General features: G+C 43.7%; 1 protein-coding gene across 3 annotated transcripts; it reads left to right on the plus strand.

Annotated features, from left to right (window-relative positions):
• Nucleotides 1-4,389: 4,389 nt before the first annotated feature.
• Nucleotides 4,390-95,335, plus strand: CDH11 (cadherin 11). 3 transcript variants are annotated; one of them, XM_068150891.1, is made up of 14 exons: nucleotides 4,390-4,407; nucleotides 5,470-5,621; nucleotides 51,533-51,663; nucleotides 72,126-72,524; nucleotides 73,483-73,777; nucleotides 74,553-74,672; nucleotides 75,859-76,026; nucleotides 79,208-79,395; nucleotides 80,881-81,134; nucleotides 82,544-82,680; nucleotides 82,883-83,004; nucleotides 84,911-85,028; nucleotides 92,461-92,712; nucleotides 93,948-95,335. In XM_068150891.1, exons 4-14 carry the CDS (start codon nucleotides 72,297-72,299, stop codon nucleotides 94,442-94,444), a joined length of 2,379 nt encoding a protein of 792 aa, XP_068006992.1. In that variant the 5' UTR covers nucleotides 4,390-4,407; nucleotides 5,470-5,621; nucleotides 51,533-51,663; nucleotides 72,126-72,296; the 3' UTR covers nucleotides 94,445-95,335. The 3 variants fall into 3 exon arrangements, with proteins under 3 accessions (XP_068006992.1, XP_068006991.1, XP_068006993.1); XM_068150890.1 differs by lacking the exon at nucleotides 4,390-4,407 and having other exon boundaries at nucleotides 5,352-5,621; XM_068150892.1 differs by lacking the exons at nucleotides 4,390-4,407; nucleotides 5,470-5,621 and adding an exon at nucleotides 22,462-22,482.
• Nucleotides 95,336-144,179: the final 48,844 nt, after the last annotated feature.

Below are 144,179 nucleotides of genomic sequence, written 5' to 3' on the forward strand. Positions count from 1 at the left end.
TTGATTCTATGGCATGAGGCTGGGGAGAGGCCTCGAGCACAAGCCCTATGAAGAGAGCCTGAGGGAGCTGGGATTGCTTAGCCTGGAGAAGAGGAGGCTCAGGGGAGACCTTATTGCTGTCTACAACTACCTGAAGGGAGGTTGTAGCCAGGTAGGGGTTGGTCTCTTCTCCCAGGCAACCAGCACCAGAACAAGAGGACACAGTCTCAAGCTGCACCAGGGGAGGTTTAGACTCGAGGTGAGGAGAAAGTTCTTCACAGTGAGAGTTGTTTGCCATTGGAATGTGCTGCCCAGGGAGGTGGTGGAGTCACCACCCCTGGAGGTGTTCAAAAAGGGATTGGATATGGTACTTCAAGCCATGGTTTAGTTAATCATGAGGTGTTGGGTGATAGGTTGGGACTTGATGATCCTTGAGGTCTTTTCCAACCTTATTGATTCTGTGATTCTATGATTAGCAAAACGACACTGAAATTGAAGGGCATTTGGGGCAAAAACCCTCTGCTCAGACTATGTGAAATGTATTTTGTTGTAAATCTTTTTCATTTCTGCTACTGTCTCTCTTGCCTCTTTCTAAACTCCTAGCTCCTGTGGATAGCAATATACTGTTCATGTGCCTTTTAAATGTCTAATACTTTCCAGGTGAGAAGAAAAGTGAAAGAAATTGCAGGTCTCTTAGAGGTAGCTGAGAAGGAAGAGAGTCTATTGGAAGCCATGTGGGAAAAAGAGCCTCTAGGGTCTGGAGAAAATAGGATCAAAAGATGGAAGGAAGTTTCTTCTTTCATAATTATTGTGTAGATGTGCCCAAACTATTGAGTAAATTGGGACAGTGATATATTCTTCTTTGTGGAGTTTGCTTTCCAGAGTTCATAATGCAAGCTTTTTCACGCACAAATGTCCATCCTAAATTTACAACCTACCTGCTTATGCTTATTGTGTGAATTCAGCTGCACTGTTTGCTGGAGCAGAGATTCCATTCTGAAGCGCCTGTACCCCTTCAGCTGCTCAGAAAGCAAAGCAGCCAACTTATTGTCAAGTGATAAACGGGTTAACTGCCCAAGCAATGAGCAGAATCCTACCAAACTTCAGATTCTGTAAGCCCACAGCAGACAAAGAAACATTTTTATTTATTTATTTCGTGTTTTTTAGGGTTTGCAAAGTTATCACAGATGTTCTTAACCTAAATATATGGATATGCAAAACCAAATGCTGTTTAAAATATGTATAAACTTCCTTTATTTATGTCTGATGCTGATTTCATTCTGACGCCATGTTGCAAGCAGCTGTAAATGCTAACTCCAGACCTCAGTGTGCTCCCTTGCTGCTCTGCCATGACTTCCATGGCAGCAGGATAACTAAGGCCAGCCTTTTTAGTTTGCATCTAACATTGAGTACTGTGTCCAGCTCTGTGGCCCCCAAAAGAATGAGGACATGGATATGATGGAGAGACTCCAGAAGAGGGCCACAAAATGATCAGAGGGTTGGAGCATCTCTGCTACAAGAACAGGCTGAGACAGTTGGGGTTGTTCAGCCTGGAGAAGAAAAGTCTCCAGGGAGACCATAGCTGCACTTCAACATCTGAAGGGGACTGACAGGCTGGGGAGGGACTGTTTAGAAGGGCTTGGAGTGACATGATGAGGGGCAGCAGTTTGAAACTGGAGCAGGGTAGATTTAGGTTGGACATTAGGAGGAAGTTCTTTACAAGGAGAGGGGTGAAATACTGGAACAGTTGCCTGGAGATGTGGTTGAGGGCCCATCACTGGAAACATACGAGGTGAAACTTGGTGGAACCCTAAGCAACCTCATCTAGTTGGAGATGTCCCTGCTCGGTGCAGAGGAGTTGGACAAGATGACCTTCAAGAGTCCTTTCCAACCCAATGCATGCTGTGATTCTGTGATTTTTGTGAAGACAGGAGGCCACCATAATGAGAAAGATTTCCCACTAGTTAACCTGATACTGTCCACACTGAGGTTACATTGGCTTCAACAAGCTGTTTGTAAAGTTACTACCTAGTCTAAGGCTTTGTGGATGAAGAGTTAGCAACCATCAGAAACAGCTTACAAAGGCAGAAATTTGCCTCCTTCCCTTGATGTGGTATGTGGTAAGTATGGCAAAGTCTGACCTGGGCAGCCCAGGGGAATCTCCCATCCAGCATGATGAGAATGCACACATGAGGACTGGTTGGAACTCAGTGGAGGTGTTCTGCAGATGTCCTGGGGTACTCTTCTTCCCTGCATGACTCTTTTGTGTGGCCCACTGTCACTTCTCACACAAGGATTTTGCGCAATGTTTCTCCTGAAGTGTTGGCAGGGTGATTTGGAACTGCCTAAATGGAAAGGGTAATGGATAAAGGGAATCTACACTAAATGTTGTCATTTCTCAGCATCACATGTTGATGTTGATTTGACTGCTTCTTAACTGACATAAAAAGCAGGACTCATCTCATCAGACTTGCAGATGGTTGTAGGTAGGTTTCTAATCTGAGCAAGTTATCAAGAACCTTTTGGTATCCAGAGAAGCACCTCCAGGTAGTGGCCTGTCCCTGTTGGAAGGACTTCTTTTTGTTGATATTAAATGAACTCTTGCTATAGAGAGCCTGTTAGATATTCAATTTTAAAATGACTTAGGGTAGATGAAATTAATTCCACAGTGGTTATTAATGTAATCAGACTTGGGACTTAGCCAGAGGTGCAAACAGGAGTTTTGGGTTATTTTGTTTGCAGATAAGAACCATCTATCTATAGATCCTAGAGGAAGCTGGGGGGGAAAAAAATAGAGAGAAAAATAATAGCAGATTCTGATTAGTTTACACCAAAATCTCAATGCAGAAAGGAGGGTGCAAGCCGCTCACCAGATCAGATGTGACCATACTCATTTGTTAACGTGCCTCCTTGAATGGAATTAATGAAACCTTTCATTGTAGATCAATATGCTCTTTGACTAGCGAATATTGTGGGTACCTATTGTATGTGCTTAATTAGATTGAAATTGCTTTCACATTTCCTTTATATTCCAAAAAATCTGATCTCAGCAGTTTAAAAAAGGGAATTGCAAAAGTCATCCCTTCCACTGCACTGCTAATGCCAGCAGGAGAAGGGGAAAAGGGAAAAAAACCTCGGCCAGATGCCCAGCTCTGGGCTTCTGCTTAGTGGCAGTTTTGGCAGAGCTACACTAAGTAGTACTCACTACAGTGTATCCATAAAGAAAACAAATGGTAATTCTCATACTATCATCAGAGGAGACTGATGGTGCCCATTAAAGGCAATAGGTTTGGACTGGAACTACATGGAACTATTTTGAGACATATTTCCCTTCCTTTCCTATTTTCTGTCCAAACCACCACTTTCTTGACAGAATTGTTCCAAATTCATGTGCATCCCTCTCCTGCCTCAGCTATGTCTCCCCAAAAACCATCTCAAATGCTCCTTTACACATTTTTTTCCCCATAATTAATTACATTCTGAATTTTCTATGAACCCCCTCTCCTACAACTAGTTTTCTCAGCACCACAGCCCTACTCCTATCAAGATAAAGCCCAATACCAATTAATTAGCTGTCTCATTACCTGATGCTTTCTGCTCAGCCCATGGTGTTTCTGGGTTTGTTCCATGGTTTCCCCTGTCTGTCCCAAGCTCTGAGTTTCCCACACCAAGGTTGCTCCCCTTGCTACTTGCCTGCCTGTGCTCAACAGCTGGGACCCATACTGCTGTCCTGGGTGCTTTGTCACTGCTCCAAGTAGTGCCATGCCCTGCATCCAGAGCTGAGCCCTCCTGCCTGTGCCCTTCCACCTCGCAATACACACAGACCTTTCCCTGGTGCCTTTGCAAATCAAACTGTGAACTCTCAGAATACCTCTGAAGCAAATTAATTGGAGCCCTTAATTCCTCAAGGCCCCCATCTCTGCAGCCAGAAGGCTCCTGCTCTTTCCCTGGGGCTGACATCAGGCAGGGCTTGCTACTCTGTTGTGCTAACTTCAGTGTCCCTCAGCCTCCTTAGGATGCATTGTTTATCAGCTTTCCTCCTTCCAAATTCTTTGTTTGTACAGTGGCAGGTTTTGTGCCAATTTTTTTTCCCTCCCTCTTTGCCTGGAGTTATTGGCAGAGCTAATTAACCACAGAATATAAAAGCCTTGTTCTTCGGGGCCAAGTGGTGTGGTCACAGAGCAGCGTGAGTGCTGCCTTGTGGCGCGGGGGTTGAACGGTCCGATGGGTTGCCTGAGGATGGGCACATTATCTTGACAAAGAGGCACCTAGTTATTTCCAACAGCGAATGCAAGCCTTGCTCCTGAGGGGCTGAGCTTTGCATCCTTCCTCGCTCTGCTCTGCTCTTCAGCTACACAGATGGCAGCGACTGTGCTGACAGCCACCTCAGAGCGCATGGGTCTTGGCCACTCTGAGGGGAGCTGACGGGTGAGAGGGGACCTGCAGGCTCATGTGGGCTAGACGGGAGGGGATGGTTGGACTCGATCTTAGAGGTCTCTTCCAACCAAAACAATTCTATGACTCTATGAATGTGTGCTGCCTCTGGGCTTGGATGAGTGTGTCAGCTCAGAACACTTCTTCCTGGGCTCACAGAGCTCAGTCTCACCTGGGGATCATGCCTGGGTGTGTCACATCAGCAAGAATAGCAGCACTTGGGTCAGGTGTGTTTGAGAAAGGGTCACCCTCTCAACCCCTAACAGCCTGCTTGGGCAGAGAGGCCCTGCCTCAGCCTGTGTCTGGGAGCTACAACAGACCAAGATTTTCCACATCCATAAATGCTTGGGGAACTTTGTTGGTTTTGTTTTTTTTTTTTTTCCCCTGGACAAATGTCTGATCATGACAGGAACCATGTCTGGGTTGGGTATAAAATGCCCCTACCGTTTGTCCAGCTCAGATGATCTCTCTGTGAGAGCCATGAGGCAGGGATAGCCCCCCAGCTAGAAGACTTGCAGCAGAAGTGGCCGCGGTTGGCCGTGCCCGAGGCTCTTCCGTGGGTTCCAGCCCACCCGCACCGCCGTGGGGTGGTCCTGGGCTGCCTGCAGAGGAGCTGTGACAGAGAAGGGACAGGGCATCCCTCCCGCAGCCTGCCAGCACCGCAGGGTGCGTGTCCCCGTCCCCCTCGTGTGGGTGCCTGTATGGCTGAGGGGTTGCAGAACCGAGCGTGGGGTGGGGACAACGTACCCTACCCACCCACGGACTGCCTGGGCGAAGGGAGAGAGTACCCTGGGCTCCTCATCCCCTTGCTTTGCTCTTCCAACCCCAACTTCTCCCCCGTAGGCATCGGAGGGCACTCAGGATGCGGGAGGGCAGGCTCTGGGGTCTGCTTTCCTCTGGGAGTGGGGGGAAGGGAGAAGAAAATAGAGAAGAAGCAACAGCCTCCAGCTTTTCCCTTCCTCTAATCTTGCTTCACTCCTCCTTGCTCCTTCTCCCTCCCTCTCCCCTTTCCTCTCCCCTTTCCCCTCCCTCCCTCTTTCTAATTCCTGCCACTAGCTCGGAGCCTCATTCAGCAGCCGCTGCCCGTGGAGTGTAATAGGCTGAAGATGCTGCCGTGTCTGCTCAGTGTCTAGTTGTGAATGGGACTTGCCTCCTCTCCTTCCTCCGGAGGTGGCCAAGGGAAGCAGCCAGCCACGCCGGACCCGCAGGTAAGCGGCGGCCGCAGCGGCGTGCCGCGGGAAGCAGCCGGGGCACGCCGGCGCCGGAGTTGTCTGGGGTGAGCGGGCGGCGGGGTGCGGGACGCGCTGCTGCCGGGCGAGGAGGCGGCTTGGCGAGGGGGAAAGGAAAGGCGCTCGGGGAGACGAGCCAGAGGAGCGAGCAGGAGGATGCGTGCGGTGCGCCTGAAACTTGCGGGCAGCAGCGGGGCTGGGGTTCGGGCGTGCGGTGGGGGCCGAGCAGGTGTGCGGCGGGCAAGGCTCTGGGAGCGGGGCTGCCGGCGAGCGGCGCCGGGGCCGAGCAACGCCTGGAGCGGGGCTGCCGGCGAGCGGCGCCGGGGCCGGGAGAGGTGCGCGGCTCTGCCGCAGCTCCGTGCGGAGGCGGCCGGCGGGCTCCCGGAGGGGCGAGACAGTCTCGCCACAGGGAGAAAGGAAACGCTGTCGCAAACGGTATTTTTTTACTATTTTTTTTTTCCCTCTCCAGCTCCTCTTCGGAGGGTGGAGGCGGGGGAGTGGGGTGAGGGGGTGGGGGGGGGAGGGCGAATATTTGCCCGTTTTAAAATGTTCCTCCGGAAAAGCAGATATTGAAAACCCCGAACTGGAAATCTGTTACTTGCACTGTAGCTCCCAGGCGTGAAATGGATATGCAGAAATTAGGAGTGCATGAAATGAAGGATACTCTATCTAGAATGAAAAAAAAAGGAAAGACTTTGATTTATATATTTCTTGTTATATTTTTTCCTTTTTTTTTATATATATATATATAATATATTTTGCTTTCTGGCTTTCAAATGCATTACTATTCACGAGGTACCAAAATGGTATCTGCCTGTACTACGGGCTAGCCCCAAAAGCATTAGACTCTTGGGTGATACATGCATAAGCACATCCCTAAGAGACATAAAATAGATCAGGCTGTAGGTCTCCATAAATACCATTAACTTTTAGAATAAAAGTGCTTCCTGTGCAGTCCTTCGGGAGCACATATAGCAGTCTGACATCATGATACGAATGCCTTTACCTCCTATAGAAGTCCCCCTTTATTGTCTGCTCTTTTAAATATTCATTTGGTGAGGAGAGGACCAGTATGTGCTAGGAGATCTTTGTACCATTGCTACAAAGGACCGTGTGGCTGTGTAACACAGTATTTACCTACTAAGATATCTGTGACAAAGGAACCTCTTTAGCAAATGAGGTCACTAATTCAGAAATTGGCCCTTTATAAGGAGAATGCTAATTTCTTTTTCACATTCCTATGGCTAGTAACTCCCTGGGAAAGACTTTCTTCCTGTTGATTTGTGATGGTGGTACAACAAGAATTTTACAGACTCTGTGCTCCTCTGTTAAGAAATGAAATGTTTTTAGCTAATTAATAATGAAACTGTTGAATGAGGAAAGCACTAACAGATTCAGAAGCAGGGAAGCATGCACTCAGTCGTTACTGAATGTCTGTCTTTCTTTTCCCTCCCTCCCTTTTTCATATGCTTGCTTTACTGTTTCCAAAGTGTATGTGATTCTCCAGGTAAATACTTTGTTCTTTTTTTCCCCCCTATGCTGGCTAGAATATACCAATAAATACATTCGTTTTCAGTGTAGACCTTCTGCAATAATTAATCTGACATCTGTCTCAGCCAGGTCCGTCCACTGAGGTTTGGAACACAAATCGATGATTGTGCTCAATCCTTTGGATGATTTTACGTGGGGAGATACACAGCAGTATATGGAAGTGGAATTGCAGATGCCTGCTTATGAAGAGCATTTTCATAGCAGGGCGGTGAGATTCATGTTGCTGGGGAGATGGGCAGGAAGAAGGGTAGAGAGATTAAGAGCAGGAGGTCTGGTTTGAGCTTCATACCTTAACACGCAAAACATTTTTTCTTGCCTATTTCTTCGCCTACTGCACTCTAGAAAACCAAAGTTTCTGACTGTACTTTCAAAGCAGTTCTCCTTCCTCTTGTAGGAGAGGAGCAAAACAAAGTTGCAGAACTGAGAGCAAGACCCTCACTAAAAGAATGTTAAATTCTTTAGGAAAATTACCTAAAAGTCATCCTTCTCCTGCAGACAGGCTCTTGTTCTTAGGCCCTGGAATAGGCTCCTCTGATTTTTTTTCACCTCAGCCTTGCATTAGACCATCAGAGAATGAGCATGGACAGAGAATGCTGTTTATAGACTTCTCTACATCAGCTTTAACTTTGCTGAATTTTTAAGTGTGGGCTGTCCAAAGAAATCACTGAGACCTCGATTGCTTCATTACCAGAAATGCTGCTACGATAGATTATGTCAAGAGAGGAGCTAAGTCGTTGCAATTTACCATCAGCAGTTGCAGAAGGAAAGCTGTATGGAAGTGGTTGATTGAGAGTCAGGACAGCCAAGTGAATTTCTCTTTCACATGACAACATGGGCAAACTATGAAGGTTAGAATGTTGGGTTTGTTTTTTTTAATGATTTGTCTGATCAAAAGCTTTAAATGTGGCTTCAGCTTGTACTAATATGTTATCCTGAGAACATTTGACACATTTGATTTAATTTAGTGTAAGGAACATATGTGAAGTTCAGACTTCCAGTAGACTGAGACTAACATTTCTGGTTTCTGCAAATGCTGCAGTGAAACAAAGCACAACTTGAGAAGCAAATCTTCTGTTGCTGAGATTTCCACACTGTAAGTTATTTCTGTCTCAGATGTCATAGAAAACCTAAGCCATTTCAAACTTCCAAATGTCTTTGTTTTTATGAACAGCCTAAACCAACTTGGAATCCATTTTGTGAGCTGGATGCTTAGCGAAATATCTTCAGCCTGTGAGAAAGAGAGGTCACATCTGGAATCAATTATTTGGAAACAGTTTAGCAACATAGTTTCTAGACTTACTCTGTTGTTTTTTTTGGTTGTTTTTGGTATGTCTCTGAGTTTTTATGGAATTTCCTACACTACACCATTTTTTGTTTGTTCTGGTTTTTAATGGGACTTTTAATTTTCATTGTCCCTTTTTGGGGCCATCCTAAAGCTTAGAGAAATGGATGGAAAATTGGTCATTGGTTTAAGCGTAGCATACAACCTTTTTTGGGGGTTGTTTTTAACAGTATTTCAGTTTTCATTGTCTCTTTGTTGAGGTCAACCTAAAGCCTAGGGACATACATGGAAAGTTTGGCATTGATTTTAAGTGTAGCTTGGACTTTGTCCGTGTGAATTAAGAGGACTTTACTCTTAAGTACTGCCAGTTTATGTCATATTTGTATATAATTTTATGTATGTTTCATGCTGTCTATTATCAGTTAAGGAACACTGTAGCCATTTATTTCTAAAACTTTGATACTACTTGAGGAGAAAATGTGGTTTGGGTTTTGATGCTGAAGGCTAGGACATTCTCAGACTGTGAAATGATTGATTCATTTCCGTGCAAGCCTGCGTATGCCAAATTATTAAACCCATTCATTTTCTGTCCCTGTGCAAGCAAGGACTTTGCAGTCATTTCAGCGTTACCGAAGGGCAGCAGATTTGCAGGCGGGACTCCCAGGGGAGAGATTTCACTCGGGGAGCCGGGATTTTTGGGAAGCTTTTCTTCTCTCTGTCGCTCCGCTTTGCTCAACAGGTCGGTGTTAAGCTGCCGGAGGCGCGGCCGCGGGGGCAGAGGCGCGGAGCGGTGCGGAGCTGCGCGGTGCGGGGCTGGCGGCAGGCGGGAGGGCACTAGGGGGCGCTGCTGCTCCGCGCTGCCGCCGCCCCGCCGCCTTTCCGGGCGGCGATGAAAAGCCGTTTTGTTACCACCGGCATCGCTCGGCCCTCCCGGGGGAGTCGGGATTCAATCTCGCTGCGGTTCGGGCTAATGCTCAGGCAGTTTGTCAGGATTAACGTCTCTCTAGCCAGTGGATCGCGTTACCTTCGGTGTCCCCTTCCCACCTTGGCGCTCGCTGCAAAGTTTGGGAATGCTGTAACTTCAGATGGTCTGGAGAGTGCCACAGCTGCAGTCTGGGTGTCAAACGAGCAGCCCTGTCCTCTCCCTGGCAGCCGTTTGATAGCTGTCTCTTCCTTCTTCGAGACACTGTGCGGGTTTGCTGTGCCAAAAGAAAGCGTTTAGAAAGAGAAACAAAATCATAGAACCATTAAAGGAGGAAAAACCTTCTAAGATCGAGCCCAACTTTCTATACAGCACCTCCATGGCCACTAGACCATAGAATAGTTTGGGTTGGAAGGGACCTCTAAAGGTCATCTAATCCAAACCCCTTGCAGTCAGCAGGGACATCCTCCACTGGATCGGGCTGGTCACAGCCTTGTTGAACCTGATTTTGAGTATTTCCAGGGATGGGGCTTCAACTACCTCCCTGGGCTACCTGTTTTGGTGTTTCACCACCTTCATGTTGCAGAACTCGCTCCTAACATCCAGTCTCAATCTACTCTTCTCTAATTTCAAACCATTGCCCCTCATCCTATCACTTCAGGCTTTTGGAAACAGTCCCTCTGCAGCCCCCTTTAGATACTAGATGATCACTATTAGGTCTCCTCAGAGTCATTTTTTCTCCAGGCTGAACAGCCCCAAGTTCCCTCTGCCTGTCCTCATAGCAGAGGTGCTTCAGCCCCCTCATCGTTTGCATGGCTCTCTTCTGGACCCACTCCATCAGGGCCATTTCCTTCCTGTGTTGTGGCCTCCAGAGCTGGACGCAGTACTCCAGGTGAGGTCTCACCAGGGCAGAGTCAAGTGGCAGAAGGAATGGTGACTCCTCACCTCGGGCAACCCCACTGGTGCTGAGTACAGGAGTGTGACCACTTCCTTACTCCTGCTGGCCATGCCATAGAGGCTCGAGTGGTCTGTCAAGACATCCTTAATAGAACAACAATAGGCAAAAAAAGACATTAGGCCAAATTAGTCTGATTTTACCCATACACATCTAGGTCAGTGGAGCTTACAGCTGAAGAACTGAAAAAGAGTAGATTAGTCCAAATAATTTCCATGTATCCTGTAGCACCTTGGGATATAAAACATGTTGTTACAGCCTGTCAATGCAAATACTCATCAATGGCAGTGCAGATGTTAAATGTTTCCAGGCTTGGAAGGATTCTTGTTTCCACCTGTCTTGTTCTGCTGTTCTTCCCTAGACATCCACTCAAGGCAGGATGCTGTGCTGCATGGATCTTTGAATTGATCCACAGACCAATCAGATTCCTGTGTATAGGACATATTTAAGAGTGCAGAACTTCCTCTTACTGTATTGTGGTGGTGAGAGAAGGTTCAGTCCTCCCTCCCCCACAAAGAAACCACAGCTATTCTGTCCACCTGGGCAGAGATGCTGCCAGAGGAGCTCATGTGTCTAATAGAAATTCTTGTCTGCAACTTCAGTGCCAAAAAATGGGCAACACAGTGCCACAACAGATGTGTAGCTTCCTGTCAATCACACCAAATTTAGGATATTAATTAAGAATTATCTTAAATTAGCAGCTCTGGGTGAGAGAGTAACTAGTGCACTGAAAAAGCAGCACTGCTTTGCTGGGGAGCACTGTGTTGTAAAGAGTACTCCAGTATTTGTTAACAGCCCATCATCCTCAGTGCTCCAAGGCAGGGAACATCTCTTAAGCTGCTAGATGCACTCAGGGTGGGTGGAGAAGTCAGAGCTGCCAGTCATCTTTAAGACCCTCTAGAGAACATTACACATGGATGGGGCATTTGCAGTGCTTCACAAGCCAGCAGGAGTTCAGGGACAAATATCTGGAGCAGCCAGCCCTGCTGCTGAGCAGGGCCCGTGGGGAAGGTGACATTATGGTTAATTTTGCCTGACAAAAGCATAAGGGCTTCTCCCATAACTGCTTGGGTGGTGTGGTAGCTTTCAGGCATCCCATTCCCGCTGAGTTCTGCTGGCTTCATGAGCCATAATTTAGCACTTTAAAATTAAAGTGCTGGCTTAAGCAAATTCTAAGGGGGTTTTGTGTTGTTGTGGTGTGTTGGTTTTTTTTTTGCTGTTGTTGTTGGGTTTTTTTCCCCTCTAAAGTTTGGCAATGAGTAAGAGCCCATTCCCTTCTGAATCAGCAAGAGTTCATCAGAATACTTAATTGCAATGAAATGGCAGGCAGAGTTGGAGTAGGAGAAATCAATGTAAATGGATTAAAAGGAAAAGACCAAGTAACTGAATTTAAAAGAGGAGCCAGGATTTTCCAGCGTGAGTGGGGAGCAGTCCAACAACAGGTTTCCAAATACAGCTCAGTATTACAACATGCATTTAATTGTTCATCCACAGATAAGAGTGTAAACCACATCATAGATAAACCAACTTAAGAGGCAGGTGTGGATCATGAAGTGTTATGAACTGGACAAAAGTGAGCAGAACTTTAACACATGATTGTAAGCTGTGGGAAGGACCTTTCTAGAATGGTGGCTACACTTAAGCTTCCATTTAATTGTGTTGGTGTGGTCTGACACTCTTCCAATGTACTCCCAATGGTTCTGTAGAGACACAGGCCCACACAAAGACTGGAGTGATGAGCAGAAGGAATTCTGTCGCCCTTTAATATGCACTTTGCAGACTTTTCATGTTTGTGATCATCATAGCACCAAGCATTTAACTGCTTTAGGTTTGTATGGTGCCACTAGTGCAGGCTTCCTTGTGCAATCAGTGTGTTATCACTACCCCACAGCTCGAAGACAGCCTGGCTTAGATGGCTGTGCACAGGTTTATTACAATCATAGAACTGCTTGGGTTGGAAAAGCCCCCTAAGATCATCAAGTCCAACCATCAGCATAAGACCACCATAGTCATTAAACCATGTCCCCAAGTGCCATGGCCATGCCTCCAGGGATGGTGACTCTACCACCTCCCTGGGCAACCTATTCCAATCCCTGACCACCACTCCTGCAGGAAAGAAATTTTTTTCTAATCTCCAATCTAAACCCTTTTCCTGGCACAATTTCAGGCCATTTCCTCTTGTTCATGCTAGCAAGCGAAACAGAGGTTGAATTTATGGCTTGCAGCCTTCATTTCTTGTCATGGGAGCTCCTCATCACACAAAGCCTGTGCTGGTTTGGTAAGATAAAAAAAATTCCTTGAGGTCAATCCCATTGAACTGCTTCTTCTGCACTGCATTCCAGTCCCCTTCTACAGTGTGATCAGCAGCTATTCCACGTGAAAGTATTTCACTTAAGGTTAAACTGGTGCCATAGAAACTTGGCTTCGACATAATTTGTATCCCAGTGAGGCTGCTGATATATATTTTAAAATAAAATAAAACTCCAGAAACATCTTAATTGGTCTCAGTGGTTAAGTTAAATAGTTAAACACATGCATACAGCTCATTCTGTCAAGGAGAAGTCATTAGCTCAGTAGAAGCCAGAGATGATAGCTCTATTTGAAGCCCGAGACTAAACCCTATTTCCATTCATGCTGTTTTATTAATACATGTATGTGTTGGCATTAAGTCATACATTTAAATGGTCTGTCCCTTCTTGATTTAAAGTAATTATCTCTGAGATCCTGGCTGCTGAATGAGGAACTGCATTGCTCCTTTCATCTTTTATTAATTGATATTTTTTGTGTTACTGTGTCCAGTTCTGGGCCCCTCAATTCAAGAAGGACATTGAGACTCTCAAACGTGTCCAGAGAAGGGCAATGAGGCTGGGGAGAGGCTTTGAGCACAAGCCCTATGAGGAGAGGCTGAGGGAGCTGGGGTTGTTTAGCCTGGAGAAGAGGAGGCTCAGGGCAGACCTTATTGCCCTCTACAACTACCTGAAGGGAGGTTGTAGCCAGGAGAAGGTTGGTCTCTTCTCCCAGGTAGCCAGCACCAGAACAAGAAGACACAGTCTCAAGTTCAGGCTCAAGGTGAGGAGAAAGTTTTTCCCAGAGAGAGTTGTTAGCCATTGGAATGTGCTGCCCAGGGAGGTGGTGGAATCACCATTCCTGGAGGTGTTCAAGAGGGGATTGGATGTGGCACTTGGTGCCATGGTTTAGTAGTCATGAGGTGTTGGGTGACAGGTTGGACTTGATGGTCTTTGAGGTCTTTTCCAACCTTATTGATTCTATATGTGTGTGTGTATATATATGTTATAGACACTGTAAAGCAAACAAAAAGAACTTGAGTTTGTGCAAAGCTGGCTGGCATTTGAACCAAAATTAAAAGTATTTTCATTATCAGAGCAGAATAACTGCAACTACTCCAGCCCCCAGACAAGGAGTCTCTTTTCAGACTCATACAATATCATCTGCCTGCCTACATCTTCTGTAGACTTTATGCACTTTTGTATATATTTTAATTTACAGAGTTGAAATTAACTTTTGTTTGTTACTGGAAACTTTCAATTGAAATAAAAGGTTAAAACCCAACAACAAAGCCCAGCCAAATCCAAACCCACACAACTTGTAAACTGAGACCATTGACATTAGCAAAGTTTCTACCTGATTTGTGGAAAGAGTAGTTTTATCTGAGAGAAATCCTGTGGTAAATGCAGGGCTTTGGAGAGCATTTCCAAAATAAGAAGCTGGCCTTATTAAACACTTGAAGACACACTTGAAATTTTAGGATGAAATCCTGTTCTTTTCAGAGCAGTGCTGCCAACAGGCAGACCTCCTCAGGCAGCAGACTTGACCATGTCTTGATGTAGGGAGGGATTTCATAGTATCATAGTATCAGTCAGGGTTGGAAGGGACCACAAGCATCATCTAGTTCCAACCCCGCTGCCATGGGCAGGGACACCCCACACTAGATCAGGCTGGCCAGAGCCTCATCCAGTCTGGTCTTTTTCTTTTTTCTAAGCATCTTTTGGTTCATTTTAGATCAGTGTCTGAGACCAGAATTTAGTGCCTTTTTTTTTTCCATTGCAGGGTATTCTTGAAATGATTGTAAGCTTTTTTGTGAGGCTCACAGGATGTTAGGGGTTGGAAGTGACCTCCAAAGATCGAGTCCAACTTCCTTGCCAGAGCAGGACCATAGAATCCAGCACAGGTTGTGCAGGAATACATCCAGATGGGTCTTGAAAGTCTCCAGAGAAGGAGATTCCATAACATCTCTGGGCAGCCTGTTCCAGTGCTCTGTGACCCTCACAGTGAAGAAGTTCCTCCTCATGTTGAGGTGGAGCCTCCTGTGCTGTAGTTCATATCCATTACCCTTTGTCCTATCACAGGGTGTAACTTATAGGAATATTGAGACACTCAAATGTGTCCAGAGAAGGGTAACAAAGCTGGTGAGGGGTTTGGAGCACAGCCCTGTGAGGAGAGGATGAGGGAGCTGGGCTTTCTTAGCCTGGAAAAGAGGAGGCTCAGGGAACACCTTATTGTCCTCTACAACTACCTGAAGGGAGGTTGTAGCCAGGTGGGGGTTGGTCTCTTCTCCCAGGCAACCAGCACCAGAACAAGAGGACACAGTGTCTCAAGCTGTGCCAGGGGAAGTTTAGGCTGGAGGTGAGGAGAACGTTCTTCCCAGAGTAATGGGCCATTGGAATGTGCTGCCCAGGGAGGTGGTGGAGTCACCATCCATGGAGGTGTGCAAAAAAGGATTGAACATGGCACTTGAAGCCATGGTTTAGTAAGTCATGAGGTGTTGGGTGAGAGGTTGGACTTGATGATCTCTGAGGTCTTTTCCAACCTTGTTGATTCTATGAAGGACCAATACTAAAGCAATGCAGTGCTGCTGGGTCTGTTCAATACCTACAGCACAGTGCTCAAACCTTCCAGTGTCATGTTGCATGTAAGCATCATTATTTACCCGCAGAGATTACCAGGCTGATGTAGCTGAACAATCAGACATTTATCCAATGCACACAGCGAACAGAGCACTGTGAAAGATAACATCTCCTTCCCATCCTCTCCCAGTGTATTTTTCTTTTGCAATTGAAATTCCAGGGAAGATCTTTAATATTTTACATGAGTGCAAGCTGCTGTTCATTCACAGTTTCAAACCCAATTTCTCCAGACACATGAGAGGTCCCACCATTTTTGCAAAGCAGTTGAATAACAATTTTGCTGGGGGTGTGTGTGTGTGCTGATTCAAATAGAAACCCTTGTCCACCACTGATTGTAGCCTTTTTATTTGTTACCATTCCAGTTATAGCTGGTATAGCTCAGAGAATAGAGCTGATTAGTATGCATTTCAATTCCTGGTGGCAATTTACAGAGCATTTCTGTTTCTAAAGCAAGAAGAAAACATAGAAGGCATTGGCATTTACATGAAAACAATTTATCATTTGCATACAAAAAGGCTGATTAGGTACCAATGCAAGTGTCTGTTAGGTCAGACTGAGAACTGATAGTTCTTTCTGTCCTTAAAATTGTCAAATTTGTGATATTTATATGGGAGGGGAAAAAAATTGTTCCTAAACTCTGAATATGTAGTCTTGTTTCAAGTACTACCAGCAACTGTCCCCTTAGAGATCTCTTAGGTTCTTCTCTCCCCCTACTCATAGAATCATAGAATTAACAAGGTTGCAAAAGACCTCAGAGATCATCAAGTCCAACCTATCACCCAACCCCTCATGACTAACTAAACCATGGCTTCAAGTGCCACTTGCAGTCCTTTTTTTGAACACCTTTGCCCTGCTGAGACCATACCTGGAATACTGTGTCCAGCTCCCCAGTTCAAAAAGACAAAGATCTGCTGGAGAGAGTCCTATGGAGGCTATGAGGATGACTGGGGAACTTGAACATTTCTGCTCTGAAGACTGGGAGACCTGGGGCTGTTTACTCTGGAGAAGAGAAGGCTGAAAGGGGATCTGATCAGTGCCTATAAATATCTGAGGGGTGAGTGCTGAGATGAAGCTGCTGAGATCTTTGTGGTGGTGCCCAGTGGTAGGACAAGGAACAACGGGTACAAGTTGGAATACAGGAGGTTCTACCTCAATGTGAGGAGGCTCTTTGTGGTGAGGGTGACAGAGCCCTGGAACAGGCTGCCCAGACAGGTTGTGCAATCACCTTCTCTGGTGACTTTCAAAACCCACATGGATGTGTTCATGTGTGGCCTGCCCTAGGCAGTCCTGCTTTGGCAGAGAGGCTGGACTGGATGGTCTCTGGAGGTCACTTCCAATCTCTACCATTCTGTGATCTCTAGTTCATGGGTTTTGATGGTGCAGAGTTTGGCCATACCTTTTCAGTGAATCTAGTTTAAGATGATCCCTTCCTCAGTGATTCCTAGACCTGTATCTCTACACAGTTCAGAGCCCACTGATCTGTATGAAGGGGACTTGGAGACTTCGGAGCTAACTGAGGTATTGGTGTGATCTGGGTTACAGTAAAACACCTACAATCTTTATGGTTATTCTCTGCATGCCTGAGGGAATTGGGGCTGTTCAGGCTGGAGAAGAGAAGGCTCCAAGGAGACCTAATTGTGGCCATCCATTATCTGAAGGGGGCCTGCAAGAAAGCTGGGGAGGGACTTTTCAGGGTGTCAGGGAGTGATAGGACTGGGGGGATGGAGCAAAACTAGAAATGGGTAGATTCAGATTGGATGTTAGGATGAAGTTCTTCCCCATGAGGGTGGTGAGACACTGATATAGGTAGCCCAGGGAGGTGGTGGAAGCCTCATCCCTAGAGGTTTGTAAGGCCAGGCTGAATGGGGCTTTGAGCAACCTGATATAGTGTGAGGTGTCCCTGGCCATGGCAGTGGGGGTTGGAACTGGATGATCCTTGAGGTCCCTTCCAACCCTGACAATTCTATCATTCTATGTCCTTTGGTAATGTTCTGTTCTCCTAGGCTTAGTTCTCAGTTTCTCAGATTCCTGCATCACTGTTTTGAGTTCATTGAACTTGCTTATGTTTAGATTGTACTTCTTGTGCCTTAGTTTATCATCTTCTGCTGCTCCTCTGCAGCACAAAATTGAACATTCAGTGAACTTTTCACTAAGGAGCAGCTGAGGGACCTGGGTTTGTTCAGTCTGGCGGAGAGGAAGCTGAGAGGAAACCTCATTGCACTCTACAGCTCCCTGAAATGAGGTTGCAGTGAGGTGGGGTTGATCTTTTCTCTCTAGTATCAGATGATAGAGGGAGAAGAAATGGCCTGAAATTGTGCCAGGGACAGTTAGGTTGGGTATTAGGAAACGTTTCTTTGTGGCAAGAGTGGTCTGGGATTGGAAGAGGCTGCCCAGGGAGGCAGTGGAGTCACCATCCCTGGAGGTGTTCAAGAGATGTGTGGACATGGCACTTGGGGATGTGGCTTAATGGCCATGGTGGTCTCAGGCTGATGGTCGGACTTGATGGTCTTAGAGGTGTTTTCCAACTGGAACAATTTTATAGTTCTAGGAATGGCATTGAGATGACATTGAATGCCACCTTACTGTGACCTCTCCTAGGGGACTGCCCACCTTTATTTAATACATGTGCAGAATTTCGTTGTTGCTGCTGTTAGCAGTCTCTCTTTAGTGACTTCTGTGAGCTGACAAATTGAAACTATTTATCTGATGGTCACACATCACTGGTTCAAATTCTGCCTGGTCAAACCTGCTACATAACAGAGAAACTGTATTGGGGTCCAGGAGGTTATTCAGCTGGCATTGGTGTTATACAATAACCTTGATATGGAAATGTAAAGTCATTTTGGTTTAAATTAAAGTAGTTCACTCGTGTTTTTAAACAGAGATTAGATGGGGGTGTGCATTTCAGGGCTAAGCCGCTCTCTACTCTCACTAGGAATGCTATCAATACACCATTGTGTGTATGAAATTGCACTAATATTTGTTTAATTATCCAATCAAATGGAACAAGAAATTAATTTGGCTGAAATAATCAAGTCTATAGAGGATGTGCCAGCTCTGATAACTTAGCAAGACTTGACAGTTGCTGGTTGTCATGACCTTGGCTTTTTTAATGATGAGCTAGAGGTCAGGAAGTCTGCTAACTGCAATTACTGCCCTCAGATGATTCTGTAGACCAGGAGCAGACTTGAACCAGGTTGTCTGCATGGATCAGATCACTGCTGAACTGGGTGCAGCTCTGTCTTTTGTTCTCAGAGCTGTTATATCCTGTGTCTGGCTCTCACCATACCCAGTCAATGGAACTGCTTAGCTTTTATGATATTTCTCTTCAGAAAAGGAATTGCTATCAAGTTATTTCTTGAAAGCTGTTCATGATGTGAGGGCTACCAAAAAAAAAATGGGATTGATATTTATTTACTGATTGAGGAAAAAATAACTGACTTACAGAAGGTCATTGATATTGAGTAAGAAAATGAAGTAATGGAACTGAAATTAACAATGTGTACAAAAGGCTTTTCTGTTGATGTTAAATCACTTAGCCTACTGGAGGAGAGGAAAAAAAAGAATGCTTTTGCCTAGAGGTATAGCCCCATCTGGAAATGAAATCCATTTTTACTAGAAATGGAATCATGCAAAACAAACAGTGGAAAAGCTTGTGGTTTAACTGTTTCCATGTGCTTAGCAAGATACTATATTTAACCCATAAATGCCTTGGGCAGTTGATAACTTGGAGTTAATGAATGCTAATTGCTGCTTCAATTTGAGAGCAGCAGCTTCTCCTTTCCTGCTTTTTAATGTGTTTGGTTTGGTTGTTGATTTATTTATATACTTTTTTCTTTTTTAACATTTGGGGGTTTTTTGCTCAGGCAATGGAAAAGGCTGCTCGGGGAGGTGGTGGAGTCACCATCCCTGGAGGTGTTCAAGAAATCTGAGGACATGGCAGTGGTGTGGGACGTGGTTTAGTGGCCATGGTGGTGTTACGTTGAAGGTTGGACTCAGATGGTCTTAAAGGTCTTTTTCAAATGAAACCATTCTATCACTCTGTGATAATAATGTCACAATGAGGATTTTGAGTCACTCAGATAGGAAGGTTTTCTGTTTCACACTTTATGTACAGCTCCTGTGACTTACTGGAACAGCCCCAGAAAATTCTCTGCACCTGAACTTCCTTCCTCCTCCTTACCAATTGATTATCCACATTTCCCCTTTGGGCTTTATGAGAAGTCCAACAAATTACAGAATACAGAATTAACCAGGTTGGAAAAGACCTCAGTGATCATCAAGTCCAACTTATCACCCAACGCCATCTAATCAACTAAACCATGACACTAAGTGCCTCATCCAGTCTCTTCTTAAACACTCCCAGGGATGGTGACTCCATCACCCCTCCCTGGGCAGCACATTCCAGTGGCCAATCTCTCTTTCTGGGAAGCATTTCTTCCTAACATCCAGCCTAAACCTTGCCTAGCACAGCTTGGGACTGTGTCATCTTATTCTGTTGGTGGTTGCCTGGAAGAAGAGGCCAACCTCCACCTGGCTACAACCACCCTTCAGGTAGTTGTAGATGGCAATAAGGTCTCTTCTGAACCTCCTCTTCTCCTGGCTAAACAATCCCAGCTCCCTCAGCTTCTCCTCATAGAGCTTGTGCTCCAAACCCCTCCCCAGCTTTGTTGCCCTTTCTCTGGACACGTTCCAGCAACTCAACATCTTTCCTAAACTGAGGGGCCCCAGAAACTTTTAAGGAAACAAATCAAGTGTTTTAAATGTGAAGACATGAATTGCTATCTACATCCTCAAGTCCCAAAATAATTTGTCTATTATCTGGAGTAAGGCAGGCATAGTCATCCTGCTTTCTTTAGCCTGTGTCCTTATGAATTGAGATGTCAGGCTGCATGACATGAATCCTTTCCACAGCTGTGCCTTGAAGGACAGATGCATTTCTACCATGAGTGATACCAGGAGAAAAAAAATCCTGTTGCAGAGCTGTTTCTCAGCAGCCTAGTGAGGTCATTTCCATAAACCATGAAACTGTTGCTAAAATTAAGGGGGGGGAGGGGATATATATATCTACATATATATATGGCTGTATTGTTGAAGCTGTATTGGGAACTGAGTAAGAGATACCTATACATTAATTATGCCTTCTAATTATGCTCTTTTAGTAACCTCCTCGTTTCCCTAAGGAATCCTAGGGTGAATGAAGAGAAGCATAATTCCTCATTTATGGAGAGGAATTCTTTCAGTAATCACATTCAGATTTACAAACCATGTGGGAGAGCAGCATCTGTACTGACTTCTAATTTCTCTGCTGCTTTGCAGGCAGCCTGGCTAAGACTTTGACTTAGTAATGGCAGAGATGATTTCATCCAGGTGCTTGCATCTGAGGAGGGGGAAGAATGAAAGACTTAAATCTATCTGGTTTTTCAGTCTGCAGAAGAGGAGGCTGAGGGGAGACCTCATGGCTCTCTACAGCTCCCTGGAAGGAGGTTGGTGTGAGGTGGGGATTGGTCTTTTCTCCCTAGTATCAGATGATAAAGGAGAGGAAATGGCCTGAAATTTTGCCAGGAGAGGATTAGGTTGGATATTAGGAAACATTTCTTTGTGGCAAGAGTGTTCAGGGATTGGAACAGGCTTCCCAAGGAAGTGGTGGAGTCACCATCCCTGAAGGTGTTCAAGAGATGTGTGGACATGGCACTTGGGGTGTGATGGCCATGGTGGTGTTAGGTTGTAGATTGGACTTGTTGGTCTTAGAGGGCTTTTCCAACCAAAACAGTTCTGTGATTCTAAAAGCATTCTTTCACCTGACTAGGCAAGTGTGTGCCCATTCATGTTTCTTCCAGGAAATAGCTGGAAAGCATGGAACATGTTGTGAACTCTTGTATTGCAGAGACAAAACTCCTTCCTTCTCCTTTTGCTTTGTGTCTCAGTGAGATGCCACCTAAAGAGCAGCTTCCAAAGGCAAATTTACTTGCCTGAAAAGTAATTTCAGCTTGTTTAGGAGGAGGAGAAATTTAAACCTTTCAATAAACATCGAGTCTGTGGTATAAGGATCCTAATTGGACCTTCTATGCCTTCTCTACTCCTAGTGGAGCAGCATTCCCCACTGATACTGTGGTAATCACTTGGAAATGCTGGCTCCTTGCATGAAATTGGCTAGTGGTGCCAGAAGAGTTAAAAAACATATGGGCTAGCTATCTGGCTGGAGCTTCAAACAGCCACATTCTGCATCAAAAAGGGACTACAGCAGCTCCTTGATCAAAGTTCAGGTAATTTAATTATTTGCCTTCATGAATCAAGGGGCCCTTGAACGAGCTCAGGATATCTGGCTATTAGAATATGGGAAATTTATTGTTTCACTCCTTCTAATATTCCAACATCAAAGAGAGCTTTTTCCTATAAACAAAGCGGTCTGAAGTCAAAGAATTCGAGCAAGAGCTAGCGTGGAGGGATGCTGTTTGCTAGGATCTTTGTGAGCTGGAAATTAAGCCGATTCCTGTGGGGTGAGATATTTACCGCTGCGATTCTTTGTGTTTATTTTCTATAACCAAACATCTGTACCAACTCCTGCAAGCTGCAATGCTTAGCTACTGCTTCTCTACGTTCATTTAGCTGACTTTGTTTTTCCTGCTTCTCAACTTTAAGTGTGTGTGTGTGTGTGTGTCCCCATTTTGCTTTTGCAAATCTCTCGCTTGTCAAGCTCTGAGCGACTCTTTGACCACGTCATGCTTTGAGATTCTAATTAGCACAACGCAGTGTAGACTGTGCACTCTAAAGCAGAGGAGCCCTCATTCATAGCTGATTCCCCCAGCAGCCCCAACCTAAAGCCAGAAGAAATTGCAGCTGATGAGAAGCAGCCCACGATCTGAAGCAGCAGCCCTGGGTCCTAAGCACTCTCCGTGCTTCTCCCCGTCGGTGGCAGGCACGTTATTGCAGGCACCTTATTAAGCAAAAATTGATTGGCATCTTTAAACCCTGAAACACAGCAGAGATCTGCATGCTGATACAAGAATGGCCTCTCTGCCTGCTTAAAGAAATAGCCCTTCATTTCTAGGAAAGATTCATTGCTGTGTATCTTTCCTTTTTGTTTTTGCTTTTGCATTTCCTTCTTTTTGGTCCACCAAATTTTCTTTTACAGCTGGGGCTCAACCCTCATTTATTCTTTTTTTTTTTTCCTCCCAAAACATAAAATACTGAAATTTCTTCTGGTAAGTGCCAGGCTTAGTGTGTGTGTGTGTGTTGTATGTTTGTCTGCTGTGTCATTGCTTCCTAACAGCTCTCTCATTGCCTGTGTCGTTCTGGTTTGATATGTGTTATGTTCACAACCTGCAGCATTCCTGTGTGTCAAACTGCTCTTGAGGCCAGGGACATGTCTCTGTGCAGAGTGCTTCCTTAGATCCTGGCAGGAAAGAACTATAAATTAGTGGGAGACAAGTCAGTAGAGACAGGAAACAATTGGAGTCGCTACATGCGGTGACGAATATTTTCAAGGATAGTGTGGAAGTTATATAAATGGAAAGGAAAAGTAAGGCAGATTGGCTCATCCCACCTGCTCATATTTACCTGGGAAATAGCAGGTGCTACACATTGCTAGTTTTGCAGATTTCCTCTTGCAAATGAAAGTTTTCCTTCAAAAATGCCATGGTGACGTTTGTAGAACAGAAGAAGTGCAAAAGTATGATGTGTAATCTAATTAATTATCTCATCTAGCACAGTAAACTTGCAGATTCACAGATTGCATTGGGTCAGAAGGGACCCTCAAAGGTCATCTTGTCTAACCCCCATGCAGTCAGCAGGGACACCTCAGCTCTGGTTAGGCTACACCTTGAATACTGTGTCCAGTTCTGGGCCCCTCAGTTTAGGAAAGATGTTGAGTTGCTGGAATGTTTCCAGAGAAGGGCAACAAAGTTGGGGAGGGGTCTGGAGCACAAGCCCTATGAGGAGAGGCTGAGGGCGCTGGGGTTGCTTAGCCTGGAGAAGAGGAGGCTCAGGGCAGATCTTATTGCTGTCTACAACTACCTGAAGGGAGGTTGTAGCCAGGCAGAGGTTGGTCTCTTCTCCCAGGCAACTAGCGGCAGAACAAGAGAACACTGTCTCAAGCTGTGCCAGGGGAGGTTTAGGCTGGATGTTAGGAATAAGTTCCTCCCAGAAAGAGTGATTGGCCACTGGAATGTGCTGCCCGGGGAGGTGGTGGAGTCACCATCATTGGAGGTGTTTAGGAAGGGACTGGATGAGGCACTTTGTGCCATGGTTTAGTTGATTAGATGGTGATAGGTTGGACTTGATGATCTCAAAGGTCTATTTGATTCTATTCTATTCTGCTCGATTCTATTCTGTCCAGGGCCACATCAAGTCTAATCTTGAATGTCTCCAGGAATAGAGCCTCCACCACATCCCTGTGCAGCCTGTTCCAGTATTTCACCACTTTTATTGTAAAGAACTTCCCCCTGATATCCAGCTTAAAGTTACCCTTCTCCAGTTTCAAACCATTGCCCCTCATCCTATTGTTACAAGCCCTTCTAAGCAGTCAGTCCTTCTCCAGCCTTCCTGTAGGTCTCCTTCAGGATTGAAATAATGAAGACAGCAGTGCAGCATTCTGCAATTGATTATCATGCTGGTGAGGAGCTCTACAAAGTATTTTGTTTAAAGTAGTGACATGATGCTTGGAGAGCCACGCTCCTCTGCTTCGGGTAAAGGAGGTGTAATCTGCTTCACAACTCAGCTCCCTGTAAAAACATCTCCATCAGCTCTGTGCTCTGCAGTTCTTCACAAGCAGGTTACAGAAGCAAATCAGCTATGTTCAGTTGTGAGACATTCCAAATTCCTGCCACAATTCCCAGCTAACTGTTAGTGGGGAAAAATATGTTGTGTGAGACTTGAAACCACCTGAGACTGCCAGTTTAGTTTCTTCAGTTTGGACAGGAAATCTTCTTTTCAGCTTGAAAGACCTTGCTTTGCATTTCAGTTAACTAAACCTGTTCAAAAGAGGCATGGCCAGTGGATGGAGAGAGGTGATTCTGACACTGCTCTGCACTGATGAGACCTCATTTGGAGTACTGTCTCCAATTCTGGGGCTCCCAACACAAGACAGACGTGGACCTGGTGGAGTGGGTCCAGAGGAGGCTAGGAAGATGAGCGCCTTCCCTATGAAGATGGGATGAAAGAACTGGGGCTGTTCAGCCTGGAGAAGAGAAAGCTCCAGGATTAATTTAGAGCTGCATTTCAATACCTGAAGGGGACATACAGGAAGGCTGGAGAGTTGAGCAGGATGAGGGGCAGTGGTTTGAAACTGGGGCAGGGGAGATATAAATTGGACATCAGGAAGAAGTTCTTCACAATGAAAGCAGTCAAATACTGGAACAGGTTGCCTGGGGATGTGGTTGAGGCCCTTTTACTGGAGACATTCAAAATCAGAGTTGATGTGGCCCTGGGCAGCCTGGTCTATTTGGAGATGTCCTTGCTCAGTGCAGAGGGATTGGACAAGATGACCTTTGAGGGTCGCTTCCCACCCAATGCACTCTGTGGATCTGTACATCACTGCCAGGTGAGAATCTCATTCCATGTTTGCCAAGAGCTCAGCCAGTAGAAAGATGATTGTTTTACTCCTGGTGTCATCCCAGCCAAGGAACTTCACTTGATCTACAGCAGTCTGACAGCCAGCACTGCCAGCAAGCTTTATGTGTGTGTTATATCTACATAGCAGAGCTCACACCCTTCCTGAATGCCTGCCATCATTTCACTCTGAAACCTCTGATGTTCAACAGGACCTGAGTTTATGGAACTCTTAATTTCTGCCTTGTAATCTCTGGGCTGGTGTGAGGGGTTACACTTGCCAGTGTCACTGCACATGCCTGTGCCATTACCGGAGGAGGAGGAGGAGGAATTGATTAGCAATAACACACTTCATTAACACTGCGCTTTCTCAATCATTGTGATTGTGGCTCTTCCCCTAAAACATCAAGTGGAACAGGTTTCATTGCAACCAAATCAATCTAATGTGTGAAAATTTACATAATTTCCTCTTACTGCGTTTATGGAGCAGCAGGAATTTTAATTTGCATTGTCTGCACAGTCTATAATCAAAGTGTTAAGAGCACAAGGTTTATTCATTATGTATGGCATGTGGTGACAAATTTACATAATAGGTTGCATCTTGCTGAAACATTCCTTCTTTCCCCATGCCCACCTATGCAATTTGGGGTATAACTTATTTTCTGTAAACCTGTTAATTCGATTAGAGAAGCCTTTTGAGTTCCATAGAAAGGTTTATTAGGGAGAAGTAGCCTTGGAAAAAGACAGAAGTGGCTAAAATCTCTTACTGAGAGATAAGTGCCTTGAAAACTGGGCTGTGGATCCTTCATTCAGGGGAAAGCTGCAGTCTGTGCTGTGACTCTGTACTGCAGGCAAACAGTCACAGATTGAACAGAGGCACTTTTTTTGTTGGCTGAGTTGATTCTAAGAAAGCTTTCAAAGCTAAATTAGGGACTAAAAAGCGATGAAGAAATGAAGATGCTCGAAATGTAAACTTCTGTCATTGGTTGTTGCCTGCTAAGGTTCTGTTCTCACTCTGCACAGCTCCTCTGCGTCTTACGCTTTCCACAAGTCCTAGGAGAGTTTGCTGCTTCATATTAATACTAAGAATTGTCCTGTTTGGGCTTTAAGATTCTGTCTTTGCAGTAATATCTTCACATGTAGAAGCCTTGTTCTTCTGCTGCATGAGAACATCTGCTGTGCTTCAGTTCCTCTCATGTGATTCATAGAATCAGAGAATTGTTAGGGTTAGAAGGGACCTCAAGGACCATCCAGTTCCAAACCCCCTGCCATGGACAGGGACACCTCACACTAGATCAGGTTGTTCAGAGTCACATCCAGCCTGGCCTTAAAAACCTCCAGGGATGGGGCTTCTACCACCTCCCTGGGCAACCTGTGCCAGGCTCTCACCAGCCTCATGGGGAAGAACTTCTTCCTAACATCCAATATGAATCTACTCATTTCTATTTTTGTTCCATTCCCCCTAGTCCTATCACTCCCTGACACCCTAAAAAGTCCCTCCCCAGCTTTCTTGCAGGACCCCGTCAGATACTGGAAGGCCACAAGGAGGTCTTCTTGAAGCCTTCTCTTCTCCAGACTGAACAGCCCCAACTCCCTCAGTCGGTCCTCAGAGGAGAGGTGCTCCAGCCCTTTTATATCAGGAAAAGAGCTTAACAAGATATTTTTTGATAGAAGATTATTCTATTTTGTAGCAAATAGAGGGAAAAAAAAAAGCAAAACACACAGGCACAGAGAGAGGATTTTGATAGCATTTGTAGCAGCTAGAAATATCTACATAAGGAATGTTCAGAGAAGGGCAACAAAGCTGGTGAGGGGTGTGGAGCACAAACCCTATGAGGAGAGGCTGAGGGAGCTGGGGTTGCTTAGCCTGGAGAAGAGGAGGCTCAGGGCAGACCTTATTGTAGACAACTACCTGAAGGGAGGTTGTAGCCGGGTGGGGGTTAGTCTCTTCTTCCAGGCAACATGTGACAGAACAAGAGGACACAGTCTCAAGCTGTGCCAGGGGAGGTTTAGGCTGGATGTTAGGAAGAAGCTCTTCCCAGCAAGAGGGATTGACCATTGGAATGTGCTGCCCAGGGAGGTGGTGGAGTCACCATCACTGGAAGTGTTTAAGAAGAGACTGGATGGGGCACTTGGTGCCATGGTTTAGTTGATTAGATGGTGTTGGGTGATAGGTTGGACACGATGATCTCAGAAGTCTTTTCCAACCTGGTTAATTCTGTTCTGTGGATGTGTTGTATCCATAGGTTTAGAGACACAGGTACTCTGTTGAGTTTCACAGAGCTGCCATAGCATCAAGATTTATCATTTAGATCTTAGAATCACTGAGTTTTGTATGTGGCATGCATTATTTTTCCTCTCCTTTTTACTGCCTGAGTAAGGATATTCAGACTAAACTCTAGGACTATACCTTTATTACAGTATAGTCTCTTGCCATGCAGCCATCAAAGCAAATACAGTCCCTGTTCTATCATGCACAGAAATTCAGGCAGTGCAAGTTTATCTGCTTCTGATCAAAGACAATCTCTGCAGAACCTCTTAAAAGCAATTCAGAATGTATTTTGATGTTGACAGTCATGCTCTTAAAACCCCTGTCCATAGAACATCTTTTTGAGTCCTCTACTGAAACAGTCACACAAATAGTTTTTATTCATCAAATAGGGTTTGGTTGTTTTCTCTTTTATTAAACCCCTGCTCTGATGTTAAGAGTTTAAAACTGTCATAGTGCATTGTGTCTGAACTGCAAAGAAGAGGGGATGTGGGGGTGTTACATGCATGATGACTTGGATTTTCAAATTATATAAGCATTGGAGCAGACACAAATCTGACATTTGTGAATAATTCCAGCTCTGTGTGGCAGCAAGACCTTGGGTTTGTACAGCGACTGTTCACATCCAGCATGTGCCAGCTGCTTCTGAACAGTGCTATGGCAATGTAAATTCACCCACACCTGGACAGGCTGGAGAGGGAAATGGAATGCAATCCAGCAAGGACAAGGGCAGACTCTTGAATATGGGAAAGAACAACCCCATGGACCAGGATAGGTTGTGGGCTGATCTGTGGAGACCATCATCGTGAAAACTGACCTGAAGGTCCTGGCAGACAGAAGGATGTCCATGAGCCAGCAATGTGCCCTTGTGACCAAGAAGGCCAAGGGCATCTTGGGGTGAATTAGAAGGGCTGTGGTGAGTAGTTTGAGAGAAGTTCTCCTTACCCTCTACTCTGCTCTAGTGAGGCTGTATCTGGAATACTGTGTCCAGTTCTGGGCCCCTCTATTCAAGAAGGACCTCAGGGAACTGCTTGAAAGAGTCCAGCACAGAGGCACAATGCTGCTGAAGGCAGTGGAACATCTCCCTGTGAGGACAGGCTGAGAGAGCTGGGGCTCTTGAACTTGGAGCAGAAGAGCCTGGGGGTGCCCTCACTGATGTTGATAAAGATGTGTAGGGCAGTGTTGGGAGGACAACTGCTCAGTGATGTCTAGCGATAGGAAAAGGGGCAATGAGTCCAAGCTGGAGCAGAGGAGGTTCCATGGGAGCAGAAGGCAAAACTTTGTGAGAGTGCCAGAACCCTGGAGCAGGCTGGAAAAGAGGAGGCTCAGGGGTGACCTCATTGCTCTCTACAACTACCTGAAGGGTGGTTGTAGCCAGGAAGGGATTGGTCTCTTCTCCCAGGCAGCCAGCACTAGGAGGAAAGACAATAGTCAAATGTGTACACCTCAACCAGCCCTGCAGGTGCCATGTTCAGCAATGCACCTCCTTCTGAAGGTGCTATCCTTTCATATCCTGCTCCCTTCAATTTGAGATGCAGCTTTCCTTGTCCATGGCTTCAGCAGCTGTCATGTAGATCTGCCTTCAGCTGCAATCTGTGTTTGTGACACTCTTTATGGAACAAGAAAAATGTGGTTTACAACTCCATATGAGGGATGAAAGAGGAATCAGATAAAAATGTCTTAGGAGTGGAGCAAATTGTCTCTTTGAATGGCTGCAGAACTTGGTCAGCCAGTAAAATAAATAAAGTAAAATGTATGTGAATGCTTTGAAAGAGCAGAGTAAGATATTTATTGTAAGCACTGTGACACTATGAATAAGCAGGGACACTTTTATTCTGCAAACCAAAGTACAGTTTCACTGTTTAGCTTTGTTTGAAAAGGCTGCAGCTAATCCAATTAGAGAAATGCATAACATTATGGTAATTAAAAGACCAACAGCACCAGCAGCACTTCTTTCTGGCTTCTTGAGGGATTGTTTGGTGTCTAGGCAGGGGAACAAGGGAATGGTTCAATGTTCTTTTAGGTGCACATTAAGTTAGGGCAGTCTTAGATATCAATACAGGCTGGGGAATGGTGAAATTGAGAGCAGCCCAGCAAAAAAGGACTTAAGGGTGCTGATGGATGAGAATCTGGGCATGAGCCAACACTGTACAGCTCAGAAGGCAAATGGCAGCCTGGACTGCATCAAAAGCAGCATGGGCAGCAGATGAGAGAGGGCATTCTGCCCCTCTGCTCTGGTAAGACTTCACCTGCACTGCTGTGTCCAGCTGTGGAGCCTTCAGCACAGGAAGGACATGGACCTGATGGAGTGGGTCCAGAGGAAGGCCACAAAGATAATCTGGGGCTGGAGCACCTCTGCTATGAGGACAGGCTGAGACAGCTGGGGTTGTTCAGCCTGGAGAAGGCTCTGAGGGGACCTAATAGTGGCCTTCCTTCCAGAAGGAGGCTACAAGAAGGCTGCAGAGGGACTGTTTGCAAAGGCCTGCAGGGATAGGATGAGGGACAGTGGTTTGAAATTGAAGGAGGTTTAGATTGGATGTTAGGAACAAGTTCTGCACCATGAGGGTGGTGGAACATTGAGGCAGGTTGCCCATGGGGGTAGTTGAGGCTCCAACCCTGGAGATATTTGAGGTCAGGCTGGACAAGGCTTTGAGCAGCCTGATCTAGTGGGGGATGTCCCTTCTGACTGCAGGGAGGTTGGACTGGATGACCTTTGGAGTTCCTTTCCAACCAAAACCATTCTATCATTTTATTTTGCAGTTTAGGCAAGACTTAGGTAAGCTCAGACTGGCTGAGACTGTTTTTCAACATATGCTTTTCTTTCTCTACCATGGAAAATGACTATATTTTTTCCATAGTAACACCTGGGGCAGCAGAACCCTCTTGTTTTAAGTGCTAATATTTCTGTGGTGCTTTAAAAAGAGGTAAAAATATTAACGTTGACAGCTTTCAAAGGACATAGAAAAGCACTCCAGTAATTTAGTGGCTCTTTCCCTCCTTTTGATCCTTTTTTTTTGTCAGTTGAGGAACTATGCAAAAATTCAATATTTAATAGCTTTTTGGGAAACACAGTTTTAAATCAGGGAAAGATCAGCAATATGACATTGCTGGCTCCATAGGAAAAGTGAAATGTCATGTCACTGAAATAAGTGCTACAACACTTTGGGAGGCATTTTCAGGAGGGTTCCTTCCTCTCCTTCCTCTCCTTCCTCTCCTTCCTCTCCTTCCTCTCCTTCCTCTCCTTCCTCTCCTTCCTCTCCTTCCTCTCCTTCCTCTCCTTCCTCTCCTTCCTCTCCTTCCTCTCCTTCCTCTCCTTCCTCTCCTTCCTCTCCTTCCTCTCCTTCCTCTCCTTCCTCTCCTTCCTCTCCTTCCTCTCCTTCCTCTCCTTCCTCTCCTTCCTCTCCTTCCTCTCCTTCCTCTCCTTCCTCTCCTTCCTCTCCTTCCTCTCCTTCCTCTCCTTCCTCTCCTTCCTCTCCTTCCTCTCCTTCCTCTCCTTCCTCGATTAGACTTTATAAATACCCTGCTGTGTACAGGTATGTTCTCATCTCTCCATCTCCTAGTACAAGCTGATGGGCTGCCCTCCACTCTCAGATGACAAGCAGCCAGCAGCAGTTAATGACAGCACTGGAATTTTTTGGCACCTTTTTTACACTGCACTGGCTCTGTGCTCACAGGATAATTATCCCTCAGCTTTGCTTTATGTCACTGAATACAGGACATAAATCAGAGCTCCTTCAAGAAAACTCTAAGGGTTTTATCTGTGAAGCTATGGTCCCTAAGTGTTTGTGGGGACAGGGGCTCTTGGCTCGAGATACAACCCACACAGGGGTGGTACTGATAATGATTTCTTGATTTTCCTGAAGTGTTAGCAGTAAATTAGAGTTCCCAAAGTCAAGATTTGTCAATGAGGTGACAAAGTCGATTACCTGAGAAAATCTCTGTAGTGACAGGTTGGACTTGATGATCTTTGAGGTCTCTTCCAACCTTGGTGATTCTGTGATTCTGTGAAAGTCCTTTTCCTATGTCTAGACAATTTTACCCTGAGGGTAGTGAGACACTGGAACAGGTTGCCCAGGGAGCTTGTGGATGCCCCCTCCTTCCAGGTGTTCAAGTCCAGGTTGGGTGAGGCCTTGAGCAGCCTGGGCTAGTGGAAGGTGTCCTTTCCCCAAGGCAGGGAGGTTGGAACTAGATGATCTTTAAGATCCCTTCCAACCCAACCCATTCTATGAATCTATTCTGCTCTGTGAATTTTGAGCAGAGCGATAGGGGATGATGAATAACTTCATACATCCTTGGATGCCAAAGGAATCTTAGCATGTATTTATGTGGAAGGCATCAGTACTTTGGAGGCTGGATTAGTGTGCTTAAATAGAAGCAAAGGGAAAGATCAGGGAAGTGCTGCACTTAAGATTCCTGTTTCATGTTCACTTTTATTCTGCAGCAAGCTCTGTTTATGGGCTCCATCGTAAGAGCTGAAATGAAAGATAGAGTAAGCAGTGCCAGAGCCAGGAAGAACATGGATCTTCCTTGCTCCATATGCACCCTGTCAAATAAAATTTCTCTTTATTCCTCTTGCAATAAAGAAGACAGTGATGAAATTAATTTTTATTTCTGACTTTTCACCCCCACCCCCCATAGTGCTTAGTCTGTCATCTTTGCAATGCCTGGATCCTTCTTGTTTAACCTATGTCTTTAGTGCCCAATTTCCAATGCACTAATGCCACAGATTCCCTTTCCACATTCTTGGATTCCTTCAACTCCATGAGACTTTTAGTACTGGGCTTTTATGGGCCAGGCCTAAGTGTTCAAAGTACCATGTGCACTGGATTTCCAAGTTCAGTTCAGAGTTTCCAGCATGCATCTGTACAGGCTTCTCCTTATTTTTAGTCTATAGTATAGTATATTAGGTGAGGGACTTTTTAAGATGTCAGGTAGGACTAGGGGGAATGGAACCAAAATAGTAATGGGTAGATTCAGATTGGATGTTAGGAAGAAGATCTTCCCCATGAGGGTAGTGAGAGACTGGAACAGGCTGCCCAGGGAGGTGGTGGAAGCCTCATCCTTGGAGGTTTTTAAGGCCAGGCTGGAGGTGGCTCTGAGCAGCCAGATCCAGTGTGAGGTGTTCCTGCCCATAGCAGGGGATTGGAACTAGATGATCCTTGAGGACCCTTCCAACCCTGACAATCTTATGACAATTCTTTCTTTATCCCCCACCCCAATAGGGATTCTAATTATTTCAAGCATAATTCTGTACTTGAAAATCCTGGGTGTACTAAATGATATATGAAACACTAAAATAAAAGGCAATCATAGGTGTCTTGTCATGCTCAGAAGCAAGCAGTATCAGAAGTCTTTTGAAGAGGCCAAAGATGGGTGCAAGGGAGCTGACTGAAGAGGACAGAATTACTTATGCCAGAATAGGTGCATGGCACTGAGCCTAAATGGTTGTCAGAAGAGTTTCTCCTGTTGAGTGATCAAGATGAAGCTGCTACAGTCCTTCCAACTCATTCAGCTGTACAAGCTTAATTACCTAAACCTGGACTGAACCCACTAAATCAGCCTGGTTCCTCTGAATTGCAGTCATTAAGTATCTTACCCCCAGTAACATCCTGGTGTGAGTTGTTGCTCCTAAAGTCATTTGGAAGAAACACTGTTTGAGTAGGGAGCTTGGAGCAAGGGAACATCTGATAAAAAGAAAATAAAGAATGAGGTTGTTAATCATTTGTTACAATTACCCTTTGATTTGACAACTTCCAGCTTGGAGAAGATGATCTCTGGTTTTAGTTTTGGGGGTGAGGGGAGGGTTGTGTTTGTGGTTTTTGTTGTGTTTTATATATATATATATATATATACACACACATAAATAACTCTTGTGCTCTTTTAAATTCAAACTTGCATATTTATTATATTCTCACAAAGCCTGAGAACACCAAAGGATATTCCAGATATTCCAAGGGGCTACAAGAATGCTGCAGAGGAACTGTTTCCAAAGGCCTGCAGGGACAGGATGAGGGCAATGATTTCAAATTAGAGAAGAGCTGATTTAGATTGGATGCTAGGAACAAATTCTGCACCATGAGGGAGGTGGAACACTGTAACAGGTTGCCCAGGGAGGTAGTTGAGTCCCTATCCCTGGAGATATTCAAGGTGAGGCTGGACAAGGCTCTGGGCAACCTGATCTAGTGGAGAATGTCCCTGCTGACTGCAGAGGGGTTGGACTGAGTGACTTTGGAGGTCCCTTCCAACCCAATGTGTTCTATGTGAGATCCAAATATTAGGAGCATTCCTTTCTTTGGAAGCCTTTGTGGGTTCCTTTCTTCCTCACCATTTAACTGCAATGCTTCTGTAGAATCAAGAATGGCTTGAGTTGGAATGGGCCTTAATGATCATCTAGTTCCACCCCACCCCCCCTACCACAGAGAGGACCACACATTTCAGTGCAGATGTTGTTTCTTCTTTGTGTATATGTGAGAGATTTCTGGCTGAATTACATATGCTTCATACATTTGCTACTTGTTTCTGACGTGGCTTTGTTACATATTTGTGTGTTCAATAGATTCATTTGGATTTTATGATTTTTGCCATTGGCCTTCCTGTGCCACTGAGAGTCTGGCTAATCTTGGGATGTTTATTACAAAGGATGGAGATTAAACCAGACACCTAAGGAAGCTTTGCAAGATTCTAAGCTCAGACAGAACTTTTGACTTTTCATAATCCTTCACATAAGTGTAAATGTGACTGGGTGCAATGCAACTCTTTCTGATACTTTGGATTTGTCATGTTTGTGTTGATGATGTGGGAGTAAGGATGAATGCTCAGCCAAATGGTCTGTACTAAGGAAATAAAGCAATACAAGCAAATGCTGCATCAGAGGTAGCTTTGCTGGATGAGAGTCTGTACAGTATAGAATAGAATTAACCAGGCTGGAAAAGATCTTTGAGATTATCAAGTCCAACCTATCACCCAACCTATCACCATCTAATCAACTAAACCATGGCAGCAAGTGCCTCAACCAGTCTCTTCCTAAACACCTCCAGTGATGGTGACTCCACCACCTCCCTGGGCAGCACATTCTAATGGCCAGTCTCTGTTGCTGGGAAGAACTTCTTCCTAACATCCAGCCTAAACCTCCCCTGGTGCAGCTTGAGACTGTGTCCTCTTGTTCTGGTGCTGGCTGCCTGGGAGAAGAGACCAACCTCTGCCTGGCTAAAACCTCCCTTCAGGTAGTTGCAGAGAGCAATAAGGTCTGCCCTGAGCCTCCTCTTCTCCAGGCTAAGCAACCCCAGCTCCCACAGCCTCTCCTCACAGGGCTGTGCTCCAGACTCTTTCCCAGCTTTGTTGCCCTTCTCTGGACATGCTCCAACAACTCAACATCTTTCCTAAACTGAGGGGCCCAGAACTGGACACAGTAGTCAAGGTTCAGGTAGCTGAATCACTGTCTTATGCTGAGCAGGCAAGGGAATATGAACACTGACCAAAGAACAATAAGGAAGGGTAGGAGTTGAGAACCTGTTGATATAATTATCAACTTGATCATCCATTATTTGTTGTTTTGTCTATGTGTTTGTGCAGAAGGCAGTGTGCAGTTGCTGGCTTTCAAAAACAGTTGCAGTGTTTTAAAAGTGAAAAAAAAAAATCATTAAGCATTGATTTCATCAAAAGAATGGCAAATATGTTAAGGCACAAAGAAGTAATTGCTGAGAGCATTTATTTAGCTGGCTTGCATTGATTGCAGCTTGGAGGTGCAGCAAGTCCACAAAGGCCAATATTAAACCACAGCAGCTTAATGGTGTTGTTTATTCTGGAACTGTATCTTTTAGTAAAGCATCACAAATCCATGTAAGATAGAGACACTCTCTGTACAGTTGAGATTTTGAGGAGGTTTTTCTTTATAGGAGTGTAGTTAATTTGTAACAAAGAATTCATGTTATCATAGAATGGTTTGGGTTGGAAGGGACCTCAAAAGGTCATCCAGTCCAACCTCCCTGCAGTCAGCAGGGACATCCCCCACTAGATCAGGCTGCTCAGGGCCTTGTCCAGCCTTACCTTGAGTATCTCCAGGGACAAAGCCTCAACTACCTCCCTGGGCAACCTATTCCAGTGGAGGACAGCAGAAAAGGTTGTAAAAGATTTTGTAACAGCAGCTCAGCCAATAAGCTTCTGGTGCTTTAAAATATAATGGGGGTGGGGGTGGGGGGGGAATATCTATTGAGGAAAGTTTGGATTTGGGCCAAAAAATTTAAGGCCTTTATGGTGGATTAAGCTGTTTTGCAGCCAAAGACTGCTTTTCTCTGAACCAGCCCATTCCCTCATGCAACTAAATGCTGCCATATGCTGAAATTCTCGCAGGCCTCCTAAGGCTGACCCAGAAGAAATGTCAACAAATGTTTGTGAGTCCTAGTGGCCCTGTAACATTTTCTTTAAAAAGTGAAGAATGGAACAGCAGGAGCTGTAACACTCCCACAGAACAGACATATGAAGGCATATGGCTAACATAGCAGCCTGCTGGCTCTTCAAAGCTTGCTGGCTTCATTCTTAAGACTTCTTTTTTTTCCTTCCCCTTCCCTCAGAACAGCTCAACTTGTCTATTTCACAAGTTGCTCTGTTCTACTCAGAGCTGAATTTAGCAAGCCTGGGGTCCTGTAGGGTCCCTGACCCGCTGTAGGAAAGCGGAGACATCTGTTCTGCGAGGTGACAGACTGGTAAAGGCAGGTAGGGTGCAATGTGGTGTCCCTTGGTTTCTCCTGAGTCTGGCATATCCTTGAAGTATCTTTAGACAGTCACTCACCCTGTACATACAGAAGCTTAGATAGCAGTCACAGAACCATAGAACTGTTGAGGTTGGAAGAGACCTCTGAGGTCACCAAGCCAAGCTGCTCGCCTGGAGCTCACTAATCCTATCACTACTGCCCAGATACTGCCACTAATCCATGTTCCTCAGCACCACAGCCATGCATCCTTTAAATACTTCCTGGAGCCTTCTCTTCTCCAGGCTGAACAGCCCTAACACTCTGAGCTTCTCCTCATAGGAGAGATTCTCCAGCCCTCTGATCATCTTCATGGCTTCCTCTGGACCCGCTCCAACCATTCCACATCCCTCTTGGGTTGGGACCCCCAAAGCTGGATGCAGTATTTCAGGTGGGGTCTCACAAGAGCAGAGTAGAGAGAGAGAATCACCTCCCTTGTTCTACTGGTCACACTTCTTTTGATGCAGCCCAGGGCATGGTTGCCTTTTGGGCTGCCAGTACCCATTGCTGTACACCAAGAGGAGAGCAGTTTGTGGCTGTCCTTTAGCTCTGTTCCCAGTGCTCCAGTATGAGCCTTGTTCAGGGAACCATAGAGTGCATTTTGAAAGGGTGATTTGCCCTGATGCTGTGCAGATGTAGGAGCTTTTCTGTCATCTAAATTTATCTGTCTGATGCAGTACAGGATTTTGCTCTGAAACTTGCACCTTTGGGCCATTTTTGTTTCATTCTGTTGTGCTATATTGGTAGATGTGGAGCGCTTTAAACCATGAAATCCTGACTCTTGGAGTCACAGAATTATGTATTTCTTAATACCACAAGATACTTCCTCACAAAGTCTTTTGGAAGATTATTTATGTAACCACCCCCAAAATTATATTGTCTCGATGTGGAAGATTGCTGAGGTTTATTTCTCTCAAATGTGGTTGGGGAAGTTCCAGTGCCCTGAAGAACAAAAGCATCAAACCAGCATACAAAACATAAACCACAAAATTCAACTTTTAGGGGAGTTTCAGTGCTTTGTTCCTCATGGTCGCTGTTTCTCTGTGCACTGCAGTTATTAAGTAAGCAATAATGTAAGAAAAGAAAGAGAGCATTTTGCAGGAGATTGATAGAATGAATAATTAGATTTCTGTTTCTAAAGGGAGCAGGGAAGGTTTTTATTGTTGTCATTTGAAGCTTCTCCAATGCATTTTCTGAAGTGTTCAGCCATAATTCAGCGTGCAGAATGCTGTCAGTTAAGAAGGAGTAGGTTATGCTTTCAGATGCTGTGAATGCTGACTGGAGAATCAGCAAAGTTCTCCACACTGAGCTAAAATTAATTAGGTGGCTTGTTTCCATATGACTCGTTTGGATTGATACTGAAACCAAATGACTAGGTTGTTAAGGTGTGTCAGATTGTCATATACTCATAACTCTCATGAACCTGAAGATAATGTCAAAGATAATATCAAAGTGTCATCAGCAGGATGAGGAAGGAGATTCTTCTCTGCTCTGCTCTTGTGAAACGCCCTGTGGGGCACTGCATCCATTTCTGGTGCCCCCAGCACAAGAGGGACTAGGAGCTGCTGGAGTGGGTTCAGAGGAGGCCACAAAGATGGTCAGAGGGCTGGAGAACCTCCCCTGTGGGGACAGGCTGAGAGAGTTCAGACTGTTCAGCCTGGAAAAGAGAAGGCTTCAGGAAAACTAATAGTAGCCTTCCAGTACCTGAAGGGGGCCTACAAGAAAGCTGGGGAGGGGCTTTTGACAAGGGCTTGTAGTGATAAGATAAAGAGAAATGGCTTTGAGCTTGAGGAGGGAAGATTTGGACTGGAGATTAGGGAGAAATTCGTTCCAGTGAGGGTGGTGAGAAAGTGGAAGAGGTTACCCAGGGAGGCTGTAGATGCCCCCTCTCTGGAGGTGTTCAAAGTCAGTCTGGATGAGGCCTTGAGCATCCTAGGCTAGTGGGAGGTGTCCCTGCCCGTGGCAAAGGGGTTGGAACTGGGTGATCCTTAAGGTCCCTTCCAACATAAACCATTCTATGGATCTATGCAGGGGGTTTGGACTAGGTGACCTTTGGAGGTCTCTTCCCACCCAACCCATTCTAGGAAACCCTTCCATGATATGTGAGCATCTCTTTATAGTACCCAAACGGAGAGCTTGGCCAATGGAACATGAAGTGTGTATATGGCTTTATTTTGGCTCAGTTCCACAGCATACATATGACAAAAGGTTTACTCCCTTAAGTGAGAACTACAGCTACCTGATTCTGGTTCTAGAGCATCTTAGTATTCCTTGTGAGAGTAAATTAGCTCACCTTCACAGTATCATTTGCAGATACAGGCATTAATTATTATCTGTAGTTTAGTGATGGAGCTGAGGAGCAGAGGGCATGTCGACAAAGTCTATTGTTGGCAGATGGAGTCTCAGCCCACCAGAGCTACACAAACATGTTTATCACGATGCCAAATCTGAATCAGCAGGTCTGATCACAAGCTCATTTGCCTCAACTCGCAGTAGGACTTTGTGGGTTGGACACAGTGTGCCTTGCTAACTGCATTTATTCAGCTTCAACTCAGCTTGGAACCCCGGCAGAAAAAGCTCACATCTGCCAGCAATATACTGTGTGGATACTCCCAGCAGATCTGCCCAAGGCCACCCAGGAGGCTTAAGTTATGGCCTGGAATATTCTTTCACCCCTGCCTAATGCAGTTGAAAAGGACTAAAAGAAATAATGTTACTCCTGTACATGAGCTTATTCTGCTTGTATGTTTCCAGAGAAGCTTTTATCACACAGACCTTGCCATGCTTTTGCTAGAGTTCCTTTCTGCGTGTTGACAGAACAACTTCTTTCACTGTTATAAAGATAACTTTGATTTTGGTTAGCATTAGGTTATTTCCATGTGAAATCTTGATTTTTGATTCACTGTGTTAATATTGGGCACTCCTTGATGTGAGAGTGAAAGCTTCCTTCCAAAAGAAAGCAACTTAGAGAGAGAAGCAATGATAAACATTCAGAAGGGCTGCAAATACAGAATACAGAATTAACCAGGTTGGAAAAGACCTTTGAGATCATCAAGTCCAACCTATCACCCAACACCATCTAATCAACTAAACCATGGCACCAAGTGCCTCATCCAGTCTCTTTTTAAACACTTCCAGTGATGATGACTCCACCACCTCCCTGGGCAGCACATTCCAATGGCCAATCTCTCTTGCTGGGAAGAACTTCTTCCTAACCTCCAGCCTAAACCTCCCCTGGTGCAGCCTGAGACTGTGTCCTCTTGTTCTGGTGCTGGCTGCCTGGGAGAAGAGACCAAGATCCACCTGGCTACAACCTCCCTTCAGGTAGTTGTAGAGAGCAATAAGGTCTGCGCTGAGCCTCCTCTTCTCCAGGCTAAGCAACCCCAGCTCCCTCAGCCTCTCCTCATAGGGCTTGTGTTCCAAACCCCTCACCAACTTCATTGCCCTTCTCTGGACTCGTTCCAGCAAGTCAACCTCCTTCCTAAGCTGAGGGGCCCAGAACTGGACACAGTGCTCGAGGTGTGGCCTAACCAGTGCAGTATACAGGGGCAGAATGACCTCCCTGCTCCTGCTGGCCACACTGTTCTTGATGCAGGCCAGGATGCTATTTGCCCTCCTGGCTGCCTGGGCACACTGCAGGCTCATGTTCAGCCCACCATCGACCATGAGTTTCCTAGATGACTGCTAGAGCTCATTTATTGTTGTTTAAAGCCAATGCCTCCATAGCACAAAGGGCTATCTCCATCAGACAAAACTCCCTTCGACAGCAGTAGGAATTCTTGGCCAATTATGCAGTTGCTCCTGAATATGCAGGATGCTTGCTCTGTTATTATTTGGTTATGCATATTTCTATTTCACAATCATTGTTTTGAAGAAACCTCATAATGCACTTGCTCATAGCTTATAATGATTACGCTACGGGAAATTAAAGTCTCGCTGGTGTTCGGGAGGCAGAATGAATAGCAGGCAAGTGTTAAATATTCACACTCTTGGCTCTTCTGCTGAATCTTGGCGGTGAGCTGCAGTGTCACAAGCACTTCAGTACATGCTGCAGCTGAAGCACAGAAGGGCTGGAGCACCGCTGCTGTGAGGACAGGCTGAGGGAGCTGGAGTTATTCAGCCTAGCAACATCCTTGGAGCTGCTTTCCAATACCTGAAGGGATCCTACAGGAAGGCTACAGAGGGACTTTTCATAAGGGTGGTGTCTAGCAATAGGATAAGGGGGAATGGTTTGAAGCTGAGGGGGAGCAGAGTTAGACTGGATCTTAGAAGTCCTTCAGTATGAGGGTGGTGAAACTCTGGAATAGGTTGCCCAGGGAGAACACTCCCTGAAGGCAATTTGGATGAGGCCTTAAGTAGTTTAGCTGAGTTAGCTGTCCCTGCTCGTGGCGGGGAGGTTAGAGTAGATGATCTCTAAGGTCCCTTCCAACCTAAGTCATTCTGTGATTCTATGATCTTTCTCAGGAACAGATAGGTTGGACTTGATGATCTTAGAGGTCTTATCCACCTGAAACAGCTCTATGGTTCTCTGCTACCAAGTAACAAACTAATTCAATTAAAACCAAATAAATATACTGTAGTTTCTAGAGAGGAATATCCTGAAAAGACAGGTGGTGGTGGAACATCCTTTTGTCCTTGGAAACCTCCCAGTTTGGAAACCTCAATTCAGCAGGATAGCTCAGTCCTGAATCATTTCATTTAAAGAGGCTTGGCTTTGGAATCAGGGATGTTTAGCTTGTCTGTCTTCATTTCTTAAGCTTTCTTTTGTTAGTGCTTAAAGACTTCTCTGGACAAATTAATGTGTTTGACATTGCCTTGTCCTTGTTGGAGAAGCCAACTGTGTAATGTCTTTGGAGAAAATACAGAAGGACATGAGGAAAAGACAACTGGGAAAGACAGCCTGAATGCCTTTTGGGTGACCTAGAATGAATTTACTATCCATCCTCCCTTCCTTCTGCCCTCCCTAGATCTGGAGAAGCTATGACAGGGGGAGGGGAATAGGACAAGAGGTGTATTTGGTCCAGAAATAAGAATGAGTTAAACTTCTTTAAAAAGCTTTCCAAACGTTTGAAGAGTCATTGCTGGGTTTGCAATAGGCTTCCCAGGATGAATCATGTATCTTCCTGGGCTGAGAGAGACATTCAGTGAGTTGAATGAGGCACACAGAAATTCAGAAATGTCAGATCTCTGTGGTGGCTTTGAACAGTTCCTCTTTTCTTTATTTATTAATATAAGGGAGAAGATAGGGAAAAAAATGTCCCTAAGACCAAAGAACTCTCTCTCTCTTGAGTCTCTTGGACTGATTCTGAGCTCTCCTCCTTTATTGTATCTGTGATGTCCCAGAATTATTCTTTCTGGGGTGTCTCCAATGGACCTGGAACCAGCAGGGTGATTTTGTAGAACATTTATATAAAGATTTTTTGAAAGGTTGGGGGTTTTATTTTTTAATATATATATTTTTTTTTTTCCTGTGCTGAGTGTCCCCTGCAGCTTGACTAATGGGAGCATTCAGCATACACTTCAGTGAGTCTCAATTTTTAGGCTTTCTTTTCAGGTCACTAGAAGAGATTGATAAAAGAGAGCAGAAGAAAGCCAGAGGAAAGAAACAGAGAACAGCTTACTGAAATTGGCAGCAGAGGAAGATAAGATTAAATAGAGCACCAAATGCAAGTGAAGACACTCAGTAGCATTTGCTGCAGAGGAAGGATCTGACCATTTGTGTTTACTGGGGGGAAAAGCACCACAGAATATGAATGTGAAAATGGTGAGGGGAGGAAGCAAGCAAGCAACAAAAAAAATCTGAAGGGAAAATTTGCCATAATGATGACTAGATTGCACTCTAGCAGTCCCTGATTCAGTGGAAGCTGAGTTCTAGTATGACTTAGAAGGCTTTAGAGCAATGCTGTCTGCCTCTTGCAATGGTAATAATTGATTTTGTATGCTTTGTATGCATAATGTTTACCCAGAGAGAATATATCAGAACATTTCACTGGTGGTCCTTCAGGAGCAGGCATTTAAGTTAATCTGTAAGCAAAGAATTTGGAGGACAAGGGAAGACTTTTTGCAAAGGCAAGGAATTCAAATTATATGAAGAATGGTACCCAGAAATATTTGTGAATGTCCTTATATATATATGTATGGATATTTATACGCTTGAAGAAGCTCACCATGAATCAGCAGTGCCCTCATGCAGCCCAAAAGGCAAATTGTGTGCTGGGCTGCATCAAAAGGAGTGTAGCCAGCAGGGTGAGAGAGGCCATTCTGCCCCTTTACTCTTCTGGGACCCCACCTCCAATACTGCATCCAGTTCTGGTGTTCCCAGCATAAGAAGGACACAGAACTGTTGACATGAGTCCAGAGGGCCACAAAGAGGATCCAAGGGCTGGAGCACCTCTGCTACGAGGATAGGCTGAGGGAGCGGGGAGTGTTCTGCCTGGAGAAGACTCCAGGGGGACCTTAAAGCTGCCTTCCAGTACTTGCAAGGATCCTACAGGAAGGCTTGAGAGGGACTTTTCATAAGGGTGTGTAGCATTAGGACAAGGGGGAATGGTTTAAAGCTGAGGTTTGGATTGGATCTTAGCAAGAAGTTCTTCAGTAGAAGGGTGGTGAGACTCTGGCAAGGGTTGGCCAGGGAGGTCGTGGATGCTTCCTTTTTGGGGGTGTTGAAGTCCAGGTTGCATGAGACCTTGAGCAGCTGAGTCTAGTTATCTAGTTGAGGAGTCCATGTCCACGGCAGGGAGATTGGAGTAGATGATCTCTAAGGTTCCTTCCAACCTGAGCCATTCTGTGATTAGTATTTGGAATGGAATGGAATGGAATGGAACAGAATGGAATGGAATGGAATAGGTTGGATTGGATCTTAGCAAGAAGTTCTTCAGTAGAAGGGTGGTGAGACTCTGGAAAAGGTTGGCCAGGGAGGTTGTGGATGCTTCCTTTTTGGGGGGTGTTAAAGTCCAGGTTGGATGAGACCTTGATTACCAAGCATATGTATCTAGACATGTATATATAAGAAGCATGTATCTGCTTGCTGTGGATCCTCTTCTTCCAAATGTACTTTTCAGAAGAAACTCAGAGAAGTTGGAGCTCTTGAAGTGGTGGGCTTGATTTATGATATTGAAAATGACAGAACATACCTGCCTGCAGGCCTCCCAGTCCACTTGTATTCTTAGTACCTGGGTAGGATGGGACTGCAGCAGCATGAAGCTAATTAATACAGACTTTCTCCTCAAGGGCTTGTCATCTACCTTCAGGCACTTGTGACCCAAAAGCAAGAAAAAACCTGATAAAGTCATCTTGTATTGGGTGAGCACAAAGCCTGGGTGCTCATGTGTTCTGGAAAGAGATTTTTGAGAGGGCCTAATTTATTCCTTGTGAGCCCACACAAACCTTTTCTCTTCCTGCTATTTAATTTGGCCTTGGACAGATTAGTTTTGGGCTTTAGTCTGACTTCTGTTAATCTTCTGAAAAGCATTAAGATGTATTTTTGTCTATTGGGAGAGCACAGAGCTATTCTGCTTTTTGGTTTGTCGGTTTCTGTCTTCACCTATTAATAACTAAGGACTTAGGACAGTCAACTCTTTTTCAATGCAGAGTATTTGGAAGTGGTCAGTCTCACCGTTCCCCTGGTTGTGGTATTGCTGAGTGCTGGGGGGATGGGGAAATATTTTTGTATAGAGAGTATAATGTAAAATGAGAAGAGTTGTTAAGAAAGAGAACCAATATTTACTGCTTTGGTCAGAACTTGGTGTGAAACCTTCTTTGCAGCTCTTGGGTTTTGTCCTTTTCTCACATGTCCTGTGCTGGGTGACAAGGTTTTTTTCCTGCTGGTGGAGCAACTGTTTGTTTCAAAATCTCTTTTCAAGCTTCATTTTATGCCAGACTTCTTATGTGTATCGTGGGCTGAAAATGTAGCTCCTCCAGGACTGGGGAAAACAGATGTGAACATTTTTCCTACCTCAGAAGCAGGAGGTAATAAAAGCAGGTAATAAAAGAAGGGTTCAAGTATTGAGATGGTGACAGCCAACAACAGAGGAAGTATGTTCTCCTCCATCACTGCTGCTTAACACAAGGTACACCTTAGGTCTGCTGTAGGTGGTCTGAGTGCTCAGGAGCATACACAGAAAGATACAAACATCCCCCAGAGCCTGAAAGGTGGTCAGTCAGCGAAGTCATTGGCCCTGACCTGCCAATAGCCCCTGTAGTTGCATGCAGATGCATTTATTTGGATCTTTCTTCATGAAAAGAATGGTCAGGACCTGGAACAGACCTGGTGGAGGTGTTGAAGTCTATGATTCTATGATTGATAGAATCATATTATGCAAGATTGCCCTTTTTATGCTTTCTGATGCAATTCTTGCCTGTTGTTTTGTTCCATGCCTTTTTATGTCACCATCTTTCAGCATAAGGTGGTAAACCCTTAAAGAGTTCATGTCACAGAGAGACCTTGGTCATGCTGCTAATTTCAGTTGTTGACAATAATGAAGTGACAGCCTTAATAACCTAAAGTAGCTTTGAAATTGGTGCTGCTTTCAGTGAGGGAGTTGGACCAGATGACCTGTGGAGCTCCCTTCCCACTTTAAATCATTCTAGGGTGCTATATTGGTTGCTGTTTGTGGGGATTCACATTACCTGACTTAGGTGCCTGTAGTAAGTGGAAAAAGATAGATTCTTCTGGAAGGTGATTCCAAGCATAAGCTTGTTTAGATGCTAAGATAATAGCTTGCAGGAACAATTTATATGCAGGCAAGGACACTACCATCCTAGTCAAGGCACTCAGATATATATTCTCTGGCAGGGTTAAATGCCAGTTTTGCACTAAGAGACTTAAATTTCAGTGCAGATCCATTTTTATATGTATGTTTTTTTATACCTAAACAGAGCCTACTGACTATATAAAAAGCTGGTATGGTTGGGTGCCATGTAGTAGGAACTGGAATAAAACTAGGAGAGAGCTGTCAGGAAACAGATCTTATTGAAGACACATTTCTGAACTGGGAATTGCCTAAATGATCAGAATAACATTATGCAAATGCTATTGATCCAGAGGATCCAGCTTGGGGAGGGAGGGGAGTTTGGGCACTGCATGGCATAGGATAGCAAACACCCAGAAGTGGCAGATGAGAAGGCAGGTTGAAACTTTCTGTTACGTCCCAACTTCTGTCTGTATCTTTAGAGCAGCTAATTATTCACTGAGGAGAGAAAGTGAGATAAAAGATGATGAAGCTCTGCACCCAAACAGTAGAGACACTCAGCTGGCATGTGGGAGGTCTGAATTCAGGCCTATTTCCTCTGATTTTTGTACCAGTTAGCACATCCTTCATAGGTGAAAAGTTTTAGAGGCTGCCTTTGTTCACTTGTAGAAATGGCTTCAAGGTTAAGTGGTGCCTGGCAGGGTCAGCCTGCAAATTCTTGCTACAGCCATGGAAAGCTCACATATTCCTCGATCTTGGAGTTTTGTCTTGTGACTGTGAGCTGGAGCCTGTGATATTTTTAATTTAAATGTGGTTAGACTCTCTTTTTTCCTCCCCTTCTTTTTGTATTTTAACAGCATTGCTTATTGTGTGCATGGTGAATATTTACTTTCCCACTTTAATAGCTGTTTAATAGGGCAGATTAGAAATACCTGTGAGTTTTGTAGATGTGTAGTAATTAGGCATGGGGGGTGGGGGGTGGGGGGAAGAAAAACTGTTTAGCCACTTCAACCCACTTGCCTGGGCTATGGAAAAACTTTGTTTCCCTAATGCATTTGAAAAATGAGCTTACTGACTCAGTAGCTTACTGACCCAGTAGTTTGCTGATCCAGTAGCTTACTACTGATAATTCAGTCAAGAAGTTTCATCTTCTTCAGGTTTTAGCTCAGCCATACAGGCTGCTCTGGCACTTCACAGAATCACAGAATGCATCAGGTTGGAAGGGACACTCAAAGGTCATCTTTTCCAACACCCTTGCAGCCAGCAGGGACATCTTCAGGTAGCAGAGGGCCACATCAAGTCTGGTCTTGAATGTCTCCAAGGATAGGGCCTCAACCACATCCCTGGTCAACCTGCCCTTATATTTTACCACTTCTAAAGAACTTCTTCCTTATGTCTACCGGAAGCTCCCCTGCTCCAGTTTCAAACCATTGAGCCTCATCCTATCACTCCAAGCCCTTCTAAACAGTCCTTTGCCAGTCTTCCTGTAGGTCCCCTTCAGATATTGAAATGCAGCTCCAAGGTCTCCCCAGAGCCTTCTCTTCGAATGATGGTCTCTTCTCCCAGGCACCCAGTACCAGAACAAGAGGACACAGTCTCAGGCTGCGCCAGGGGAGGTTCAGGTTGGATATTAGGAAGAAATTCTATACAGAGAGAGTGATTGCCCATTGGAATGGGCTGCCCAGGGAGGTGGTGGAGTTGCCGTCATTGGAGGTGTTCAGGAGGAGACTTGATGGGGTACTTGGTGCCATGGGTTAGCTGTTTGGGTGAGTTGGATTGGTTGATGGGCTGGACACGATGATCTTGAAGGTCTCTTCCAATCTGGTTTGGTTTATTCTAAATAAAGGTTTATTCTCTGGGCTGAACAGCTCCAATTCTTTCAGCCTGTCTTCACAGGAGAGGTACTCCAGCCCTCTGGATCATTCTTGAATGTGGTCCGTGCTGTTTGCTCGAGCAGCACCTTAGACTGGGAGGGTTTGTCTTAGATAATTGGGTATGGTGTAAATGACCTTTTTATAAGCACTTCTTTAGTAAACTGTCATTGAATAGCTGTTTATGTGGAAATAAACAGATGCAATGGTATTCTGACTGTGGTAGAAATGCTTTTTTGTTAAAGCATTCTTTGGAATATTTTAGTCTCTTTCAGTTCTCTGTGGTAGCTGCTGGAGTTTTCGTTGGGCTTAAAGCAAGTTGCAATAATTTGGTGATCATTCCATTTCAGATACTGATCCCTGATGCCTTCGTATCTCTCAGTACCAAGGAGCTAAGCACACAGAGTTACAAATCCACAGCTGAAATCCTATTATGATTGTAAATAATTTGTCTCTATTTCATAAACTCTCAGATATATCCCACAATTATTTCTGTAACTCTCAGATGTGTCCCCATTTAATTTCTGCAGTTGCTCTTCTGGAAACATTTCACTTTTTGGAAAGCACATGGGATGCAGTTTTGCACCAAAGGTCTCTGCACACCTCTGCTCTTTTCCATCCCTTTCAATGGTGTGTGATGTACCTTGGGTCCGTTTTCACGGAGACAGATGTGTGGTCGGTGCCATTCCCTGCGATCAGGGGAAAGAGGAAAAAGGAGACAGGAAAATAAAGAGGGGTCTGGGGTTGTTCTAGGCTTCCTTGCTTTAAATCTCATCTTTTGCCTGCTCCATGATTGTGTTAGTTTACATTCATTTTGCCAAACAGACCGCAAAGCTGTGAATATTTATTTAGTTCTGTTCCTAATAGTTTTTCTAATAGGGAATTACTTGGGTACAATGAAAGACATTTGTAAATGAAGCAGATAAGCCCTTTGGCAGACAAGGAGTGTTTTGTTCAACACAAGAATTCTATTGTCCACTGCTTTAGTTGTCAAGTGCCTGGGGAGCCCAGGATTTATGATGATGTTACAATGGCCCTTTCAGAGGGAAGGCTAAGAAGCTGTGAGATTCGGTTCCTCTGCTTTTCAGACTTTCAAATCTTTTTATCGTGCAAGGACAATGCAGGATTCAGCTGCTTCTTAGGCCACAGGCCTGCCCATTTAACATCAGGCATTGTGAAATAATTACCATAGTGACAATGGGGTTGGGGTTGTTTCTTTCTCCCCCCCCCCAGCTAGCAACATTGCAAAATGGTTGGGGTTGTCACTAAGAATGAAGTGACTCTGAAGCCACAGCTTATTTAGAAAAGCCTAAGATCAACATCTTGTTAGGAGGTTTGATTTAAAGTGCCACTGTGTGGAATCTCTTTGGAACATTGGAACTGTTTACTGGTTTGAGGTTTTGGTGGTGGTGTTTTGGTGGTGTTTTTTTTTTAAGGGGGGGGGGGGGCATTTCTTGTAATTATAATTGGACTTGGAGACAGATTTTGGTGACTACAGCAGGTTGTTTTTCTTGGGGCTTTTCTCCCTTATGTAGAGGTTGTTTCTCCCTTATGTAGAGGTTGTAGTCTTATCAGAACCTTTCTGTGGAAGCTGCGTTCAGCTGCAGCAGGAAAAACCATGACAGGCAGCAAAAGTCGTGTCTGATGCCCCTGTATCAATCAGCTGAAGTATTCCTTGTGCTGATGGAAATCAGCAATCTTAAATCAGGGTGGTTTTTTTTCCCATCAAAACTGATGTCTGAAGGAGTTTCTCTCTCCTTGCTTGGTGTTAATATGAAGATTTATTTTCTTCAAATCATGATTAGTGCTACAGAAAATATTGATTTGTAGCCTCTGATGTCTTGTTTAAATTCAGTGTAACTGGAAAATGGAGCCTTTCTTTGGCAGTTCAATTATTATTGTAGACTTGGACACAGGATTCTGCCCCTTTAATCTGCTCTGCTGAGACCCCACCTCAAACACTGTGTCCAGTTCTGGTGTCCCCATTATGAGAAGGACGCAGAGCTCTTGGAGTGAGCCCAGAGGAGTGCCACAGAGATGATCCAAGGGCTGGAACACCTCTGCTGTGAGGACAGGCTGAAGGAGCTGGAGTTGTTCAGCCTAGAGAAGAGAAGACCCTAGAGGGACTTTAGAGCTGCCTTCCGGTACCTTGTACTGAAGAACTTCTTCCTAAGATCCAGTCTAATCCTACTCTCCCTCAGCTTCAAATCATCTGGTCGTCTATTCTATTCTATTCTATTCTATTCTATTCTATTCTATTCTATTCTATTCTATTCTATTCTATTCTATTCTATTCTATTCTATTCTATTCTATTCTATTCTATTCTATTCCTATTTCTATTTCTATTTCTATTTCTATTTCTCCTGTTCTTGGTGTTTAACACCTCTATGAAAAGTCCCTCTGCAGCTTTCCTATAGGATCCCCTCGGGTATTGGAAAGCAACTCTAAGGTCCCCCAGTGTCTTTTCTACACCAGGCTGAACAACCCCAGCTCCCTCAGCCTATCCTCCTGGCAGAGATGCTGCAGCCCTTGGATCATCTTTGAGGCCCTCCTGTGAACCAAGTGCTTTCTCTACTAGTGCCTTGGTTGTCACTGCCCCTGTATACTGCACTGGTTAGGCCACACCTCGAGTACTGTGTCCAGTTCTGGGCCCCTCAGTTTAGGAAGGATGTTGACTTGCTGGAACGAGTCCAGAGAAGAGCAACAAAGTTGGTGAGGGGTTTGGAACACAAGCCCTATGAGGAGAGGCTAAGGGAGCTGGGGTTGTTTAGCCTGGAGAAGAGGAGACTCAGGGGTGACCTTATTGCTCTCTGCAACTACCTGAAGGGAGGTTGTAGACAGGCTGATGATGGTCTCTTCTCCCAGGCAGCCAGTACCAGAACAAGAGGACACAGTCTCAGGCTGCACCAGGGGAGGTTTAGGCTGGATGTTAGGAAGAAGTTCTATACAGAAAGAGTGATTGCGCTATGGAATGGGTTGCCCGGGGAGGTGGTGGAGTCGCCGTCATTGAAGGTGTTCAGAAGGAGACTTGATGGGGTGCTTGGTGCCATGGGTTAGCTGTTTGGGTGGGTTGGATTGGTTGATGGGTTGGACACGATGATCTTGAAGGTCTCTTCCAACCTGGTTTGGTTTATTCTAATAAAGGTTTATTTATTCTTTATTAGTGACTTGGTCACAGCAGAAGCCACATAACCTTATTTCTTCCTCTGATGGAGTAGGGGTGAAATCTGTTGATGTAAACAGTGCTATGATCCTATGCTTCTATGAATATTGAATCTGTGATCTCCAGTCAGTGTCTGTTCATTTCTTCTCAACAGCTCTGAAATTTGGCCTCTGTTGCTGAACTATTTTTTTTTTTGCAATTCAAACATGATTTCTTTAAGAGGAGTGAGAAATGGGTATAAAATGGCTATAAAGGAGATGGCTTGAATAGTTAAATACTGCAGAAAATTGCTGATTGGGATATATCAACTCAAAATACAGAGGCTATCTTGCACTAATTCTTCCTAGAAATCATCAATTAATAAAGGTCTGGGTAATCTAGCTTGATTTCCTTGGCTAGAATTAATCCTAGACCTAGGATTCCTTTACTGCCCATTTAAGATTCTGCCCAGGTATCAAATGAGCATCAGAATAGAACAGAATTAACTAGGTTGGAAAATACCTCAGAGATCATCAAGTCCAACCTGTCACCCAACACCATCTAATCAACTAAACCAGGGCACCAAGTGCCTTATCCAGGCTCTTTTTAAACACCTCCAGTGATGGTGACTCCACCACCTCCCTGGGCAGCACATTCCAATGGCCAATCTCTCTTTCTGTGAAGAACTTCCTAACATCCAATCTAAACCTCCCCTGGTGCAGCTTGAGACTGTGCCCTCTTGTTCTGTGGGTGGTTGCCTGGGAGAAGAGACAAACCCCTACCTGGCTACAACCTCCTCTCAGGTAGTTGTAGACAGCAATGTCTAGACATCCTCTTCTCCAGGCTAAATTAGAGTAGCTAATCTAATGAGAGTATCTACAACACTACATAAAAAATTGATCCCACTGAGTATTTTTTTCACTTTTCTGTTCAATGCTATTTTTTACAGTGTCAGAAGCACACAGGATGGTGAGGAGCTGCTTTCTGAGGCTGGCACCATTCTTAACTTACTGATTTGAATTTCAGAAAAGACTCAGCTCATCTCATAGGAAATGATTCAGCTGTTTTCTTGTCTCTGCCCCCTTTCTACAGACTGTCTCAACTCACTGTCCCATTTATGAAAGGATTTTAACCACCAAAAGTGCTGGAGATGAACTTCTTATGGGCAGAAGCCCCTCATTTGCTTCCTTCAGATGTTTTATCCTAGATACCTTGCCCCTGCTGTAGAGGTAGCTCTGCTTATTACAACAATCTACTCCTTTCTCCATCATAATGATAAAAACACTTATTTGGAGCACTTAGACATGTTCAAAGCACATTGAGTTGGCTAATGGTATCTGCAGCTATTACTTCTTTGCCTATAGTGTTGGATGTTCCCAGGACACATTTTTTTGCACAGAGCCCAGTTTTTGTTTGTTTTTAAGGAGATAACACAAAAGAGGTAAAGGAATTTTGCTATGGCCTCCAGCATTGTAGTTATGGAAACATTCTTGTAGTAGTACCTTATTGCTGTCTACAACTACCTGAAAGGAGGTCGTAGACAGGTGGGGGTTGGTCTCTTCTCCCAAGTAACCAGCACCAGAACAAGAGGACACTGTCTCAAGCTGCACCAGGGGAAGTTTAGGTTCCAGGTGTTGAGAAAGTTCTTCCCAGAGAGAGTAATTGGCCATTGGGATGTGCTGCCCAGGGAGGTGGTGGAGTCACCATCCCTGGAGGTGTTCAAAAAGGGATTGGATGTGGCACTTGGAGCCATGGTTTAGCAGTCATGAGGTGTTAGGTATTAAGTAATAGGTTGGACTTGATGATCTTTGAGATCTTCTCCAACCTTGTTTATTCTATGATTCTGAGTCTGTTAAAGTAGAAGCTGTTTATTAATTTTCTCCTTGGAATTCAAAGTATAATGTAATTGCTTCACTCTAGGCTACTGTGCTAGTTATTAGGCTGGCCTTTAGCTGGATTTCAAATGATCTTTTCCATTCTTTGCAGCCTGAGCTGAAGTACTGGAGAAGTGGCAACGAAAAGCTTGCATCTGCTTTGTCATCATAGCCTCCTTCAGTGGCATTTCAAATGTGTGGAATATGCTACATAAATTGGCAACAAGTTTCCAGTGGGTGAAGGTAAGTGGTGCATCCAAATGCCTGATCTTCTGAGTGGTGTCAGACATGTGTGGCTAGCCTCTTGCTCCTGTGGTGTCTACAGCATTTGTACAATGTAGGCCACATTCCCTTGGTGATAATCCCTCCCTTGATGTGTGTTGTCAGCCCATTTTTCTTTCTCATGATAGAGTTTATCCACTGGGTCTTGACTGTCACTCAGGAGGGATGATGTTGTAGGCCACTGACCATCCTTCTATGTGTGTAGAGTATGATTTGACAAGGTGCATTTATGGGATCACTTTTTAAAATGCCTTGTTTAAAATAGCAGCAAACTTCTTCAAAACTCACAGCAATACAGCACTGAAAACCAGAACTCACAGAATGGTAGGGGTTGGAAGGGACCTCTGGAGATCATGAAGTACAAGTGCATGGTTTAGTTGATTAGGTGGTGTTGAATGATAAGTTGGACACGATGATCTTGAAGGCCTCTTCCAACCTGATTTATTCTATCCTAACCCCCCTGCCACAGCAGGATCACTTGGGGCAGCTCACAGGAATGCATCCAGATGGGTCTTGGAAGTCTGCAGAGGAAGAGACTCCACAACCTCTCTGGGCAGCCTGCTTCAGGGCTTTGGCACCCTCACAGTAAAGAAATTTCTCGTTATATTGAGGTGGAACTTCTTGGGTTCCAGCTTGTATTCTTTGTTCCTTGCCTGCTAACAGGGCACCACCAAATGTAAGACATTTTCTAATATTTAGGTTTCCAACTTGGTTTTGTCAGTCAAAAAGATTTATGCTTTTCTTGATCAAGGCCTGCATGAGTAAGTGATTAAATTAATGTGTGCTTTATTTGTCCACTGTTTTGTGCAAGGCCACTGAGCTTAACATGACTGCTCAGACCTGGGTTAGAAAAAGAATTTAGTGATGACCCTGAGGCTTCGGAGGAGGTGGCTGTGGAAACTGTGGAAGTAGAGCAGCATGAGAAAACCTAGACCTAAAAATAGTTGTATTTGCTGCTCTGATGCTTTGAATTTTTCATATCCTCTTTGTCTTTAAGTTGTGCAGCTGCTGAAACCAGTGATCCCACAAAGATGAGAGCTGTCCACATAAAGGAGTATCCACACTTCAAAAAAAAAACCAACTTGGAAACAGATTAAATGTAATAGATAATAAATACATAAGTACTCTCCTTTTTGCAGAATCAAAGGCATGATCCCATCTGAATTGTCTAGACTAAGGAGTACAAAGCTAGGATATTAAAGCTCTTTGTCTAGCTGACTCATTCACAGGTTTTACATTCAGTGCACTCAAGTCCTGCTTGACAGATGCCTCATGTCTGTGGCAGTGTCCTTGAATGATGATAATCTTATTTCTGGCAGCCAAATGGGCCATAGACTTCCACATCCTTGTGAAAAGCTGTGCAGAATAGAATAGAATAGACCAGACCAGGTTGGAAGAGACCTTTGAGATCATCGTGTCCAACCTATCATCCAACACCACCTAATCAATTAAAACCATGGCACCAAGTGCCTCATCCAATCTCTTCCTAAACACCTCCAGTGATGGTGACTCCACCACCTCCCTGGGCAGCCTGTTCCAAAGGCCAATCACTCCCTCTATGAAGAACTTCATCCTAATATCCAGCCTGAACCTCCCCTGGTGGAACTTGAGACTGTGTCCTCTTGTTCTTTTGGTGGTTGCCTGGGAGAAGAGACCAACCTCCACCTGCCTACTACCTCCCTTCAGGTAGTTGTAGACAGCAATAAGGTCTGCCCTAAGCTTCCTCTGCTCCAGGCTAAGCAACCCCAGCTCCCTCACTCTCTCCTTTATAGGGCTGTGCTCCAAACCCCTCCCCAGCTTTGTTGCCCTCCTCTGGATACATTCCAGCAACTGAGGGATGCAGAACTGGACACAGTACTCAAAGTGTGGCCTGACCAGTGCTGAGGTATCCACAGGCATGCTAAAGTAGACTGCAGCAATTAGTATTAGACTGAATCGGCTTGCATTTGACAGTGATACTGACAGCATCCAATTTAATTTTGGTGGGAAACATGTAAGCTCCTTTGCTGCTTAGGAGGACTTGTAGCTGAGGATGTGAGATTCTTACCCTGTCATTCACTGAGCACAAAGGCCAAATTCTGCCCAGTTCTTGTCCTGATACAGCTTTGCAATAGCAGATTTCTTTAGGTGGTTCTTAAACTAAGGCCCGAGAGTGAAATGTTAAGGAGAGTAATCTGCTTGTGTCAGCCTCATTTCACATGAGCTGTGTAATGAGATGGAGCCTGAATTTGTTACTTCTGCTTTGGTGATGCTCTTCAACTTGCTTGAGCTGAAATACCTTTGGAAATATTGTTGGAATATTTATAACACACAGATCCTGGTCAAACAGATACCAGAGAAGAATGACTATATGAATAGAAATTACAAAGGCTTCCAGAAGATATCAAGTGCCCAATCTGTTATAATCTCAATACCTCATAATGTGGCCATTTGAGATTTTTACTCTCTGCATTTTAATAGAAAATTATTTCCATGAAGTGTGATTGCCTTGAGAGAATCTTGATTTTGTTCAACTGTGTGGTCTGCTGTTCAAAAAACCCCTGACTTGTACTGAAATTCAGCTGTCAGTGACAAAAAGGGTGGGTTTTATTCAGTGCCAATGCTGAAACAACTGAGTTATCAAATACTCATCTCCGCATTTTCTCAGCCTTCTGGGTAATCTCAGCCCTGTTTGGGCTGCAGTGTGCTCTAAAGCAGCCTGGCTGGACTAAGTCACAGGAAACTCTTGAGGGATTCCCCCCAAGGCACGAGGTTTGCTTAAGCGAAGGAGAGAGTGGGGTGGAGTGGACTGGACTAGACTAGACCAGACCACACCAGACCAGGAGTAGAATAGAACAGAATTAACCAGGTTGGAAAAGACCTTTGAGATCATCAAGTCCAACCTATCATCCAACACCATCTAACCAACTAAACTACGGCACCAAGCATCCCATCCAGGCTACTTCCAGATCCTCTGTCTGTCTTCCCACTCAGATGAAAGTGAGACAATGGTACTAGGGCTTCCTGCTGGCACTGAAGTCCTCCTCAAGCTGTACCTGCTTTCTTCTTTGACAGCTTACTTGATTTAATGAGTAGAAGGGCTTCAAGCTCACAGCTCTGCAGGAATATCTGGCTGCCGGGATGGGTGGCTTACTTTGAATGCTAGACACACCAGACCAGGTTGGAAAAGACCTTTGAGATCATGAGGCCCAACCTATCACCCAACACCATCTAATCAACTAAACCATGGCACCAAGTGCCTCATCCAGTCTCCTCTTAAACACCTCCAGTGACAGTGATTCCACTGCACAGACTGCAGTATCTGGTCATAAGTGTATTCTGCCATTCCAGTTTTCCTATGCAGCAAAGCTATTCTATACTCTGTGCTGTAATACAACCCCAAACTTAGTGTATTTACTTAATTTGAGGCGTTTAACCTCATTTAACTGCATTGTTAGTCACAGGTGAAGAAAAAACTTCTTAGAAATGGCTTGGATATCTTTCAGGGGTACCTGCTGGTGTCATCACGCGAACATGCAATTTGTCTGGCTCTGCTAATCTGTATAAACACTAATAAAGTCACACAAGTTGTGATTGGTAAAATCTAATGTAATGCAAAGGCTTTTCCCATTTTATTCCTGACAAACTGCATTTGCAAGCATTCAGTTACTTTATTTTCAAATGGCTTTTCGATTACATTCTAGTGCTGTAGGGGAAAGCCTTTTGACAAAGGCATGACATAAACCATTTATATTGCAGCTCCATCATAGTTCCCATAGCTAAACTAGACTGGACAGTTCATTAAAAAGAAAAATTAATAGTACAAGGTTGCAGGGAAACAATAACAGATTATGACTGGCCTGTGGCAGCCCCCTGAATTCATGTAGTGGAATAAAAATGATTCCCTTGTCTCGTAAATGAAGGTTTGTTCCAAGGTTTTAGACAAAGTCTAAAACAGGAAAAAGCAATGCAGTTTCTTGACTCTAAAAGCAATGCTTGGTAATTCCTGAAGAAGATTAATGTATACTTTTTGGGGGGGGGGGACAGAGAGCATATATTTAACAACATTTGAATGCATAATAACAAACATAGTTTCATAGTTTCATAGTTTCATTCAGGGTTGGAAGGGACCACAAGGATCATCTAGTTCCAACCCCCCTGCCATGGGCAGGGACACCCCACACTAGATCAGGCTGGACAGAGCCTTATCCAGCCTGCTCTTAAACACCTCCAGGGACGGGGCCTCGACCACCTCCCTGGACAACACATTCCAGGGTTTCACCACTCTCATGGTGAAGAACTTCCTCCTCACATCTAGCCTGAATCTCCCCACCTCCAGCTTCATTCCATTCCCCCTAGTCCTATCACTACCTGAGATCTTGAGAAGTCCTTCCCCAGCCTTCCTGTAGGCCCCCTTCATGAAAGAGAATGTATTAGAACACATTAAACAGCAAAAGGTGTAATTTTCTCAGGGCTGTGCAGAGGCATGGATGGGCAAATGTGAGGGCAGAGCTAGGACTCAATCCCATCTTTGCTTATCTGAGGTAGCCACTGCTCTAGACCAGTCTAGGACAGGTTGGACTGGATGATCTTTGAGGTCTTTCCGACCTTATTGATTCTATGATTCTAAAGTTGCTGGTTGTAGGGACTGTCGCTCTTCTGTAGTGTGCCACAAACAGTGAGACATTTGTGATTTAATGACATTTCTGTTAGGTCCATTGCTGCTACCTGTGTAACATCAGATGTGATTTATCTCTTGCTTAAGGTTATTCTTAAAGGTGTAACCAAGTCCTAATGGCCTCCTTCTCCATGTTACTGTGTACTTTCCTACTTCCCTCAGGGTTTCATGGTTCACATTTTCTGTATTAATTCTGGTATGTGTGGCAAGCACACAGACTTATACTTTCATGTTGAAATCTGAGTTTTATTATAGCAATGCTATAAATTCCTGTCTCAGAAGTTATTTCAAAGAATATAGGCTCTGGGATGCATTAACCATTTGTTTTGGCCGGTGGCCACAACCTTGTAATGAATTCAATGGGCTAACAGGAGAGGCCAGAAAAGGGGAAGTCTGAACCAGTGTAGTGTTTGGAATCAAATATGAGACTGACTCTGCAGGGTGTTCTGTAGTCCTGTTTTTGTTCATGGTCTTCTTGTAGGAACAACAGCCTAAACCACTGAAGAGTCATGGTTCTGGGATCTAATCCCCTTTTACAGGTTCATACCTACTCTTAGAAGACAGCTTGGGTGCATGGCCTCCCATTCTCCCTTCTCTGCCCCCAGAACAGAAAAACAGATTATGTAACCTCAAAATCTGGTCACTCAGAGAGGCCTCCTGGCATTCTTGGCTAAGTTTCATGCTATAAGCTCTATTTTGTGAACCCAGGCTGCACTGAAGCAAAAATAACCACCCAACCAAAAGAGTCTCCCTTGACCTCCTGAGCTGTTTTCTTACTTTCGCTGCAGGCAACATGTATGAGTTGCAGCATGCTGGAGAGAGGAATATTGCTCTTCATTTTTCAAGGAAATGAGTTTTGCACATTTAGCACTCACTAATGAGCTGCTCCTTTCAGGCCTGGCTACTAACTGCAAGCTTCATTGCTATGTCCATGCCCAAAGATAGCATTTGTTTTCCCTCCCTCTCTGCCCTGTAAAAGGCACAGGAGAGAGCAGCCCCATCACAGGGAAGGGTCTTTCAGTGAATCACAATGACTCAGTCCAAGGACAGCTCAACAAAGACTGTGTTGTGCTGTTTCACAGTACAGCTAGTGACCCAGTGGTTACTGCTGCTTTGCTGCTCCCAGGATAAACAGACTAACACAATAGTTCTGTATTCAAGAAACCTCACATCAGATGGAATTAACTTTTCTTTCTTTCTTTCTCTTTTTCCTCTTTTTAGATCTGTAGTGATTTGATTTGCTTAAAAAAACTGCTTTGATTTAACAAAAATGAAGATCAATTAAAAGTTTAAGTGGGATAGCTTCCCAGTAAAGAAAAGAATGGCAATGGCTTTTTTAATGGCTGTCAGAACCAACTCATAAGCAGAGGCTGGTGCTCTCTTGGCCCAGTCATTGTCCAGCTTACTTCTGCTCCCCCCATGCTGTTGCCTCCTTTCAGCACAGGCTGCATTGCTTTTAACATGAGCTCACACATGGTTGGCAATGTTGCCTTTTATTTCACTGAATCAATTTTCCTGTGAGCTGTTACCAGTGTGTTGCATCCAGGTTGCTAGAAGTCACCCTCAGTTTATCATGCTACAGCTCGTGGAGCTCATTTAGGCCAAGGGAACAACAGTTATATGTCAGGCCAAGAGTGTACTATTATGTCCACTTTAAAGTGATGCACACAAGCTTTCTTATATCTGCCCTTTCTCTGGTGCCACATTCCTTAGCAGCTGCCTGTCAGGCAGATGTCTTCAGGCAGGGATGGAGATGCAGAGTTTTGCATTCCAGAGCACTACAAAGATGATTCCCTCCTCCTTATTCCAGAACCCATCTGGAGTCATTTCTCTGTTTGCAAACATGCTCCACATCTCCATGCCTTGCACTTTCTTCACTGGCCTGTAGTTCCATGTGACATGCAGTTTTACTGGGAATGGTGTGATTTATGCCTATAAAATATTGCCCTTTGTTCTCTGTTTTCTCTGAAACTGGTTTTGTGCAGCTTCCAAGGCTGTGTTTGTTCTCTGGCCAGTAGCTGACCCCATGTGAACAGTTTACAGCCCTGAGGCCTACACTTATTGTCATCATAGAATCATAGACTGGTTTGGGTAGGAAAGAACCTTAAAGATAATGTATTTCCAACCCCCCCTGCCGCAGGAAGGGACACCTCCCACCAGCCCAGGGTAATGAAGGCTCATCCAGCCTGGCTTTGAACACCTTCAGGGAGGGGGCATCCACAGCCTCCCTGGGCAACCTGTTCCAGTGTCTCCCCACCCTCACTATAAAGAATTTCCTCCTAATCTCCTGTCTAAATCTCTCCTCTTCCGTCTTGAAGGTACTTCCCCTTGTCCTATCACCACAAGCTCTTGTAAAAAGTCCCTCCCCAGGTTTCTTGTAGGCTCCATTTGGGTACTTGAAGGCCACTAGAAGGTTTCCCTGGAGTCTTCTCTTCTCCAGGCTAAACAGCCCCAGCTCTGAACTGTACAACATAGTCAATCCAAAGCTAAACAAAAAGCCAAAACAAATGACCTGGTACTCAGATAACCTGCTACAGCCAAGTGAGTTAGCCAAAGCCCTGAGATGTGGTTGAAGCCCCATCCCTGGAAACATCCAAGGTCAGGCTTGGTGGGACCCTGTGTAGCCTGATCTATTTGGAGGTGTCCCTGCTGACTGCAGGAGGGGCTGGACAAGATGACCTTTCAAGATCTCTTCCAAACAATGCCTACTGTGATTCTGTGAAGCCCACAGATGTCCCTTGAGATGTAACAAGTAGTCATGGGTCCTGAGGACTGTGCTGGTAGCCTCACACACAGCCTTTAGCATGCTGGAAGCAGTGGTAATACAGTTTTACTGGCATAGAGAGCTCTGAAATTGTGACAAGTTGAGGTTGCACATGGAAATATTCTGTTATTTTTTGTATTGTTAATTACACCCTTTTATTAAATAGGCATCTAGTAAACATTCATCTTAGCAATCTTATTCTTGCACAAACATTCATGTCATGCATTACAGATGGGTTTAGTTATAGCTGTTTACAAACATTCTATCACAAGTACCCACCTGTGACCTTCTTAATGAGTTCTTCCTGCTTGTAAGATATATTTACCACTCTTCAGGGCTGATTCTAAGCCCTTTTGCTGAATCGTAAAATCGTAGAATCATAGAATCAATAAGGCTGGAAAAGACCTCAGAGATCATCAAGTCCAACCTGTCACCCAACACCTCATGACTAACTAAACCATGGCACCAAGTGCCACGTCCAATCCCTTTTTGAACATTTCCAGGGACGATGACTCCACCACCTCTCTGGGCAGCACATTCCAATGGCCAATTACTCTTTCTGGGTAGAACTTTCTCCTCACCTCCAGCCTAAACCTCCCCTGGCACAGCTTGAGACTGTGTCCTCTTGTTCTGGTGCTGGTTGCCTGGGAGAAGAGACCAACCCCCTCCTGTCTACAACCTCCTTTCAGGTAGTTGTAGAGAGCAATAAGATCTCCCCTGAGCCTCCTCTTCTCCAGGCTAAGCCACCCCAGCTCCCTCAGCCTCTCCTCATAGGCCTTGTGCTCAAGGCCTCTCCCCAGCCTTGTTGCCCTTCTCTGGACACGTTCAAGAGTCTCAATGTCCTTCTTGAACTGAGGGGCCCAGAACTGGACACAGGACTCAAGGTGTAGCCTAACCAGTGCCGAGTACAGGGCAGAGTGAGTTCCCTGCTCCTGCTGGCCACACTATTCCTCATACAGGCCAGGATGCCATTGGCCTTCTTGGCCACCTGGGCACACTGCTGGCCCATGTTCACTCTGCTGTCAGTGTCCCTAGGTGACTTCTGCCTGGCTGCTGTCCAGCCACTCTGACCCCAGCCTAAAGCTTAAGCCAAAAAGGGTTCACATTTGTAGAAAGTGTGGGTTTTTTTAAAGCCATAATCTTTCTTTCTTTCTTTCTTCTTTTCTTTTCTTTCTTTTTTTTTTTTTTAAGGCAGTGTTTAACCTGACAGCCCTTGCATTTGAACAAGAAATATGTCTGTCTGCTCAGAAAGATGTTCCCTGTTCTTGGATGAATCCCCAGATCCAGTTTCTCCAGCTGGTCCCCGTCTGGTACTTTATTCTCTCTAACTACTGGATTTGCAGGAAGCTATTTTTTATCGTAGGTGACAAACAAATGGTACCAGATCATTCCTTTTCCTTTTGATCACTCTCCTGAGCTTTTAAGCTGTAAACACTGTCTTTAGGTCTTCAGTGTGGTAGGAAAATACAGGCTTAGCATTGTAGAAGAGCACCATATCACTATCCTTGGATGTGATATTGTAAAAGCACTATGGGGAAATTCAAATGACTATTCCATATGGGCAAGTTTCGTGCAACCTTCTATTATTTACCAGAGGGAATTAGAGGAATAAGGCAGATGGAGGTGTTCAGCATTCTACACAAAGAAAAACACAGCCACTGGAATTTTGCATAGGCTTTTAAATGGAGCATTCCAGGTTCCTTGTGACATGAACAAAACCAGCACATGCCACTGTAGTGCTTCGTAGAATCACAGAACATACCTGGTTGGAAGAGACCTTCAAGATCGTCCAGTCCAACCTTTGACCCAGCAATGAAGGGTCAACATCTGGTCCTAGGCCATGCCTTGAGTACTGCGTCCAGTTCTGGGCCACTCAATTTAAGAAGGACATTGAGACTCTTGAATGTGTCCAGAGAAGGGCAATGAGGCTGGGGAGAGGTCTTGAGCACAAGCCCTGTGAGGAGAAGCTAAGGGAGCTTGTGTTGTTTAGCCTGGAGAAGAGGAAGCTCAGGGGAGACCTTATTGCTGTCTGCAACTACCTGAAAGGAGGTAGTAGCCAGGTGGGGGTTGGTCTCTACTCCCAGGCAACCAGCAACAGATGAAGAGGACACAGTCTGAAGCTGTGCCAGGGAAAGTTTAGGCTGGAGGTGAGGATAAAGTTCTTCCCAGAAAGAGTGATTGGCCATTGGAATGTGCTGCCCAGGGAGGTGGTGGAGTCACCATCCCTGGAGGTGTTCAAGAGGGGATTGGATGAGGCACTTGAAGCCATGCTTTAGTTAGTCATGAGGTGTTGGGTGATAGGTTGGACTTCATGATCTCTGAGGTCTTTTTCAACCTTATTGATTCAATGGTCCCTTCCTTACTCCAACCTCCCTTCACCACTTCTGGTGCAGTCTGAGATAGAATAGCAGAGAACAAGACAGAAGGTTATGTCAGCCTGTTCTGATGACAAAATTGGTAGATGCTACAGGTTGCTTAGCCAAGTATATGACAAATTTCAACAAAGAATCTTTATCAAACTTTAGAAAAAGCTTAATCTGAAAAACAAAAACGTGAACAACACTCCAAGTGCACTCAACAGGCTGCAACTCACAATTTTAGCCTGGCTTGTAATCAAGAGGGAAAGTACAGATGAAACATCAAGTTATGCGCTTGACAATTACTTGGCCTGCTGAAAGCCTCATTTCTCTCTGTGAGAGGTGATAAAATTGACAGAGATGAGAGCTGTTTGATCTGATGACTTGCCATACACTGGACTTTCTTAACAGAATCATAGTAACCTGGTCTCCAAAGCCTCATGCTTTTGCAAACCTGATTTATTTGGGAAATGCTGTTTAATGCAACACCATTGCTTATTACTCTTGGGCTTTCAGTCACTTTCATCTTGCCCACCAGCTACTTGCTTCTAACGTGGTAATTTGGGATTCTAGTTCACAGCAGCTCTCTTGGGCTTAACATGGATGGTCTTTAAAAGCTTTCTATTGACACAACTTCCATTTTCTTTCTCTTTCCACTCCCAGGACTGTCAGCAATCATTTTAGTTTGTTTATTTCCACTCTCAGGTTGACGTTTCCTGCACAAAACCCAAAAAGGTTCAAAGTTACTAAGCATTCCATCCTTCTTCCTATAACTGTAACAAGTACCAATGTATTTAGAAACATAATGCTTGGTGACATCCTTTCTCATCTCTCTTTGCCATAATGGTTTCCCTTTCCACAGAAATCACATCTAGTGCAAGAGGACATTTTGGTTTAATTACCACAGTGGGTGACTTGAAGGGAAATTGGTTGGATTGAAATAGTGATATCACACTGGCAGCTTTTTGAAAATAGCATTTGGGTAGAAAATGTGCAGAACACAAGGGTCTGTTTGATGTGAAAATTAAAAAGCTTAGTCCTACTCTTTTGACACCTTCTACTAGCTCAGGCTGCTCAAGGCCCTGTCCAGCTTGGCCTCGAACCCCTCCAGGGAGGGGGCCTTCACAATCTCCCTGGACAACCTGTTCCAGTGTCTCACCACCCTCACTGCTAAGAATTTCTTCCTCATCTCCAGGCTCAGTCTCCCCTCTTCCAGCTCAAAGCCATTGCCTCTCATCCTGTCACTACAAGCCTTTGCAAAAGTTCTTCCCCAGCTTTCCCTTTCAGAAGGTTGGACAGGCCAATCTTAGAGGTCTATTCCAACCAGATATAGTCTGTGATTCTTGTATCTTTCTTCAGGTATTGGAAGGCTGCTGGAAGGTTTCCCTGGTGCCTTCTCTTCTCCATGCTGAACAGCCCCAACTCAGCCTGTCCCCACAGGAGAGGTTCTCCAACTCCCTGATCATTTTTGTGGCCCTCCTCTGGACCTACTTCAGAATCTGTCTAACTGTAGGTGATTCATAGCTCTGGCTACAAACAGCAGACATCTCATTAAACAAATGCTTATTTTTTTTGCCGGTTTCCCATGACCAACTTTCTGTGGAATGTCAGTTTCTGAAACTAGGGATTTTATGCAAGAGCAGCTGTAGAGAAGCATAGAATTGTTTGGGTTGAAAAAGACCTCTAGGATCACTGAGTCCAACCATCAACCTAAGACCACCATGGCCATTAATCCCTGTCCTGAAGGGCCATGTCCACACATTTCTTGAACACCTCCAGGGACAGTGACTCCTCCACCTCCCTGGGCAGCCTCTTCCAATTCCTGGCCACTCTTGCAGCAAAGAAAATTTTCCCCAGTATCCAACCTAAACCTCCCCTGGCACAACTTCAGGGATTCAAGTTTTGCCTCTTGATAACATGGTACCCAAAAAAATTAATCAATCATTCAATTATAGCAAGGCACTGCCTTGAAGCTATTGCTATTACTGGTTTCTGTCAGAAGAACAAGAAATTGTTTTGTTGCAATCATCTGTAATTATAGGTCAGAAATAGTGCACATAGTCTCTGGGATCTATTAGTGGTTCATCTAATCAGTTACAAATATGTAATGAACAGATTTAACTCCAAATGAATTATGTTTGTGCAAAATATACTGAATCACTTGCTTGAAAAACAAATTGCAAGTGCAAGCTGACACGTCCGTCTTTGCTGTGCTATTTATATGCTTGGCATCTAACTGCATCACCTGGGCGGCCCAGGGAGGTGGTGGAGTCACCGTCACTGGAGGTGTTTAAGAGGAGACTGGATGAGGCACTTGGCACCATGGTTTAGTCGATTAGATGGTGTTGGGTGATAGGTTGGACTTGATGATCTCAAAGGTCTTTTCCAACCTGGTTAATTCTGTTCTGTTCTACCTTAGCTCCTCCTGGGTTTTTTTGGGCTTGTACCACAATATTGGGAATTAATGGCTTAGTCTTTGTAGCTTCAGACTCCTGGAAGTCACAGAGTCACAGAATGTTAGCGGTTAGAAGGAACCTTGAAAGGTCATCCAGTGCAAATCCTCCTGACAGAGCAGGATCACCTAGTAGGATCACACAGGAATGCAACCAGAGAAGGAGACTTCACATCCTCTCTGGGCAGCTTGCTCCAGGGCTCTGTCACCCTCACAGTGAAAAAGTTTCCCCTTCTGTTCCTGTAGCACCTCCTCTGCTCCAGCTTGCACCCATTGTCCTTTGTCCTGTCATTGGACATCACTGAACAGATACTGCCCTGCACATCCTTATAAACTTGAATGAGGTCCCCCCTCAGCCTCCTCCAAGCTCAAGAGCCCCCCTCAGCCTGTCCTCATAGGGAGATGTTCCACTGCCTTCAGCAGCTTTGTGGCTTTGTGCTATACTCTTGCAGGCAGTTCCCCAAGGTCCTTCTTGAACTGAGGGGCCCAGAACTGGACACAGTATTCCAGATGCAGCCTCACTAGAGCAGAGATAACTCCTCTGCTTTGTACTCAGAGCAGGTAGGGCTGCACAGCAAGCCAAAGGGAAAGCTGTAACTAATGAAGGTGGTGTTTGTGATTGGTTGTGTGTTTGGGCTTTAAGTTAAATGGAAATCATAGAATCATAGAACCAATATGGTTGGAAAAGATATCAGAGATCATCAAGTCCAACCTATTACCCAACATCTCATGACTAATTAGAAAAAGACATCTACCAGGGGTGGTCTAATTTGGATATTAGGAAAAAATTCTTTCCTACAAGAGTGGTCAGACATTGGAACAGGCTGCCCAGGGAGGTGGTGGAGACATCATCCCTGGAGATGTTCAAGGGGCAGGTGCACATGGCACTTTGAGACATGGTTTGATAGCCATGGTGGTTTTGGGTTGATGATAACTCAGTGATCTTAGAGGCCTTTCCCACCAAAAGAAGTCTATGGTTCTGTACTCTCAGATTTTTTTTTTGGTATTGTAATAATGATTTAAATCTGCAGTGTTGCTGTAGCCTCCCATTAGGTACCTAAACAGAGATGGTCTCCTTCATTAGAGCTATTGCAGCTGTCTGAGGAATGTGTTTGAATCCTTTGACATCTTGTGCTGTGGAGCCAAAATAGATCTGTTCACAGCACAGCTCTGCCTATGAAAAAGTTAATTATTGATTCCATTTTTTATTTAAAAAGAATCAAAGTGGCTTTTATGCTCTTTATGGGAGACATTTGCACTAAACTGGAACAGTTCAGCAAACTATCAGAAAAAAACCCAACCCCTTTTGTGTGTATGACTGAAGGATCTGAACTCTTTCCTCTACAGCTCCAAGAAAGATGAGAAAAGGAGAAGGCTCTTTGATTAGGAATTTAGCTCTCACCTTTCTTGCTCTAGCAAATGTATTTGAGAAAGGGACTTGTAGTAATTCAGTGACTTGTCAAGTTCTATAAAGATAAGTGTTACAGAGAACTTAATTATGGGAACCTCTCTAAATGAGAACTGCAGTGGTTGCTAGACTTAAAGTGTTGCCAGGGTGCTTTGCATGTGCTTCCAAAGGGGCAAATCTTTTATCATAAGCTTTCCTTCTTGAGGGAGACCTGATTAGGGGACTGGAACATCTCTTTCCTGAGATGAAAAACTCAGAGAATTGGGGAAAAGAGAAGACTGAGGGAGAGTCTCATCAACTCTGATCAATACTTCAAGGGTGGGCAGCAGGAGGATAGGATCAGTCTGTTTTCAGTGGTGCCCAGTGACAGGACAAGGAGTAATGAGTACAAACTTGAATATAAAGAGTTCCATATAAACATGAGGAAATTCTTTAGTTTAAGCATACTGGAGCACTGGAGCAGGCTGCCCAGAGAGGCATCTCTGGAGACATTCAAAACCTGCCTGGATGTGTTCCTGTGTGACCTTTATGTGATCCTGGTTTGGCAGGAGATTTGGACTTGATCTCCAGAGGTCCCTTTCAAACCCAACCGTTCTGTGCATCTGTGAAAGGGACCAGGGGATCAAATAGTCTAACAGAATTACATTCAAAGTGGAAAAAAACCTTCTGTAGAGGAGCACATTCATCATGTAAAGACCACACAAGATGCTGTAATACTTCTGGCATTTCAGCAGCACTGCTGAAGCTCCTTTAGAAATGAAGCTGTGAGTGCAACACCACAGACTGGGTTTAGGTTTCTGATTGCATGGAGGCTTTCAGCCCTTCAATGGAAGATTACAGATCAGGTCTGAAATGGATTACTTGTTGGAATTCTTTCTGATTGGGTTTGGTAGCTGCATAGGCACATCTGTAGTCATTAGGTTGTGATAGATTTTCAGTCTTTAGTGCTGATTTTCTGTCTCATTTTTAGGGTAAACCCAAATGACTGTCAGTCACAGCATGAGTGTTATTGAGCTATTCATAAGTATAAATTCTTAGAGGGGAAAATAAAATCAGAGTTGCTTTAGCATGTAAGTAGAGCATTAGTAGCTGGAATTAAGTTGACTTTAGCTATCATTTCTTTCCTCTGCAGGGTGTCACTTATAGCCACTTACAGAAGAGCAGACTACATTGAAACTCGCACGGGCACAGGCTGCAGATGTATTGGCCTTTAAGTACACATGAAATTATGAGAATTCCAATTGGAGATGCACAGGAACACAATTACTATTTAAAATAAACTCCACGAAGAGCTTAGTCATTACTTCAAATGACTCTATCAATCACCATGTTCTTTAATAAGACTACCTTTCTTCTTCCTTGTTGTTTTCCTCCAGAGTTTATGCTCCCAAACAGACAGTCTCTCTCACATTTATCTTAAGTGGATCTCCCCAGGGCAGCAAGTAAATGTAAAACTCTGTTTACAGCCATTTTTCATTTCCCAAGCCCTTTAATATCATTCTCTCAGGCTTATTTCTGTGCCATTCACTTCATAATGTACTAAGTTGTCTTCCTTCTTTCTGCTGCTTTGTGTAAGGTACACTAAATGGCAATTTCACTCTTCTTGAATGAGTACAAATTAAATCAAAGCCTGGTGAAAGTACTTTCCTTCCATGATAATTTCAGAGGTGGATACTGAAGGATATATCACATTATATTAGTTAGGAGGTCATTTTTTCCCTACCTCTTTCCTACAAAATGACTTCTGGTTTCAAAGAGGCATCATTTGATGATTTCATCAGTGCTTTCCCTAATACTGAGTCTCCAAGCTGCTCCAGGAAAATGTGGCTACATTTCAAAAACTATTCTTTGGAGCAGCTGGGGATTATTGGCTTTAAACATCTCAGTAATCCAATACAGTGCTATAAACCACAACTTAAAAATGCAAGGGATTAAGATTTCCTTTCACAGGATTTGAGAGAACTCAGAATAGGATTCTACAAAACTTAGCATTTTTAAGGTGACTTCTGTCGCTGGAGATGAAAATCACCAGTTCTGTAAAGATTTTATTGATGTATTTAGCACATACAGACCTTGCCTTGGCCTAGAATCCCTCTGCAGTAGGATACTCCTACAATCTTAGCTGTTTCCACACCAGTCAAGAGAAAAAAGTTTTGCTAAACAGGAAAAAAAATGAAATCAGAATGAAATGTTAGGTTATCAAAATATGTGAACCTGGGGCTGTTGAGTCTGGAGAAGAGAAGGCTCTGAGGTGACCTAATTGTGGCCTTCCAGTATCTCAAGGGGGCCTACAGGAAGGCTGGGGAGGGACTTCTCAGGATCTCAGGTAGTGATAGGACTAGGGGGAATGGAATGAAGCTGGAGACGGGGAGATTCAGGCTGGATGTGAGGAGGAAGTTCTTCCCCATGAGAGTGGTGAAGCCCTGAAATGGCTTGTCTAGGGAGGTGGTTGTCCCTGGAGGTGTTTAAGACCAGGCTGGATGAGGCTCTGGCCAGCCTGATGTAGTGTGGGGTGTCCCTGCCCATGGCAGGGGGGTTGGAACTAGCTGATCCTTGTGGTCCCTTCCAACCCTGACTGCTACTATGAACCTCACTGGTTAGGGCTGGATAGCTTTCTGCAACAAGACCTGGTATTCTTCAAAGATATTTTCATAAGCAGGAATTTCTTGAAAATTCTTAGCCATCAGGTATTTGAATACAGCAGTCTCCAAGGGGATAAAAATATCCATGGCAGCCTGAACTCCTGCCTTCACGCTGCCCTGCATACATTCACCAATGCACATGAGTAATGAAGCAGTTGTGCACACAACTGTTCTACATCACTCAATTCATGTGTTTTATTAAATGATTCCCAAAGTAGTTAAATACATGATATGCCCTACAGATTAACCACTATGGGCTCAGTGGGACCTGGCTGATTATTTCATGTAAAAATCTTTTTTTCCTGCCTCTTTTTTTTCCCCACATGAAATGCTTGTTTTCTATGACCCCAATTACAGTGTTCGAGGAAGAAAGAGAATCTTAGCTAACTACTTGAGTTAAATGTTGAAGTATGGTTTCTGAGGCTGCTCAGAAAAGCCCTATCCCAAGAGCAGATCATAGAGTCAGAGAATTGTTAGGGTTAGAAGGGACCTCAAGGATTGTCTAGTTCCAACCCCTCTGCTATGGGCAGGGACAACACACACTACATCAGGTTGCTCAAAGCCACATCCAGCCTGGCTTTGAAAACCTCCAGGGATGAGGCTTCCACCACTGCCCTGGGCTAATTGTTCCAGTGTCTCACCACCCTCATGGGGAAGAACTTCTTCCTAACATCCAGTCTGAATCTAGCCATTTCTAGTTTGGTTCCATTCCCCCCAGTCCTATCACTCGCTGACACCCTAAAGAGTCTCTCCCCAGCTTTCTTGTAGCCCCCTTCAGATACTGGAAAGCCACAATTAGGTCTCCTTGGAGCCTTCTCTTCTCCAGACTGAACGCCTAGGTTCTTGTTAGCTTTGCTGATGGCATGGAAGAGGCCCATGTGACAAAGCTGTGTGCATTGCCTGGCCCCCCCATGTCCCTCCCTGCCTTAATGGACAGTGGGGGTGCTCAGCCAGCTGTGCCTGCCCCTCCGTCCTTCTGCCCAAAACTCAGGCACTTTTAACTCCAGAGCTAATATGATCCAATATTTATTCTGTCATTAAAAAGCTATTAATTTCCTTGTCTGGTGATAAAATTATTGTAAAATAAATCATTCATCTTTTCAGCTAATTGGAATTACAGCTGAAATCTCATTTGGACTGGGACTTGCTATATTTACTTGATACTTTTGCAAACCATTTGAGGCCATAATCATCCATTATTATATTGCTACGCTGTGCTCTTGAACTGTTTTCTGCCAAGTGTATTCCTGAGAACAATTGCTATTTTAATCTGTCATCCAGAAGTCATGGCCTAGACGAATCAGTAAGATTGTTTAGTCTGTTCTGATTTGGCACATGGTCTTTTAATGGCTCAGAGGAAGTCGGCAGGGATGTTTGGGATTATTTTTTGCTATAAATACGATGACGGAAGTTTTAAAACAGCCCAGACTTCACTTCCATGGCTGCTCTTGTCATTAAAATGCAACAAGTGGCAGGACAAGAGGAAATAATCCCAAATATTTAGTTCCTTATTTAAGGATCATTTGCAAGGCCTGGTCTGTCAGTGTTGGGGGGGTGTTTTTATGTAACTGCGCAGAGGGAGGGCACGACCGCTAGTGGTTTGAGAAAGTCAGCCCAAGGTCATAGAATGGCTCAGGTTGGAAGGGATCTTGGAGATCATCTACTCCAACCTCCCCACCATGGGCAGCAACACCTCTGAACTAGACTCAGCTGCTCAAGGCCTCATCCAACCCAGACTTCACACTCCCATGCAGGAGACATCCACAGCCTCTCTGGGCAACCTATTCCAGAATCTCACCACCCTTGTACTGAAGAACTTCTTCCTAAGATCCAATCTAAACCTTATCTCTCTCAGCCTCAAACCATTTCCCCTTGCTCTTTCTCTAGACACCCTCATGAAAAGACCCTCTGCAGCCTTTCTGTAGGATCCCTTCAGGTATTGGAAGGCAGCTCTAAGGTTCCCCCAGGAGTTTTCTCCAGGCTGAACACCCCCAGCTCCCTCAGCCTATCCTCCTAGCAGAGGTACTCCAGCCCTTAGATCATCTTTGTGGCCCTCCTCTGGCCTCAATCCAACAGCTCTGTGTCCTCAGTACTAGTGAGATATTTCCCTGTTGCTGGAGTTACAGGATGTGGTACAGGTTCAAGCTTTTGCCTATATTCACATTTTCTCTGCTACAAATAACAGTGCTTAAGATCTCCTTATTTATCATAAAAGCTCGTTTTGTTTTAAAGGTGGTAACATGTATTTATAGCTGTGCCTGTATGAATATCACATTTATTTGTATCTTTTTGGAGAGTAAAGTGAATTACACTGAAAGCTGAAACAAACAATGTAGGAACCTTGTGAATATTGGCTGTTCTGTAAAGATTGAAGGAGAATATATTGGAACCCCCAGGGACAAGTCAAAGTGGCTTTTATGATGAATTGTTTGCTGCTGCAGCTGTAGACCTTAGTTCAGGTTTCACTCTATGATGCAATTTCTGCTTCAACTATTACTTCTGACCTAGTGTTTTAAGAATTATTAGAATGCAAGAAATCAATGTAATTCAGGGAATTTAAATCAGAGGGAAAGCAGGAACAAATAATCAATCATTATTTTATATCAAAAGTATCTGAATGTGTTTTTATTGGGTTTTGGCATTTATCATCACCAGCACAAAGACAGCAGAAGTGGCAATCAATGTTGCTTCTCTGCTTTGATAACTTCAGAGCTAGAAGAGCTACTTCAAAGGCCTAAATCCTACATCATAGACTCATGTTTTGGTTGGAAAAGATGTCTAAGATCAATCATGGAGCCCAACCATCAACCTATCACCACCATGGCCATTAAGCCGTGTTTCCAAATGCCAAGGTCACACTTTTCTTGAACACCTCATGGAATTTCTGATGGAATTTCTGTCAGCCACTGCTCCTAGAAAAATAAGGATAGTTATTTACAGGATGTGAGTCTGTTGATCATAGAAAGGCCTTTTTCCAGGCATGTGTAGAAAGAGTATATTCTTGATATGCAAATATCTTGGTATCTATTTTATATCTAAACATGTGGCTTAACAACTTCTATCTAAGGCTTGTACCTATGCTCCAAGGAGGGCTTAGACATAAATGATGTGTTTTGACAGTTACCTTGCATCTTGGGCTAAATCCATTTGGAAGGGTCATGAGAGAATATGATTCTCTGTCTTTCAACTTCCCTAACCAGCAAGTCTGACACAAGGTGGCAGATGTAGCCAAACACCAAACGTACTCATTAGTCAGCATTTCAGATGTATTCATATCTTTTAATCTTCTCATTTTCTGGAAATTTCCCCAAGATATTTCTAAGTTTTATTTTGCTCAATAAAATAACAACTTTTGTTGCACCTCAGAAATATGAAAGATGTGACAGATTTCTCCTTGTCATAGAATCAATAAGGCTGGAAAAGACCTCAGAGATCATCAAGTCCAACCTGTGACCCAACACCTCATGACTAACTGAACCATGGCTTCAAGTGCCACATCCAATCCCTTTCCAAAGGACAATTACTCTTTCTGTCAAAAACTTTCTCCTTGCCTTGAGCCTAAACTTCCCCTGGCACAGCTTGAGACTGTGTCCTCTTGTTCTGGTGCTGGTTGCCTGGGAGAAGATACCAACCCCCACCTAGCTACAGCCTCCCTTCAGGTAGTTGTAGAGAGAAATAAGGTCTCCCCTGAGCCTCCTCTTCTCCAGGCTAAACAATCCCAGCTCCCTCAGCCTCTCCTCACAGGGTCTGTGCTCAAGATCTCTCCCCAGCCTCGTTGCCCTTCTCTGGACACATTCAGGAGTCTCAGTGTCCTTCTTGAACTGAGGGACCCGGACTTGGACACAGTACTCAAGGTGTGGCCTAATCAGTGCTGAGTACAGGGGCAAAATGACCTCCCTACTCCTGCTGGCCACACTATTTCTGATGCAGGCCAGGATGCCATTGGCCTTCTTGACTACCTGGGCACACTGCTGGCTCATGTTTAACTGCTGTCAACCAGTACTCCTAGGTCCCATTCTCCCTGGCTGCTCTCCAACCACTCTGTCCCCAGCCTGCAGCACTACATGGGGTTGTAGTGACCAAAGTGCAGCACCCAGCACTTGGACTTGTTAAATGACATCATCCCTGTTGTGTTTCTTTCAGGAATTAAGCTGGGAAGCCGTGGAGCATTAAAGTGATGTGTTCAATGTGTGGCGAAGGCATCTTATGTGCAGAACGTTTGATCTGAAACTTTTCACTAGCCCCAAACCTTTTGACTTCCAAGGTGGAAGGGGTAGATTCTCGGATACTCCTGTGCCTACACACTAACCAAAAATGAAGGAGGACAGTTGTTTACACGCCGCTCTCATCTGCCTGGGCATGTTGTGCTACAGCCACGCTGCGGCCACAGAAAGGCTGAACCACACAAGGCCATCACTTCATGGGCACCATGAGAAAGGGAAGGAAGGACAAGTTCTGCATCGTTCAAAAAGAGGATGGGTTTGGAATCAGTTCTTTGTTATAGAAGAGTACACAGGACCAGATCCTGTACTGGTGGGAAGGGTAAGAGAAGTTTTCTTGTTGCTTCATCAGTTACTATTATTAATTTATATTATTATTAATTCATATTAATATTATTTTATAAGTTGCCTTTTATTTTTCTCCTTGCTATTAATTTTCTGCTGGAATAGAATAGAAATTAACCAGGTTGGAAAAGACCTTTGTGATCATCAAGTCCAACCTATCACCCAACACCATTTAATCAACTAAACCGTGGCACCAAGTGCCTCATCCAGTCTCTTCCTAAACACTTCCAGGGATGGTGACTCCACCACCTCCCTGGGCAGCACATTCCAGTGGCCAGTTACTCTTTCTATGAAGAACTTCTTCCTTACATCCAGCCTAAACTCCCTTGGCACAACTTGAGACTGTCCCCTCTTCTGGTGCTGGTCGCCTGGGAGAAGAGACATTAAAAACTAGTTGGCAATCACTGATTGGCTCATTCACTGCATCTGCAGCAGAATATGATTCCTATGAAGTGTATAAAATCCTTGTGAAAATGGCTCTTCCAATTTCATTTGAATAAATGAAATTCTTCTCACGTATTCTCTTAAATCTCAAAGCTTAGGTCTCAGTGGCACAGTACAGAATCACAGAATGTTAGGGGTTGGAAGGGACCTCCAAAGATCATCCAGTCCAACCCCCCCTGCCATTGCAGGGTCACCTAGAGCAAGTCACACAGGAGCACATGCAGGCAGGTTTTGAATATCTCCAGAGAAGGAAACTCCACAACCCCCCTAGGCAGCCCATGTGGTACCATGAAAGTCTTTGCAGGCAGCTTCTCTGAATGTGGAGCAGATGTGTGCACAGCATGTGCTCCAGCATGGGTTATTGCCTGGTGTAAGACAAGGTTTTGTAAACAACAAAAATGACAGGGACTTAATGAAAGCTTTTGTGTCATAAAGGCATATACGAAGCGTATACCATCTTGTTAAGATATGTCTGTCTTGTTGTTTTGTAGCTTCATTCAGATATTGATTCTGGAGATGGAAACATTAAATACATTCTCTCAGGTGAAGGAGCAGGAATCATTTTTGTCATTGATGACAAATCAGGGAACATCCATGCAACAAAGACACTGGACCGGGAGGAGAGAGCTCAGTACACTCTGACGGCACAAGCTGTAGACAGAAACACTAACAGACCTTTGGAACCACCTTCTGAATTCATTGTGAAAGTTCAAGATATAAATGACAACCCACCTGAGTTTCTTCATGAAAACTACCATGCCAATGTGCCAGAGAGATCAAATGTAGGTAAGTACTCATAAATGTTCAGTTCCTGGCCCCGTGAAGATGTTGTCAGTATGTCTTAGGTTTACTTAATTCTTATAATCTAGACATTTGGAAAGTAAAATTTACTTCGTGCTCAGCCAGTGACTCAGTCAGTTTGTCTAAATCTGCTGACCAAATCAAGCCCTGCACAGCTACTGACTGTCATGCCTGAAGTAGCTCTCAATGCTTCTTAGAACAGGACCATTTCCTCCTGGGAAGCGATGTGAATGTCCCCTGGAATTTAGAGAGTGCGAATTCCTCTAGGGTAAACATCAAGATCATTCCTTCGGCAGAGCTGCGTAATAAAGCTAAGAGCTACTGCCGCACTATCTGTTCCATTTTCATCTTCTGTTTGAGCTTGTGTCTGTCTCAGACACTTCCACAGGAATTATTTCTCTGAGACTTACTGAGGAAAATGTAAAAAGAAAACTGTTGTTTGGCTGTCTAATGACAGAAGCAATATAACGCTTTAACTGCTGAGGGAAAAAACCCGTAATGGTGCAGCATGACTGCTGACATTTATATCTTCACTGCTTAGAACATTAATCCACATCCCAGCTGGTGGCAAACCTTTTTGTATGACTCTGTTTTGTTGGATACAAATTGCCAAGTAATTTTTCTTTCCCTTTACTAAACCTGGAAATAAAAAAGTTAAGAAGTAGTTCTGCTGTGTGACTGAAAGCTTCTCTGCATGCTTCTTACAGACATCTTTGACTCTGACTGTATTCCTTCTGGGTTTGCTTTCCATTTTTTTTAGGTACATCAGTTATTCAGGTAACAGCTTCAGATGCTGATGATCCTACCTATGGGAACAGTGCCAAATTGGTTTACAGTATTCTTGAAGGTCAGCCGTACTTCTCGGTGGAAGCTCAAACAGGTATTATCGAGCACTTTGTTTGAGTAGGACCTCATAACTGGAATACATTAAAAGGAAGAGCTGTCTGTACTGACTGAGGCAGTACAGTTGGCTTTATCTACTGATTTGTTTCAGCAAAGCGTCCTTCGTTCTGTCTTAGAATCATAAAGTCATAGAATGGTAGAGGTTGAAGGGACCTCCGAGATCACCGAGTCCAACTCCCCTGCTGGAGCAGGATCATCCAGGGCAGGCCACACAGGAACACATCCAGATGGGTTTTGAAAGTATCCAGAGGAGAATCCACAGCCTCTCTGGGCAGGCTGTTGCAGTGCTCCAGCATGCTCACAGCAAAAAAGTTTTTCCTCGTGTTGAGGGAGAACTTCCTGGGTTCTAGTTTGTATCTGTTACCCCTTGTCCTACCACAGGACACCACTGAAAAAAGCCTGCCCCCTTCTTGACACCCACCCTTCAGATATTCATAAAATCAATAGGATCTCCACTCAGCCTTCTCTTCTCCAGAGAAGAAGCCTCTTCTCCAGAGAAGAACAGCCCCAAGCCTCTCAGCCTTTCCTCATCAGATAGATGTTGCATTCTCTTCTTCGTCCTTGTAGCCTCCATTGGACACTCTCCAGTATATCCCTGTCCCTTGTGAACTGGGGAGCCCACAACTGGACACGATACTCCAGCTGTGGTCTTACCTGTGCAGAGTAGAGTGGGAGGAGAACCTCCCTTGACCCGCTGGCCATACTTTCCTTAATGCACTTGATTCTAGCTGACCCCTTTTGCAGGTTTGTCCCATCTCTTCTGGGTACACTACACCAGAAAGGTGACACTATTTCTTTTGTGATATGGCATGGTGTGACAGAGATGTCAGGGGCTGTACTAAACTGCCATTCTCCAGTCAGTGTTCAGCTGTGTTGAGACTTGATGTCTGAACTAGTTGGAGGTGCCCCTGCCAACTGCAGAAGGGTTGGACAAGGTGACCTTTGAGGGTCCCTTCCAACCCAACACAATGTGTGAAGCTGTGAGCGTATGTTCTGCTTTCCTCACCTAGCATGACACACGGTGATGGGAAAAAGGAATCTGCACCATCACCACCAAAACTGCTGTGTTTTAATGCATGCTCAAGCTACGGTATCCAATTGTATTTTTGTGATGTGAACCTGTCAAAAATTGATCTGTTCCCTATTTCCTTTTGTGTTTACAGGAATTATCCGAACTGCCCTTCCAAACATGGACAGAGAAGCTAAGGAAGAGTATCACGTTGTAATACAGGCAAAAGATATGGGAGGACACATGGGAGGCCTCTCAGGGACAACCAAAGTGACAATTACACTTACAGATGTCAATGACAACCCACCAAAGTTCCCACAGAGTAAGTAGCAACAAGATCCTTCCTCACATTTACTACTTGTCCCAATGTTTGCATACTATTAGACAAACCCAAAACTTCAGAGGTCGAACCAGATGAACCTTGAGCTCCCTTCCAACCTGGCTTTCTGTGATTCAAAAGGCAGTAATGGAAGAAAGACCTCAGCACACATGTGAACAGAGAAAGATTGTTTGCACATTTTTTGCCAGTAACTTACAGAGCTTTAGCATCTGGATTATTTGTTTCGTGTTGCAAAGTGAAGCATTTTTTAAGGTCAGGGTAAGATTGCAAAGTTTCATAGCCCCACACTTAATTTCTGAAACTGATCATAGAATCAACAAGGTTGGAAAAGACCTCAAGGATCATCAAGTCCAACCTGTCACCCAAGACCTCATGCCTACTAGACCATGGCACCAAGTACCATGTCCCATCCCCTCTTGAACACCTCCAGGGATGGTGACTCCACCACCTCCCTGGGCAGCACATTCCAATGGCTAACAACTCTCTTTGTGAAGAACTTTCTCCTCATCTTGAGCCTAAACTTCCCCTGCTTCAGCTTGAGACTGTGTCCCCTTGTTCTGGTGCTGGTTGCCTGAGAGAAGAGACCAACCCCCTCCTGGCCACAACCTCCCTTCAGGTAGTTGTGGACAGCAAGAAGGTCTCCCCTGAGCCTCTTCTCCAGGCTAAACATTCCCAGCTCCCTCAGCCTCTCCTCATAGGATTGTGCTTGAGGCCTCTCCCCAGCCTCGTTGCTCTTCTCTGGACACATTCAAGAGTCTCAATGTCCTTCTTAAACTGAGGGGCCCAGAACTGGACACAGTACTCAAGGTGTGGCCTAACCAGTGCTGAATAAAGGGACACAATGACTTCCCTTCTGTGTGAGAAATACACATGGTATCATTAGAGAGACAGAGTCTGGACCTCTCTGTTAATGGAGAAAGGAGCCCCATTTCTTGAGGGCTCTTTTGTGAGTTAAAATTGGTCAGAAGTATTAGAAATTGTTCCTGGCCCTGCTGCAGTTTCATAGTTCTCATAGTTACAGGATGGATGTAAAGACCATTTTGAAAAAGCCAGTGGTGTTTTCACAGAATGTTAAGAGATTGGAAGGGACCTTGAAAGATCATGGAAGTATCATGGTATCATAATGTCAGTCAGGGTTGGAAGGGACCACAAAGATCATCTAGTTCCAACCCCGCTGCCATGGGCAGGGACACCCCACACTAGATCAGCCTGGCCAGAGCCTCATCCAGCCTGGTCTTAAACACCTCCAGGGACAGAGCCTCAACCACCTCCCTGGACAACCCATTCCAGGGCTTCACCATACTCATGGTGAAGAACTTCCTCCTCATGTCCAGCCTGAATCTCCCTACCTCCAGCTTCATTCCATTGAGTCATGTAGTCCACCCCTTGTGCCAGATGAGGATCACCTAAGTCACACAGGAACTCATCCAGATGGGTTTGGAATGTCTCCAGAGAAGGAAACTCCACAACCTTTCTGGGCAGCCTGCTCTAGGGCTCTGTCACCTTCTCAATGACTTCTAAAAATGTTTTCAGTGAACAGTGAATGCCCCTGAGGGCAAAAGTTAAGACAAGATACTCTTCAAGCCTTGCATTTACCTTGGCAATGCAAACTAAACTCAGTACAATTACATTTTTTTTTAATCAGTGGCTGGAATGTTTTGCTGGTGGTCAAATAAAGTCCTTTTCTTTACACCTGTGCTATTTACTTTTCACGTGTGAAATTAATCAGGGCTGACATTAACACAGTCACTCTTCACAGTTGGGTGGAAATTCATTAATGGACCCACACATCTGTTCTGCATCTCATCTCTGCATGGTTTGGGGTTGTTACTTTGGAGTGCAGTGTACACACCATCCCTGTTTCTCCTCTGTCCTGAATCTGTCTCTCTAACAGCTCTTCTCCCAGTATTGCAGCTTCCTGGACCCTCATGCAAGAGCTTAAATGACACAGCCAGTTCCTAATGGCCTGAAAAAAAACCCTCTTAGAATTTTCTACCATTCTGTAAGGAAAGTGCTGAAAGTGCCAGGTTTTGCATACCTCTCAAACATACCTTTTCACACTAAACCCTAACCTGAGACCCCAGGATATGCTATTTTGTTGAGTAACTCCATCAAATGATGGGTTTTTCACTACAAATTCAAGCTGCATGACTGAGTGATTTGGGAGAAGATTAAAAATTAGTGGAAGTGCCTAAGAGCACTAAATCATTCACCCCCAACTTAAAACCTGAACTTGGAATGGTTTCTAACTCAAAACCAAGTTTTGACCTTTTCCTGTAAGCAGCCCAGTGCTTAATATATTTGTTTTAGTGTTCCTCTCCTTTCTTCCTTTTGTTTATTTTCCCCCCTTTTTTGTGTATTTTTTTTTTTCATGTTCATTGCTCAAACCCTTAATGAGTTATGTGCTTAAATTTTGGATTCTGGAGTTAATGACCTGTTTTGATGACATGTGCCAGTTGTTCTTATGGGTAATGAGCCAAGTCCTTGCCTGGTGTAAGTCTCCTGATGTTCCTGGGGTGCTTGTGTAGCAACAGAAGAATTGTGGCAAAGAGAATAAATAAATTATCCTATTCTGATTTTTTTTTTTCCTTCAAATTTATTAATCCTGATGAAGTGTCACAAATGCTGACATGGATTTGTACATAGAATCATAGAACCATAGAATGTTTTAGGTTGGAAGGGACCTTAGAGATCATTTGCTCCAATCCCCCTGCCGTGAGCAGGGACACCTGGCAACTAGACCTGGCTGCTCAAGGCCTCATCCAACCTGGACTTTAACACCCCCACACAGGAGGCATCCATAAGCTCCCTGGGCAACCTATTCCAGAGTCTCACCACCCTCATATTGAAGAACTTTTTCCTAATCTCCAGTCTAACCTTGCTCTCCCTCATGTTCAATCCATTCCCCCTTGTCCTACTGGTAGACATCCTCATGAAAAATCCCTCTCAGGTCTTTCTGTAGGATCTCTTCAGGTATTGGAAAGCAGCTCTAAGGTCCCCTGGAGTCTTCTCTTCTCAGAGCAGTATATTACACAGCACTCCTGCAGGAGATTTGAAAATGTAAAAACATGGCTGTGTTTATTTGGAACTGACAAGCTAAATCTATAAATGTACAACTGGAGAGCAGACTGCACTCTTAAATGCTTCTTTTTTACTTCACCAGGTGTGTACCAGATGTCAGTGTCAGAAGCAGCTGTCCCAGGAGAGGAAGTAGGAAGAGTGAAGGCCAAAGATCCAGACATTGGGGAAAATGGCTTAGTAGCTTACAGCATCATTGATGGAGATGGCATGGATATGTTTGAAATTACAACAGATTATGAGACTCAAGAAGGTGTTGTAAAGCTCAAGAAGGTGAGTAGCACCTGCTCCTCTGTGGCATTCTGTGTGGCTGACAGAGTATTTGGCACCTATGGCTTTACCACGTAAGCTAGACTTTCAGTAAATGCAATTTCACTCCCTTTGTTTCTAAAGCTGTGATTAACTCTTTCATATTCCATTTCCCCATTAGCTGAATTGGAATGGAAGAGAATAACCCAGAAGAGTTACATAAATACTGTACAGTGGATTAATTGCCCAAACTAAATGAATTCATAATAAAAAGTCACGGTAAAATACCATGCTCTCAGCTTCATTGTTAATGAAGTTTTGCCTAGTGCTGATAAGTAGCAGACATTCACTGTTGCTTTATGTTCAGTCTGAACAGCCTCATGCCCTCCTCTAGTTTGAATTCTTCAGCTGTGCATTGTCCACAATATTGTTCTGAAGGAGCCACAGGCTATGAGAAAAGCAGCAAACACCACCGAGGTGATTTCACGTAGAGGCAATCTGTCTGATCTTTTGAAATGCTCCTGTTCATTTGAAAATGGCAAATTACAAAGCATCTTGTTCATGATTTAAGCATTATTATTTGCTATCTTGATAGCTGTTATCCCTCTTGCAAAACATCAAAACTCAAAGGAGAAGGCAACATAACTTCAAAGTTAAGCCTGCCCTGCCCATCACGGCAGTCTCTCAAGATGAGACCCAGAGACCTCCTCTGGTCACCTCCCTGCTGTGGTTCAGTTTCTGTGTCTGTGCCATAGATGGGACTGTATCTTTTGTGTATTTTAAAACATGGACTAACTGTCACACCTCTCAGTCTCTGGTGTTAGCACACCCCATGGATTGTGGTTAGCACCTGCATTTTGAGGCTACCAATACTGCAGCTCTCTAGTTGTTTGATGTCAATGACAAAGCAAACATGCTGTGGCTTTGATCAGGCCCCCCAAAAGAATTACTCCACGGGATATTATTTCACCTCCCTTTGTAAAGCACTATGGGATCTGAGGACAGAAAGAACTGCAGAAATGAAAGCACTGCAAACCATCTTCATATTTTCCTAACTACTCTGTGTGCTGTCTCATGGTGCAGCTAATAACAGCTCCAGCCATATCCAGATCTCTAAATGAATGCCTGCCAGCTTGGGTTAGACCAAGCCTGGCAGTTTGTGGTTACTCCTTTCCTAACCATTGTTCTATTGTGCTACCTGGAAGGCTGCATGAAGAAAAGGTTAATTTTCCCAATAAAGATGTCTTTCTGAGTGACTCAGCAAGCAAAGAGCAAGACAAGGACTCTGTTGGGATATTTTGAGCGCCTTCCTATGCTGCTCCATACATAGAATGTAGCTCCTTCCATTTGAGTCTGTATGTTTATAAATACACACATTTCAGTCCAAGCTTGTTGACAGATGCTCACATTTGTTTTATGTCATTGGATACTAAGGGACTGCTTGATGCTTTTACACTCTAATTCTCCTGACTGTGGAATGCTTTGGCTTCTTGTTTGTTTTTTTCACAGCTCTTGGATTATGAAACCAAAAAGTCCTACAGTCTGAAGGTAGAGGCAGCCAATGTACACATTGATCCCAAGTTCATCAGCAATGGGCCATTCAAGGACACAGTAACAGTGAAGATATCAGTGGAAGATGCTGATGAGCCACCTGTATTTTTAAAGCCAAGTTATATTTTTGAAGTACAAGAAAATGCAGCATCTGGTACTGTGGTTGGAAAAGTGCATGCCAAAGACCCTGATGCTGCAAACAGTGCTATAAGGTATGCTTCAGTTTGTTTCTAAACCTTAGCTTTTAGGATTGTTATGCAAGCTATGCAGGCAGAGTGATACTCTAATTTCACCCAGAATATTAACAATTTTATGTATAGAACATTGGTTTTATTTTTTGTTCCATAAGCTACAGGTTTCTCAAAGCTCCTATCAATAAGAAGCCACATCACAGCTATGTCTAACTAAAAGGATATCTGTGTTCTCAGACTCTATTCTCAATTACATTTTCTATAACATAAAAATACCCTGTGCTGTTCTCACAGCATGGTTTTTGTCAAAATACAAAAGTCTAGGCAGTACTTTAAAGATTATGTTGAGTAATTGTTAAGAGCTAATTGTTAATGGCAAGCACTTAGAATCACAGAATCTCTAAGGCTGGGAAAGACCTTTAAGATCATTGAGTCCAACTGTAGCCCAACTGCCATGACCACTGAACAATAGCTTGAAATGTCACATCTATAGCTTCTTGAACACCTCTAGAGAAGGTGACACTCCACATCTCCCTGGGCAGCCTGTTCCAACACCTCACCACTCTCTCAGTAAAGAAGGTTTTCCCAATGTCCAGTCTAAACCCATTTCCTCTCATCCTATCACTGGTTACTTGGAAGAAGAGACCAATCCCCACCTCATTCCAACCTCCTTTCAAGTAGTTGTAAAGAGCAATGAGATCTCCCCTCAGCCTTCTCCAGGCTAAATAACCCCAGCACCCTCATCTTCTTGTATGATACCTTCCAAACCCCTCACCAGCCTCATTGCTGCTCTTCTCTGGCCACATTCCAGGACCTCAGTGTCTTTCCTACACAGACCTATTTTCAGCAGTTACATTGCATAGACTTCTGTTCATTTATATTTTGTTTGTCCTGTTCTCAGTGTAAATTAAATTCTGAAACTCTAGTTAATGGGTGTAGTTAACATTTCAAAGAACTGCAAGGTGAAGACATGAAAACCAGAGCTGTGTAACACGGTGTAGGTAATGGATGGTAGAATCTGCTATGATCAGTTAACATTCTGAATAATCCAAATATCAGAAGACTTAAAAGATCCTAATGATTAATGTGAAACAGAAGAAAACAGAAATATCTCAGTAGATGTTTGATCACGGTTTATAAGAGAATGAAAATGAGAGACTATTTGGAGACTTCAATGGAGAGACTTCAAAGAAAAATGATCTTCCCTTAGTACAAATATTCCGATGTAACAATTGTTCTAAATGTAGAAAGCAAACAGAGAAATCTCCTCTTAAAAGAATGCATAACATCCCTTTGACAATGCTATTAAAGGCAACAGTAAGTATGATTCTTACCCTTATTTTAAAACAATAGCAATACTAAGCCAACTTGGATGCATGAAGCTGCTCAGTCCTTGTTTTATCTAATTCCGGGCTCTTAACCTTCCTTAGGTATTCAATCGATCGTCACACGGACCTGGAAAGATACTTTAGCATTAGTGCAGAAGATGGCAATATCAAGACAATAAAAGCTTTGGATAGGGAAGAAATGGCTTGGCATAATATCTCTGTCTTTGCAGTTGAAGTCCGTAAGTATTTCCCCCAGGTGTTTTAGAACCAGCGCTATCAATTCTGCAGTCTGCTAATTGTCTTTGTTTGCTAAGCGCATTAATCTCAACAGAAATCCTATTCATAGCCTATGTCGTTGTTACCTGGATACAGCTGGGGTTTTGTTTGTTTTGAGGGGGTTTCCTGCTTCTGTTTCACGTTGCTGTTGCTTTACTCCTGCAGACAAACAGCACCAGGAAGCCAAAGTTCCAGTTGCAATTAAGGTCGTTGATGTCAATGACAACGCTCCAAAATTCGCAGCGGCTTACGAAGCTTTCGTCTGTGAGAACGCCCGAAGCAATCAGGTATGGCTGTGCCCACCACCTTCCCTGGGCAGCAGTGGCTTTCCTCAGGGCGCTGGTAGCCCAGTTTTGTATTGGCAGCTCAAATAAGTGGCAGCAAACAAAGATTTGTTTAGAAATGTGTAGCAAAATGCCTAGAGCATCCAGAAAGACATATCACTCTGCTTTTGTTGTATCTGCCATCAGCAGATACAGTGCTACCTGCAGGGAGTAGGGCTGCTGTTGACTGATTATCCACCATCACGTGGGCAATGAAGATAGTTGGGAGCATCTTTCCTAGTTAGGAGCCTGTTTTGGATATCACAGAAATCATACAATGGTTTGGATTGGATGGGACCTTAAAGATCACCTCATTCCTACTCACCTGCTAGGGGCAGAGACACTAGAGCAGGTTACTTAAGACCTTGAACACCTTCAGGGAGGAGGCATCCACAGCCTCTTTGGGCAACCTGTTCCAGTTTCTCACCACCCTCACTGGAAAGAATTTCTTTGTAATCTCCAGTTTAAATTTCCCCTCTTCCAGCTTCAATCCATTGCCCCTTGTCCTCTCACTACGAGCCCTTGTCGAAAGTCCCTCCCCAGCTTTCTTGTAGCCCCCTTCAGGTACTTACTGGAAGGCTGCTCTAAGGTCTCCCTGCAGCCTTCTCTTTTCCAAGCTGAACAGCCCCAACTCTCAGCCTGTCTCCATAGGAGAGGTTCTTCAGGCCTCTGATCGTCTTTGTGGCCTCCTTTGGCCCCAATCCAACAGTGCCATGTCCTTCTTGTGTTGGGGGCAGCAGAGCTAGACATTGTACTGCAGGTGGGGTCTCATGAGAGCAGACTAAAGTGCACAGTAAAATACTCAGCCACCCATGGGAAAAGTCACAATACAAAGCTATGGGCTTTAGCCTGCAGATTAATCCCTGAAGGATAAATCTGGAAGCTTCCCTGTGAGGGAGCTGTTAGCATATAGAAACCTCTACACAGGCTCTGCACTTCTGCAGTTAGTGCACCAATTTGAAAAGGACATTGTGCTAACTCCCTTTGAGCTGCCAAATTTCCTGCAGAATTTTATTTAGTCTGTTAAGTTCTGCTTAGTAGATATGGGTACAGAAGAATCTCTGTGTGGGCATCCACCTTTACATCTAGAACTCTTTTGGTTAAACAGGATTTTATTTAGTCTGTTAAGTTCTGCTTAGTAGATATGGGTACAGAAGAGTCTCTGTGGGCATTCACCTTTACATCTAGAACTATGTTGGTTAAATAGGATTTTATTTAGTCTGTTAAGTTCTGCTTAGCAGATATGGGTAGAGAAGAATCTCTATGTGGGCATCCACCTTTACATCTAGAACAATGTTGGTTAAATAGGAATTTATTTCGTCTGTTAAGTTCTGCTTAGCAGATATGGGTAGAGAAGAATCTCTGTGTAGGCATCCACCTTTACATCTAGAACAATGTTGGTTAAATAGGATTTTATTTCGTCTGTTAAGTTCTGCTTAGCAGATATGGGTAGAGAAGAATCTCTATGTGGGTATCCACCTTTCCATCTAGAACTCTGTTGGCTAAATAGGAATTTATTTACTTCTGATTAGCAGATATGAGTACAGAAGAATCTCACCTTTACATCTAGAACTCTGTTGGCTAAATAGGATTTTATTTAGTTCTGCTTAGCAGATATGGGTAGAGAAGAATCTCACCTTTACACCTAGAACTCTGTTGGTTAAATAGAATTGAAAATAAGGATTGCCTAGTCTAGATCGGAGTCTGCTCTGTGTTTCTAATTGCATACACTTGTGGAGGCATTTGATATTGGGGAGGGGGTTCTGCTATTTCCAAACTTTTTGTTTCTAGGAGGTTTCTCAGAGTGTTTTCTCTATGTGCTGTGCCCCGAGAAGGAGCTCTTTGTTGACAGAGTATTTTTCATTTGCAGCAATTTATTACAATTAGCGCTGACGACAAGGATGACTCGGCCAACGGACCAAGATTTATCTTCAGCTTGCCACCTGAAATTATTCATAATCCAAATTTTACTCTCAGAGACAACAGAGGTTTGTGTGAAGGCTCCCTTTATACTAGAGCCCAGTGAAATGACAGAGTGAAAATAATGGCCCATGTAATGTCATGCACCAGCGTTTTCATTTGCTCTGACAAAGTGTCTGCTTTCCAGAGATTTAGGGGAGGAAGGTGGGGAAAACAGAGCTGAAATCCAAGGAATAATGTGCTGCTTGTTAACTCACTTTCATTTTCCTGAGTACATATTTTAAATTACATAGTAATATCCTAGATGAAAAATTCACTGACGTTTGGTCTCCTAGGAAGAGGGTAAAAAGCCATTGCCAAAACTGCTCCCCAAATGTAATTGGCAGAAATCCTTGATTTAGAGAACAGTTACTTGCTAAACTGAAGTTAGCTGAAGCAGGATAAATTGTTAGGTTGTTTGTATTTGCTCCTGTTATTCTGCTGGCTAGTTTTTGTAGATCATGGAGCACAAGAGACATGGACTAGATTCCTAATGGAATGAAATCACTGCCATGCTAAGCTTTTGTGAAAGACACAGACATGGATTTCTGTTCTGAAACAGGTCCAGACTGGGTGTATCTCAGGCTGAGGGTATCCTGATCCCTTTGCCAATTTTCTGTTCATGCCTTGCATAGAATCACAGAATGGTTTGATTGAAAGGGACCTTAAAGGTCATCTAGTTCCAAACCCCTGCCATGGGCAGGGACACCTCCTGCTAGCCCAGGTTGCTCAAGGCCCTGTCCAGCCTGATCTTGAACACCTCCAGGGAGGAGGCATCCACAACCTTCCTGGGCAACTTGTTCCAGTGCCTCACCACCCTCACTGTAAAGAATTTCTTCCTACTCCCCAGTCTAAATCTCCCTCCTTCCAGCTTCATGTCCATTACCCTTCATTCTGTCACTACGAACTCTTGTAAAAAGCTCCTCCCCAGCTTTCTTGTAGGTCCCCTTCATGTGCTGGACTGCTGCTCTAAGGTCTTCTCAGAGCCTTTTCTTCTCCAAAGTAAACAGCCCCAATTCTCTCAGCTTGTCCCCACAGGGGAGGTTCTCCAGCCCTCCGATATCTTTGTGGTCTCCTTTGGACCCACTCCCACAGTTCCCTGTCCTTCTAGTGTTGGAGTCTCCAGAACTGGATGCAGTTTTCCAGGTGGTGTCTCATGAGAGCAGAGTAAAATGCTCAGTAAAATACTCATCCTGTTATGGAAAAAGGCACAGTGCAGTGCTTTAGACTTTACCCTACAGATTTATCCCTGAAGGATTCCCTGTGAGGAAGAGGGGTGGTTAGCATAAAGAAGCTGCTCTTCAGAAGTCTGCACAGATTGATGTTAAGATGTTGGAAATGTGTAGACAAAAAAAAAACCCCAGGCATAGGTGAGCATCAAAGCTTGCTCGATCATCTAACATAACAGCACCAATGAACACAACTTGCCAGAGGGGTGTAAACAGAAAAAGACAGATTTAGCCATTCTACAATAGTTTTCTATTTATTTAATGATAATCAATATTCAATTGTCAATTCAATATTCATTTGTCATTTTTTCTGTATGGGGGGGGAGGGGGGGGAAAGCCACAAACCACCAAGACAAAACCAAACAAACAGCTTCAGCTTCTAAGAAATTGATTTTAATTAGCAAACTTTAATGTTTGAAGGAAACTTGACTCTTTTCTGAAAAGCAGAACCCAGCTGAACTGCTTTGAATGACGAATACCAATGGTTTCTTCTAGCTTGCCAGAAGTGCAAGAGGCAACATCATCCAGAGCCATGATTTCAGTTAAAAAAAAGTCTTCTTTTCTCTCAAGTGTTATGTTGTGGCACACTTTTATATATCTGTATCAAGATCTGAAGTGAGAGTAATTGCCATCAGAGCTCCCAACCAGAATTGCTGCTGTTCTTGAAGGATCAAAGTACTGCTGTTGCCTAGTGCTTGACACTTGTACATACATAAGTAATTCATAAAGGATGCAGTGGAAGGGGCTGTATTTATTCTCTGTAAAGTAGTAAAAAACACAATTCTTGAAAAATTGATGAATGTGTTTTCAGAGAGGAGCAAACAATAATTTTGGTGGTTTTTTTTCCCTGTTTTTTTTCTCTTGGGACTGTGAGACCAAGTTTCTCTTTAAAAAATGGTCACCAGATCAGACTGAGAATGGATTAGATTTTATAATGGAACAAAGGAAGCATAGGTCAGGATTGAGATGCTCTGATACAGCTGCAGGCAAATGGTATTAAGCTTGCTGACTCCAGCCAATTCCACTAATCCTTCATTTCCATATGCAGTGAATTCATTCTTTTATTTGATGACAAAGGTAACCCAGATAAGAACGTTCTCTAATTGCAATGATGAAGTCAACTGAACGCAGGGACTGGGCCCTGATAATGCTGCAAAAGGTTATTTCAACAAGACAATGTTTAAGAATTGAACCTTCCTGTAGAATTTCTTGTTTGGAAAAGGGATTGTGTAAGGAAATCCATCCATTTCCATTGTCTTTGGGGTATTGTTTTTGTACAGTCTTCAGTGCAGTGATGCCAGCTTAACTATTTCTGTGAAGGCTTGTGGTAAGTTGTGGTAGAGAGTAAGTTATGGTAGTGAGTAAAGTCAGTTATGGTAGAGAGCAAAGCTTAAAAGTTAAAGCTCTATGTACTTCTACATACAAAACCAAACCCGTCAGAGAGAGTGTGCTGCCATTTGCAAGTGAAACAATTTACATGACCATTTAAAGGGTTTTTTTTAGTTGTGAATCTGAGTAGTTTATATACCATGCCAACACTTTCAGATGGAATTGCTAGTTTCAAAGGAAAAAAAAAATAGCTTTATTAACTGTGAAGAACAGTTAATGAGAACTCCAATGTTTGGGTCTATTACAGAACTTTAAAGTGAATACAGTCCTGTAATTATCATTTAATAGAGTTTCTTTCTACCACCTCCTAAAAGTAATCACACATTGCAGTAATCCAGGAAGTGTGATCATGTTCTACATCCTATTAGCAGCCTACTGTGTTACCAAGTTTTTCAGCTGAGACTATCTTCCATAGAAAACATGAGATAATGGCTTATCACATGCTGTGATAGGACACTGCATTGCTTTTGTGCTGTTTGCTTACATTACACCACGTAAATAACCAGCGCTCTGTTTGTCCAGGCTCTGCTCAATTTTACTCCCCTTGAAGTCAGAGCTTCAAAAGAGCAGCAGAGGCTCACAACACTTCACAGCAGAGAGATGGATTTTTAGAAAAATCATTTCCTCCTTTTAATCCTGCTCCATCCTAAACTGAGCTGCCCTTAGCTTGGGCTCACTCACCTTGTATGCAGGCCTGGCAGACAGCCAGTGCCGCTGGAAGGATTGCAGCCACCTTGCTCCTGACCGGGCTGCGCAAGGACACATTACACGGCAAAAGTGAGCTGCAGGGATGTTCTCAGGTACACAAAACAGTGCTTCCCAAAGACTGAAATGAAATGTATGAGTCCATTCAAATCAGTGACTTGAAACTCACTTTTTTAGTAGAATCACAGTATGTTAGGGGTTGGAAGAGACCTCCAGAGATCAGCGGGTCCAACCCCACTGCCAAAGCAGGATCACCTAAGGCAGGTCACACGGGAATGCATCCAGATGAGTCTTGATAGTCTTCAGAGAAGGAGACTCCATAACCTCTCTGGGCAGCCTGCTCCAATCCTCTGGCTCTCAATTCCAAATCTTTTAATCAAGACAGTTTGAAACATAAGCATTAAACTTACAGGTTTTTGCCATGGATTATCCAGATCAATTGCCACTTCCTTGTAAGGATTTTAGACAGTTGGACTTCTGTAATTGTTTAGGTTTCCTGCTGAATCAGCACTCATATTCTGATACAGGAGATAAATGTTCATGCTGCAGTCAGCTTCTTTAAGCCAGAAGCCTCCTCTCACATTATATATGTTAACAAGCCCCCCAAGCTAACTTACATTGGCCTGCATGTAGAGGAAAAATTGTGAAACCATCAATAAGGTCACCAGAAAAAACAAAAAGAGATGAAAGTGAGAGGTCAGGAAGATCACCCTAAAGATCACCATAAAGCAATGCAATATTAACTTCTAATTGTGAAGATTTCCATGGAAAGCAGAGGTAATCTTCACTTAGAACACTTTTGAGTATTGAATATCCCCCACAATAACAGCAGGAAAAATGAAAGTGTCTCTCTTTTCCTGAATGGGGCTGAAGTGCCTATTTCCATTCCTTTGGCCTTGTGTCAGCCCCCATTGTGTTTGTTAGGGCTGTCAGTCATAGTATCATAGAATCAATAAGGTTGGAAAAGGCCTCAAAGATCATCAAGTCCAACCTGTCACCCAAGACCTCATGACTACTAAACCATGGCACCAAGTGCCACATCCAGTCCCCTCCTGAACACCTCCAGGGACAGTGACTCAGAATGGAATGGAAAAGAATGGGCCAGAATAGAATGGAGTAGAATGGAATTGAATGGATTAGAATGGAATAGAATCATAGAATGGTAGGGATTGGAAGGGACCTCTGGAGATCCTTGAGTGCAACCCCCCTGCCAAAGCTTGATCACTTAGGGCAGGCTAAACAGGAGAAGGAAACTCCACAACCTGTCTGGGTGATAAAAGTAGAATGTAGAATATAAAATAGAATAGAATAGAATATGAAAAGTAAAGAAAATGCTTAGCAAACATTAAATGCTCTTGCCTGTGTTTCTTTCCACATTTCAGCCTCTAGGCAGTAGTAGCTCAGTGCACTATTAGTGTTCATATTCTTTAGCACAAGGGTTATCTATCCTATTGTCTGTTCTTTCATTTGATAGATCAGATTTTTACTCTCATATCGAGGAGATGAATTATTAAATGCATTTTAAAGAACCTTGTAGAATAGCTTTATTCTCTATCAATATATATATATATTCATACACATATATTAGTTCAAGTATTAGTTGATGAATTAATAGATATTAGATGTGACATTTCTATTTATACCAACTTTTTATGAGGCCATTAATTTCAAGGTCTAAAATAAGGCTTCTATTAAGCACACAGTGACACCACTAATGTCTTTCAAAACTGTGGTACCAAGCTTATGTTGCCTGTAAACATGCAGTAGGTAGACTGAAAAGAGATGGAGGGCACCTTCAAACCCCACAAGTACTAAATAATTTAACCTCAATCAACTTTTCTGTCCTTAGCAAATGTGACAGTCATGTAAAGGAGGAGTTAAAAGGATGGGTTTGGTCCAGGTGTTATTTTTGTGAGGCCTCAGCATCAGAAAGCATTCAGTTCTGTGATGCTGAAGTAACCACACTGGGCACCAGGTATGGTTTGCCTGGCAGGAGGGGTGTAGATGTGGGGAGATTAATTAGTTTGCTATGTAGCAAACAGATCATAACTAGGACAGTCACAAAAAAAAACTCACTCAAATATAATCATCCTTTCTGGTGTGGTCTGCAGCAGTTCCTAGTGGGAGAGCCAGACAAGCAGGGCCCTAGGACAAACACCTTCCTCATCCCATAAACTGTCCTGTGTCTGCCCAGTCTGGGGACAGTTTCAGAAGCTGTCCTACATTAGACGTGCTGCCTGTGAGGCTGGTTAGTATGAGGCAAGAATACTTCTCTTTTGGGATAATTTATTCACAAACTTTCATGGAAATAGCAGTGATTAGATCATTAGGAGAGGTTTTATGATTTGCATTATTAAATTCTGGAATTTATGCTGACTCTTCAGCAGGAAAATGATTAATCTTCTGCAGGACCCTGAGGCAATAGTAAAATGGGTACTGGTGGAGGTGAACAGCCCTCCCTTCATAGACAGAAGACTCATTCTTTACTTCTATTTCATCTTCATAGATAAAAGAATCATTCTTTTCTTCTACTTTATCTTAATAGATAATACAATCATTCTTTTCTTCCATTTTCTTTCTGTTATGTAGGGAAGAATAAAGAACACAGCAACACACAATAGGTTGTGTGAAGTAAATCCTCCTCCTAAGCTGATTTTTGAAGGGCTGAGAACCACGGATCCGATTGTTTCATTTTATTTATGTCAGGATGTTTACAGTTTTATAAACTTTGGTTGGGTCTGAGAACTGAGACACAGGGAACACAACAAAGAAAGGCTGTTTGTGTTTCCTTGGCTTTGTCTGGCATGGCTGGGAGCAGGAAGCGCTGGTGTCTCATCCCAGCTTTTCATCTCACACGCTTCCCTTTCAAATGCTTTTGCCCCCAGAAAGGGTGAAGGACTATCCAAAGATGACCTGTGCTGAGATGGGAGATTTGATTTCCATCCCCTGCACAAGGAGGGGCAACCGCTCAGTGAGAACGACTGGAAATAATGTTAGAGAGGAACTTTAACTCTGCCTCATATCCACAGAATTTAAAAGGTGCCCTGTGTGTGTATGAGCAAGCTTGCTGAATTCTGGCTCTGGGAGTCTGGGTGAAAACCAGCTCCTGCTAAAAATATCCAGGGCTTGAGCATTTCCTACTGAAACATGAGGGCACTAAGTTTCAAACCTGCCAATGGCACAGTGAATGTTGACTGTCATTTTGATGGGTGCCTCATTAACAACCCCTTTTGATCCAGATTTCTGCTTCCTATTCCTGGTGTTCTGACACCAAGAATAATAAAGCAGAGATATTTATTTCATTTTACTTTATTCTATTTTACTTTATTTTATTTTATTTAATTTTATTTTACATTTTATTTTACTATTATATATTTTATGATTTTATTTTATATTTTATTGGTTTAGTCTATATTTTATTTTATTTTAAATTTTTATATATTTTTTCTTTTCTTTTCTTTTTTATTTTCATTATTAGTCTTTTACTCCTCCACTGAAGATTCTTAATTCTGGAAAGAAACTAGAACCAGCTCCAACAACAGTATCATAGTATCAGTCAGGGTTGGAAGGGACCACAAGGATCATCTAGTTCCAACCCCCCTGCCATGGGCAAGGACACCCTACACTAGATCAGGCTGGCCAGAGCCTCATCCAGCCTGGGCTTAAAACACCTCCAGGGATGGGGCCTCAACCAGCTCCCTGGACAACCCATTCTAGGGCTTCACCACTCTCATGGTGAAGAACTTCCTTCTTGCATCCAGCCTGAATTTCCCCACCTCCTGCTTCATTCCAGTAGAGTCATTCTGTTAGATGATGAAGTATTGTGAGCTTGCCCTATAAAGTTAGTGGGGTGCTAAAAGGAGGCTCTAACAGAGACTTTGTGTTCCTGGTGTTACTCTCATCACTCTAAAATAATCAGAGTTTATTGTGGTGCTGTGTGAATGAAGCTCCATACTGTAATTGCTTGTACAGGCGAGAATTTGTACTGGTTTATTGCACAAGTAGTGCTAAGACATCTGGAAATTCAGAGCCATTTGTAGCAAGACAGATATTTTTTTGTATTTTTCTCCCCCCAGTATTTACTGAGGGGATGACTTTGTGGGACTACTAATGATCCCTCTTGCTCTTCTTCAAACAGATAACACCGCAAGTGTTCTGGTGAGACGCGAAGGGTTTAGTCGCCAAAAGCAGGATTTGTACCTCCTCCCTATCGTCATCAGCGACGGTGGACTCCCCCCTCTGAGCAGCACCAACACCCTCACCATTCGGGTCTGTGGTTGTGACAGCAACGGCTCCCTGCTCTCCTGTAATGCTGAAGCCTACATCCTCAATGCTGGATTAAGCACTGGAGCTTTAATTGCCATTCTTGCTTGCATTGTGATTTTGCTAGGTAAAAACGAGATGTTCTTTCTTTGTTGTGTTAACCTTGCCCTCAGCCCCGAGATGGAGAAATGAGTCTGCATTTCTAGCTTTTATTTTTGTAGGAGGTACTAATCTGCCTGGCTGACAATGCAGTAGCAAACACCAACCAATTTGCCCAGGTGTGATCAGAGAGTGTCCTTTTGTGGCCCAATAGGAGTTAATCAGGGCCACTGTTAAAAGCAGGTCATGACATACAGTTTGAAGTTTTGTGATCTTCCCTGGATGACAAGTTCCTTATTGAGGTCACCCAGGATTAATGGCTCCTACCAGCTATTTCCCTCTAACTCCTCTTGTGTTGAAGACGAATGACTCAGAGGATCTGCTTTCAAGGAAGTGCTGTAAAGCATTTCCTGATGACTTGAAAACATTGATATAAAATGGTTTGTTTTGCCCATCATCATTTTTAGTCTTTCTTTTCTTACTTATTGTAAAGTTATTTGAGGGAAATATGAAGTGAGGAGGACTGTAACAACAAAGCTTTGCATGTGTTTTGAGGGCTAGCTTAATTAAAACTAAATCCATTGCCATGGAACTGAAACATGGAATTGAAGTTCAACTTTGGGCACAGAGGAGAGAGTAAAGATCAGTCTTTGTTGTATTGCAGATATACATGTGGTTGGCTGGCTCCAAGGCAGTGTTAGAGTGTTCATGTAGCACTGGGGCCCCACAGATGCTTTTCTTGAATTAGCCTTGAGTTAATGAGCAATTAGTAAGAGCAGTGGTATTCAACCCAGACAGAAAACCTCACATCATTATTTTCAGTTCTGTGTGCAAACATTGATGTTTTTGCCTAGCTGTGTAGGATAAGAGTGCAGATGTCAGCAAAACTGCATGGGAACCTCATCACAGACTCACAGAATGGTTTGGGTTGGAAGGGACCTTAAAGATCACTCAGTTCCTACTCCCCTGACATAAGCAGGGACGCCTGCCACTACAGCAAGTTGCTCGAGGCCCCATCCAACCTGGCCTTGAACACATCTTCCTAATCTCCCCTCTTCCAGCTTCAGTCCATTCCCTCTCATTCTATCATTGCAAGCCCATGTAAAAAATCCCTCCTCAGCTTTCTTGTAGCCCGCTTCATGTGCTGGAAGGTCAGTATAAAGCTGAGGTGTCAGTGAGGGCAATGATCAGTTTAGAAAGGAGCTGCTGTTTGGGAGAGGACTCTAACTTGTGTTGTGTTCCTTTTCGTTTTGTGTTCTGTAGTCATTGTAGTGTTGTTCGTAACACTGAAAAGGCAGAAAAAAGAACCCCTGATAGTTTTTGAAGAAGAAGATGTCCGAGAGAATATTATCACCTATGATGATGAAGGTGGAGGAGAGGAAGACACTGAGGCTTTTGACATAGCTACTTTGCAGAACCCCGATGGCATCAATGGATTTATTCCTCGTAAAGACATCAAACCTGAGTATCAGTATATGCCAAGACCAGGGCTTCGGCCGGCTCCCAACAGTGTTGATGTTGATGACTTCATCAACACGAGAATACAAGAGGCTGATAATGATCCAACTGCTCCTCCTTATGACTCTATTCAGATCTATGGCTATGAAGGAAGAGGCTCAGTGGCTGGTTCACTTAGCTCGTTAGAGTCAGCGACAACAGATTCTGATTTGGACTACGACTATCTACAAAACTGGGGACCTCGGTTTAAGAAACTTGCAGACTTGTATGGCTCCAAAGACACTTTCGATGACGATTCTTAACAATAAAGTTTAAGATTTGGCCTTAAAGAACTGTGTCTGATGTTCTGAAGAATCCAGAAGAAATGTAAGCAGGTATTTTTTTAAAAAATCAAGAAAAAAAAAACACCCCAGTCTCACTTCGGTTCGCCAGAGAGGATTCCTTTGATTACAGAAAAGGACATCAAAGTGGTAAATACTGTGAAATACCTTTCCCTACAGAGGGTAACAACCAGAGAGAAGTTGGGGCTGCCAGCTTCACTGAAGGAAACCAACCCACCCACCCACCAACCACTTAAGAAATATAAGATATTTAAGTGAAGGAAAATGCTAAGAGCGAACCTCCAACGAGGGGAAATCTTTTCTGTGTCACGAACGCCTGAACAAACCTTTTGTCAAAGAAGCTTCCACACGTTAGGAAAGAGAACAGTTCTGAGCTGTAATTTCGCCTTAAACTCTGGACACTCTCTATGGTAGTGCATTTTTAAACTTGAAATCTATACTATCCAGCCAGCTTAAACCCATATGATGTATGTACAGTACAATGTACAATTACCCTGTCTCTTGAGCATCCGACTTGTTACTGCTGATTCTTGTAAATCTTTTTGCTTACCCTTTCATCTCGAACTAATACACGCCAGACGTAAAGAGAGGAAAAACAACCGAGCAAACAAGCAAAACAAAACTCTTGTCTTGTGGCAGCGGGGGAGATGCCCAATTTCTATGTCATTTTTAATGTATCTATTTGTACAATTTTAAAGTTCTTATTTTAGTATACATGCGAAGCGATCAGTATCCTGCCATGTAAGAAACGTTACGGCATCACACTTATATTTTATGAACATTGTACTGTTTGCTTTAATATGTGCTTCAGTATAAGAAGCAGACTTTGAAATAAACTGATTCTTTTCTTTCCTTTTTTTTTTTTCCTTTTAATTATATATATATTTTTTTTTGGTTGGTTTTAAATCCTTGTGCTGGTTATTAAGCAATTAAGTAAAGGAAACAAAACAGCGAGCAAACAAACCGCCCCCAAACGTAGTGTTTTTAACGTCCCGTTTCTAGCTCTGACCGATTTCCGACAGCCGCGACCTTTTTTTGGTAGCCTTATTTATGGTGTGTTTGTAGTTGGTTTGTTGCCTTGTTCAGTGATTATTTAAAACAAAACAAAATTCAAGTACGTTTTGCAACTGTTTTCTTTCTTTTTTTAGATTTAAACAAACAAACAAACAAAAAAAGGAAGAATAATGTCATGTCTGGTGAATATATTTTTATACCCTCTCTATCGACGGCTTGTGGCTGCTCCCAGAACACAGCGCTAATCTTCCTAGAACACTGCTGTGGTTTCTGGATGAAGTGAAGTGTAATCCTTTGCAATATTTCCCATGTAATATGCTTTTAGCTTAGAGCTTAGCAATTCCAGAGGTTTCACGAAGGAATCTGTCAGTGGACAGGAGTGCTCTGTACTTGACAATTTACTCCAGACCTGTGAGTTTCCCTATCTGTGCTAAGCTTCTGTGGGTCCTAGAGACTTCAGTCTGACACAGTTTAGCTCTAGGTTCCCTAAGGACTGTTCCACCTGACAATTACCTTACCTGAGTAGTAATTAAGAATCTGGCACTTACTTCCCCCCCCCCTTATTTTTTCTTTTTACTATTTTAATTTCTTTTTTTATTTTTTCCTTTGTTTTTTACTTTTTCCTTTTTTTCCTTTTCCCTTTTTTTACATTATTTTCTTTTTCTTTCTTCCATTTTTCCTTTTTTTCTTTTTCCTTTTTTCCCTTTTTTTACTTTTTCTTTTTTTTTAACTTTTTCCTTTTTTTCCTTTTTTTTTACTTCTTCCTTTTTACTTTTTCCTTTTTTTACTTTTTTCCTTTTTTCCTTTTTTCCTTTTTTTTCTTTTTTCCTTTTTTTTTTTTACTTTTTCTTTTGTTTTTTACTATTTTACTTTTTTCTTTTTTCCTTTTTTCTTTTTCATCTTTTTTTCTTTTTCCTTTCCCCCCCCTTTTCCTCTTTTTTTTCTTTTTACTTTTTCTTTTTCTTTTTTCCACTTTTCCTTTCTTTTCCCTTTTATACTTTTTTTAAAAAAAATTTTCCTTTTTTCTTTTTCTTTTTTTTTTCTCCTTTTTCCCCCCTTTTCCTCTTTTATTTTTTTTCTTTTTACTTTTTTTCCCTTCTTCCTTTTTCTTTTTTTTTCTTTTCACTTTTTTCCTGATTTCCTCCAGTATAATAGCATCATCTACTGAGAGGAAGACATTTTACTTTGTCATGACAAATACAGAGTGCTTTCTGAGTTGTCCTTTGTGATGTATGTTTGGGGTTTGGGTTGGTTTTGGTTTTGGGTTTTTTTAATGCTAAACTCAATATGGTTTGCTGTTTAGACTGAGAGATCAGCAGCTGCAATATGGGAAGAGGCAATAAATAGACGTTAGAGACCTTTTTTTTCCCCTACCATTGGTTTTACAGTCCCTGTCCTTCACCTGCAGTCGGCTCCCAAACTCCTTGATCTGGCAGGGGATGGGATTTGGTGGTGTGTTGGTTTTCCTCCCCAACCCCAATACCTGTAGTTAGAGTCAAATCTAAATCTTTGAAGATTATGAATGATGTCTCAGTTCTATATTCATAACACTTTCCCTTCTCCCCTTCTATTCCTATGGGGTTGGTTTTTTTTAAGGCAGAGTTTGCTAAATCAGCAGATTTGCTCTCCACCCCTTATTGTAATATTTCACTTTCCTATAGCTGTATGCATTCTATATAATCCTCTAGTTTATTATTAACTCAGTTCAAATTTCTTGGGTTGTTGATTTCTTTTCTTTCTCCTTTTCCTCTGTTTATAATCCAAAGACTATTTTGCTAGATTTGCACATTTCTCCATTATAAATTTAAAGAAACATTAGGGGAGGGGGATGGGGGGGAGGAATAGATAATAAATGAGTATCAATTTACAAATTAACACGCTGAAATAAAGTTAAAAAAGAAAAGTGATTTGTAGGACTCCATCCTCATTGATGCTATCTGGATTTCTTTCACCTTTGAGCAAGTTTTAGAGTTAGTAACTGCATTTTTTTTTCTACATTTTTATGTTCAATTTTTATGGAGGACTTTGTCAACTACCTTTTTAAAGTAGTTTTAAATGCTTTGAGTTTTAGTCTATTGTTTGTAGCACTCTGGTAGGATGCTTGGAAATAAATTTTCTTTCCCTTCTGGTTTTGTCCTTTTTCATTTGAATTTTTGTTTTGTTTTGTTTTATTTTTGCCCTCCCCCCCCCCCCCCCCCCCCCCCCCTTTTCCCAGGGAACATGCAATTATCATAGAGCTTTATGAAGTTAGCCTTGCTAAATCTCAGCCAGGGCTACCTCTGAAATGCTGGGAATTATACTCACCATGCCTCGTCTGCAGCACCCCGAATGAACAGTGTGTTTTGGCACAGCACCACGGCGTTTATTTGTGTTCAGCTTCACAGCAGTGGTTGCTGGAGTCTCAGGTTTATAATCTGGGAGTGCAAAAACCAGCCCAGAGCAGCAGTGCTGGGTTAATCCCTGACACAAATCAGAGAAGACCGTGGGCTGGGGTTGTCGTTTGGCACAGTGCTCCCAAGGATCCGAGCAAGCTGGGAAGAGATTTCCTTGCATGAGTTGCTTTAGCACAATCTTTCTCTCTTCTGACTGAGCTCAGGAAAGGACTGAGCCTCACATCTGTGGAAGACAACTGAAAGATTAATTACAGCTTCAGTGGGTTTGAAGGCAAACACTAATTAAAAGGAGGATCATCGTGACTGAGCCCAGTAAGGTAAGGGACAGTGGCAAGTCTCTTTTTATCATAGATTTCAGAGAATGGTTTGGGTTGGAAAGGGCCCTAAAGATCATCTAGTTCCAAATCCCCTGCCATGGACAGGGACACCTCCTGCTAGACTAGATTGTTCAAGGCCCTGTCCAACCTGGCCTTGAACACCTCCAGGGAAAGGCCATCCACAGCTTCCCTGAACAACCTGTTCCAGTGTCTCGCCAACCCCACTGTAAAGAATTTCTTCCTAACCTCCTGTCTAAGTACATCAACTGAGCTGCTCTGAATACCCTAACCAGGAGTGATGCTCATTTGGTGAGCTGAGTGTATGTATGGCAAGAATGGGCAGCTCCTGGTCTAGCTGCTTCTCGCCAGCAGAACTTGCATCTGAGTAAGGTTGCTGTGCTTCCCATCTCATCTCTATCCACGGTACATTTGTACACGATCTCCTTCATCACTGGCAAGAAGCAATTAGGAATGCAGCTTCAGTGCTGGTTGCCAAGGGAGCTCTCAAAACTTACTCTGATATGGAAGGGGAGGGTTTGTTTGGGGTTTGGTAGATTGCCTCTGTCATATTCTTGCGTTATGTCAGGCAGGTTTTGATACTGTGTCAAGGGTTACAAGCTGCCATCCTGCCACCAACATCTCCATGATCTCTGCAAGATCATGGCTCAGAAACTGATATGAGCAGAGATGAGGAAAGCTTTGAAATAATTTGCATGTTTTCTTGGCTCTGTGGTATTGACTGAGAAAATAAAATGCTGAATTTTACTGTGTTGGTGCTGAGAAGCTTACAGGACAAGTGAAGAACAGGAATTTAAATCAGACTCACAAAGAGGCAGCTTTAGCTTTCTTGGATCTAAAAGCTTGGGATTCATTCCTCATCTAATAGAGTTCTCAGAATGACATGATTTTATTGACAGCCTCAGTAAACAAAACATCTAGCTAGACCCCATGCAGCCTTCCACCTTAGCAACTGATTGAAATGCTGAGCTGGAACCAAAGCTACACAACCAGCACCAGGATTACAGTCTCTAATAAAACCAATAACAATAACAACAGCAATAATAATAGTGGTAGTATTCATAATAAATAATAGATAAACTTTGCTATTGTTTTCACTAATTTGGGCTGAGACTGGAGATCAAGTAGTTTGGCCAAGAAGACCAAGCACATCCTGGGCTGCATGAAAAGATGCTTTGCCAGCAGATCCAAAGAGGTTATTCTCTCACTTTGCTCTGGTGAGACCTCACCTGAAGTACTGTGTACAGGTCTGGAGCCCTCAGTAGAGGAAGAACCTGGACCTGATTGAAAGGGTCTGGAGAAGACCACAGAAATGATCAGGGGGTTGGAGCACCTCTGCTACGAGGGCAGACTGAGGGAGCTGGGGGTGTTCAGCCTAGAGAAGAGAGGCTCCATGGAGACCTAATAGCAGCCTGCCAATACCTCAAGGGGACCTACAGAAAGGATGGAGAGAGACTCTTTACAGAAGCCTGCAGTGACAACACAAGGGGCAATGGCTCCAAACTGGAGAAGGACAGATTTACATTGGATATCAGGAAGAAGTTCTTTACTATGAGGGTAGTGAACACTGGAACAGATTGCAGGTGATTGAGGTCCCTTCCCTGGAGATACTCAAGGTGAGGCTCAACAAGGCCCTGGGCAGCCTGATCTAGTTGGGGATGTCCCTGGTGACTGCAGGGAGGTTGGACTGGATGACCTTTGGAGGTCCCTTTGGAGGTCCCTTCTGGCCTGGACCATTCTATGATTCTATGACTCAGTTCTGTGCCCAGGGATGACAGCAAAGAGGTTTTTCAGTTATTTAATATCACTAATTTCAGTATTGGATGAGGAAGGCTCTTTCAAACCCTTGACTGAGTGAGTGACCTGGGCTGGCTATACCCAAGCCAGGAGGAGGACAATTTTAACTGCAATGTATAGATTCACAGTGTTTTGAAATACACACTTCTGGTAGCCCTGTACAAATTCCTGGCCCTTGCCTGCTTGGCATCTTCATCTCTTCATCTCTGTGGTTGTCACTCCCTCTTTTAGTGACTGCAAGTCCTGCTGCCAAAACGCTCTGCCTTCTGAGAGCAGAGGAAGGGCAGGAGTGATGACTTCAGGTGCCAATAGCACCTTTGCCATGTACAATGTGGTGACTTTATGTGTGCACAATGCACTTTGCCAGTGGCCTAGACCTGGACAGCGGTGGGGATTGCATATGCCATGGGCAAGGGCTTAGCCATGATGAGATGTCTGCACAGTACATGCAGCGATTCAAGTTTCATGGTGGAAAGGCAGACAGCATGGGGGAGACTTGCTTTTGCTGTCTGTGACTCTAAGACCTCTTTCCAGGTCAGGGAAGAGTCCTTTTTCAAGAGGCTTTTAGGCTTTCTGATGAAGCAAATTTGTGTTCTATGAATAATTAAATATTGGCCAGGGTAGAGAATTGAACCTGAGACCGACAGAGTCCCTGAGAGTTCCCTAACTGCAAAACTCCAAACCTGATATTATTTTATTTTATTTTTATTTTATTTTATTTTATTTTGGTTTATTTCATTTTATTATTTTATTTTGCTCTATTTTGTTTTATTTTATTATTTTAATTCTTATTTTATTTTATGTTATAATTTTTTTAGTGTTTGCTCATCCCATTTGCAGTAGCCTGCAACTGCGTCAAGAAGAGCAACAGCCAAGACACCAGCCAGGCTGATGGGCAGAAGGGAAACCTGCTTTGGAGCTGCGGCTTGAGACTGGCATATTCTCAGCTTCTAAGCCAGGCTGCCAGGAGGTGAGAAGGAACAGACCCCCCTCTTGGGTTTTGGTGTTTCTTTCTCCTTTTATATTTGCCATATCAGGGCCAATATCATCTAATTATCTATCTGAATCCATTTGGCTTAGTCTTTTGGACACAGTGGTGCTCTTTGAAAGTAATTCTGAATAAAATCTTGAGAGTTGGATCTGTAACAGCTTTGAAAAACCACTAAGAGAAAAAAAATCTTGCTCTATTTTTTTTTTTTTAAGCTGTTCCCCAAGATTATTTAAGAGAAGCCTAGCATTGGTGGTGGCTAGTGGAAGAGGCTGGGACTTCATGACTGCTTTGGACTGAGATTATCTCTCACTTCCCTTTTTATCAAACAACAAGTGCAATAACATGTTTATTTTAATCCATATGCTGTTCTTCAGGCCTTTCTGCAAGTCAAGGTTTTATTTTGCTGTTGTTGTCTTCTCTTCCAGCCTAAATTATTCCATGAGTCCATGACTCACTCCTTTAGCTGCCAAGGCAAATTTCCTCCAGCTCTCTCCCCAGCAGCTTTGCAGACACACCACTGCTCTCCCAGAGCTGCCTTCCAAATGTGAAGCACTTCTCCATTGTTCTCTGTGATGCAGGGAGCTCTAAAAGGGGCCAGGGGATTTGGATTTGGTTTTGTTTTGGAGCTGTGAAGCTTTCACTTCCACAACTCCAAAACTGGCTTTTGGTGTGTTGCTCATGCTCAGTGCCCTGTCTCTGGGTGGTAAGGAGCAATCTTTTTTTTCAGGGAGTAATAAACTGCTTCATTCTTGGCAGGGAGTCTTAGAAAGCCAAATTGTTCCCCTCCTGCCAAAGATGGCCTTCCTTCTAGGAGACTGTTCTCCCTGCTGCAGCTCAGGCTCATATTTTCCTTCTTCTTATTAGCAAGCTGAAGAAAGTCATCATTAATCAAATGCAAGCACATTTAGCAAAGTTCAATGCATATGAAAAATTTATGTCAACCTTTAGGCTCTATGACAGCCCCAAGGCTTCACTTAATAAGTTCTATAATGACTTACTGTTAATGGCCAATTCCCATTATCTCTTTGAGGTCTATTGGGCCTTTCAGTAACATTTTCCATTATTGATTATGGAGCTGCTGCACGTTACCCAGATAGAGAAGCAAAGCTGTTGCTTGCTTCCTTTGCTTTCTAAAGTGGAAAGTTGGATGCATTCAACTACAAAAACCCCAAACCTCCCAGAGCCATTTTTTTGTTGTGTTAATTTATGTGTCTCTAGTAAAGCACAACTGGGAGTGAGTTGAAGTAGCTACTCCTGAGGGGCTGGCAGAAGCTCTTGGAATTTACTAAAGGTCTGACATAGCTTTAAGGGCTCAAAACTGGTGCAGGGTCTAAAGAACAAGGCTTACGCGAGGGAACTGGGGTTGTTTAGGCTGGGGAAGAGGAGGCTGAGATCTCATTGCTCTCTACAGCTCCCTGAAGAGAGGTTGACAATTAGACTCAACTTTTCCAGCTGAATCAATTCTCTGATTCTGTGGTGCTGTGTTCTAGGTGCTGATGTGGTTGCATTGTCAATAAGATGGCTTCTGACCTTGCATTTCTGCACTTGGAGCAAGCTTAATGTTGCAGGCGTGGTGGGAAAGGGAAGGAGGGGTCAGTAAGCAAGGAAGACTGGCTTTGTTTTCATCTACATGTTGGAGTAGCTCAGTGGTAGGCACTGACCTTGCAATGTCTGTCTCTCAATGAATTCCTGCTGTTTTCTTCTTGCTTTTTCAAAGCCTTTTAAAGCAAGTCCCACAGATGTATTTATTTTCCTTTCCTATTCCCCCTCCCTGCTTTTGCTACAGCTGCTTATTGTTACTTACATGAATGAAACATACAATCAGTTCTCTTTAGGTGGCTGTGACACAAAATTGTGCCATTTTGGCAGTTCTTGGTGAGATGCTTAGGTGTTATTGGAGGGATTTTTTGCTGTGAAAAGAGTTTTGCATGGAATTGGGCACTTCAGAGCAGTCTGCAGTGCAGCAGCAGTACGTGTAGGCAGATAAAATGGTCCTATTGTTTTATTTAATGATGTTTTAACACAGTGCAAGGTATTATCTTCCAGTAGGATGGGAACACTTAGATTCCAGTAGTGTTACCTCATTATACTTACTATTATGAGTTCCCAGTAGTAAATGTTGTGCTAAATAGTATGTGTCTGCAGGATCTAGGCTTTAGAAAATAATACAGTTATGAGGACTGAGCAATCTTGAGAGATTGTGTTCAGTGAAAAGCATTTGCTGGAGTATTGTGCAAAGCCACAGAAGTCAAAACTAGTGCCTGGTTGTCAGAAACCTTTCCCTTTGAGTTATTTTTTGGTTTATTTTAAACTTCCCCCCCCAGACTTATGAAAGAAATTAACTGTCTGAGATTAAATATCAGCAGCAACCAAAACTGCAGAGCCTAGGGCAGTCAGCCATGCCGTATTTGACCTCTTCTGAGGCTGTTAGCAAGGATGGTAGATAGTTAGATGATGACAGGTTATGAGGTATAGATTTCTGCTGCATCAACGGAAAATGTCATGCAATTGTTTCAGTTGGCAAAGCTCTCTAAGATCATTGACTCCAGCTGTCACCTAACACTGCCATGGCCATTGAACCATGTCCCCGAGTGCCAGGGCCACACAGTTCATGAGCACCTCTAGGGATGAGGACTCCACCACCTCCCTGGGCAGCCTGTTCCAATCCTTGACCACTCTTATAACAAAGAAACTTTTCCTAGTCTCCAACGTGAGCCTCCTTGGCGCAATTTCAGGCCATTTCCTCTCCTCCTATCTCCTGACACTGGGGAGGATAGACCAACTCCCACCTCACTGCAACCTCCTTTCAGGGAGCTGTAGACAGCAATGAGGTCTCCTCTCAACCTCCTCTTCTAAACAACCCCAGATCCTTCAGCTGCTCCACATAAGTCTTGTTCTCCACATAGACTTGTTGCCCCCACATAGACTCGATGTGCCCTATGATGCATTGCAAAGCCACCTAATCCCAACTGGATCCATCTGCAAATACATGGCATGGCTTTTCCATTCTCAGCTTCACATTCCTGAAGCTGGACCAGTGGCTTGGTGGTGGAATGGAATAGAATAGAATAGAATAGAATAGAATAGAATAGAATAGAATAGAATAGAATAGACCAGACCAGACCAGACCAGACCAGGTTGGAAGAGACCTTCGAGATCATCGTGGCCAACCTATCATCCAACACCACCCAACCAACTAACCCATGGCACCAAGCACCCCATCAAGTCTCCTCCTGAACACCTCCAATGATGGTGACTTCACCGCGTCCTCGGGCAGCCCATTCCAATGGGCAATCACTCTCTCTGTGTAAAACTTCCTCCTAACCTCCAGCCTAAACCTCCCCTGGCGCAGCCTGAGACTGTGTCCTCTTGTTCTGGTACTGGTTGCCTGGGAGAAGAGACCAACCTCTGCCTCTCTACAACCCCCCTTCAGGTAGCTGTAGAGAGCAATAAGGTCACCCCTGAGCCTCCTCTTCTCCAGGCTAAGCAACCCCAGCTCCCTCAGTCTCTCCCCAGAGGGCTTGTGTTCCAAGCCCCTCACCAACTTTGTTGAAGTGGCCAAGCCCATTCAGAAATCTGCTGGCTGCTGCTCAAGTGAGATCACAGTATAAACAAAAGTGAGATCACAGGATAAACAAGCTATTTATTACTGAACTCTTTAAAGAATTAAAAGCTCTGCATAACCCTGAGTATTCCAAGGAGACTACTGGTGGCAAACTGCTCTTAGCCATAGTAGACAATCAGGAACTTTAGCAAAAAACAAAAAGCAGCTTTGCTATTAACTCTGCTTCAAATAAAAAGGGCATCTACGCTTGACTGTGATAAAAAACTGGTGCAGACTGTCTGCCTGATAATAACAGAGACCACAGTTTTAATGAGAGTTGAAGAGAAAAAAAAACAAGGACTAGAATTTGTGAATGTTTATTTGCCCTTGGTGGGTGATGAGACAGTATGAAATGTTGTTGGTTTTTCCTCTTTTTTTAGCATGGAGGTCAGGACAGAGCTGTGCTAATAAAAGAGCATTAAGCTCCCGCTGCACCTATAAAATCCAGAACCTAAACTAACCCTTCCAGGGCAGTGCATGAAGCTGCATGCCAGCAATTCATTGCAGAAATGACCCCTTCCCATCTCACCTCCAAGAGGTGAGCCAACTTTCAGCAGCACTCAGCTCTTCTGTTTATTTGGCACTGTGGAGGTTACTGCAATAATCTGTCTCTGAGAGGACTGTGTCCTTTCTTGTGACCTCCTGTGTGAGCCTCAGGCATTATCTTTCTTTGTTACCAATTTGTGTTGGCTGCAGAGTCTAAGGGCAAAATTTATGAGATGTTCCTGGGAGTCACAAGCTGGAATCATCGCTGAGGGATGAGAGGCTGGGCTTCCTGCCCACTGCAGGGGGCACCTGGGCTGGCCTGGGAGCAGCGCGGCTGTGCCAACTGCAGAGCTGCAGCTGCCAGCAGAACAGCATCCTGTGATCAAACCACCAAAAATCCACCACCCCTTTGGCCAGAAAAAAAACACTTTTCAGTTTGAGGAATCAGGAAACTGATGAAAAGAAGCATTTCTAGGAAGGCTGCCTGTGTATAAAGGCCAGCAGAAGAGGTGCTGAAGCAAAGGCAGCAGGGGAAGGAGGAGCTCACCTTACACCATCCAAGTCTCCTTGTGCTTGCTTTACTATTTGTCTTGAAAGCTGTTTCAGGGAAGAGTGGGAGGATAAAAGATTCAGGCAATCTTGTGGCTGGTTGGTACAATGTCATACGAGAGAGAAATAGACGTCTGCAAGACAAGCAAAGCAATCTGAGCATGTCTCAATGGCTAAAATGAACTTGGTCCTCAAAGGTCACCTCAGCCCCCATGCTCCAGGCCCCAGTTTGGTTGCATTGCCATGACAGAGACCCTGCACCAAGGCACAGGCAGGGGAGACAAATGGGTGTGGGGAAAAGGTTTGCTTCTCTGCTGGAAGAAAGAGGATTGCTCTGAGGGCTGGCAGAGAGGAACAACTCCATTTGTAAGGCCCTGCAGATATGTTGAGAGTGTGACATTTCAAAGACTCTAGCCCACCACTGACTTCAAAGCTAACCTTGCAGCTCTTAAAAATCCCTTTCTCTTGTAACCCTCTTTAAGGATAGTGACAGACACCTAGAAAACTTTCATCCAGTCTCTGTGGGTTCCTTTCCTACCCTGTCATGCTCTGAGACTCCCATGTTGGTTTAGTACATTTCTGCTGTCATAGCACTGGGGGACTCACTATTAAAGCATGATGTAGCCTTTAAAGTTCTTCACTCACAAAAGCTTCCTCATTCATAGCTGAATGCCAGTAAAAGTGGGGTGTCCAGCAGGTCAAAGACTGTCGCACTTGATGGGCCAAGTTAAGAGTGCTTTCAGAGTTTCCATCTCTCTCACTTAGAAACACCAGGATTAGTCATTTTCTGCCATTGTGAACCCCATCGTCACTTAAACTCGAAAAACTTGCAGAGTCATAGAATTGTTTCAGCTGGAAAAGACCTCTAGGATCATCAAATCCACCCATCAGCCTAAGGCCACCATAACCAGCAAACCATGTCCCAAACTGTCACGTCCACGCTTCTCTTGAACACCTCCAGCGATGGGGACTCCACCACCTCCCTGGGCAGCCTGTTCCACCACCTGACCACTCTTTTAATAAAGAAGTTTTTCCTAATCTCCACTCTAAACCTCCCCTGGCACAATTTCAGGCCAGTTCCTCTCATTACTTCATTGCTTGCATTGCTTTATTAGACATGAAATATGCTGCATGAGCTCCTCCTCTCATTGAGATTGTCCAAGCAGAGTTCAGAGTGCTCTTCTTTGTTAAACTCTATTCATGCTCATCGTAGGAAAGCTTACATGCTTGAGTTGCTCTCTGGTTTTGGCTTTGTTTTCCTGAAATATGGTGGAACAGAGTAGAGTAGAGTAGAGTGCAGTGCAGTGGAGTGGAGTGGAGTGGAATGGAATGGAATAGGATAGGATAGGATAGGATAGGATAGGATAGGATAGGATAGGATAGGATAGGATAGGATAGGATAGGATAGGATAGGATAGGATAGGATAGACCAGGTTGGAAAAGACCTTTGATATCAAGTCCAACCTATCACCCAACACCATCTAATCAACTAAACCATGGCACCAAGTGCTTCATCCATTCTCTTCTAAACACTCCCAGTGGTGGTGACTCCACCACCTCTCTGGGCAGCCCATTCCAATGGCCAACCACTCTTTCTTTTCTTTCTTGACCTGTCATAGATGGCATTTAGAATGTGTTCTGTGTAGCACCCTCAGTCCTCCCTTCATATCTTTGCTACAAGCATCCAAGCTACAGTACTCAAAATATTTCTCTCTGGAAAACAAAAATATTTTTACTCCACAGGTTTAATTTGTTTCAGTTAAAGATTACCCCCTCAGGTGGCTCAGTTGGTAGCGCATCAGACCCTTAATGGGAAGGTCGTGAGTTCAAGCCTGCAGCAGGCAGTAGTGTCCTATCTACTCTAGTCATGAGGTCTGTGGTGACAGGTTGGACTCAATGATCTTTGAGGTCTCTTCCAACCTTAGGAATACTACTGAAATCAGTGTTGTCATGGATGTGTTTAAAGGTGGTTTGGATGTGGTGCTTGGGGGTATGGTTTAGGGGTGAACCTTGTAGAGTAGGGTTATCAGTTAGGCTTGGTGATCCTGAGGGTCTCCTCTAACCTGAACGCTTTTGTGATTCTGTGATTCACTCTCACCACATTAATGAACAAATAGGGTCACTACTAAATCATTGCTCACTTCAGCAGGTCCTTCTGGTTCACTTGAAGGCGCTAGAAGTAGCCTAGAGATGACTTAAAAAATCAGAGCAAAGTGTAAGGCACATATGAATCTGAAATAAGGTCAGAAGAATCACTACACAGGGTTAGGCTAGGAGGAAAGGCTGGGGTTGGAGTGGCTGGAGGGCAGCCAGGCAGAAAGGGACCTGAGGGTACTGGTTGACAGCTGAGTGAACATGAGCCAGCAGTGTGCCCAGGTGGCCACAAAGGCCAATGGCATCCTGGCCTGCATCAGGAATAGTGTGGCCAGCAGGAGTAGAGAACTGATTCTGCCCCTGTACTCAGCACTGGTTAGGCCACACCTTGAGTCCTGTGTCCAGTTCTGGGCCCTTCAATTTAAGAAGGACATTGAGACTCTTGAATGTGTCCAGAGAATGGCAGCGAGGCTGGGAGGAGGTCTCAAGCACAAGCCCTTTGAGGAGAGGCTGAGGGAGCTGGGGTTGCTTACCCTGGAGAAGAGGAGACTCAGGGGAGCCCATATTGCTGTCTACAACTACCTGAAGGGAGGTTGTAGCCAGGTGATTGTTAGTCTCTTCTCCCAGGCAACCAGCACCAGAACAAGAGGACACAGTCTCAAGCTGTGCCAGGGGAAGTTTAGACTCGAGGTGAGGAGAAAGTTCTTCACAGAGAGAGTTGTTAGCCATTGGAATGTGCTACCCAGGGGAGGTGGTGGAGTCACTGTCCCTGGAGGTGTTCAAGAGGGGATTGTATGTGGCACTTGGTGCCCTGGTTTAGTAGTCATGAGGTCTGTGGTGACAGGCTGGACTTGATGATCTTTGAGGTCTTTTCCAACCTTATTGATTCTATGTCTCTATGACAGGTAGCCATATGCAAATGTAATGCAGAATAGTCTCACCCTGCCAAAGGAAAGAAAAAAAGAGAAGCAGAGAGGGGTTTAGGGACTGCCAGTGCATATTATTCAACTTTCATTAACTCTCCTAAGAACAAGCCAGAGAACTGAATTTGGATTCTTGCTGCAATGTTAAACTGCAGCCCATCTGTTTTCCATCCCCAACAATGCACAGGCCAACATTCATGTAAAAACAAAAAAAAAGAGAAAAAGAGAGAAAAGGAAGCAAAGTAAAATTTTGCTGTGGGATTTGAAGGTTTAAATAGCAGTTACCTCAAAGACTCTGGTGCATCTCTTCCCCCTTCAACGATGCAGTTGGGGAGAGCATTTGCTCTTCCTGTGTTTGAATAGTGCTTGAAATGATTCAGGAGTTTTGCTTGACGAGAGGTTGCCTTGATCCAAGGCCCATATGGCTTGTTTTGGAGTGTGGAAAGGTCACTGCTTCTGTTAATACAACTAGTACAAATACTTCCCTGCCATCTGACGACGTTCCTCCTTATTCAGATTGGCAGCCATTTCACCCCACAATCTGGAATCTCCTCTCGACGTGGGCTGTGGAAGTGGAGATGCTTAACAGTTTTAAAATCAAAGGTTGACTGCTTCTGTTGAGTTATACTTGGAATCAGCCATGTTCTGCACGGTGAGAACATCCCAGATGGAAAGGACATATGTGTTGGAGAAAATAATACATAAATAGTGTATACAATTTTATATAACCCCTACATTCTTCTAGCTGTTACATGCACTTCTGTAATGAGACAGGTGAAAGAGAGGGCTTTAATACTGGTATTTAAGTCTGTGTGTTGCAAGCTTACACAATACACAGGGACTTCAAGAGACAGATTTAGCTCTTCTCTATTTTTGAAACATTTGCATTGATACAAGAAAGCCCTGAAAAGCCTTTGGAGATGTTCTTACACAATAGGACTCCCTGAAAACCCTGTGGAGATGTTCTTACATGATAGAGTAGAATAGAATAGAATAGAATAGAATAGAATAGAATAGAATAGAATAGAATAGAATAGAATAGAATAGACCAGACCAGACCAGACCAGACCAAACCAGGTTGGAAGAGACCTCCAATATCATCGTTTCCAACCCATCAACCAATCCAACCCACCTAATCGACTAACCCATGACACCAAGCACCCCATCAAGTCTCCTCCTGAACACCTCCAGTGATGGTGACTCCACCACCTCCCTGGGCAGCCCATTTCAATAGGCAATTGCTCTCTCTGTATAAAAGTTCTTCCTAACATTCAGCCTAAACCTCCCCTGGCGCAACCTGAGACTAACGCTGTAGACAGCACCCTAAGTTCACTTTATGGATGGAGAAGCACTCTCATGCAACACACACACACAGACACCTGTCAGATATGAGCTATTCTGAGAACAAAAAAGCACCAAAACCTCGCCAAACAAAAAACCCCAACCACCACTGAGTTGCTGGACTGTGGCCAGAGAAAGGCAACAAAGCTGGTGAAGGGTCTTATGAGCTGCACCTGAGGGAAATGGGCTTGTTCAGGCTGGAGAAGAGGAGGCTGAGGGGAGACCTCATTGCTGTCTACAATTCCCTGAAAGGAGGTTGCAGTGATGTGGAGATTGGTCTCTTCTCCCTAGTATCAGGTGATAGGAGCAGAGGAAATGGCCTGAAATTGTGCCAGGAGAGGCTCATGTTGGAGATTAGTAAAAGTTTCTTTGCTGTAAGAGTGGTCAGGCATTGGAACAGGCTGCCTAGGGAGGTGGTGGAGTCCTCATCCCTGGAGGTGTTCAAGAACCATGTGGCCATGGCATTTGGGGACATGGTTCAATGGCCATGGTGGTGTTAGGTTGTTGACTTGATGACCTTAGAGGGCTTTTCCAACCAAAACAATTATCTAAGTTAGGTTTTTTGAGGAATGAAGTAGGTGAAAAAGTTTCAGTGGAAATTTTAGAGCTGAGAGAGAGAAGAATCCTGACAGCAGTTTTTGTTATGACATTTCAGCATGGCTAAGGTTTGGAGCCAGGATATGAAAGCTGTTAGGATGCTAACCATGTCGTCCCTGATTTACACTTAGCTCTCCCAAAGAAAACACATCCAAATGTGGAAAACAGACATTCCAGAGGGAGAAAAAAAAATCAGATCTCAGTTTGCAGCTGGTCAGTGAAGACCTGTGAGCAGCCAGATTCTCCAAAGAGTTGGGGCAGAAAATATCCTGATCCTCTCCTTGCCTTCCCCATGCTCAGCACTAGCCCCACTGATGAGCTTGAGCTTTGAGCTGCCTAAGGACACTTCAAACAGGATGTGGGAGGGGTCAGTGCCATGACACTTTTGTTTGTTTTGAAGGGTTTAAACAGGTTTTGATTTTCTTAAAGCAATTAGAGTCATTTTATGACCCTGAATTGCTCAGTTTTAGCCACAGCACATTTCATGCTCACTGTAAGCTGCAATATTGGGTTTTTTTCCCTCATGACCATTGTCTTGCTTTATGGAGCTTCCCAGAAATTGTGGCAATATTTGTCTCCCCTCTAGTGACCTAAACACAGGCATATTTCTTTTTAAACCTTGTTCTTCTAATTTTTAATCTCTTGTTTGAAGTTATTTTTCTCTCCATAAATACAGAGCATTGACACTGCTTCGTGAGAACCTTTTTAGGGAAGAGGGCTGGGGAGAGACGTTATTTTCTTAACATATGTTCCCTGGAAATTAATCACCTCTCAGATGAAGAACCTAATGGTTTGTGGCCACACAGTTATTAGAGTCCCATTAAGTACTAAAACATAGCTGCCTTTTTTTTTTCCAAGGGTGCTTCGATGGTCAACAAGCCTTACAAAAGAAATCCAAATGCTTCTTCTATGCTCTCTCATATCTCTGATTACAAATTAGCTGAGGGTTTTAATGGAGCTCTGTGCCCATTTGGTATAAAAGAAGCATTTTAAAGACTTCTAAGTTCTGTTGGTGCCTAGTGCAGGCTGCGAAAGAGCCCTAAATCTGAAGTGTCCTTTTTTCCCCCTCCCCTCAAGCATTTCCTGCAATTCCTTCTAAAAGGCTCTGTGCTCCATGAACCTATTTGGAAGTTTCCATCTTCTTGTGGAACTAAGCAATGTTTTTGTTTGTTTGTTTTCTAAATAATTGAACCAAACTGGGTGGGGGAAAAAAAGTCCCACAGTGAATTTTAATGGCCAGAGAAGGACTATTAAAGGGCAGATTAATGCTGCAGAATGGGAATGTTTTAACCAGCATGACCACTGCGAACTGGAATTCAGCTTGCTGAATTCCACCCAGGAACAAGAGTGAATCTTCTCACCCAAAAAGTGATTCCTTAATCCACAACTTTATGCCTTTGCAACCTTAAGAAACACAACACCTGACTGCTTCATAAGCTGACTGACCCAGGAAAGGCTTTATTTACTTTTTGCCACAGATATTTCTCCAATGAATTAGTTTAGAATAATGTTTAGTTTTCCTTTTTGCACCCAAGAGTGATTCATTTATCTTTTTCCACTTCTCTGCTCTAAATCTGTAACTAAATTTAAAAGGCATAGTTTAAAACCACCACACCTTATTACAATCATCATTGACATGCTTGGGCCTTCATGCTAGGTGAGGTCAGTCTCTTCTCCCAGGCAACCAGCACCAGAACAAGAGGACACAGTCTCAAGCTGTGCCAGGGGAAGTTTAGACTCAAGGTGAGGAGAAAGTTCTTCACTGAGAGAGTCATTCATCATTGGGATGTGCTGCCCAGGGAGGTGGTGGAGTCACCATCCCTGGAGGTGTTCAAGAGGGGATTGGATGTGGCACTTGGTGCCATGGTCTAGTCATGAGGTCTGTGGTGACAGGTTGGACTCCATGATCCTCGAGGTCTCTTCCAACCTTAGTGATACTGTGAAAGACATTCACACCCACTAAAAATTAAAGGGCCAATTTACATAGATTCACTCTGCAAACCAATAGGAAAGTTCAGGGGATGGGGGAGCTGCAAAGAGCCTCCTTGCACCCTCCTGCTGCCTCCCACACACTCTCTGCTTCTCAGCAAACCTTCTTCTTCTGCATCATTTAAGTGTCAGTACTCTTTTTCTGTAAAACAAATCATTATTCTTATTTATTCATTTATTTTTAATGAGTTCAGTTTCATCTGGTTTCATGAGCTGAAATGATAAAGCAAGGAGAAAAGTAACAAAATTACCTGGAAGCCCCCCAAACTGGCTGCAAGGTTCTGCTCACTGTGAGGATGACCCTTCCTTCTTACCAAGTCTTCTGATCCGGACAGGGAGGTGCTGCATGTCACTTACTGACTCCAAAAGTTCCTGTAGCCCTTTGAACAGTGCAAGGCTGGTTCTGCAAGCCCTCCTGTGCCTTGTCTGCTACCCCTTTCCCTTTAAAACCATCCAGAGATCCTGTGGAGCTTGTTCCACAAGTCATTTCCAAGTAAAAATGTGGGTTGACTATTTTATATTATTTTATTTCTTTTCTCTCTCTTTTTTTTTTTTAATGTATATCTCATTCCTTGAGTCACACTGACATATGTTCATGTAACTTCAGGTTGCCAACAGATTACTGTGTATTTTGGCAGCTTGCAGTTACATGTTATTGAATTACTTGTGTTTTTGGAGGGCTGACTAATTGTATTGATGGCCCTTAAACACTGCTCCTATAGCAACTGCTGGAGCTCCAGCAGCCCTGAGACTTAACCCATTATTGAGAAAAGCAGTGAAAGGTGGGAAAGGGGAAGGGGAAGGAGAAAAGGATGAAAAGGAAAAGGAGAAAATGAAGAGAAGGAGAAAAGGTGAAGGAGAAAAGGAGAAGGAGAAGGAGAGAAGGAGGAGAAAAGGAGAAGGAGAAGGAAAGAAAGAGGAGGAGAAGGAGAAAAGGTGAAGGAGAAAAGGATAAAGAGAAGGAGAGGAGGAGAGAAGGAGAGAAGGAGGAGAAAAGGAGAAGGAGAGAAGGAGAAGGAGAAGGAGAAGGAGAAGGAGAAGGAGAAGGAGAAGGAGAGGAGAAAGAGAGAAGGAGGAGAGCAGGAGAAGGAGAAAAGAAGGAGAAAAGGAGAAGGAGAGAAGGAGAAGGAGAAAAGAAAAAGGGACAGAAAAAGGGAAATGAAAGGGGAAAGAAAAAGGGAAAGGAAAATGGAGGAAAAGAAGAAAGGAAAGGGAAAATTTCCAAATTCTCCACACCTAAAATTTTGCTTATCACAACTCTGTCACAGCTGTCCTCAAATACTAATTTCTGCAGCTTCTATAGTGCTTCAATCAGAGCTCACTCCAGTGTCACTGGCAAGCACACTGTGTAGCCATTGGCTTCACTTCTGCTCCATGTATTGTTCATCAAAAAACGTGCTTGTCTGCACATCTGAGATGCTGCTAATGCAACTGGGCTGAGCTCACATCCTCACCCACTGCAAAGCAGTAACAGCACCACTACCTGCCTGAGCCCTGATCCTCCCAGTTCTTGCACTATGAAGCAGACTTCTCTTGTACAACACTAAACATATCTACAGATACACCTTCAGCTTCCCTTCCCTTCCCTTCCCTTCCCTTCCCTTCCCTTCCCTTCCCTTCCCTTCCCTTCCCTTCCCTTCCCTTCCCTTCCCTTCCCTTCCCTTCCCTTCCCTTCCCTTCCCTTCCCTTCCCCTTTCCTCTTCCCTTTTTATATTCCTTCCAGTTGTAAAGGAATGGCTCTAAAGATTTAAAAGCCCTCAAACCTGCCCCTTCTGCCCCAGTATTTGTTATTTTTGACACCTCAGGGTTTCCAGCTGATCAGTTTAGCAGTCCTGACTCACTGCTTTCTGTCTCTTGTGGCTGGCAGTTTAGGAAGCAGATTTCATTACAATAAAAGAGCAGGTGCCATTCATATCCTTAACTTGCCTTCTCTTTTTTCTATCACTGCATAACATACATCTGTCTTATTGCTGCAACAGAAAACAGAAGTCCTGAGCTCTGTTTGCTGATTATTCCACAGCATTTTTCTTAAGATCAGGACTGTTCCCCCTGTTCTGGTCAAACTCTAATTAACAGAGTGATAGCATCACTGTAAAATCCTGCTATTCCTCTTTTAAATAATGTTTAGTGTGTACTGCTGCCCTTTTCTGTCAAAGCATTGCTGCATGTTTTGGCACAAAGATATCTGCATTTCTATATCTTCTACCAATTTTACAGAGGTTTTATAAGGCTTAATGAATGGAAAATGCTTTGAAAAGCTGTAGATAAAAGGCAATTTTGAAGGCAGTCATTAGTTGTAAATACCCTCATCAGAATTTCTCTTGCTAATCCTTTCTGCTCTAGCTGTGCAGGCTCTTGCTGACAGCACAAAAACTTCCATTCCTCCAAGGTTATTCTAATGCCAACCTCCAGACCACAACTGGAAGAGTCACTTCTTATATTTATAACTTTGCTGGCACAATTGCCACCTTTTCCCTGGCTTTGATCAGTGCAAAGTGTGCCACCTTAACGCCCCAGATCAATAGCAAAGGGAAGAAATTCATAGACTTTCTAACAGTCTCACCATTAAAACTAATATTGTGTAACTGGAAAGCAACTGCTTCAATTAAGGGGAATATATGGCTTCATTTTGTAGGCACAACCTTTACATTTGAAGGTTCAGTGACATATGGGCTCCCACTGGTGCTGTAATTACACCATGCCTAAAAGTCATCATTAGTTTAAAATGTGGAGGCAATTTTTTTTTGGCATATATATATATATAAATGAACAATCTTGTGCTGGTTAAGAATGCAAGAACCTTTTCTTCTTTAGCTCCAGTCTGAGTGGGACTCATTCATTTAGTTCACAGTTCCTCCAGTGGCTGGGGCATACCCCTTGGTGTTGGCGTAGGATTTCCAGGCTGGCAGCTGTACCTGTGAATAGCAGACTTACAATGGTCCCTTTGAACGTGGGCTGTAATTGTAAGACAATGGGGGATTGTTTCTCATGGCATCAAAGGTAATGTCCTCCCAGTGCAGGAATTAAAGCTCTGCACCCTGGTACTCTCCTGCAAGAAAGGAGGAGGACCAGGAATATTTAACACAGGTGGGTGGCAAAACGAGGCCAGCTGAATCACAGAGTGGTTTGGGTTGGAAGATCATCTAGTTATAACACCACCTGCCATGGCCAGGGACAGCTTCCACAAGACCAACATGCTCAAAACCCTGTTCAACCTGGCCTTGAACACCTCCAGGGAATGGGCAACCTCCTTGGTTGGGAGGGAAGCCACAAAGATGATCAGAGGGCTGGAGCACATCCCCTATGGGGACAGGCTGAGAGAGTTGGGGCTGTTCAGCCTGGAGAAGAGAAGGCTCCAGGAAGACCTTAGAGCAGCCTTCCAGTACCTGAAGAGGGCCTACAAGAAAGATGGGGAGGGACTTTATACAAGAGCTTGTAGTGATAGGACAGGGGGCAATGACTGAGCTGGAAGAGGGGAAATTTAAACTGAAGAATAGGAAGAAATTCTTTCTAGTGAGGGTACTGAGACACTGGAACAGGTTGCCCAGGGATGTTGGTGGATGCCCCCTCCCTGGAGGTATTTAAGGTGAGGTTGGATGAGACCTTGAGCAACCTGGGCTAGTGGGAGGTGTCCCTGTCCATAGCAGGGGGCTTGGGACTAGAGGATCTTTAAGGTCCCTTCCAACTTGAACCATTCTCTGAAGCTACGATTGTAGTTTCTGCAGGTTCAACACCACAGTGTGTTTGATGCACAGATCTCCAACTCCTTACAAACTTCTCCCAGCTCCCTCACTGCTAGCTCAGGAGTGTTTCCCCAGCCCACGTATTCTTGTCTCCTGAGAGGGCTCCTGGTAACCCAACTGCTCAGCCTTCCAGCACACTAACCCACATTTCCCACTGTACCTGGTGGTGCTCCCAGCCTCCCACACACGTCCCTGCTCACAGGGCTGCTTTAGTCAGGGGCGGTAAATTCTCTCACACCAGAAGGGCACAACAGATACCCACTTTTACCAGATTTCACCTGGTGTATCCAAGTAAAATCCCTGAGGACAGTCATTAGGCAATGTTAATTATGGCAATCAGCCTGCCCAGGCTGACCTAATTATAAATAATTAGATTATCCCTTTATTTCCAAGCCTCTCTCCCTAGTGAGACTGCACTTTCAAGACTTTGAAAGTAGCAAAACTCCCCTCACAGATTTGCTTTTCAGTTGCAGCAACAGCAATTTTCCCTTATGTACACATCTCCATGCCAAGCAGTTACATACCTGACATTTTGCCTTGTTCACCTGCAGCTCTCTCTCCAAGGAAGACCTTAGAGCAGCCTTCCAGTACCTGAAGATGGGGAGGAACTTTGTACAAGGGCTTATAGTGACAGGACAGGGGGCAGTGACTGAGCTGGAAGAGGGGAAATTTAGACTGATGAATAGGAAGAAATTCTTTCCAGTGAGGGTGCTGAGACACTGGAACAGGTTGCGTGGGGAGGCTGGTTGTTGTACATCAGCTGTACATCAGAACACCCATAGGATTAGGACCTCCTAAGAACTTTTCTAGGCTTCTGCCACCCACATCCAAGAGGTGCTGTAGATGTGTCCAGAGAAGGGCCATGAGGATGAGCAGAGGGCTGGAGCACCTCTCCTATGAGGACAGACTGAGGGAGTTGGGGCTGTTCAGTCTGGAGAAGAGAAGGCTCCGAGGAGACCTAATTGTGGCCTTCCAGTATTGGAAGGGGGCTACAAGAAAGCTAGGGAGGGACTTTTTAGAATAGAATAGAATAGAATAGAATAGAGTAGAGTAGAATAGAATAGAATAGGAGTAGAGTAGAATAGAATAGAATAGACTAGAATAGAATAGAATAGAATAGAATAGAATAGAATAGAATAGAATAGAATAGAATAGAATAGAATAGAATAGACCAGACCAGGTTGGAAGAGACCTTCAAGATCATCGCGTCCAATCCATCAACCAATCCAACCCACCTAAACAACTAAACCATGGCACCGAGCACCCCATCAAGTCTCCTCCTGAACACCTCCAATTAGGACTAGGGGGAATGGAGCAAGACTAGAAGTGAATAGATTCAGATTGGATGTTAGGAGGAAGTTCTTCACCATGAGGGTGGTGAGGCATTGGAACAGGTTCCTCAGGGAGGTGGTAGAAGCCTCTTCCCTGGGAGTTTTAAATGCCAGACTGGATGTGGCTCTGGGCAACTTGATGTAGTGTGAGGTGTCCCTGCTCATGGCAGGGGGGTTAGAATTAGATGATCCTTGAGGTTCCTTCCAACCCTAACAATTCTATCATTCTATGTTTGTCCTTCACAGCCTCCGTGTCGAGCGCACATTTCTATTGCCAGGCACTGACGGACCTTTCCCCCTCACCTTTCTCACTGAAAAGGGCACAAGTGAAACCCAGTCAGTGATGTCAGCCTACAATAATTTTGAAATAATTCCCATTCGAAGGATTTGTGCTCCTGGCTCATTTGTGCTAATGCAAAGTACTCCCAAATGTGTCAAGATTTCCTACTTTGAATACTAAGTCGAAGCTCATTAAAGCCAAATTATTTTTCCCCTCCAATGATTCCCAAGTTCTCTGAAGCAAACTCTGTTTATAAAATTCTCCCAAGGCTGTCTTGTGCCTTTCCTTGCAAAAAGGCATTTGCAAAGTTTCAGGCCACCTTTATTTCTAATCATGGCATTTACTAATAATGAGGTCTGTAAATAACAAAGCTCTCTGCTTGGTCAGAAATACAACCTGGGTGATGACATTTTGCTCAAGAAAGTAAACAGCTAGCTAGGTCTGTTTGCTGTCCTCCTGCTGGAAATCACAGAATCACCAAGGTTGGAAGAGACCTCAAAATCATCAAGTCCAACCCAAGACCTCATGACAAAACCATGACACCAAGTGCCACATGCAATCCCCTCTTGAACACCTCCAGGGATGGTGACACCACCACCTCCCTGGGCAGCACATTCCAATGGCAAACAACTCTCTCTGTGAAGAACTTTCTCCTCACCTCAAGCCTAAACTTTCCCTGGCACAGCTTGAGACCATGTCCTCTTGTTCTGGTGCTGGTTGCCTGGGAGAAGAGACCAACCCCCTCCTGGCTACAACCTCCCTTCAGGTAGTTGTAGACAGCAATAAGATTTCCCCTGAGCCTCCTCTTTTCCAGGCTAAACAATCCCAGCTCCCTCAGCCTCTCCTCACAGGGCTGTGCTCAAAGCCTCTCCCCAGCCTCATTGCCTTTCTCTAGACACGTTCAAGTGTCTCAATGTCCTTCCTAAACTGTGGGGCCCAGAACTGGACACAGTACTCAAGGTGTGGCCTAACCAATGCAGAGTACAGGGGCACAATGACTTCCCTGCTCCTGCTGGCCATATTATTCTTGATGCATGCCAGAAAAAGTATTCCAATGGCTTCAAGTGGAAAGTGATTGCAAGAAGATTTCTTGCTATGTTTTTCCATATTCTTGTGAAGCATTGGAATCTGACCACTTCCAAAGGCAAGGTGTTGGGATAAATGAAATACTGGGCATTGCAAATTCCTGCTTTCTGCTTGATTTTGCATGGAAGAAAGGGCAGCAATGTTCTTGGGTCACGGAAACAGCATTGCTACAATAGATGCTTTGTGCTAGTGATTTAGTTTATCTAGTTTTCACAAATAACTAATTATCACCAAACTAACCAATCCATTTGATTTTTCCTGGCGTTGCTGTATTGTGAGCATTATTTTATCTAAATTCAGACTGTACTACTAGTGGTGTTGCTGATACTCTTTCCACTATGGAGAAGTGCACTTTGTTTAGGATAGAAATGGAGAGGAGTTGGAAGGGACCTTAAAGATCATCCAGTTCCAACCCTCCCCACCACCACCACGGGCAGGGACATCTCCCACTAGCCCAGGCTGCTCAAGCTTTAGTCCAACCTGGCCTTGACCATTTCTGGAGAGGGGCATCCACAACCTCCCTGGGCAACTTGTTCCAGTGTCTCAGCACCCTCACTGGAAAGAATTTCTTCCAATTCTTCAGTCTAAATTTCCCCTCTTCCAGCTCAAAGCCATTGCCCCTCATCCTACCACTACAAGCCTTTGTAAAGAGTCCATTCCTGGCTTTCTTCAGGTGCTGGAAGGCTGTTCTAAGGTCTCCATGGAGCCTTCTCTTCTCCAGGCTGAACAGCACCAACCCTATCAGCCTGTCCCCTTAGAGGAGGTGCTCCAGACTCTCTGACCACCTTTATCTGGACCCACTCCAACAGTTCCATGTCCTTCTTGTGTTAGAGGACCCAGAACTGAATGCAGTTCTCCAGGTGGGGGCTCAGGAGAGTGGAGTGGAAGGGGAGAATCACTTCCCTCGTCCCGCTGGTAAATTACCACGTATGGCACACATATCATACATGCTCCTGTGTGCCAAATTATGCCATAAAAGAACAAATAAACAAAATTCTTATGACAAAAGACCACTGTTATGGATGATAAATTAAAAGATGCCTTAAAATAAAATACAGACCCCAAACCCCAACATTTATATAAAAAAAAAAAAAAAGAATAAAAGTCAACAAAACTCGACATAAAAAACCCATATCAACAAAACTTGACATCCTTTTGAGTTCATTTCTCCATGGATTCTCTATTCTTGTTGTGTTCTAACCCTTTAACATCATTTGTCTTGTCTCTTGTTTTTGCTTGAGTACTACAAAACGATCCTTCACTCTATTACTCCCCTTTGCAACCCATTATCTTGGCCCAGAGGAAGCTGCATTTCTTGCAGGAACTCCTCCGAGCTGCTAACCTTTGCTTTGCTTGTATAAAGCACTGCTCTCAGGCAGACTCTGCTGCCTCTTATCTCCCTGATCCAAGCAGAGGTGTCAGAGTGTCCCAGGGAGCCATTAATCAACAGCCTCCCTCTGCCTTTCAGCTCTTAGAAGCTCTCCCTGAACCTGGAGTGGTTTCGGAGGTCTTAGAGCAAAACAGCAGAAGAAGCTTTTACCACCAATACCTTTCATAGATCATCTAAGCTGATTGATGATAATAGTGACTATTAAATATTTATGGTTTAGAAACATGGGAAAGTTTTGAAAGACATATTTTAAATTTCTATGAGAGGAGCAGTAATGTCAGTGCATGAGAGATGCTTTACGTGGTGTGTTGGACTAGGAGGTCTGTCCTGCTGGAAATGCTCTCTTCAGCCTTTTGTCATCTTTGTTAATAGAAAGTGCACATTTATGAGGTAAAAAGTAAAAAGATAAGAGGGGGGGGAAAGAAAGAAACAACCAAACACAAAAAGGTGAAAGAGAAGAAAGAAGTTGTCTCAGGCTTTTTGTCAGTAAGACCAAAGAAATAAGCTGTCATGTTTCATGTGGCTGAAGTACCACTTAAGGCAGATGCTATATATACATCCCAGTCATGAATAATTTACCATGGCCATATCATCTAGGGCTATGATCTCACTCTTCTCTCCACTTTCCACAAAGGATGGGAGTACCCAGCAGGTCTGACAGCTTGTGGCTGGAAGAGCCATAGATACCGAGGGAGAAGAAATGGGGAAACCTCTGTGAGCAAAGCATTCCTGTCCTCTCCCACCAAAGGGCATCCTCCATGCATGCAAATCAGGGAGATACTGAAGGAAGCTTTAGCCACATACCTTTTAAAATAATCCCCTGAACCCCTCACACAATTGAAGGATACTTTTTTTAACCAAATAGACCAATATGGGGAAGAAATTCTTCACAGAGAGACTGATTACACATTGGAATGGGCTGCCCGGGGAGGTGGTGGAGTCACCATCACTGGAGGTGTTTAGGAGGAGACTTGATAGGGTGCTTGGTGCCATGGTTTAGTTGTTTAGGTGGTGTTGGATGATAGGTTGGATACAATGATCCTGAAGGTCTCTTCCAACCTGGTCTATTCCATTCCATTCCATTCCATTCCATTCCATTCCATTCCATTCCATTCCATTCCATTCCATTCCATTCCATTCCATTCCACTCCACTCCACTCCACTCCATTCCATTCCATTCCATTCCATTCCATTCTATTCTATCCTATTCTATTCTATTCTATTCTAATTTCAGTTTGATGAACTTCATTCTGCCTTCCACCCTAAACATGCTACTATTAATTCTATTTACCTTAGCAATAGTAAAGCATTACTTGTGCAAGGTTAAAGTACCTTCAATTGCCCCAGAAGAGCAGTGACACTTTTAGAGTGTGCAGTCCTACATATCCTAGACACAAAACCTGGCAGCTTAATCTTCTCTTCCCATTCTAAGTAACAATTTGCCTGAGTGAGCGTTCTTGGGATTAGTTGCATAGCTCAGAAATGTCCAGGGCTTGCTTAGGATTAAGAGGCTGAAGAAACAAGACATTTTTAATTTAAACTGCTGCATTTTAAGAAATGTTTCTTTAATGGCTCATCACAACCTCACTGAATGGCTTTTTCTAAACCATATTGTACTGAGAAAGTCTTTTCATGTCAGTTAAAAAAAAACTCCAAAGCATTTGTCTATGTGATCTCCATAAAGCACAAAACACTGTTGAATATAAGACTTTTCTTCTGTACAGGCCAGCACAAAGCCTTTGCCCTACATAAACGTTCTGGGCAGCGGTTCAGTATGGCTGATTCCACTTAAAATTATGAATTTAGGTGCAAAATACCAAGGCTGTGAACTCATTGCTTCATAGTTACTGTTAATTTTCATGCACACTCCTTTCTTGAGCTGCCATTGAACTTCAAAAAGCAAATCCAGGAAACAAAACAACAGTCTTAACTGAGGTCTAATGACTTTCTGGGCTCCCTGAACACAAGATGTCTAACCAACCGATAAACCACTCAGTTGAGGGTGTCATTGCTTTGAACACAGCACACTCCCTCCTATTTTGGTTCAAATTGCAGTAATGCCCTCCATACCATCTGATCTTCTTACAAAAGAAATCTGAACAGGCTTTCTGGACATCCAAGAAATGACTTTCCAGTTCCAAGCAAGCTCTCCATTTCCAATGGCCCTGCAGCGCCTCCCAGTCAACTTGGAGCTCTTCTTTTCCAGCATTCCAGACATTATTTTGGCAGAAGGCTTCCAGCACCCACTTATCTCCAGGGAAGGATCTGCCCATCTGGCATCAACAACAGCTCATTGTGAGATCCATATCTCTTGAGGAATGGTAAATGGTGGGATCAGTTTAGACTGTGACAAGGCAAGAGGAGCAATATCTGTGTTCTCCCTGACTTTGATGAGCTCATTTTTTTTAACTTCAACATTCCACCAGGGAAGTCTGGTTTTAATACAGACAGACAGCAAGATAAACTTAACAGTGTTATAACAAGGAGAGCAGACCCAGTTTTATCTTCATGGAAACATAGCTAGGCTCCATATTTAGTCTTTCATCAAAGCATTTAAACACGGAATTTGAGTAAGCATCACGTCTAAGCTGTTTTATGGGCCTGGGCCTTGGGTGATCAGAGAAGGCTGAGTTACTCTCCCCTTTGAAACCAAATGTGGGGCCAACCCTGTGGCTGGAATATTTACTATGAGTTAATGTTAAATTTGTAGAGATTATAGATCTGTTTCATACTATATGGAAGCAAACTGATTTTGAACAGTCTTTGTGTATCTGTTGGTTGGAGAGAAGTGCCTAAGCAAGTGCCTCACTTGATGAGCAAAGCTGATAAACACATCCCACAAATTACACTCCCTCAGCATTTCCCTTTCTTTTAATGGCACTATTTCTTTTTTTATTGCACTGATATTTCCCATTAGTTTTCAAATGGAGCAGATGTTTGGGTTTGTGGTTTGGTTTCCCCCCCCCCCCCGGCCCCCCCCCATCATCTCAGGATTTTTCCTACCAAAATATTATTTTGTCTTTTCAGTCTTGTGTATAAAGTATTATGGCTAATAAAACTTCATGAAATACCTATTCCTTCCTTGTGGTGCCAATGTTCTTACAGCCTGATGCTGTGTTTCATTTGCAGGAAAATCTGCCACTGTAGAATCCCAGAGTAATTTGATAGCTAAGGAAAATACAAGCTGGTTTTCTTTCAACAGAAGTATGATTTTTTTTTTGTGGTGTAGATCTGAAATGATAGCAATCAGCATAGCTCAAGTGACTTCACAAGAGAGATGTTACCTAGAAAGGTTGGACCAGATGGTTCTTGAGGTCCCTACCTGCCTGGCATTCTATGATATTGTGTTATCACTTGCTAAGGCTGTACCTTCTTCAGGTTTTCCTTGAGAATGCTTTTGTGGTAAGCAGCAGGAGATGAATATTCATGGCAGTGACATATAAAATCGGGTGAGAGCATCTCACACAAAAAGGCTTTTCATGGACAAATATCAGAGCTTCATCCCACCAATAGTTCTCTTTACCTCCCTCAAATCCATCTCAAACCCAAACCTTGGCTTTTTTTTTCTGTCACTCCACTTATTAAGGGGACCTCTTCCTGTGTTATATATATCCTTCATCAGCTATTGACAGCCAAAACAATTAAAAGATAACAAAATCTGCTCAATTACTCTATGATAAATTACTCTTGTCCTTGAGTTGGATAGAGCCAAGCCTTGCAACAGGAACAGCAGAAACTGTAGTGCACTTAACACTCAGACTCCTAACAAAGGATTTCTGTCAAAAGGACCATTCTGAATCTATTATCAGTTGCTTCTGGGACCTATTTTTCTCCCTGTAAAATTCACAAGTAATTTAAAAATAAAGTATTAAAAAAGGCATCATTTTAAGACTACATAACAAAAGGAAGACTATTAGAACAGAGCAAGGCTAGATCTAAATGAAGTCATCAGTGCCTGTGATGAAAGATAACGAGGAGGTGATTTTGGAAATGCTCTCAGCATTCCCACAGATCACTGTGTTATTGATGGCTTATGTTCCTCAAACTTCAGAAGCCTGTTTATATTCTTCAGACTTCAGAAGCCTGATGGTTTGAGGCTGCTTCCACCTTCAGAAGCCTGCCTGGAACACTTCATTTTCTTTCCTGAGTCTTTAATGCCCCCATTACAAGGCTCTACATTATATTAATCAGCACTGCTTTTACACATTCTAATTTTCAATTACAATTCCATTTTCTAAATGCATAAATTGTTATGGTAGAATGTAAAACTCCAAAAGGTGTGTGAAAGTGCTGGATCAGAAGATGGCATCAGAATTAATTGGTTTATGAGGTCTAGATACATATATGTATGTTTTATTAAGGATATTAAGTATCTAAATATTTGAGGTGAACAGTAGGTCAGGTCATGCAAAACTGCTGAAAACACTCTTTTTAAAAGTCAAAGCATTCTAATTAAGTGATGAGGAGAGTATGAGATTATTCCAAGCTGCTGTTCACAGTTTGTAAGAGCAGGGAGATAAAGTCCCTGTGTTTTATCTTACATTCCCAAAGATTCATTAACCAATCAAAGAAAAAAAAAACAACAAAGGCAGAGATGGGAAGAGCTACAACAATTTAAGTTGTATTTTTAGTGCTTTAACAACCAGAACAAGAGGACACAGTCTCAAGCTGTGCCAGGGGAAGTTTAGGCTGGATGTTGGGAAGACATTCTTCATAGAAAGAGTGATTGGCCATTGGAATGTGCTGCCCAGGGAGGTGGTGGAGTCACCATCACTGGAGGTGTTCAGGAAGAGTCTTGATGGGGTGCCTGGTGCTATGGTTTAGTTGATTGGATGGTGCTGGGTGAGAGGTTGGACTCGATGATCTCAAAGGTCTCTTCCAATCTGGTTAATTCTATTCTATTCTATTCTATTCTATTCTATTCTATTCTATTCTATTCTATTCTATTCTATTCTATTCTATTCTATTCTATTCTGTCCTGTCCTGTCCTGTCCTGTCCTGTCCTGTCCTGTCCTGTCCTGTCCTAAGATGAAGAGTGTTTCCATTTTCCCAAAAGCACAAACTGAATTCCTTCCAAATGCCTTAAGTCTTTCCTAGTTACTCTTGGAGGTGATGGGATCACCATCCCTGTATGCATGAGCATAGCACTTTGGGATATGGTTTAATGGCCATGGGGGTGTTGGGTTGAAGAGCTTGATGATCTTAGCGATCTTTTCCAACCCAAACAACTCTATAGTGAAGCTTCTGAGGACTGATTTTCCTGCAGTCTCCATTTTATCAACTTTCCCTGATTTTTATGTACTCAGCTTAAACCTTTGGCAACTCTTCTGACTCTACTATTTCATACATGCAGAGAAAACTTGATGGGAATGTAATTTCAAACGTTTCTCTGTATTAAAGAGGCACACACGCAAATGGTAGGTTTGAATGAAAGGCTTACCATAAAGGGTCTATTTATCAGGGCAAAATTTATCAATGAGAACGCTGTAGAGTTCATTAAAAGTATCTGGTTGATGTATGCTTGGGGGATCCTAATAATTTATCTAGAATAGATGGATATCTTGAGCTCACATCAATAAATCTTGATGGAGACTCAGGCCTTTAAGAGCACCTCGTGGTTTAGATTGAGAGGGAAGGAAACAAAGGAGAAACTTGGCAGGGAGAGCAGCAAAGAGGTATTTAACAGCCACTCTGGATGGATCCTCAGCCAAAATCATCTTCTTAGTATTCAAGCATTATAAAGCAGCCAGATGTTTGGGCAGAAAAAGAAGTCTCTAGCTGCAGACAGATTTACAGTTGTATTTTGGTTTGGGTTTGTTTTTTTTTCTTCCTGATACTGTGAGGACTTAACAACAGATACAGATAGTATTCTCTTGCACTCGCAGTTGTAACAGCTCAGTCTGAAGTGTTATTCCATGAAGGGATGGAGTTCAATCCTTACCAAGAAAGAGCATCCACACAATGGATTATGTTGCCAAAACCCATTAGAAATAATTTGCAAGCACCTCCAAGGATATTCAGTCTCAACAAAGCTCAGTACAGGACTCACAGAATCAGAATCACAGAATCAACCAGGTTGGAAAACACCTCCAAGATCACCAAGTACAACTGAATACCCAAATCAACTAGATCATGGCACTAAGTGCCTCATCCAGTCTTTTCTTGAAGATCTCCAGGGATGGTGACTCCACCACCTCCCTGGGCAGCACATTCCAATGGCAAATCACTCTCTCCATGAAGAACTTCTTCCTAATATCCAGCCTGAACCTCCCCTGGCACAACTTGAGACACAAATGGTTGATTTGATATCCTAGGATGCTATGCTGTTTCCTTCCTAAAATTGTGAGGTAATAACTAGACAAACATAGCTGATCCCTGTAAGGATGCATGGAATGGAATGGAATGGAATGGAATGGAATGGAATGGAATGGAATGGAATGGAATGGAATCACATCCTTGGTAGGGGAGTTGAGGAGTTTTTCCTTGATCCTTTCTCCTTAAAATTTCTTCTGTTGACACTCAGAGCCAAAGACTTTGCTGGACTCCATCACTTGTGTTCTGTATATAAATGCCTCTAAGAAATCCTTTGAGATAAAATCTGTGCCCAGTACTTTTAAGACTGATCACACACTAATACTTCCCATACTCACATTTCATTCAAGATGAGTGTCTCAAAGGGAATAAAGCCTTCAGATTATGTGAGCAGCTGTATTTAAGAAGAAGGAAAGACATGAGAAGGTTCTTCAAAAAGAAATACTTGTATTTTGATACTAAATTTCTCCCAGATGTGCCAGACTTCGTATAGATAGATATTGCTTATCATAAACACATTATTGACACATTTGTCTTTCTTTTCTCTTGCCAATATTGCTTTACTGTATGGATTGAAATGAATACACTACATGGATTGAAATGAATGCTCTACCTCGCTGGTTAGTCAGTGCACCTAGATAAATCAATAGATCTACTTGCAAACCTTCGTAAGGTGGTGGGAAGAACTAATGCTAGCTGAGGTCTTTTGATGAGTAGGTTTTTCTCACTATGCACTGCCACAAAACCCTCCATCTTTGAGCAAACAGCCTTGATCCCACGCTGGGCAAGACTTTCTACCAACTATAATCCTATGTAGGCCAACCAGTTTTAGGTATGTAGGACAACCAAAAGGAAGGTTGGCTGCAGACACTTAATTTGAAGGGTATTATTTTTAGTCCCACTAAGGACCAGTGGCTGGAAAACAATTAGGATCTTTTGTCAAGTTAATTAAATTTCACTAAGTGTAGTAATCTCAGTGGGTTTAGTACACCAGAGGAAATGCTAATTAAAACTTAAATTCTTCCTGGTATAATAAGGAACTCTAACTTAAGTAGCAAATGAATGTTTTACATACTGATAGATATTCAAACACTGATTTTTAACTAGATGAGGGTGAACCCTTAAATGATTCAGATCTACTGAAGGCTCGCTGGAGAACACCACCAAGCATGTTACAGCTTAGAGGAAGGCAGCTAAGGAACATTATGCAATCTGGAACACTTGCCTCTTTCTCAACAAAAATGCTGTCAGCTTTGCAGCAGAGTGCAAACACAAAGCAATGCAAATGCAAAGGAAATTTAAATACTTAAAAAAATCAGAGCAAAAGAAATAAAAGCCTTCTAGTAGCTACCCTTTCCTGATTACATTTTTTTTTTTTTGTGGGGGGGGTGACCTGCTAAGCAACTGAGATTTAATGAGATGTGTTGATCTGTGGCAAGTGCACAAAGACTGACTGTGCATATTTTTTTTGGATCATGCCATTTGATTTTCAGTACTGAGCTAATCAGTATTTGATTGGGGTTTTTCACACTGTTTTCTTCAGCATCATCTTGAAGGAAGACATCTCAAATCTCTTAAAGGTTAAAAAACACAAGCCCTATGAGGAGAGACTGAGGGAGCTGAGGTTGCTTAGCCTGGAGAAGAGGAGACTCAGGGGAGACCTTATTGCTCTCTACAACTACCTGAAGGGAGGTTGTAGACGGGCAGAGGTTGGTCTCTTCTCCCAGGCAACCAGCACCAGAACATGAGGACACAGTCTCAGGCTGCACCAGGGGAGGTTTAGGCTGGAGGTTAGGAGGAAGTTCTGCACAGAGAGAGTGATTGCCCATTGGAATCGGCTACCTGAGGACACAGTCTCAAGCTGTGCCAGGGGAGTTTAGGCTGGATGTAAGGAAGAAATTCTTTACAGAAAGAAAGACTGGGCATTGGAATGGGGTGCCCAGGGAGGTGGTGGAGTCACCATCACTGGAGGTGCTCAGGAGGAGACTTGATAGGTTGCATGGTTTAGTTGATCAGGTGGTGTTGGATGATAGGGTGGACACGATGATCTTGAAGGTCTCTTCCAAACTGGTTTGGTCTGGTCTATTCTATGCTATGCTATGCTATGCTATGCTATTCAACATAACATGATGCCGCAGGAAAGCTTTTGTCTCAGTTTTATGCTTCTCTTACCATTTTATTTCCCACACCTCTTCAAAATGACAGTCACCAACCTGCACCAACTCAGAACATGCTTTGTCTTGAAATCTTAGCTCCATTAAAAAAAAAAAAGGGGGGGGGGGGGGGGGGGGGGGGGCTGGGGGTGGAGGAAGCAAACAGCATTGCGCTCTTTCCCCTTCCTACAGAGAATGATGCTTAACAACTGTCCACAGCCTTACCAAGGTTAGGCTGCACATCAGCATGTGCATCCTCACCCTGAGACAGAAAGCATGGCTCGTGTGAAGAGCCCTTTCTACTAAAAAAAATATGTTATATGCTCACCTTTGCCAGAATGCAACCAGTATCATATTGCATGTCTGCTCTGCTGCGCTCCAAGCACGCTGAATATTCATGAAATGCTCTTGGTCAGATGGCTGACTGCTTAAATTCATCTGATATTCTTAGCTTGTTGTCATTTGGGCAATTAATGTTCATCTTGCAACCATTCAAAGATGGGGTCAAAGCCAGGACAGAGGGCTCTGTAAATTACAAGAGACTGCCCCACCAGGAGACATTGCTGCTCCCTGGGAAAAAAAAGAGTGGCTGTGAGAAAGGGCATGCACGCTGCTCTGCCCTCACCACCATGATCTATGGGCTGATGCTGCCTCTTTCAGACCTTATGTCTCTTATCCTTACACCCCTGGGACAGAGGAATAAAGGTTGGTTGTTTCTCAGTGAGGAATCACTGCACACCTCAGTCAATTACCTGTGAGCCTTGTCAGGTAAAAGCAGACTGTATTCAGGGTTTTTCTGGGGGGGGGAAACAAGAAAGAAAAAGAAAGAGACTGCAGAATGTGTTGTTTGCTTGCTTGATGATTAAAAAAGAAAAAGGAATGGTTTCCATAGCCTGGAAATATACACAGCACAATATCAAAGTGTAATATCAGTTAGGTTTATCTGTGATGAGCTACCAGAAAGGAAAGAAAAAGGCTTTATCAAACTGGAGTTCTCCTGTCCCTGACATGCAGTACAGAGTATCTGCTTCTCAGCCAAGCTATTCCTGTCCATACTCTAAACCAATAATCAAATCAATAAAAGAAATACACTTGCTATTGAACTTCATTTTTCAAAGGAACAACATCAACAAACCTAAAATATTAAATGGATCAAAGCAGACAACAGTATAGAGAATGCAGAATACAGAATTAACCAGGCTGGAAAAGAGCTCAGAGATCATCAAGTCCAACCTATCACCCAGCACCATTTCATCAACTAAACCATGGCACCAAGAGTCTCATCCAGGCTCTTCCTAATCACTTCCAGTAACGGTGACTCCACCACCTCCCTGGGCAGCACATTCCAATGGCCAATCTCTCATTCTGTGAAGAATTTCTTCCTGACATCCAGCCTAAACCTCCCCTGGTGCAGCTTGAGACTGTGTCCTCTTGTTCTGTTGCAGATTGCCTGGGAGAAGAGACCAACCCCACCTGGCTACAACCTCCCTTCAGGTAGTTGTAGAGAGCAAGAAGGTCTCCCCTGAGCCTCCTCTTCTCCAGGCTAAGCAACCCCAGCTCCCTCAGCCTCTCCTCATAGGGCTTGTGTTCCAAACCTCTGCCCAGCTTTGTTGCCCTTCTCTGGACATGTTTCAGCAACTCAGCATCTTTCCTGAAGTCAAGGGCCCAGAACTGGACACAGGACTCAAGGTGTGTCCTAACCAGTGCTGAGTACAGGGGCAGAATGACTTCCCTGCTCCTGCTGGCCACACTGTTCCTGATACAGTACTGGGCACACTGCTGGCTCCTATTAAGTACAAAAAATTGCTGGGGGGGGGGGGGGGGGCGGGGGGAAGAAAAAAGAAACATCATCCACTTTTTAGAAAGCCATCTACCAGGAGTGCCATACACATCCATCCCAGAATAGAAACAGTATTCAAGTACAGAGAGGGAGGGAGGGCGAGGACATTTCTTCCTACATGACAAACTATGGCAGGACATCACCCTAATTCCTAACACGAGGTAATTCCATCATGTGCCTGAGATATCTGCTGAGAGGTGGAGCCTTGTTTCTCTCCTGCAGTTGTCCATCTAGACTATAAATCTGAAAGGAGTGTTTAGGTGTTGAATTCTATTTTCCTCATTTCTCTGCTGCTTCCAAGGAACCTGCATACGTTAGTCTTCATGCTAAGTATTCCTTTCAGCCTCCAAGTTCTTTGTGATGACCTTCAGAACTCTCCTCCTCCCCCCCCCTCCATTCTTAATTTTCCAGTTCATTCTAACATAATTTTAAACATTTATGATGGCTGTGGTGTTTCTGTGATAAATGGAGACCGAGAAGATGTCTGTCCTTCAGCTGCTAGGGATGAAGCCATGGAGAAAAGGAAGTAACCCTGATGAGTCAATCTTTTTCTTGTACTGTGGAGCATAAACAAATTTATTTTAATGAATAGTATGAGCCTTGAAGTTTCAGACACCAAAACAGAAGTTCCCAGGCTACTCTCCTGTCTTTTGAAAACTTCCCAAAGCATCACACCTGAGCGGCATCAAATCACTTCAAACCACAGCTTCTGAGGATTCTGGAGTTGTGTCTTAGTTTTATAACCTCGTTGTTGTTTTGTCTGATGTTTGCCGGGGTAAGTAACAATAGTAGGAGTGTTGGGCAACATTGGAAGGCACAGGAATTGTTGATATGTTTCTAGGAAGTTTCTCCACCATCTTTTCACAGTCATGGAATTGTAGGGGTTGGAAGGGACCTGCAGAGATCATCCACTCCAACCCCCCTGCCAAAGCAGGGTCACCTAGAATAGGTCACACAGGTATGCATCCGGTTGGATTTTGAATGTCTCCAGAGATGGAGATTCCACCACTTCTCTGGGCAGCCTGTTCCGGTGCTCCAGCACCCTTATATTAAACAAGTTCCTTCTCATGATTAGATGGAACTTCTTATGTTTAAGTCTGTCTGTCCTGCCACTGAGCACCACTGAATACAGACTGGTCCCATCCTCCTCACACTCATCCTCTAAGAATTTATAAGCATTGGTAAGATCCCCCTCAGGCTGCTCTTTTCCAGACTAAAGAGTCCCAATTCTCTCAGTCTTTCCTCATCAGAGAGATGTTTCAGTCCTCTCAGCATATTTGTAGCCCTTTTCTGTTCCCTCTCCAGCAAGTCCCTGTCCTTGAACCTGGGTGCCCAGAACTGGACACAGTACTTCAGTACTTCACCTGGACAGAGTGAGGGGGAGGAGAATCTCCCTCGACCTGCTGACCACACTCTTCTTGATGCATTGGGCACTTCTGGTGGCAGATGCTCAGATAGAATGGGGTTATGAAGCCTATGGAAACATACCAGGTGGGTTTACTCATTGAAGAGTACAGAATACAGAATTAACCAGGATGGAAAAGACCTTTGAGATCATCTAGTCCAACCTAAAAGACGGGATATTTAAGACAGGGTATGTCCTGCTGCCTTACCAGTTGATTGTGAACAAGACTTTCATTCTTCCTGACAGGTACAGGAAAATATTTTTGTGAGTGCAGTTGGGCCTGTGAGGAGAGGCTGAGAGAGCTGGGGTTGCTTAACCTGGAGAAGAGGAGGCTCAGGGGTGACCTCATTGCTGTCTACAACTGCCTGAAGGGAGATTGTAGACAGGTAGGGGTTTGTCTCTTCTCCCAGGCAACCAGCACCAGAACAAGAGGACACAGTCTCAAGCTGTGCCAGGGGAGTTTAGGCTGGATGTAAGGAAGAAATTCTTTACAGAAAGAGATTGGGCATTGGAATGGGGTGCCCAGGGAGGTGGTGGAGTCACCATCACTGGAGGTGTTCAAGAGGAGACTGTATGAGGCACTTGGTGCCATGGTTTAGTTGATTATATGGTGTTGGGTGATAGATTGGACTCGATGATCATGAAGATCTTTTCCAACTGGTCCATTCCATTCCATTCCATGGATGGAATTTCCAAACTGGAGATTCCACCTTTCCCTGTGATTTTCTTCTGCAGGTATCTCTGTTGCATGCTGCAATTCACAAAGCTCACCTTCATGCCTCATTGCTCTGCATTATTTCAGTCACCACCAAGTCAGTGAAGAAATCAGCAACGGGTGCCTTGATAGAGCTGCGCCGACAACTCCTTTTTATTTTCTTCTCCCTGCCTAGATAGAAATCAGAGTTCATATTCTCATAAAAGTGATTCATAATAGCAGCAAGATGAAGAGAACTCTGCTGATGACTGATCACCTTAATATATTGTTTGCAAGGATACTGAGCTGTCTAATGTACTTAGCCATCAGACGATAACTACTGCGCTTAAATACTTTAATTTACCTTGGACTACATTTCATGTGTCATTGTAGCTCCACGAAACCATTGCTTTTAGGGAAAGAAATTTCAATAATAAATCAGCAGGAGCACATCTATAAATTCAACAGGACAGAGAGATTAGAGAACATTGGTATCAGCTCAATTTTCCAGTCGTATTCAGCTAAATGTTTTCCACCAGGAACTGTGGCAGGGATTTAGAGAATGGTTTCATTAACAACCTGTGTTTATGTATTTAAATAGCAGAGTTTTCCTGAAGCTACAGTCCAACAGTGGAACCTAGCCAGCAGTCATTTGTTAAACCTATTCAAGGGTTTGAGAGCAGCAATCATTTATCTGAGTGAAGATTGCAAAATGCATTTTTATACTTCTTCAGGCTCCTAATGGTGTGGAAATTGAAATTCTCATTTTTGCTCCAGCAAATGTATATAATATCATTAATGATCACTTTCACTGCCTTGTTACATCTGCTTCTACCAGCGCTCCACTAGTACCTCCTGGCCAAGAACCAGCAATTCCAGTTCCAAGTAGATTTACTAAGATGTTTTCACTATCCGACTCGGATGGGAGGCATATTTCAGCTCCATTTATAAATGATTCAAAACCTAAACCACAATATCTGCATCTGCAAAAGTCTTAGCATGACAGGGCATGGAATCATTTGCATGAGAACGCCACGACAAGATTCACAGCTGAGAAGATGCTTGCAGGGACAGATCATAGAATCATAGACTCAACCAGGTTGGAAGAGACCTCCAGGATCATCCAGTCCAACCTATCACCCAGCCCTATCCAATCAACTAGACCATGGCACCAAGTGCCTCATCCAGTCTTTTCTTGAAGATCTCCAGGGATGGTGACTCCACCATCTCCCTGGGCAGCACATTCCAACGGCAAATCACTTTCTCTGTGAAGAACTTCTTCCTAATATCCAGCCTGAACCTCCCCTGGCACAACTTGAGACTGTGTCCTCTGGTTCAGCTGCTGGTTGCCTGGGAGAAGAGATCAACCCCCATCTGGCTAGAACCTCCCTTCAGGTAGTTGTAGACAGCAATGGGGTCATCTCTGAGCCTTCTCTTCTCCAGGCTAAACAACCCCAGCTCCCACAGCCTCTCCTCATAGGGCTTGTGTTTCAGGCCCCTCACCAGTTTTGTTGCCCTTCTCTGGATATGTTCCAGTACCTCAACATCTGCTGCCAGATGTAAATGAACTGTGTGTTAAAGGTATGCTAATAAAACCACATTTGTTATCAAATCTCAGAGCGTAGCAGAAAGCACCAAACCTGAAGTCTGTTAAAGAAAAATGCTTGGGGAACAAACATCAATAAAACAAAAATAAAAATCACAGGATCATAGAATTGTCAGGGGTGGAAGAGAGCTCAAGGATCACCTAGTTCCAAACCCCCTGCCTTGGGCAGGGACACCTCACACTACAGCAGGTTGCTCAGAGCCGCATCCAGCCTGGCCTTAAAATCCTCCAGGGATGAGGCTTCTACCACCTCCCTGGGCAGCCTGTTCCAGTGTCTCACCAAACATATATATATATTAAAGCTAGCAAGGCCTCTTTAGGATCCATTTCTGTATTCTTAAAGTTTTAAACACAGACTTCCTCTTTTGACATATACACAGCTAAAAGTGTTATTTATCTGCTGCCTGTGCAAGTGACTTCTCATAAAGTAGGCAGCCAAGCCATTGGGCTATTAGGTAATTTATTCATTTAGAATATGCAGCTTTTTAGTGATTTGAATTCAAAACAAGGTTGTGTGACAACCTTGAGGCAGGCCCATGACAACCTCATGAGGTTCAACAAGACCAAATGCCAGGTCCTGCATCAGGGTCGGGACAATCCCAAGCACTGATATAGGCTGGACAGCGACTGGCTTGAGAGCAGCCCTGAAGAAAAGGACTTGGGGGTGCTGGTGGATGAGAAGCTTAGCATGAGCCACCAGTGTGCACTTGCAGCCCAGAAAGCCAATCACATCCTGGGCTGCCTCAAGAGAAGCATAGCCAACAGGTCAAGGGAGGTGATTCTCCCCCTTTCCTCTGCTCTGGTGAGACCCCACCTGGAGTACTATGTCCAGTTCTGGAGCCTCTACTACAGGAAGGATATGGAGGTGCTGGAAGGTGTCCAGAGAAGGGCCACGAGGATGAGCAGAGGGCTGAAGCACCTCTCCTATGAGGACAGACTGAGGGGCTTGGGGCTGTTCATTCTGGAGAAGAGAAGGCTCCAAGGACACCTAATTGTGGCCTTCCAGTATTGGAAGGGGGCTCCAAGAAAGCTGGGGAAGGACTTTTTAGGGTGTCAGGGAGTGATAGGACATGGGGGGGGGGGGGGGGGGGGGGAATGGAAAAAAACAAAACTAGAAATGGGTAGATTCAGATTGGATGTTAGGAAGAAGTTCTTCCCCATGAGGATGGTGAGACACTGGCACAGGCTGCCCAGGGAGGTGGTAGAAGCCTCATCCCTGGAGGGTTTTAAGGCCAGGCTGGATGTGGCTCTGAGCAACCTGATGTAGTGTGAGGTGTCCCTGCCCATAGCAGGAGGGTTGGAACTAGATGATCCTTGAGGTCCCTTCCAACTCTAAAAATTCTATGATTCTGTGACATTTCCAGAAGAAAGGGGACACCAAGCTACGTTATCTCAATGAAACCAGCTATCAATCCTTGCTAGCACTGCTAGCAATGGAGATATGTGACACCTTAAGCCGCACATACACACAAAAATATCTATAACTTATCTATTTCTTCAGGAGCTAAAAATGAATTTCATCATCTCTCATAGCCCCTGTTCTCATAATATCTACACCTGTGATAGCTCTTTATGCATTTATTTTTGGTAAAGATGTAACTAAGTGCATTTAAAGGTCAAGGAATTGTCACCTCTAAGTGAGATGTGGATTCTTATGTGGCAAATGAGAAACACAGTCTAATGAGAAAGAAAAAAACACTGGCAAAGTGAGCCAACCCAAACCCTCATTCTCCTCTGAATTAGATTAATTGGTGAGATTGTATTTGTAAAGGTAAGTACTGGGGCTAGGACCTGTTCTTTAATCTTCTAGAAGAATGTGGTGAGTGGGTGTTAATTACCATTCTACATGCTCTCTTCTGCTTGTAAGAGCTTGATAAGTAGAATGTTAACATTTGTTTCCCACTTACACTTTATTGTCTGCCCAGTTTCTGTGTAATTCATTCTGCTAGTATTTTCTAGACAGTTATATTTTCAGAGAAGAGAAACAGGGCTGCGTTTTGTCTTGTTGCTGGCTGGCTCCTTTGAGCAAGGCCAATATTTAGTTCAACACCATTTTATCTTCTGTAATCACAGAATCATAGAAGTGTTTCAGTCAGAAAAGACCTCTAAGATCATTGAGTCCAACCATCAACTCAACATCAACTCAGCACCACCATGACTGTTAAACCATGTCCTCAAAGTGCCATGTCCACAGGTTTCTTGACTCCACCACCTCCTTGGGCAGCCTGTTCCAATGCCTGACTACTCTTGCAGCAAAGACATATTTCCTAATCCCCAACCTAAACCTCACCTGGCATGATTTCAAGCCATTTCCTCTCCTCATATCACCTGGTACTAAGGAGAAGAGACCAACCCCAACCTCACTCCAGAATCTCCTTTCAGGGAGTTGTAGAGCGCAATGAGGTTTTTCCTCAGCCTCCTCTTCTCCAGCTTAAACGATTCCAGTTCCCTCAGCTGCTTCTCAGCAGTCCTGTTCTCCAGACCCATCACCAGCTTTGTTGCCCTTCTCTGGACACTCTCCAGCACCTCAATGTCCTTCTTGTAGTAAGGGACCCAGAACTGAACACAGTGTTGAAGCTGCAGCCTCACCAGTGCCAAGTTCAGAGGCATGATTACTTCCCTGCTCCTGCTGACCACACTATTCCTGATCCAGGCCAGAATGCTGTTGGCCTTTTTGGCCACCCTGAGCACACTGCTGGCTCATGTTGAACTGTCAGCCAGCACCCCCAGGACCTTTTCTGCTATGAATCTTTCCAGTCACTCTGCCCCAAGCCTGAAGCATTGCATGGGGTTGTTGTGACCCAAGGGCAGGACTCAGCCCTTGACTTTGTTAAACCTCATACAGCTGACCTTGGCTCATAAATCCAACCTGTCTAGATCCCTTTGCAGGGCCTTCTTAACAGCAAGCAGATCGACACTCCCACCCAATTTACTGTCATCTGCACTTAATGAAGTGTAACTGGACTGAGAAATCTCTTTTTGATGTAAATATTTCAACTTTCAGAATTAAAATGCCCCTTTAGTTCACATGCAGTGTAAATTTTTTGTCACAAATATAATCAGACTCAGTTATAGAGTATATGGATAATACACTCTTTAAATAAGGAACAAATCTCCGGGGTTTTGTAGCGGCACAGATTGCTAGATGATAGAATCACAGAATGGTAGGGGCTGGAAGGCACCTCTGAAGATCATGGAGTGCACAGGAGAAAGGGAGGGACATAGAGCTGAGAGTAAATGAAGCAGAGAAGGAAGGGGATAAATCTTCTCCTTGAAGCTGTGCTGTGCATTCCACCTCAGGACATTCACAAGTGCAATTGTGATCCCCTTAGCCCTGTCTCACTGGTCTCAGCCCTGGCTGTGCTCAGTGTCACAGGATGGTGGTGCACAGGGCAGTGCAGCACGGAGTCAGCTGAGCTGGCTCAGACTGCTCTGGGACTGCAGCTGCTGTCACATTGGGCCAAACATCTGCAAAATCATCCCACAGTGAGCAGCAAAAGCTGAGGGGGAGCCCTGATTCAGTTTCCACCTAATATTTCTTCTAGAGTATGAACCATCCCACTGACACACCTTCTGGTGTCTTGGGAAGCGGAGATATGAGCTGACTTTCTGACTGTACCATTCCCACTGCGTTTCCACTTGACAGTGGATGCCTTGCAGCAGTTCCCATTTTTAGGAAGACCTCAGAGAGGCTTTTCTGAAGAGGGCTGGAGTGTAGTCAAAATGAGTAATAGCTCCTGTAGCTGCAGAGTACTGCTGGAGCCACTGAGTATTAACAAACAGAATTAACATTTACAGGTTAAAGATCTGTTTGGTTAGTGGTTATTTTTCAGCATTACATATAATTTATAGCTGGCTGATTTATAGGCATGGAGTCATTTAAGATATTAAACAGTACCTAGTATCTGCTTCATAGCTGCTGAGCAGCTTCAAGTCTTCCGCTCAGCTCCCTGTGCCATCCCTCTTAAACAAAGGGGCCATTAATAAACTGCTCTGCACAGAACTGGAAAGGGCTGAGCACTGCAGCCTCATTTCAGAGGTAATAGACTTAATAATGAACAAATGACACTGGAATAGTTTTAGGCTATTATTTTTACTAATATATGTGCCTTGCTATAGCTCTCTGTGGTAAGCCCAGCTCAAGGAAAACATTCCAGAGTTACTCACATCACAGGCTTGGGACTTTTTTTTCTTGTGTTGATACTTCTCTGTAAAGAAATCCAGACAAAAGCTTCCAAAGGACCTTCTGCCAAGGCCAGAGCCAGTTATTAAGAAAATATTGTTGAAATCCATGAGAACTGGTGTAGGACTGGGAGGAAGAAGTGTGGCAGTAGTTTCTCAGGGTTTCACTTCCCAGCTGTCGTTAAAAGGAGCGATACAGCTCACACTCTTAGCTCTTTGTGTACTGGTTGAGTGGAATGGTTTGGGCTGGTGGAGGGGGAGATATATATAAATATGTGTATGCTTATATCAGGTTTTCTTATAAACCTGACATTTTGGCACAGTACTGAAAACTTTGAAATGAGCAAATATTTAACGGGAACTGGGGTTAAATATGGAGTCAGCTTTAAAGCATCTACTGGGATCTGCATAAGGATTTATGGTAGCTGTTCGAAACCAAGCTAAACAGAGCTTTTGCATAGTTCCAACCACAAGCTGGACCATGCTAGCAGGTCAAGCTGAGTTCTCCTTTGAGCTCTCAGTTTTGTCTCAGACTGAAACTCCAAGCAAAACTCAAGGTGCGAACACATACAGACAGGTTCCTCCTGAAGTGCTAACTGACTTGTGGATGCAACTCAGCTGAACTCCAGTCTATTTAAAATCTGGCAGGCAAATACAGCTCAGAACAATTCCTGATTCTCTTACATACATAAAAGGAAGATAAAATGGTAGCAGAGCAACCAGTCACACAAAAGTGTATTTAGAGAACAATGAGAAAGTCTCTGTGCTCCATACAATATACTTCCATAGAAGCTGTCACACAGTTTCCTTGAACGTCTCTATCAGCTGTGGTTTCATCTGTGGGCTGCTCCTGAGGAGCAGAACATGCCCAGAATCACTGCACTGTCCACCTCCATTCCTTGTACTTCTCTAAGATGACCTAGCTTTAAAGAAGTCTTGGTTAAGGAGCATAATAACCATCTTCCTCCTGATCTCAGCTGCCAGACACATGCCTTCCATGATGATACCTCAGCTATAAGCATAGGCAGAAATACTGTCATGCTGCCACATCCTTCCTCAGAAAATAAAAAGAATGTTCATAATGAAAGCCTTTCATAGCAAAGTGGAAGGAGGTGACTCAAAACTGTAATTGTTTCATGGTGCCTTGACAGTTACACATAACCCGATAAGCTAAGGATGCACTAGCCACGAGACAGTACTCCTGGTAGGAAAAAAGGGAGGCCCATCAGTCAAGAACTTGTCCCTCACACCAAAGAGGACATCTGACTAGTGTCTGATTCAGGCAAATTCAGGTGGGTGTGAGAATCACCAGTGTGATTAACCACTTACAGGCTGTGTTTTGCTGCATCTGCATGGAATACTCGCTTATTAAAATGATTCCTGCAGTCCTCTGCTCTGTCTCCCATGGCCCTGCAGATCCCATTGAGCAGCAGCCCTTGTAACAAAGTTGGCACATCACTCAAAAGCAATCAGATGCATTAAACAACTAAAGATAATAATAATTTTTAAAAAGAGAAAAAGAGAGAAAGAAAGAGAGAAAGAAAGAAAGAGAGAAAGAAAGAGAGAGAAAGAGAGAGAAAGAAAGAGAGAAAGAGAGAGAGAGAGAAAGAAAGAGAAAGAGAGAAAGAAAGAGAGGAAGGAAGGAAGGAAGGAAGGAAGGAAGGAAGGAAGGAAGGAAGGAAGGAAGGAAGGAAGGAAGGAAGGAAGGAAGGAAGGAAGGAAGGAAGGAAGGAAGGAAGGAAGGAAGGAAGGAAGGAAAGGAAGGAAGGAAGGAAAGGAAGGAAGGAAGGAAGGAAGGAAAAGTTAATTTTATGATGTAAACAGCTGCAGCTATAGAAATAGGGAATCACAGAATCAATGAGGTTGGAAAAGACCTCAGAGATCAAGTTCAACCTATTACCTAACACCTAACACCTCATGACCACTAAACCATGGCCCCAAGTGCCATGTCCAATCCTTTTTTGAGCACTTCCAGGGATGGGGACTCCACCACCTCCTCACAAACACTTTTAAATCAAGGAAAGGCCAGAGGAATGAGTGAAATTAATGGTGTCCTCTACAAGAGATATCCAAAGCTTGAGCTGGGGTGAGCTTACTGAAGAAAAAGGAATGCTGGGTTACCAAAGGAAGCAGTAGCACAATGACAATCTCAAGAGACAGAAGAGGGATGCCCACTGTGGGACTTCTGCAGAACAAGCTCAGCCTTAAGGTTGCTGTATTGCTGTCGCTGCTTAGCAATCCCACTATGGGATTCACCCTGTCCTATGCCAACCAGCTCTTGGAGTCTTAAGGGCTACATTTTGAGCTACACTTCTGATGCAGGGTCTGCAATGTTAAGAACCATTACAAAGTGAAATTCATTACCATCATAATTACCATTCCTGTGTTAACAGATGGGCAGCTGAGATTACAAGTGTTATTTGTTCAAGGTCACACAGGAAATCTACGGCAGGACCATGGTTTGAACACAAGTCTCCAGAGCCCAGCCCAAATGTTTTAACCACAAAGCCATTCTTGTTTTTCCTCAAATAGCCCAGCTGGCAAATCACTTGCTAAGTGGAGCAGGTATGGGCTGACATTCCAACTTCTTTCAATTGGTATTATTAGCATAGAGCAACAAAGATGTGTGCTGTGGAGCACTGGCAGCCAAAGGGAGAAGTGATGATTGTAAGATAAAGTGTTTGTATTTCTAGCCATCTGTTTGCAAATAATCCAAATTATTATTTTTAGGCGTGCTGATTCTTCCATAGCTGTATTTCTGGTGTTGGGTAGCTCTCTTCTAGTAGTGGATGGCTGAGAAAGAAAAAAACATTTGCTTGTGGTAGAAAACAGAAACACAAACCTTGAAATACTCCTAATGCATTCTGCTGATCAAAGCACTAGAGCTTTACATCTACAGGTTTCTGATTAAACATAGCCACAGAATCTGGATACCAAAAAGTGCATTAAGAGAGCAAAGGTGCAGATGACATATGCAAGGCTTTAGGATGCAGAAGTTTGAAAGCTTCTGAGTTTTAAATATCTCCTACTGGGATCACTGCAGAAGAAAAAGGACTTTTCTAAGCAGCATCCCTTTCCCTCCAAATGCAAGGTACCTTGCACAGCCTTGCTTTGTCTCACACAGGCACAAAAGACAATTTATTTCTTACCAAAACAAAATGCTTGAGTGTCAAAGCAGATGCTACTTGTATCTGCTCACATGCTGAGAGTCACAATAGCTGCAAGAGAACACCAGGCTAGAGTGAGGAGGGTTGGTCTGCTCAGGAGGAAGCACAAGGTGCAGTAATGAAGTGCCTATTTTCAGACACACATAGTGTCTTTCTCCATGTGGAAGAAAAATGCAAAAGGAGAGGGCAGCTCCTCTCCACCCAAAGGAACAGGTCAATGAATTAATCACACAATGGCTTAGGCTGGAAGGGACTTTAGAGATCATCTGCTCCAACCTCCCTATGATGGGCATGGATACCTCTCAACTACATTTGATTGCTTAACGCCTCATCCAACCTGGCCTGGAACACCCTCAGGAAGGAGGCATCCACAAACTCTGGGCAATATGTTCCAGAGTCTCACCACCTTCATACTGAAAAAAACAAGAGGGCACAGTCTCAAGATGTGCCAGGGGAGGTTTAGGTTGGATGTTAGGAAGAAATTCTTCACAGAAAGAGTGATTTGCCATTGGAATGTGCTGCCCAGGGAAGTGGTGGAGTCACCATCACTGGAGGTGTTTGAGACTGGATGGAGCACTCAGTGCCAAGGTTTAGTTGATTAGATGGTGTTGGATGATAGGTTGGACTTGATGATCTTGAAGGTCTTTTCCAACCTGGTTACTTCTGTATAACTTAAAATTCTTCCTAGGATCCAGTCTAACCCTACTCTCCCTCAGCCTCAAACCATTCTCCCTTGTCCTGTCACTAGATACCCTTATGAACGAGGATAGCTTGTGGCTGAGGACCAAAGCAGGAGGAAGAATGAACTCTCCTGGCCACTGAGTATCGTTAGGAACATTTGTAAAACAAAACTTAAAGACTAACTTTTTGTTTGGATATCAGAGGTGTCCTTTGTGGACTTCAGCTCTGTGTTCCCTTGCAGTTGGATAAGGTCTGTGTGACTGTTTCAGTCTACTAGATCAAGGTAGCTCCTCCATGTTATAAATCTCTGAAGTTAGTGGCAAAACAAGTTATACATTCTGATTTATTGTCTGCTTTGGCTCAAGCCAACAGGACTGTACATTAAGAGGGAAAAAAAAAACATGCTGTCCCTATATTTATAACCTTGTCATTTAAACATTTGGCAGCCTTTCAGCTGCTCCATATGTTCACTGTATTAAGCTTTACCATAAAAAGACCTCAGAAGCGAAGTCGAGAGAAAGCTGATATTGTATGGTTTAAAAGTCTGGCAGTAAAAATAATAATCAAGGAAAAATGTTCAATAACAGTCATTTGTGGTACCTCTGCTACTTCAAAGGCCTCGTAATGAAACCTTAAACATTGCTGGCAGACTGTCTTCAGACAAGATTACTTGGAATCCACACTTCAAAGCTACCGGTAACCTTGTGCTTAACATAAAGAGAAAACCTTCTTTTGTTTTCAGGAGGTGAAATTGGAAGGAGACAAAAACTAGAATTTAGAAACTGAGAAAATTTTACACCATTTGAGGGGAGCAGCAGAAACCAGCAAAGAAATAAACACTTGGGGAATAAAGTTTGGAAAGGGATAGCAATGAGTCTTCCACAATCTTAACGTGAGAATTTACACTTACTGGAACCGTGTGGCTAGAGGCACACTAAGTTTAACAAGTTCACATCATAAAAACACTGTTGAGTGTACTTCCATGCATATTTGTGCAATCATTATATCAGCACTCACCTGCAGATGGGATACTTCTTCCCTCAAAACTGCTTTCTGTAGGCAGAACTTCCAGCAAATGCCCTGCTAAAACAAGCAGCACCAAAAGAAGTACTCAGAGTGCAGTTTAATTTCCCACTCTTCAGATTCATACCAGCTTTGCAGGTTCAGAAGTTCATGGTTATAGGAGTTGACTCTGTGTTTGTGCTTTGAAACACAAAATACTCCTTTACCATCAGCTAATTCTGCTCTTCTATTATCACAAAGATTCCTTTTAAAATACATCCCACAAGAGGCAGTTGAAAGAGCTCCCACTTCTATGCCAGCATCTCCCTAAAGCCCCATGGCACTTCCTGAGAACTGGAGGCCTTCATCTGGGGAGAACAAATCAGAATTGTTTCCTCTATGAACCTTTCTACTTTAGGATTGGAATCAAAAGTGGCCTGTAATGTAGTTGCCATTAGACATCATCTGTGACTACATGCAATATAAACAAGCATCAGCAGGCAAGATTGCTAATCTTGCTCCATAGTCCTTTGCTGAACCTGAGCCTGGAGAATGACTCTGACACTGCACAGACGGAAAGCAAAAAGAAAGAGTAACGTTGACTGAGGGGTGGGTGGAGAGGAGGTATAATTAATAAAAGAAGATCCAGAATCTTTTCAGCTGAGTATTTTTTTTCCTCATTGTGAACTCTCCAAAATGTTTCCCACTATT

This window comes from Melanerpes formicivorus, unplaced genomic scaffold (genome assembly GCF_026170545.1).
Source record: "Melanerpes formicivorus ecotype bairdi unplaced genomic scaffold, bMelFor1.0.p_v2 SCAF_20, whole genome shotgun sequence".
NCBI classification, from domain to species: Eukaryota; Metazoa; Chordata; class Aves; order Piciformes; family Picidae; genus Melanerpes; species Melanerpes formicivorus.

Coding starts and splice junctions, on each gene's coding strand:
- CDH11 (XM_068150891.1), top strand. CDS start 72,297: ATGAAGGAGGACAGTTGTTTACACGCCGCTCTCATCTGCCTGGGCATG. Junction 76,027..79,207: donor CCCACCAAAGTTCCCACAGA/GTAAGTAGCAAC, acceptor TTACTTCACCAG/GTGTGTACCAGATGTCAGTG. Junction 85,029..92,460: donor TACTCTCAGAGACAACAGAG/GTTTGTGTGAAG, acceptor TTCTTCAAACAG/ATAACACCGCAAGTGTTCTG.